Source organism: Bombina bombina, chromosome 7 (genome assembly GCF_027579735.1).
Source record: "Bombina bombina isolate aBomBom1 chromosome 7, aBomBom1.pri, whole genome shotgun sequence".
Taxonomy (NCBI): domain Eukaryota; kingdom Metazoa; phylum Chordata; class Amphibia; order Anura; family Bombinatoridae; genus Bombina; species Bombina bombina.
The window spans coordinates 366,804,108-366,948,286 of NC_069505.1; the positions used below are offsets into that span (position 1 = coordinate 366,804,108).

Genomic DNA, 144,179 nt, shown 5'->3' on the forward strand with positions numbered 1-144,179 from the left:
ATGACTACATATCCGAAAATATTATAAAATTTTAACATCTATAAATTACACAATAAAAGCATCGATGGATTTCACTCCCAAATTAATTGATAAAAGCTACTTGACTTTAACATTCTCTGAATAAGTGGATTTTCAAAAATTAATTCAATATATGATGCCTAATTTGATATTATGCATGTGCTTGTCAAATAGATAACTACGGGAGTCAAATTATTGTTTATTGACAGATTATATGGATATTTATTATAATCTGTTAAAAAGATGGTCTTTAATAAAAATAAAAGGTTTATTATTCGAAATTTTTAATAGAATTGTTTTTTTTATTTTTTTTATCAAAAAATAAATAGAATAAGTGTAATTCATCACATATGAAAATCTGAAAAAAAAGAAAAAAAAAACATTAGTTATTTAATACACACATGTTGTAAAATATTCATTAAATAAAATAAATTTAAAATCATCTTGTGTCTATGCTCTAGATATTTTGGAATCTAAAAACCAAACATAAAATCTATACCTATCCATCATTTAAAATACCATTATATTGTGTAATCAATATTACATTTGAATATCAGCATTTCCAATTATACCAAATAATGCATATAACATTTAAATAATTAAAAATACATATATGTATGCTGAACATAAATGCAATATTTCATGTCCATTCAAATACCTCTATATCAACTATAATATGTATTCCTTTGTCTGATTGTTCATAATTGGATTCTTCTGTATCACAAAGTAGGGTAATGTATGTAAGCTACAAATATTCTAATATAGGACATGTATCTTTTCAAAATATTTTACATTCTTCTTCCTGTGATTCTTAACTAACATGCATTGGGTAAACCAACCTGGATTATGCATGGTCTTTGAAAGCCAATTCTCTAGAAAACAGTGTATCTTCAATAGGTGCTTATTCATCATTTCCAAAATAGAGGAATGAAATACCATCTAAAAATAAAAAAAGTATCTAAGTGTCTCCAATAGGATGCCTCCACAGCCTTAATCCATCAAATAGTTGCCACTTACCATGTGAACATGTCTTTGTATGGTTTTCAAGGTCAGCACATTTGAAAGACAATGCCAGACATGATCCCATTGGTATTCTTCACTTTCAATCTTGGATTCTTCACTTTCAGTCTGGGAATTCTTCACTTTCAGTCTTCGAATTCTTCACTTTCAGTCTTCGAATTCTTCACTTTCAGTCTTTAGATGAAGTCATCTCCCTAATGGCAGAAAAAGTGTGATTAAAAATATTATTACAAGTGTGTGAATCAGTTCTGTACCCTCTCCCACCCCCCATTTCTGAAAGAATTTCTGTCACTAGCTTACTAAGCATGTGTAGCATCTTGTGTTATGTTCTATCAATCAAGTGTGAAGATGAGTCATATTGAGAATAACGAACCTCTAATGTGTGACTTTGAATCTGACTTTGAACCATAGTCATGCTAGAGGATAGTCATGCTAGAGGATCCCTTTCTGAGTATTTAAATTTTAAGTAATTTGTAAACTAAATACTAGTTGTTAAAATGTATGCCATATGATGTATTTTTGTGTAAAATTCCTGCCAGCCACAGTCCATACATTTATACTTATCAGCTGATGTTGTCTTTAAAAACTAGGTGGCAAAGACTCGTTACAGGACCCAATGACCAGAGCATCACCTATATTAATAAATGTAATTTTTTTTATCATTTGATGAACAATCCTAACATGTTTGCACAATTCTCTACTTGTCATTTCCCTAGAGTTCACACCTATTGACAATACTCCAATCTAACTTCTATTATTTACCGTCTGAAGTGGCGGTTGATGATGTCTGCTCTGACATTGAGCCCCTCTTCACGGAATTGCCCCTCTAGAACAGGCTCGTCCTCCTCATCTTGGAGGAGACATCGGGGCGCCTGGATGGCCTGCAGCATCCCAGCCCACTGTGCAATATTATGCAGGATGCTACAGGCTATAACGATCTTAGCCACCTTCTGAGGGCTGTACTGGAGGGCTCCTCCTGACCTGTCAAGGCATCTGAATCTCATTTTGAGGAGCCCAAACATCCTCTCGACCACAGCCCTAGTTCTCTTGTGCGCCCTATTGTAGCGCTCCTGAGCCTCATCAGTAGGGTTGCGTAATGGTGTAATGAACCAAGGCCGGCTCATGTAACCAGAATCACCTATAAATTATGAACAGAACAAAATTAAAATGTAATCCACAAAATTTAAATTATATTAAACAAATTTATTTGTGTACACGATAATCCAATAACATGTTTTAATTTAAAAAGAATAATCTAGTTAAATTTTATTCTCTATCTGCCCATTTCAGCTAAGACATGCTACCTATGCGTATTTCGCATAAACCAGACCTTTGCTAAAATAAAAACTAAATGGTTAAATTGCATTTTCAAGCTGCCCATTTAAGCTAAAACATGCTACATATCTGCTTTGAGCTAAAAGTAGACATTTGCGGAAATAGACAATGACATGGTTAAATTGCATTCTCTATCTGAGCATTTAAGCTAGAACATGCTACATATCTGCTTTGAGCTAAAACTAGACGTTTGCGGAATGAGACAATGGCATTGTTACATTGCATTCTCTATCTGAGCATTTAAGGTAAGACATGCTACATATCTGTTTTGAGCTAAAACTAGACATTTGCAGAAAGAGACAATGACATGGTTAAATTGCATTTGCTATCTTCCCATTTCAGCTAAGACCTGCTACATATGCGTATTTCGCATAAACCAGACCTTTGCTAAAATAAAAAATAAATGGTTAAATTGCATTTTCAAGCTGCCCATTTAAGCTAAAACATGCTACATATCTGCTTTGAGCTAAAACTAGACATTTGCGGAAATAGACAATGACATGGTTAAATTGCATTCTCTATCTGAGCATTTAAGCTAGAACATGCTACATATCTTCTTTGAGCTATAACTAGACATTTGCGGAAATAGACAATGACATGGTTAAATTGCATTCTCTATCTGAGCATTTAAGCTAGAACATGCTACATATCTTCTTTGAGCTATAACTAGACATTTGCGGAAATAGACAATGACATGGTTAAATTGCATTCTCTATCTGAGCATTTAAGCTAGAACATGCTACATATCTGCTTTGAGCTAAAACTAGACATTTGCGGAAAGAGAAATAAATGGTTAAATTTGCTTCCTATAGCTACACATTACACTAACAGTTTAAGAGTACAGTGGCAATTGTCTAACTAATTAACCATGCTGTGCACAAATACTCACCAACGAGATACCCAGGGGGAAACTTTCTTTCCTCAAACGGCCGCCACAGGGACGACAGAGAGAGGATGCGGGCATCATGACAAGCCCCGCCGAAATTCGCACACACCTGCATAATCCTCATACGTGCGTCACAAACATACTGCACGTTGAGGCTATGGAAATGTTTGCGATTTCAGAAAGGCAAGTCATCAGCTGGAGCACGCAGCACAATGTGGGTACAATCAATCGCTCCCAAGACATTGGGCAATTCAGCAATAGCAAAGAATTCCCTCTTCAGGTGCCTCCAATCACCATCATTCTGAGGGAATCCTATGTAACGCTTACTGAAACGTACCATGGCGTCCAGAACGTGATCAAACACCACCGAGAATGTACCTTGAGACAGGCCATGCATGTACATCTCTCCTGATTGAAAACTCCCGGAGGCCAGGACGTATAGACAACTTAGCATCTTAGTGATGCCAGGGACAGCAGTTCTTATTCTTATACGTGGCTCCAGATGAGGTCTAAGAACATTGTAAAGGCCAATGTGCTGTTCGCGATTGAGCCTATACTTGTCATAAACCTCGAAGTCGCTCATGTTTTCCAAGGTGGGTCTTACCCTGTAGACACGAGGACCTCGAAAAAGACGAGCCCTTTGTCTCACTCGGAGCCGCCGAGGCTGCCTGATTCTATCAACCGCTACTCGGGCAACAGCACCACCAGCAGCGTCTACCAGATCATCGTCATCCATATTTACCAAGCTTAGCAGCACGAAGCCAAACAGCAGAGCAAACACAGCGCAAGGAGTAACAAGGTATGCAAAAACACAGAAGCGAATTGATACAATGTCGATCACCATGGACGCTTTGGCCATGTTGTTTGGGGGATTTATAGTGCAATTAGTCCAATGGTAGTTAGTTTGTAATGATTGCTGATTGTATTCACTTGTTTGTATGTGAGCGGCGCGAATGCTTTCAAAGTGGGCGTTTTTTTTAGGTGTTTTCTGAAATGTTGTTTTCCCCCAATGAATCTCAATGTGAAAGTGTAAAATATCACACATACAGTGCATGTTTGTAATGTTTGTTCATATGCGTAATAAATATTTATTAAACGTGATCTTATAGTAAAAAGCACACGTCCACGCTAACATAAATGAAAGTGCATACTTGTGTATAATGTGTGCATAGAATGTGATCGATCAATGTTGCTGCAATATTGTTTGTAAACGATAAAGTAACAGCTGCCATCTGTAGTATTGTATATATAAGTGATTAGCGAGATGTCAATATTGTACGCGTCCCATTAAAATCGCACTAATAATTCAGAACTTCCGGCTGTCATCTGTAGTATTGTATATATAAGTGATTTGCGAGATGTCAATATTGTACGCGTCCCATTAAAATCGCACTAATACTGAAGAACTTCCGGCTGTCATCTGTAGTATTGTATATATAAGTGATTTGCGAGCTGACAATATTTATGACGCGTCCCATTAACCCTTTAAGGACACAGCTTTCTGTTTGCTCAATTGTTTTATGACGGAAAAATTCCGTCATATGTCCTTAAGAGGTTAAAATTGCCATAATAATGATGTTCCAAACTGTTGTTTACGTATATGTTGTATTGTAGTATTGAGTGCTAAAGTTCTGAAAGGGGCGGTACAGTCGTAAAGCTGTAATGTGTATGGTCTTCTAATGACGTCATCATATTATTAACCTGCCTGTGTAGTTCTGAAATCCTCATTGTGTTGTTGTATTTGACTACATTGTTATTGTGTGCTGATTAAAATATAAATGTGTGCTTTGTGGTTGCGTGATGCGTGTTATGTACATATACGTATATATTGTGATTGTGTCCCACATATGCTGACTTCTCTAAAGCGGTCTCGCATTGTTGTTCCTTCCCATAAAGTGACAGCTGTAATCTGTTCTAATGATGTTCTTATTGTACGTAATTCCTAATGGTATATTGTGAGCGAATCATGATGTTAAAGGTACAGTAAAATCCCTATTTTCTGTTTCCTGATTCCTAGAGAGAATGTAATGTGTTTTTCCCCCATCATATGAATGCACATGTATGAGTGAATGGTGTAAAAGTAAAGTATGTGCATCCATGAATGATCATGTGTTAAGCCTATGTAGATATGCTGTTGCTGCAAGCATATGGGTTGAATAAATGAAATGCAATAATAAAGGTAAATGAGAGGTGTTTCCCATTGTCTACTGTTTGTGAATCCTGAAATGTTCCAATTATTTTTGTGTCCGTTTAAATGTGATGTAATTGTTGAAAATGTTTGTTACTAGTGATGTTGATTTGAAGTGGATGTAATGTAAAAGTATCAAACAATTTAATGTTGTTGTGAATTTCCCAAAAGTAAACTCCATATGTCCACCATAGGGAAATAGCCATTTGTTAATCTATTTGTCATAGCTGGGTCTAACGCAGAAAAACATGAGTTATTTTCCGAATTCTAGCGCTGGTATTTAGAGTTTTTTTGTCTACGCTTTTTGCGTGCGTTAGGGAAATCTGTCTGTCGCGTGCATGAGCACGTCTTCCCCATAGAAGTCAATGGAGGCTCAAAATGTGTGTGTAAATAAAATCCAAGACTGGTTTTGAGCATAAAGTGAGTGACGTCATGGTCTTGTGAGAAAAAGTAGCTAAATTGTGTTCATTTCGTAATAAATAAATTCTTTGTGTATGTAATGTGGTGTATATTGTTTGTATGCATCGATGAGTGTATGTTTGTGATAATATCATTAGTTAGATGTAGCTATATGAGTGTCTTTTCCCGTCTGTCAATGTAAGTCAATGGCAAAATGGATTTGTGATCTCGCAACTTTGATCCTTTCTATTTTGATGAAAAAAAAAATATGAAAAATAAATATAGTGTAGTGTTTGTATGAGTGCAAGTGTACTTTGTGTAATATTTGTTTTGTGATTCGTGGATGTTTATTTTGTCGGTAGATGTTAACTCCTGGGTCTGAGCTGTCGTTAGAGATTTCTGCGTTCGTAAATTTTGGAGTGTCGGTAAGTGAACTCTAAATACCAGCGGGCGGTAAAAACCAGCGTTAGAAGCCCTATACACTGGTTTTCATGGCTAACGCAAAACTCTAAATCTAGGCAATATTTATTTATAATTCAGACGTTTACAATATGAAGTAAAAAAACAATAATCTTGTCACTTACAATTATAACAAAAAAACAATGTGTCAGAAAAGTAAATATTAGAACAAGAAAATCAAAAACATAATATTACTAAATTATCTCTCTAAATACATTAAACTTATAAAGAAAATACATTCTGTATTTTAACTGCTGGTTAAAAAGAATCAGAAACAAAAAAAAACATTCTTACATTATTTTTGCATAATATAAGTTATATATACCCCTGGCTTTCTGTAATATCTCTTTACTAGAGAAATAAACATTATCATTATTAAGTTTCATTCTAGCTTGTAACATAGCATCCTTTATACAAGCTGTAATTTGACAGAAAAGCGACCACTGGGATTTGGGCAATTGCTGAGCATTTAACCCAAACAAAACCATCCTATAGGATAAATGGTTAACCCCCACTGTTTGCAACCACTGCACACTGGCTCTCCACACCCTCTGAGCAAAATAACATTCCCAAAGAGTGTGAAAAGAAGTCTCTTCCTTATTGCAATTGGGCCTAACACATTTATCATTACGACCTATATTCCTCTGGTACAAAAGCTTCCTTAAGGGCAAAACGTTGTAAATTGATTTCCACAGTAAATCCTTATGGCTATTCCTTAAAACTGAGTGGTTAACAATTTTCCATAAAGTTGTTAAATCTTCTACTTCAAGATTCACTGGTTTAACCATAACAAAATTACTGAATTTATGCTCAATACTCTTCCTTTGTAAACTATCAAAAGGCAAAGAATAAATATCACTTTTAGTAACCCAAACTTTGAATTTTTAAAACCACCAAGGCAAAGTTTCTGCATGAGGCCTAGTGTTATCATATTTCAACTGCCATCTTCTGGAAATAAAAAAACCTAACCACAGATGAACAAAATAGGAATCCTTACAATTGTTATTATTATACATTTTAAGGGTAAATTCTAGAAAAATTGCAGCAAACTTACTTTCCAGATCAGGGGCATTTTTCCCTCCCAAACAATAAGGATGGCACAAAGTGGTTCTTTTTACATATTCAAGATTTCTGCCCCAAATAAAACGGAACATGACCCTTTTAATACTCAATAAACATAAGCGAGTTATAGGAAAAATTCTAGCTAAATACAATAAAATCATTAGCTCACACTTTACTAATAAAATCTTGCCTGTAAAGGTAAGCTGACGAGATCTCCATCTATCTAATTTCCTAAAAGCCAAACCAGCTCTTTCATTCCAATTTTTAGATACCATATTATTACCAAAGTGAACACCTAAAATCTTCATTGTGTCCTCCTTAACCTTAAGACCATACCCAGTAATAGGTTCTTTCCAATTAATATACATTACTTCACTCTTGTCTGGATTAATTTTAGACGCTGCTGCAAGAGAAAACAAATTAGTATTATAGAAAACTTTGGCAATAGAAAAATTATAACGGCAAAAAATTTATATATCATCCATATACAGACTCAGTTTATTCTGCTCCATGTTGTTACCCGGAGCAGGTACCCCTTTGGGGCGCGATCCGATATACGTCGTAGTTTGCGGCGCAAGCGAGGGAACCCACGTCGCCCGCAGTTTCAGCTCGCAACTCGAGCTACCCAATATACGGTGCCGTCAGATGCTAAAGTGCCGTAAGTCGGATAAACCAGCGATGTCCAGAAATCTGCGTAAGTACAAATTTCTGGAGTCGCCAGTGACTTACGGCACGTTAGAAACTGCCGGCGCCTACAAAACCTGACTAAAGTATGAAATCACCCGCACTGTCTAACACGCCTCCCAAACATAGCCCGACACGTCTAACCCTCTATCCGCTATCCCCCCTCACTATCCTAACAATAAAATATGTATTAACCCCTAAACCGCCGCTCCCGGACCCCGCCGCCACCTAATAAAGTTATGAACCCCTAAACCGCCGCTCCCAGACCCCGCCACCACCTAATAAAGTTGTTAACCCCTAAACCGCCGCTCCCGGACCCCGCCGCCAGCTATGTTAAATCTATAACCCCCTAAAGTGAGCCCCTAACACCGCCGCCATCTACCTTACCTACCCCCTAAAGTGAGCCCCTACCCCGCCGCCATCTACCTTACCTACCCCCTCAAGTGAGCCCCTACCCAGCCGCCATCTACCTTACCTACCCCCTAATGTGAGCCCCTTACACCGCCACCATCTACCTTACCTACCCCCTAAAGTGAGCCCCTACCCCGCCGCCATCTATTTTAAAATTATTAACCCCTAATTTAATCCCCCTACCCCGCCGCCATCTATATTAAATTATTTAACCCCTAAAATACTAAACTATCCCTACCACTAAACCTAAGTCTAACCCTACAAATAGCCCTGAAAAGGGCTTTTTGCGTGGCATTACCCAAAAGTAAACGGCTCTTTTGCCAGCCCTTAAAAGGGCTTTTTGCGGGGCATGCCCCAAAGAAAACTGCTCTTTTACCAGCCATTAAAAGGGCTTTTGGTGGGGCTTTGTTATAATAAATGTATTAACCCCTAATCTAATCCCCCTACACCGCCGCCACCTATATTAAACACATTAATCCCTAATCTAATCCCCCTACACCGCCGCCAGCTATATTAACTATATTAACCCCAATTATATTAGGGTTAATATAGTTAATATAATTATTAGATTATATATATTAACTATATTAACCCTAATTATATTAGGGTTAATATAGTTAATATCGTTATTATAGTATATATATATATTAAGTATAATAACCCTATCTAACTCTAACATCCCTAACTAAACTCTTATTAAAATAAATCTAATATTAATATTATTAATGAAAATATTCCTATTTAAATCTAAATACTTACCTATAAAATAAACCCTAAGATAGCTACAATGTAATTAATAATTACATTGTAGCTATTTTAGGGTTTATATTTATTTTACAGGTAACTTGGTATTTATTTTAACTAGGTACAATAGCTATTAAATAGTTAATAACTATTTAATAGCTACCTAGTTAAAATAATTACCAATTTACCTGTAAAATAAATCCTAACCTAAGTTACAAATACACCTACACTATCAATAAATTAAATAAACTACAAATATCTAAACTAAAATACAATTAAATAAACTAAACTAAATTACAAAAAATAAAAAAAAGATTACAAGATTTTTATGCTAATTACACCTATTCTAAGCCCCCTAATAAAATAATAAAGCCCCCCAAAATAAAAAAAATTCCCTACCCTATTCTAAATTAAAAAAGTTCAAAGCCCTTTTACCTTACCAGCCCTTAAAAGGGCCTTTTGCAGGGCATGCCCCAAAGAAAACTGCTCTTTTGCCTGAAAAAAAACACACAATACCACCCCCCAACATTACAACCCACCACCCACATACCCCTAATCTAACCCAAACCCCCCTTAAAAAAACCTAACACTACCCCCCTGAAGATCTCCCTACATTGTCTTCACCCAACCGGGCCGAACTCCTCATCCGATCCGGGCAATGTCTTTATCCAAGCGGCAGCAAATTCTTCTTCCATCCGGCGGCATCTTCCATCAAGCGGCATCTTCAATCTTCTTTCTTCGATCTTCTTTCTTCGCTCCTCCGACGCGGAGCATCCATCCCGGCCGACGACTGAACGACGAATGAGGTACCTTTAAATGACATCATCCAAGATGTCGTCCGTCGAATTCCGATTGGCTGATAGGATTCAGCCAATCGGAATTAAGGTAGGAAAAATCTGATTGGCTGATTGAATCAGCCAATCAGATTCAAGTTCAATCCGATTGGCTGAACCAATCAGCCAATCAGATTGAGCTTGCATTCTATTGGCTGTTCCGATCAGCCAATAGAATGCGAGCTCAGTCTGATTGGCTGATTCAATCAGCCAATCAGATTTTTCCTACCTTAATTCCGATTGGCTGATAGAATCCTATCAGCCAATCGGAATTCGACTGATGCCATCTTGGATGACGTCATTTAAAGGTACCTCATTCGTCGTTCAGTCGTCGGCCGGGATGGATGCTCCGCGTCGGAGGAGCGAAGAAAGAAGATTGAAGATGCCGCTTGATGGAAGATGCTGCCGGATGGAAGAAGACTTTGCTGCCGCTTGGATAAAGACATCGCCGGGATGAAGACTTCTCCTTTGCCGCTTGGATAAAGACATCGCCCGGATCGGATGAGGAGTTCGGCCCGGTTGGGTGAAGACAAGGTAGGGTGTGTTTTTTTTTCAGGCAAAAGAGCAGTTTTCTTAAATATCGTATCGTAAATACCCCGCAAAAAGCCCTTTTAAGGGCTGGTACAGAGCTGGGTATTTTATAATTTAGAATAGGGTAGGGAATTTTTTATTTTGGGGGGCTTTATTATTTTATTAGGGGGCTTAGAATAGGTGTAATTAGCTTAAAATTGCTGTAATTTTTTTGTTGTTGTAATTTAGTGTTTGTTTTTTTGTAATTTAGTTTAGTTTATTTAATTGTATTTTTAGATATTTGTAGTTTATTTAATTTATTGATAATGTAGGTGTATTTGTAACTTAGGTTAGGATTTATTTTACAGGTAATTGGGTAATTATTTTAACTAGGTAGCTATTAAATAGTTAATAACTATTTAATAGCTATTATACCTAGTTAAAATAATTAACAATTTTACCTGTAAAATAAATATAAACCCTAACATAGCTACAATGTAATTATTAATTATATTGTAGCTATCTTAGGGTTTATTTTATAGGTAAGTATTTAGATTTAAATAGGAATATTTTAGTTTATAATATGAATTAGATTTATTTAATAAGAATTTAGTTAGGGGTGTTAGGGTTAGATAGAGTTAATATAGTTAATATAAATACTATAGTAACTATATTAACTATATTAACCCTAATATAATTAGGGTTAATATAGATAATATAGCTGGCGGCGGGGTAGGTAGATTAAATTAGGGGTTAATAATTTTAATATAGATGGCGGCGGTGTAAGGGGCTTACATTAGGGGTTAATACTATTAATATAGCTGGCGGCGGTATAGGGGGATTTAGATTAGTGGTTAATAATTTTTATATAGGTGGCGGCGGTGTAAGGGGTCAGATTAGGGGATAGATAAGGTAGATGGCGGCAGTGTAAGGAGTTCACATTAGGGGATAGATAAGGTAGATGGTGGCGGTGTAAGGGGTTCACATTAGGGGATAGATCAGGTAGATGGCGGCGGTGTAAGGGGTCAGATTAGGGGATAGATAAGGTAGATGGCGGCGGTGTAAGGGGTTCACATTAGGGGATAGATCAGGTAGATGGCGGCGGTTTTAGGGGTTCACATTATAGGATAGATCAGTTAGATGGTGGCGGTTTTAGGGGCTCACAGTAGGGGGTTAGTTTATGTAGATGGGGGCGGGGTCCGGGAGCGGCGGTATAGGGGTTAAATACTTTATTAGGGATTGCGGCGGGGATCGCGGTTGACAGGTAGATAGAAACAAACAATGCTCAAACAGCACCTTAGTATCCTTGTGCCCTTAATAGGGTTCCCTAGTGACCGGTGGTACAGAGGGAACTGCAATCCTCTCTCATATGTCAGTATAATGAAGTTCCACAGCACCCAGGATTCAAAAGAAGAAATTTATTTAGGTACAAACAGTAGCAACGTTTCGGGAATAATTGATGCATGATTAAGGGAATTATTCCCGAAACATTGCTACTGTTTGTACCTAAATAAATTTCTTCTTTTGAATCCTGGGTGCTGTGGAACTTCATTATACTGACAGGTAGATAGACATTGCGCATGCGTTAGGTGTTAGGTTGTATTTTGCAGGTAGTTTAGGTAGTTACGGGGCTCCAATAGTCAGCGTAAGGCTTCTTACGGCTGCTTTTTGTGGCGAGGTGAAAATGGAGTAAGATTTCTCCATTTTCGCCACATATGTCCTTACGCTGTATATTGGATACCAAACTGCGCTGGTTTGGTATACCTGTCTATGGCCAAAAAAACTACGGCCGACGGCAGAAATATACGAGCGTAACTTCTAGGTTACGCCGTATATAGGATACCAAACCCGCGCAAATTTTGGCGTCTCCGGCTTTTGCGGGCGACGATTTATATCGGATCGAGCCCTTGATGTCTAAGTCTGATCTAATTAAATTGGCTAAAGGCTCCATTGCAAGAATAAATAATAAAGGAGAAACTGGACAGCCTTGTCTCACACCACTGCAAATGTAAATAGGATCAGTGAGAAAACCATTAACAAGGACCTTGCTAAAGGCCCCTTTATATAGAATTTTAACCCAATTACAGAGTATAGGACCTAAATTCATAGACTCCAAAACTCTAAACAGAAAAGAGTGACTTATCCTATCAAATGCCTTCTCCTGATCTAATGAAAGAATAGCCAATGAGATGTCCCTGTCCTTGCAATATGCTATAACATCTCTGATTAAGCAAAGATTTTCTGATATTGATCTGCAGGGAACCCCACATGTCTGGTCAGGATGAATAAGCTGATGGATAATAGACCTTAACCTGAAAAAAAGACATTTAGAAAAGATCTTGTAGTCAACATTCAGTAAAGAAATTGGTCGATAATTCTTTACTTGGGCTTTGCTACCCTTATTTTTATAAATCAGAACAATAAGGCTTTCCTTCATACTGGGACATAGGGATCCTCTCTCCAAAAGTTAATTGTATAACATTAAGAGATCGTCCTTTAACAGATCCCAAAAAATAGAATAAAATTCTGTGGTAAGACCATCAGCACCAGGACTTGTGTCTTTATTCATGGAAGCAATTGCAGATTTCAACTCATCTTCACACAGCAAAAGCTCAAGACTGTCTCTCTGTTCAGAACTTAGAGTCTGAGTAATGTTATTGCAGAAGAAATCCACATGCTCCTGAGATATATCTATTGCCCCATACATGTCTTCATAATAAGACTGAACTACTTGTAAGATGTCCTGCTTCTTATCCACAGTAACACCATCAGATGTTTCGAGCTTATAAAGGAAAGACTGATGGGATTTAAGCTTTTGGAAAAAAAAACTGTTGCACTTTTCCCCATCCTCAAAAGCTTTAACTCTGCTTTGAAATATAATTCTTTGAGCAGCATCTTTTTCCATTTGCCCGATTTTGCTTTTATAGACTTCCAGCTCTGAAGCAACATCCCAGCCTTGTTTTTTCAGGTAATATAGAGACTGCAGTTTATTACTCCACCTGCACCTTGCTCTTCTTGCACTCTCTGCAATCCATTTACTCTGTCTTTGAAAGAAAAACTTTGTTCTGATTTTTACATCCTCCCACCAGTCAGATATGGAGTTATACAGATATTGCCTCTCTCTCCACTGTTTATAAGTGCGCTTATATCTCTCCAGTAAACATCTGCTTTTTAATAACTGATTATTTAATTTCCACACACCTCGCCCTCTGTTGGCAGTCTCAGGAATAACAAGCCCACATTGGAGAAGATGATGATCTGAGAACCAGACAGGAAATATATCAGCAGATTGAAACACAAGGTTTTGAGCCGCCATCACAAAGTCTATTCTTGACTTAATTTTTGCAGTAGAGTTCTGCCAGGTAAAACCTTCCTCATCAGGGTGTAAACCACGGTAAACATCCTTTAATTTCAAGTCATTCATTAAATCAGATAATACTCTGGAACTTTTGTCCAGTTTAGTCTGACTACCTTCAGACATTCTGTCCTTTACGTCATATATATACACAATTAAAGTCCCCAGCAATAATCATATTATCTTTATTTGTGGCATATAATTTTAACTGATGTAACAGTTCTGATCTTTCATGAACCTCAGGAGCTGCATAGATATTAATCAAGTGGAAATTTCAGCCCCTAAACTCCACCTCCGCTGCCATAAGACGTCCAGGCACCAATTCATCCACCTTGAGAAGATTAAAATCATAACTCTTAACAGAAAAGCCACCCCTGCAGCTTTATTCACATTAGACCCCGACCAACAGGAAGGACCCTGGGACCACAGGTCTTTATAATGGGAGTAGTTCTGGGAAAAGTCAATTCCACATTCTTGCAAAAAGATCCCATCACACTTAGCAGCTTTAAAATCTTCCAATACTGCTACACACTTCACATGCTGTTTTATACTTCTAACATTGACTGTCTGGATAGTCAATGCCATTAATAGAAGTAACAGAAACTCCATTACTGATACTTAGTTATTCTTTCCTTTATCAGCCTTCCTGGAAACTTGAACAGGGGAACTACCTAGAGAGCTTATTTCACTTTCCTCCTCTCTCTCTTTACGTTTGGGACTTTGCAAGTCAACCACCATGTCATGATCGTCCTCTTCCTCCTCCTCCTCAGACAAAATGGCTTCTTTCTGTTTCACACCAAGTGACTCACATGCATCACTACTGCTTAAATCCCAAGCATACTCTACAGGAGTGACTGTACATTCAGATGGTAATTCAGTATCACCCCATTCACCAGACATTACTTGGGATTGGCCACAGCCTTCTAAAGCCTTATTTGTTTCTGTGCATAACTGTTCAGGTTGGATGGAACTTTCAATTACTTGCTTTACAACTAGTGATGTCGCGAACTGTTCGCCGGAGAACAGTTCACTGCGAACATAGCTTGTTCGCGTTCGCCGATGCGGGCGAACATATTCGATGTTCGATCCGCCCCCTATGTGTCATCATTGAGGAAACTTTGACCCTGTATTTCACATCCTTCTGACACATTTGAGCCAATCAGCAGCAGACACTCACTCACAGACCCTCCCAGCTCCTTGGCAGCAGCCATTTTAGACTCATTACGATCTTCCTTTCTTAGTGAGAGGAGCTTTTAGTGTTGCTGCTGCTGACATAATAGGGAAATAGATAGCTAGGCTAGTGTATTTAGTGTCCACTACAGTCCTGAAGGACTCATCTCATCTCTGCTGCAAGGACAGCACCCCAAAAAGCCCTTTGTAGGGCTATAACTTCAGTCGTTTTTTGTTGTTGTTTTTTTTGTATTTCTATTTGCATTTGCCTGGCTTTCAGCCTGTGTGTGAGGCTCACAGCATATACTGTGATTAGTGCCACCACTGATATCTGCTTAACATTAGTTTAAATTTAACCAACAAAACTTTGAAATTATTTTGCTAGTGTAATCTAATTTCATTTTCTATCAGGCCTGTGTCTCTCAGGCTCACACAGCATATACTGTGGTTCATTGCTCTGTGCCAGCCACCACTCATATCTGCTTAACATTATTTTAAATTGAAAAAAAAAACTTTTAAATCATTTTGCTAGTGTAATCTAATTTCATTTTCTATCAGGTCTTTGTGTTTCTGACTTACAGAGCATACTGTGGTTAATTGCTGCCCTACCTAGCAGCCACGACTCATATCTGCTTAACATTTTTTTAAATTTAAAAAAAAAAAAACTTTAAATCATTTTGCTAGTGTAATCTAATTTTATTTTCTATCAGGCCTGTGTGTTTCTGACTTACAGAGCATACTGTGGTTAATTGCTGCCGTACCTAGCAGCCAGCCACCACTCATATCTGCTTAACATTGTTTTAAAGTTAAAAAAAAACTTTTAAATCATTTTGCTAGTGTAATCTAATTTCATTTTCTATCAGGCCTCTGTGTTTCTGACTTACACAGCAAGCATACTGTGGTTAATTCTGGCCTACCTAGCAGCCACGACTCATATCTGCTTAACATTATTTAAAATTTTTCAAAAAAAATGTTTAAATCATTTTGCTAGTGTAATCTAATTTCATTTTCTATCAGGCATGTGTGTTTCTGGCTTACTCAGCATACTGTGGTTAATTGCTGCCCTACCTAGCAGCCAGCCACCACTCATATCTGCTTAACATTATTTTAAAGTTAAAAAAAACTTTTAAATCATTTTGCTAGTGTAATCTAATTTCATTTTCTATCAGGCCTGTGTGTTTCTGACTTACACAGCAAGCATACTGTGGTTAATTGCTGCCCTACCTACCAGCCACGACTCATTTCTGCTTAACATTATTTTAAATTTTTTTTAAAAAAACTTTTAAATCATTTTGCTAGTGTAATCTAATTTCATTTTCTATCAGGCCTGTGTGTTTCTGACTTACAGAGCATACTGTGGTTAATTGCTGCCCTACCTAGCAGCCACGACTCATATCTGCTTAACATTTTTGTAAATTTTAAAAAAAAACATTTAAATCATTTTGCTAGTGTAATCTAATTTTATTTTCTATCAGGCCTGTGTGTTTCTGGCTTATTCAGCATACTGTGGTTAATTGCTGCCCTACCTAGCAGCCAGCCACCACTCATATCTGCTTAACATTATTTTAAAGTTAAAAAAAAACATTTAAATCATTTTGCTATTGTAATCTAATTTCATTTTCTATCAGGCCTGTGTGTTTCTGACTTACAGAGCATACTGTGGTTAATTGCTGCCCTACCTAGCAGCCACGACTCATATCTGCTTAACATTATTATTTTTTTTTTTTTTTTTTTAACTTTTAAATCATTTTGCTAGTGTAATCTAATTTCATTTTCTATCAGGCCTGTGTGTTTCTGGCTTACTCAGCATACTGTGGTTAATTGCTGCCCTACCAGCAGCCAGCCACCACTCATATCTGCTTAACATTATTTTAAAGTTAAAAAAAAACATGTAAATCATTTTGCTAGTGTAATCTAATTTCATTTTCTATCAGGCCTGTGTGTTTCTGACTTACAGAGCATACTGTGGTTAATTGCTGCCCTACCTAGCAGCCACGACTCATATCTGCTTAACATTTTTTTAAATTTAAAAAAACCCTTTAAATCATTTTGCTAGTGTAATCTAATTTTATTTTCTATCAGGCCTGTTTGTTTCTGGCTTACTCAGCATACTGTGGTTAATTGCTGCCCTACCTAGCAGCCAGCCACCACTCATATCTGCTTAACATTATTTTAAAGTTAAAAAAAAAACTTTTAAATCATTTTGCTAGTGTAATCTAATTTCATTTTCTATCAGGCCTGTGTGTTTCTGACTTACACAGCAAGCATACTGTGGTTAATTGCTGCCCTACCTAGCAGCCACGACTCATTTCTGCTTAACATTATTTTAAATCATTTTGCTAGTGTAATCTAATTTCATTTTCTATCAGGCCTGTGTGTTTCTGACTTACAGAGCATACTGTGGTTAATTGCTGCCCTACCTAGCAGCCACGACTCATATCTGCTTAACATTTTTTTAAATTTAAAAAAAACCCTTTAAATCATTTTGCTAGTGTAATCTAATTTTATTTTCTATCAGGCCTGTGTGTTTCTGGCTTACTCAGCATACTGTGGTTAATTGCTGCCCTACCTAGCAGCCAGCCACCACTCATTTCTGCTTAACATTATTTTAAAGTTAAAAATAAACTTTTAAATCATTTTGCTAGTGTAATCTAATTTCATTTTCTATCAGGCCTGTGTGTTTCTGACTTACACAGCAAGCATACTGTGGTTAATTGCTGCCCTACCTAGTAGCCACGACTCATATCTGCTTAACATTTTTTTAAATTTTAAAAAAAACATTTAAATCATTTTGCTAGTGTAATCTAATTTTATTTTCTATCAGGCCTGTGTGTTTCTGGCTTACTCAGCATACTGTGGTTAATTGCTGCCCTACCTAGCAGCCAGCCACCACTCATATCTGCTTAACATTTTTTTAAATTTTAAAAAAAACATTTAAATCATTTTGCTAGTGTAATCTAATTTTATTTTCTATCAGGCCTGTGTGTTTCTGGCTTACTCAGCATACTGTGGTTAATTGCTGCCCTACCTAGCAGCCAGCCACCACTCATATCTGCTTAACATTATTTTAAAGTTAAAAAAAACTTTTAAATCATTTTGCTAGTGTAATCTAATTTCATTTTCTATCAGGCCTGTGTGTTTCTGCCTTACACAGCAAGCATACTGTGGTTAATTGCTGCCCTACCTAGCAGCCACGACTCATATCTGCTTAACATTATTATTTTAATTTTTTTAAAAAACGTTTAAATAATTTTGCTAGTGTAATCTAATTTCATTTTCTATCAGGCCTGTGTGTTTCTGGCTTACTCAGCATACTGTGGTTAATTGCTGTCCTAGCAGCAGCCAGCCACCACTCATATCTGCTTAACATTATTTTAAAGTTAAAAAAAAACTTTTAAATCATTTTGCTAGTGTAATCTAATTTCATTTTCTATCAGGCCTGTGTGTTTCTGACTTACAGAGCATACTGTGGTTAATTGCTGCCCTACCTAGCAGCCACGACTCATATCTGCTTAACATTTTTTTTAAATTAAAAAAAACCCCTTTAAATCATTTTGCTAGTGTAATCTAATTTTATTTTCTATCAGGCCTGTGTGTTTCTGGCTTACTCAGCATACTGTGGTTAATTGCTGCCCTACCTAGCAGCCAGCCACCACTCATTTCTGCTTAACATTATTTTAAAGTTAAAAAAAAACTTTTAAATCATTTTGCTAGTGTAATCTAATTTCATTTTCTATCAGGCCTGTGTGTTTCTGACTTACACAGCAAGCATTCTGTGGTTAATTGCTGCCCTATCTAGCAGCCACGACTCATATCTGCTTAACATTATTTTAAATTAAAAAAAACCCAAAAACTTTTAAATCATGTTGCTAGTGTAATCTAATTTCATTTTCGATCAGGCCTGTGTGTTTCTGGCTTACTCAGCATACTGTGGTTAATTGCTGCCCTACCTAGCAGCCAGCCACCACTCATATCTGCTTAACATTATTTTAAAGTTAAAAAAAACTTTTACATCATTTTGCTAGTGTAATCTAATTTTATTTTCTATCAGGCCTGTGTGTTTCTGACTTACACAGCAACCATACTGTGGTTAATTGCTGCCCTACCTAGCAGCCACGACTCATATCTGCTTAACATTATTTTAATTTTTTTTTTTTAAAAACGTTTAAATCATTTTGCTAGTGTAATCTAATTTCATTTTCTATCAGGCCTGTGTGTTTCTGGCTTACTCAGCATACTGTGGTTAATTGCTGTCCTAGCAGCAGCCAGCCACCACTCATATCTGCTTAACATTATTTTAAAGTTAAAAAAAAACTTTTAAATCATTTTGCTAGTGTAATCTAATTTCATTTTCTATCAGGCGTGTGTGTTTCTGACTTACAAAGCATACTGTGGTTAATTGCTGCCCTACCTAGCAGCCACGACTCATATCTGCTTAACATTATTTAATTATTTTTTTTTAAAACGTTTAAATAATTTTGCTAATGTAATCTAATTTCATTTTCTAGCAGGCCTGTGTGTTTCTGACTTACACAGCAAGCATACTGTGGTTAATTGCTGCCCTACCTAGCAGCCACGACTCATATCTGTTTAACATTATTTTAATTTTTTCAAAAAAAATGTTCAAATCATTTTGCTAGTGTAATCTAATTTCATTCTCTATCAGGTGTGTATGTTTCTGGCTTATTCAGCATACTGTGGTTAATTGCTGCCCTAGCAGCCACGACTCATATCTGCTTAACATTATTTTAAATTTAAAAAAAAAAAAATTAAATAATTTTGCTAGTGTAATCTAATTTCATTTTCCATCAGGCCTGTGTGTTTCTGGCCCACATCATATAGTGTGATTAATAGCTCTTTTTTCCACCACTTATATCTGGTGTAACAACATTAGTGTAATTTTTTTTTTTAAAAATTCTTTACATCAGTCCTCTTCTAGTGCTATTTAATTTTAGTTGCCAGGCCAGCATGGCTGCCATTAGTGCCAGCCTGTGTGTCAGGCTGCCAGCATATACTGTGCCTACTTCCATCCTCAGTGCCAGTCCAGCACTCCTATCTGGTGTAACATTATTTTAAATTTTGTAGTAAAAAACTTTTACATCAGTCTTCTAGTGTTATTTAATTTTAGTTTACAGGCCAGCCTGCCACCACTAGTGCCAGCCTGTGTGTCAGGCTGCCAGCACATACTGTGCCTAGTTCTATCCTGAGTGCCATTACTCCTATCTGTTGTAACATTTTTGTAACTTTTTTAAAAACAAACTGTTACATCAGTCTGCTATTGTTATTTAATTGCTGTTGCCTGTCTGCCAGCGTGTATGCCAGGCCCACTTTCCAACTAGTGCCACAAATCATATTTGTTATAACAGTAGTGTAAATATTAAAAATAATTATTTTTTGACTGTGAAAGATCAGTCTGCTAGTGTAATCTAATTGCAGTTGCCTGCCTGCCAGCGTGTGTGCCAGGCCCACTTGCTGCCAACTATTGCCACCAATCATATTTGTTATAACAGTATTGTAAATATTTAAAATAAATAATTCTTAGATTGTGAATCATCAGTCTGCTAGTGCAATTGAATTGCAGTTTTCTGCCTGCCAGCGTGTGTGCCAGGCCACTTGCCAACTAGTTACACCAATCATATTTGTTCTAACAGTATTGTAAATATTTAAAATAAAAAATTCTTAGATTGTGAATCATCAGTCTGCTAGTGCAATTGAATTGCAGTTTCCTGCCTGCCAGTGTGTGTGCCAGGCCCACTAGCCAACTAGTGCCACCAATCATATTTGTTGTAACAGTATTGAAAATATTTTAAATCATAACTTTTTTGACTGTGAATCATCAGTCTGCTAGTGTCATTGAATTGCAGTTTCCTGCTTGCCAGCGTGTGTGCCAGGCCCACTAGCCAACTAGTGCCACCAATCATATTTGTTGTTATAGTATTGAAAATATTTTAAATCATAACTTTTTTGACTGTGAATCATCAGTCTCCTAGTGCCATTGAATTGCAGTTGCCTGCCTGCCAGCGTGTGTGCCAGGCCCACTTGCCAACTAGTTACACCAATCATATTTGTTCTAACAGTATTGTAAATATTTAAAATAAAAAATTCTTAGACTGTGAATCATCAGTCTGCTAGTGCCATTGAATTGCAGTTTCCTGCCTGCCAGCGTGTGTGCCAGGCCCACTAGGCAACTACTGCCACCAATCATATTTGTTGTAACAGTAATGAAAATATTTTAAATCATAACTTTTTTGACTGTAAATCATCAGTCTGCTAGTGCCATTGAATTGCAGTTGCCTGCCTGCCAGCATGTGTGCCAGGCCCACTTGCCGTTTCCAACTAGTGCCACCAATCATATTTGTTCAAACAGTATTGTCAATTTTTTTTTTTTTTTTAAATTTGGACTGTGAAGCATCACTCAGCTAGTGTAATCTAATTGCAGTTGCCTTCCTCCCAGCGTGTGTGCCAGCCAGGCCCACTTGCCAACTAGTGCCACCAATCATATTTGTTGTCACAGTACTTTTAATATTTAAAAAATAAAAAATTTGACTTTGAAACAACAGTCTTTTTTTTGTTATTAAACAAGATAATAATGTCAGATGCGCCTATATAAAAATAGTAATAACAAAAACATTAGTGTTGGCAATGTATATACACCAAATACCTAATGGGTAAAAAAAATCCAAATTAGTATAAATAATGATATGTGATAACACACAACCAAAAAGTGATATAACCCACAATGCTGGTAAAAATGTATCGATCACACAAATAAAACTGGTAAATGAACTTATAAGTCCAAAGCTGTTATGGAGTTCATATGGCTGCAAAACACTTCTTCCAAAAGTTGAAGGCAATTCAAACGGAGCAAATCTGTAAAAAGGACAAAAAAGAAGAAGGCGCCAACATAGTGTAATTCAGTATTGAAAGGTGCTCACTCCCCACGCATTCAATAGTCGTACTTACAAGAAGTAAGGCACTTGAGAAGTGCTACAACGGCCTTCTGGAACATTAACAGCTGTCCAGGTAGCTGCTCGCTCGTAATACAGGTGAATCCCTTGATGCAGTGGCTCTACTGTTCGTTAAAGATGTGCAAGATCCCTGCAGCTTTTTGTCTTGCGGTTCTTCTATTTCCCGTAGTGACCGCCCACAGGAGATGTACCCAACCAGGTGGGCTTACAACGGGACACAGTGTAGTTGAAAAGAATCGGGCTTAAAAAGATCACTCAAGCCGTGATATAGATATAGTCCAGCACAGGAAGTAAATGGGAGGGGACCCTCCTTTTTTTGTTGTCAGGCTCACAGCGTATACTGTGCCCACTTGCCCAGTGCCACCACTCATAATTTGTTTAATAGTATTGTAAGTGTACATTTAAAAAAAAATGACAGGCAGAGGCAGGCCACCCCGCAGGTGCCGTCGTGGTCGTGGTGCTGTGATTCCTTTAGACCCTACAAATATGCACATTGTTCAGACGCCAGGGGGGACGCGAAAAGTTCTGAGGAGGACCTAGTTGAATGGCTAACACAGGACACCCAATCTTCTACAGCTTCCGCTCCTAGTCCTCCTAACCTTGACGCACCATCTACGTCCAGCTGTGCTTTGGGCACCTTTCAAGTGACCAGTGCCACTCGTGATATGTGATATTTTTCAGTCAGGCAGCATTACAGACATGGAGGTACGGTGTGTTGATGATGTTGTACCCGCTGCTGCTTCCTTTCTTGATGTGTCAGATACAAGTGAAGCGGTTGATGAATGTGTCGGTGGATGTCACGTGGGTGCCTGCTAGAAGAGAAGAAGAAGAGGGGGAAAGTTCAGATGGGGAGACAGAGAGGAGGAGGAGATGAATTGGAAGCAGGGGGAAGTCGTCGCAAGGAGCTAGTGGCACAGTCAGACAGCATGCATCGGCACCCGGGGTCAACCAGACAGCACACCGACGCCCATCAACGCATGCTGTTGCCACCACCAGAATGCTGTCATCGCAGAGCTCAGCAGTGTGGCATTTTTTTTGTGTGTCTGCCTCTGACAAAAGTGATGCCATTTGCAACCTGTGCCAAAAGAAACTGAGTCGTGGGAAGTCCAACACCCACCTAGGTACAACTGCTTTGCGAAGGCACATGGTCTCACATCACAAACGCCGATGGGAAGAACACATGAGTAGAAGCAGCACACAAACTCAAAGCCGCCCTCCTCCTCCTGCTCCAGCATCTTCAGCCACGTCAAACACTGCTGTCCTCCTTGCCCCCTCTCAACCATCCTCCACTGAGTCTCTCTTACGTAGCAGTTCCTGGTCATCTGCCCACAGTCAGGTGTCTGTCAAGGACATGTTTGAGCGTAAGAAGCCAATTTCTCAAAGTCACCCCCTTGCCCGGCGTCTGACAGCTGGCTTGTCTGAACTCTTAGCCCGCCAGCTTTTACCATACAAGCTGGTGGAGTCTGATGCTTTCAAAAAATTTGTATCTATTGGGACACCTCAGTGGAAGGTACCTGGCAGAAATTTCTTTTCACAAAAGGCAATCCCAAACCTGTACTCTATTGTGCGAAAGGAAGTAATTGCATGTCTGGCACACAGCGTTGGGGCAAGGGTCCATATGACCACGGATAGCTGGTCTGCAAAGCATGGTCAGGGCAGGTATATCACCTACACTGCGCATTGGGTAAACCTGCTGACGTCTGACAAGCATGGAATGCGTGGCTCTGCAGAAAAGTTGGTAACACCGCCACGACTTGCAGGCAGGCCTGCTGCTACCTCCTCTACTCCTCCGACTCCATCCTCTTCCATAACCTCTTCCTCAGCTGAGTCCTCTTCTGCTTCTGTGTCTTGCTCCACATCAATGGCACCCCCCCAGCTCCCCAGGAACTTTTCAACATCCCGGATACGGCAGTGTCACGCCGTCTTGGGGTTGACTTGCCTGAAAGCGGAGAGTCACACCGCACCAGCACTCCTGACCACCCTGAACGCACAGGTGGATCAGGGGCTGACTCTGCACCAACTGGAGATTGGCAAGGTAGTTTCTGACAATGGAAGTAATTTGGTGGCGGCATTGAAATTGGGCAAGTTGACACATGTGCTGTGCATGGCACATGTGTGTAATCTGACTGTACAACGCTTTGTGCATAAGTACCCAGGCTTACAGGACGTCCTGAAGCAGGCCAGGAAGGTGTGTGGCCAATTCAGGTGTTCCTACACGGCCATGGCGCACTTGTCCGATATCCAGCGTCAAAACAACCTGCCAGTGAGGCGCTTGATTTGCGACAGCCCGACACGGTGGAATTCAACACTCCTAATGTTCGACCGCCTGCTCCAACAAGAAAAAGCTGTTAATGAGTATTTGTATGACCGGGGTGCTAGGACAGCCTCTGGGGAGCTGGGGATTTTTTTGCCAAATTACTGGACGCTCATGCGCAATGCCTGTAGGCTCATGCATCCTTTTGAGGAGGAGACAAACCTTGTCAGTTGCACCAAAGGCACCATCAGCGACATCATACCATTTGTTTTCTTCCTGGAGCGTGCCCTGCAAAGAGAGCTGGATCAGGCCGTAGATGAGCGTGAAGAGGAAGAGTTGTGGTTTCCATCACCACCAGAAACAGTCTTATCAGGATCGCTTGCTGGACCTGCGGCAACACAGGAAGAGAATGTGAGGAAGAGGAGTCAGAGGAGGAATGTGGCTTTTAGGAGGAGGAGGAGGAGGAGGAGGAAGACCAAGCACAACAGGCATCCCAGGGTGCTCGTTGTTGTCACCTCTCTGGTACCCGTGGTGTTGTACGTGGCTGGGGGGAAGAAGATACCCTCAGTGACATCAGTGAGGACAAGGAATGAGACATGATTAGCTCAGCATCCAACCTTCTGCAAATGGGGTCTTTCATGCTGTTGTGCCTGTTGAGGGACCCTCGTATAAAAACGCTGAAGGAGAACGACCTGTTCTGGGTGTCCACGCTTCTAGACCCCCGGTATAAGCATAAAGTGCCTGAAATGTTACCAAATTCCCGCAAGTCGGAAAGGATGGAGCATTTTAAAAATAAATTAAAAACTATGCTTTACACAGCGTATAAGGGTGATGTCACAGCACAACGGGAATCTAACAGGGGAAGAGATGAAAGTAATCCTCCTCCTCCTCCCATGACCACGGCAGCAAGGACAGGATGCTTTCCTGATGTCTTGTTGATGGAGGACATGTGGACCTTTTTAACTCCTATGCATTGCCAGAGCCTTTCGGGATCCAGCCTCAGAGAAAGACTCAATCGACAGGTAGCAGACTACCTAGCTTTAACTGCGGATCTCGACACTCTGAGGAGCGATGGACCCCTTGACTACTGGGTGTGCAGGCTTGACCTGTGGCCTGAGCTATCCCAATTTGCAATTGAACTTCTGGCCTGCCCCGCTTCAAGTGTCCTGTCTGAAAGGACCTTCAGTGCAGCAGGAGGTTTTGTCACTGAGAAGAGAAGTTGCCTAGGTCAAAAAAGTCTTGAATATCTCACCTTTATTAAAATGAATGAGGGATGGATCCCGAAGGGACTGACATTTTGCGATACATTTGAGTAAAAAAGGCCTGATGATGAGATGAGCTGCCTTGGGCTACAAATGGTACACACACTGGCTTTTTTTTTTCTTATAATGCAGGATGACTTGCGTGACTTATCCGCCAACAACTAGTGTTCAAGCCGCAAGGTTTTAGGTCACTTTCTAACTGTTTTACAAACATCAATTTTTCTGGCCGCTGCTACAGCAGCAGCTGCAACAATACCGAATTTTTCAGGCATTTGTACATGCCTAATTTTTCTGGACTCTGCTGCTCCACTGTGGCTACAAAACTCAAAGCAAAAAAACGCACATAACAGTGATTAAACTGTTAAGAATAGTACTACTTAACACACCACTCATATCTGGTGGCACAGTAGATTGCACGCGCAGTGCCCCAAATTTGAAGTATTAGGACCAACCAAGGATCTTTTTCCATCTCTTGGTTCCTCTAAATTATCTCCGGGTTCCATCTATGCCATACCTGTACTCTATTGTGCAAAAGGATGCCATATGTGGTGTTTCATGCTGTTGTGCCTGTTGAGGGTCGTGGCCCATCGTATAAAAAGGCTGAAGGAGAACGACCTGTACTGGGTGTCCAAGCACGTTTTTTGTTCAATATTCCCGGTTCCTCTAAATTATCTCCGGGTTCCTCAAATCAATGCCATACCTGTACTCGATTGTTCAAAAGGATGGCATATGTGGTGTTTCATGCTGTTGTGCCTGTTGAGGGTCGTGGCCTATCGTATAAAAAGGCTGAAGGAGAACGACCTGTACTGTGTGTCCAAGCACGTTTTTTGTTCAATATTCCCGGTTCCTCTAAATTATCTCCGGGTTCCTCAAATCAATGCCATACCTGTACTCGATTGTTCAAAAGGATGGCATATGTGGTGTTTCATGCTGTTGTGCCTGTTGAGGGTCGTGGCCCATCGTATAAAAAGGCTGAAGGAGAACAACCTGTACTGGGTGTCGAAGCAAGTGTTTTGATCAATATTCCCGCTTCCTCTAAATTATCTCCTGGTTCCTCAAATCGATGCCATACCTGTACTCGATTGTGCAAAAGGATGGCATATGTGGTGTTTCATGCTGTTGTGCCTGTTGAGGGTCGTGGCCCATCGTATAAAAAGGCTGAAGGAGAACGACCTGTACTGGGTGTCCAAGCACGTTTTTTGTTCAATATTCCCGGTTCCTCTAAATTATCTCCGGGTTCCTCAAATCAATGCCATATCTGTAATCTATTGTGCAAAAGGATGGCATATGTGGTGTTTCCTGCTGTTGTTTCTTTTGAGGGTCCGAGACCCTCGTCTAAAAAGGCTGAAGGAGAACAAAGTGTACTGGTTGTCCAAGCATCTTTTTCCATCTCCCGGTTCCTAAAAATTATCTCCGGGTTTCTAAAATGGATGCCATACCTGTACTCTATTGTGCAAAAGGATGGCATATGTGGTGTTTCCTGCTGTTGTTTCTGTTGAGGGTCCTGGACCCTCTTATATAAAGGCTGAAGGAGAACGACCTGTACTGTACTGGGTGTCCAAGCATGGTTTTTTGTTCTATTTCCCGGTTCCTAAAAATTATCTCCGGGTTTCTAAAAACAATGCCATACTTGTACTCTATTGTTCTAAAGGATGGCATTTGTGCTCTTTCCTGCTGTTGTTTCTGTTGAGGGTCCTGGACCCTCTTATAAAAATGCTGAAGGAGAACGACGTGTACTGGGTGTCCAATCATTTTTTTTTGTTCAATTTTCCGGTTCCTAAAAATTATCTCTGGGTTTCTAAAATCAATGCCATACATGTACTCTATTGTTCAAAAGGATGGCATATGTGGTGTTTCCTGCTGTTGTTTCTGTTGAGGGTCCTGGACCCTCTTATAAAAAGGCGGAAGGAGAACAAAGTGTACTGGGTGTCCAATCATTTTTTTTGTTCAATTTCCTGGTTCCTAAAAATTATCTCCGGGTTTCTAAAATCAATGCCATACCTGTACTCTATTGTTCAAAAGGATGACATATGTGTTGTTTCCTGCTGTTGTTTCTGTTGAGGGTCCTGGACCATCTTATAAAAAGGCTGAAGGAGAACGAAGTGTACTGGGTGTCCAATCATTTTTTTTGTTCAATTTCCTGGTTCCTAAAAATTATCTCCGGGTTTCTAAAATCAATGCCGTACCTGTAGTCTATTGTTCAAAAGTATGGCAATTGTCCTTTTTCCTACTGTTGTTTCTGTTGAGGGTCCTGGACCCTCTTATAAAAAGGCTGAAGGAGAACGACGTGTACTGGGTGTCCAATCATTTTTTTTTGTTCAATTTCCCGGTTCCTAAAAATTATCTCCGGGTTTCTAAAATCAATGCCGTACCTGTACTCTATTGTTCAAAAGGATGGCATATGTCCTCTTTCCTGCTGTTGTTTCTGTTGAGGGTCCTGGGCCCTCTTATAAAAAGGATGAAGGAGAACGAGGTGTACTGGGTGTCCAATCATTTCTTTTGTTCAATTTCCCGGTTCCTAAAAATTATCTCTGGGTTTCTAAAATCAATGCCATACCTGTACTCTATTGTTCTAAAGGATGGCATATGTGGTGTTTACTGCTGTTGTTTCTGTTGAAGGTCCTCGACCCTCTTATAAAAAGGCTGAAGGAGAACGACGCGTACTGGGTGTCCAATCATTTTTTTGTTCAATTTCCCGGTTCCTAAAAATTATCTCCAGGTTTCTAAAATCAATGCCGTACCTGTACTCTATTGTTCAAAAGGATGGCATATGTCCTCTTTCCTGCTGTTGTTTCTGTTGAGGGTCCTGGACCCTCTTATAAAAATGCTGAAGGAGAACGACGTGTACTGGGTGTCCAATCATTTTTTTTGTTCAATTTCCCGGTTCCTAAAAATTATCTCCGGGTTTCTAAAATCAATGCCGTACCTGTACTCTATTGTTCAAAAGGATGGCATATGTCCTCTTTCCTGCTGTTGTTTCTGTTGAGGGTCCTGGACCCTCTTATAAAAATGCTGAAGGAGAACGACGTGTACTGGGTGTCCAATCATTTTTTTTGTTCAATTTCCCGGTTCCTAAAAATTATCTCCGGGTTTCTAAAATCAATGCCTCCTCTGAGGACGGTAACTGAAAAATGTATTTCTCTGTACAAGTGTGAATATTCAATATCCGATACTAGAAAATCTAACTGCACAAGAGTGAGAAAGTAGAGGGGAGAAACGGGGGGAAGGAGAAAGGGGGGGAAGGAAAGATGGGGGAAGACAGTAACTGAGAAGAAAAAAAAAAATTAAATTGTTTTGTGCCACAAGGCCAGCATCAACTCATGAGTTTCCAATTTGTGCGTTTTCAGGTAGTGGAATCTCTCCATGAGAAGAGTCCCCTCCACCTGTGTTCGCCATTCCTCAATTGAGGGAATGACCCTTGATTTCCATTGTCTGGGTATTAGCATTTTAGCCCCAGATATCATCACCAACATAAGTGCTAGGTGAGCTTCACTTTGTGCTTTAGGTAAATTCAAGTATAAGAGTATTTCTGGTGAGTCTGGGACAGTAACATTATGGATAGAAGTCATCTCTTCTGTCACCTTTGGCCAAAAGTCTCTTAGATTTGGGCAGTGCCACCATATGTGGAGCAGAGAGCCTTCCTCGCCACATCCCCTCCAGCAGGTGGGGCTGAGAGTGTGGAATATTTTGTGTAGCCTCACGGGGGTGAGGTACCATCTGCCTAAAAGCTTAAAGTGGGACTCTTGAATGTATGCCGATACCGAAGATTTTTTAATGAGGCGCAACGCCTTCATCCAATCTCTATGGTCATATACTGATTCGAGTTCCCTATGCCATTGATTGGTATATGTGGGAAGCTTGTCTGCCTCGGGAACGAGCAAAATCCCATAGATTAGTGAGATCAGATGTTTGGGTTCACATACTGCGGTGCACAAGGTCTCAAATGATGTTAAGTTTCTCCCTGATCTTGTTTATTTTTATGAGATTTTATGTAATGAGTTAGTTGATTATAGTGTATCCATTGTTGGAAAATGTCTGCATGAATTTCTCTCAGTCTGTCCTGGGGCAAAATGTTCCCGTTTTCTGTTATTCCCTTTATCGACCCCGCCCTAAGGGCATATGGTTTGGTCCTACGGTAACTTAAGCTGTGGTAGGGGAGGTCAGGGTTCTCTACAACTGGTGTAAGAGGGGAATGCCTTGTGGATATATGTGAAGTAGTAGCTAGAATGCTATCCCACACCCTGAAAGTCTCTGTTAACAAGTGGTATTCCCGAACAGACTTAGGTCTCTTATTGGATGGGACCCAAGCCAGTGTGCCGACGTTGTTTAGCCTGAGAATTTGTCTGTCTAAGTGAATCCAAGCCTTTTGGTCTGTGTTATGTGCCCAGGCGACTATCCTCTGTAGTATGGTAGCGTTTCTGTATGTCTGTAAGTCAGGAAGTCCCAGTCCTCCCCTCTCTCTCGTCAAGTACATAGTGCGTCTGGGTAGACGAGGTCTAGTGTTCGCCCACACGTACTGTTCAATCATCTTTTGGAGTTGGTTTAGGTACCCAGGTGAGAGGGCAATTGGTACTGTTTGAAAAATATATAGGATCCTTGGAAGGACGTTCATTTTAATAACCCCCACCCTACCCAAGCATGAGAGGGGCTTATTAGACCAGGAGGAGAGATCTGTCAAGATGTTGTGCTTAAGAGTTTCATAGTTATGTTTAAAAAGGTTTGCAGGATCAGAGGTGAGATGTATCCCCAAATATTTTAATTTATCTTTGGCGAGTTTGATGTTGTATGTTTTTTGTAGAGAATGTAAGAGTTTGGGGCAAGCGTTAATGTTTAATAATTCTGATTTACTTAAGTTAAGGAGAAAGTTAGATGCTTCTCCGTATGTCTTCAGCTCAGTTAGTAGCTCAGGGAGGGATGTTTCAACATTCATAATGGTGTAGAGGACGTCATCGGCATATAATGCCTGTTTATACTCAGTGTGATCAATTTTTATCCCTGTGATGTTATGGTTCTGCCTAACTTTTTGGGCTAGAGCCTCTATTGATAGAGCAAATAAAAGCGGGGACAAGGGACAGCCCTGTCTGGTTCCATTATTTATGGGGAAAGTTTCAGATAGGGTTCCATTCACCCTAATCCTCGCATTGGGGTTTGAATAGAGGGCAAACACTGTGTTCAAAAAGGTATCTCCAAATCCCATTTTTTCCATGACCCGACGCAGAAAAGGCCATCCGACCCTGTCGAAGGCCTTCTCCGCGTCTGTGGAAAACAATACCATAGGGGTTTTTGTAACTCTTGCGTGGGAGATTAGCTGTATAACTTTGGTGGTATTATCTTTAGCCTCCCGCCCTGGGACAAAGCCCACCTGGTCATTAGATATCAATTCTGCGAGGTATTTGTTGAGGCGAGTTGCCAAAATTTTGGCCAGCAGCTTCATGTCTGTGTTAATGAGAGATATGGGTCTAAAGTTTTCAGGTGTTTCCGGTATCTTACCAGGCTTAGGTATAACAGTTATGTGGGCCTCTAGAAGAATCTTGGATAATTGTGGGTTCTCTCTGAGGTTATTGAACAGTTGTAAGAGGGGTCCAGTAACCTCTTCAGTAAACTTTTTATAATAAGATATTGTGAATCCATCAGGGCCTGGGCTCTTACCTGACGGGGAGTTTTTAATAGCTACGGTTAGTTCTTCTTTAGTGAGTGGAGAGTCTAGATATTCCGAGGATTGGGGGGGGGGCCCGCGTCCCGGGGCTCTAGGTTTTCTTTAATGTTGTAGAGGGAGTGATAATATTTATGAAACGCAGATGCAATCTGCGAGCTACTATAGAGGCGGTGGCCTTTTTTAGTTTTGATGGAGTGGATAAATGATTGTAATTGTCTTTTTTTAATAGATCTAGCCAAAATCCTACCAGGTTTATTTCCTCCCTCGTAATAATACTGTCTCATGGAAAGTGCTTTCTTTTGGCGCCTTTCTTCTAAGTATTTATTTAGCTCCAACTTAGTGGTGAGTAGTTTATTTTTTACCTCTGTGTTTAATGGGTCTGCCTTATGTGAGGTTTCAAATGATTGTAGTGCGGTGAGTAGTTCAGTGTATTCTACTCGGTAGCGCTTATTCAGTATAGCTTTATGCCTAATGAGAGTTCCCCGTATTACGCTTTTGTGAGCTTCCCACAGCATCATAGCTGAGGTGGATGGAGATGTGTTTAAATCAAAATATTCCTTGAGTGTCTTACGTGTGTCCTCGAGTATTAATGGGTCGTCTAGTAAAGTGGCGTCAAGTTTCCACGTGAAGTCTGTAACCGGTATGTCAGGCCAGTGAACCAAGCATGTGACTGGGGCATGGTCTGACCATGTGATATGTCCAATATCACATTTTTGTGTGATTGAAAGACCATTGGCATCTGTATATACATAATCTAGCCTCGAGTAGCTGTTATGAGGGATGGAATAGAAGGAGTAATCCCTCGAGCTGGGATGTAAAATTCTCCATGTGTCATGTAAGGCCAACTCTCTAAGAGAGGAGTTTACCTGATGTATTGTGGAGGAAGGTGTGCAGGTCACACCCCTTGAGGTGTCTAAAGTTGGATTAGCTACCAGATTGAAATCTCCTGCCAGAAAGGTAATTCCCTTGGAGTGCTCCAAGAGAAGGTTTGTAACTCTTTTAATAAAATTTCCTTGAGAGAGGCTAGGGGAGTAAACTGATGCCAGAGTGATATAGTGTCCATACAGTGTGCCTAGGGCTATTATATATCTTCCCTCTGGGTCCTTCTCTATTTGAGTTAGTTGAAAGGGGACTGACTTGTGAAAAATGATACCTACCCCCCCTTTTTTGCTCGCCCCCGAGGCAAACAGGGCCGTTGGGTACATTGGATGATGCCATTTCGGTTCTTTACCCCTCTGAAAGTGGGTCTCTTGAACGAGAATGATTTGGCTATGCAGTTTTGCCAGCTCCCGGAAAGCAATAGAGCGCTTGCCTGGGTTATTAAGGCCCTTCGCATTAATTGTGGTGATATTGATGCCATGGTCTTGAAATCTACTAACTTTGGGCTGCATTATAAAAAAAAAAAAATAGGGTAAGGTAGAGCGGTGAGTGGTAAGGGGAGAGGGTGTTTTAGGAAGTTGGAGAAGAAAAAGGAGAGTCTAGGTAAAGCGGGAAGAGGGAAAGCAATAGAAGTAGCGGTTTAATTTGCAAATGTTATGTACAAAACACTCTTATACCGACAAATGTAGAGAATGCAAATTTTCAATCAGAATTGAATACAATTACAGTAAATAAATTACAATAACAAGGGGAAAGGCCCCATAACTGACGTAAGTTATGAAAAGAAAATCTTTGGCTCTTCAATTACTTCATTGAAGTGCAGTGAGTATTGGCGTATAAAATTGCAACAAAACCTATGAAACGGGCCTGCTAAGAGGCTGTAGCTGTTAAGCAGCCAAAATACGGCCTATCTGGAGTTGGGAAGGAGTATTGTCTCTGAAAGCTACACAGTTGGCGTCTAACTTTATGTAAGAAATATTGCTTTATAAGGCATCCTATTGTGGTTAGGGCCTACTTTCTGCAATTTCCCCCCTCTTACATTGTGTGGTTTATGTAAAATATGGTGATAATTATGCCAGGGGATCAGTGCTTCTCTCTTCCCTGTGGTAGCTGACTAGTTATCCTAAAGATAATGCATTGTGTTCCAAATCAACAAGAAGCTTCCAGACAGGCTAGTAATAATAATCTGAGGTTAGACAGCTTTAATCATCCTGACCCTAAAATTATGTGTGTAGGCACTAAACGTATAAACTTAGCCTTAACTAATCTATTTAAATCACAACAAGCAGGGTGACAAACAATTATCAAGTATTAAATAACATGTCTATAGTCCACATCAAGACCCACTAAGTGGGTGTTCTTCCCTGGTGGGTCAACAGTCATTGCAAGGAAGAAAGTTCAGGAGGCACTTTATTATCAATTTTTTACATGCAGTACATTACCAATAGTTCCCCATGTTCAGCAACTATCCCAAGGAAGACTGGGATGAAGGGTGTCCCAGTGGCTGTGTTTGGATTCTGCATTGGCGGTGACTGTAGGGACAGGTTTTCAAAAAATTATTTTTCATCTGATCCAGGCCTAAAGATGACAGTTTTATTGTTGTTGTTCGCTACAATGGAGACAGGAAACCCCCAGCGATATTGAATCTTATGTGACCTGAGTTCAGATGTTATATGGCTTAATTCTCTCCTTTTCTGAAGGGTAACTGGTGAGAGGTCGGTAAAGATTTGAATCTCTTCTCCGGCATGGGTGATGGGATGTTTGCGCCTTGCCTCCTGCATGATCCCTTCTTTATCCTTAAAACTGAGAAACTTTACAATTATGTCCCTTGGCGGTGCTTTGCTGGGGGGCCTGGGTCTAAGTGCTCGGTGTGGTCTTTCTAGCGGTATTTCTCAATCCCCTGCTGTGGGACTGTTTCTGAGACCCCACGTATGCGCAGGTTATTCCTGCGACCTCTGTTGTCAAGGTCTTCAATCTTGTCGTTTAGGAATTGCAGGTTTTCAGTGTGGTGTTGCAGCTCAGTTGTGTTCTGTTTTACAGAAGTTGAAACTTTGCTAACATTAGATTCAATTTTTAAAATTCTAGTGTCCAGTGCTGCTATGTCTCTTCTAAGGTCCCCAAATAATGATTTGATCTCATGCATAACGTCTTTAAGGTCCTCCTTAGAGGACAAGTGAACAATATCCTCTTTTGTCAGGTATAATGCAGAGGCAGCATCTGATATTGTTGAGGGGGTTGGTGAAGTCGCCATTTCTGTTCTACCTGCTGATTTACTTGTGGCAGCTGGCTTCAAAAATTGTGACAGGGGTTTTATATTTAGCGCTTTGTCAGCCCTGCTTTGCCTCTTGTTAGGCATCCCCTGCAGGTATTTTATGGCTTTTAAAACAACTCTCTGTGGAATGCCTCCCTACTCCTTATAGTTGTTAATTTGTGGCAGGGGGTAATAGGTTAACTTGATTCCAGATTTGGGGACAGACCGTCAAAACCCCGCAACTCACTTTTGGCAACGTCACTGCAAGCTATTATAGAAGGTATGTCTTGGAAGGCTCTTATGGTGCAGGTCTCTTATTCTAAGATTTAGCGATAACTGCCCTCTCCTCCTTACCTCCGACTTGCATGTGCTGCCCCTGAGAGACGTCTTTCCTGCGGTATATGAATCCCCACAGCAGTAAAACTGAGGCCGCAGCTAAAGATGGCGTCTATGAGGACCACAGGTGGGGTGCCGTGTGTAGGCAAGGATCTGTTCAGTGTTCCGCTTCTGAGGCTTGTACTATTGAGCCGCGGTCAGGCGTTAAAAGTGGATCAGGATCCAGACAGTCTCGCAGCTCTTATCACTACCGCTGCTGATTGAGTAGGTATACCCGCTGCTATGGCGCTGACACTGGTCTGAGATTCCGGCGCTCAGGTAGGCCTTTTGTTCGTGCTGTGTTGATTTTATATTCCTTTGCTCTCTTTGTACATCGTTCTGTTGCTGGGAATTAGTGGTGTAATGAAGGGGAGATAATCTAGCCCGTTCACAGGTACTTATAACTGGAATTTATGCCATATAGTGCTGTTTTGTCAGTTAATGGAGCTGGAGCCCTTCTAATGCGTGGCCATCTTCCAGCGCGGCCAGACTCTGCCCCTCACAATTTATTAATGTTAGGTGATTTAGGCCCTTTATGGGTTAAAAGCAGACTCTGCATCAACAATGTAATTTTCCATGGGAGTTTTGACATGGATCCCCTTCCAGCATGCCACAGTCCAGGTGTTAGTACCCTTGAAACAACTTTTCCATCACTATTGTGGCCAGAAAGAGTCCTTGTGGGTTTTAAAGTTCGCCTGCCTATTGAAGTCAATGGCGGTTCGCCGGTTCGCGATCAATACCGGAAGTTCGAGTCCGCCGTTCACGAACCGAAATTTTTAAGTTCGCGACATCACTATTTACAACCTCCACATGGGCTGTACTGATGGACTCTACAGCAGGAACAATTTCAACAGCAGTAACCTCAGAAGGAAATGCAGGCAAATTAACTCCAGCACTCTCAGCAGAAGTTTTCCCCACACTATCCTTCACAGACACAAGTTCAACTACACCTTCATTAGGCTTTGCCTTTTGCTTCATCTTATTGGCATAAGACTCCGGACAGTCCTTAAAGCTGTGCCCCCTGGTACTACACAGGTTACATATAAGTATCTCACGACAGTCTCCTTTTGTATGACCTTTGCTATTGCATTTGGTACACATTTCCACTTTACATTTTTTGGCAAAATGCCCACTTTTCCCACACTTTCTGCAGGTCTTGGGCTGACCAGCATAAAAGACAACTTCATGAAACCTGCCAAAATGAATAACATTAGGAATGTGGTATATTTCCCCTGTGGCATAATTTTCTCTCAAAGACACTCTAAATTTACGAATGCCATCTTTAATACCATATGCATTTCTGTAAAGTTCTCCTTTTCCAAAAACAGTACAATGCTGCTGTAGCCAAAATTCTATATCTTTCATGACCACATACTCGTTATATATGGCCACATAAACTGTTTTAGATGTTCTATTTGTCAGCTCCTTCATTCTTACATTGTCAAGTTTCTTTTCAGCAACAAGAACAGCATATCTTTTCACACACAATTCAAAAGCAGAGTAAGAAGCAAAAATTACCTGGTAGGACCTTCCAGGAACCACAGCAAAAATACACTCGATATCTACAGGAGAAAATCCCAAAATCTTCTGTAACAAAACTCTGCTGAAAGTAATCCGATCCACTTCCTTATCCCCAAGAATGGAAAATTCCACTGCGTTCTTCCGTTGCATTTTAAGAATATAGAATGTCCAAGAGGCCCACAAGAAGAAGACAACCACACAAAAACAGATCATCCACAGTCTCCATCAACAGGGAGAGCCACCTTTTTTTTTTTTTTTTTAGAAAAATATAAATTTATTTATAAACAATATAAACAATAAACAGTGAACATATTACATTCTGTCACATCAAATAAAGAAAAACAAAAAAACAAAACAAAAAGTACATTTTGACTTTAACAATACATAATTAAGAAACAAAACAGAATTAAAAACAAAAACATTTCTCATACTTAAGTACTATAATATTAATTGAAAATACCTTTTGCTTTTTCAGCAACGTCCTTACTTAAGAAGAAAATATTGTCCATATTTAATTTATGTCTGGCTTGCAACATTGCATCTTTTACACAAGTTATCGCTAACCAGCATCTTAACCACTTATCAGGAGACACATTTTGATCATTAATACTAAACAGTAATGATTTACTAGATATTTTCTTAAAACCAAAAGTCTGTAACCATAAAAAACATTTCTTCCAAACTCTTTGAGCAAAGTAACACTCCCACAACACATGAAAAGTAGATTCTTCTCTACTACACTTATCTCTTATGCACTTAGCACTGGTACCTATGTTTCGCTAGAATAAAGGTTTCCGTAATGGTAGAACATTATAAACAAAGTATTCCAAAGTAAATCTTTATGCACATTAATTAACTGTTTATGATTAATCATTTTCCATAATTCTACATTCTCTGCATCTGTAAGATCAATACGTTTCACCATATTTATACATAACATTTTTTGTTCTACAGCTTTCCGATTTACCTTTTCCAGAGCAATTTCACTAAGATTACATTTGCTGACCCAATCTTTAAATTTATTATACCTAAAAGGGGCAGTTTCTGCATGGGGTACAGTCAAATCAATAGGTTGATGCCACTTTCTACAAATGTAAAACTTACCCAGAAGTTAACAAAAAACCTGTTTGCAGTTTTACTATCTTTACACTGCATAAACATTTTTAAAGTAAAATCTACAAAAATAGCAGCAAATTTGACTTCGATATCTGGGACATTTTTCCCCCCTTATTCAAAGGCAAACACATTGTTGTTCTTTTAATATACTGCATTCTGCTTCCCCATATAAAACAAAAAATCTCTCTTTTAATCCTAAGTAAGCATGATCTTACTATTGGAAAAATCCTAGCTAAGTAAAGAAGAGTAGCCATAAGCTCACACTTAATTACTAAAACTCTTCCAGACATAGTTAATTTCCTATGTCTCCATTTATCTAACTTCCTACAAGCTCTCTCAGTTCTTTCTTGCCAGTTTACCGACATCATATTATTACCAAATTTAACTCCTAAAATTTTAATAAATACTTTTTGAACTGTTAAACCAAATCCTGTACATAATAAATTTCACTTTTCTCAAAATTAATTTTTGCTGAAGCTGCAAAGAAAAACATGTTAGCATATAAAAATACTCTTGCAATGGAAGAATTATTATTGCAAAACAAAGTAACATCATCCATATACAAACTTATTTTAACTTGCTCTTTAGTACTTCCTGGTGCAATTACTCCTAAAATATCTTCATCTTCTCTAATAACATTAGCAAAAGGCTCCATAGCCAGAATAAAAAGAATAGGAGATAGGGGACAACCCTGTCGCACCCCACTTCTAATTGGTACAACATCTGTCAAGAAACTATTCATTAAAATTCTACTGTGACAGCACCTGTATAATGACTGTATCCAATTACACATAAAGGGACCCAAATTCATACTTTCAAGAACCTGAAATAAATAAGTATGACTTATTCTATCATATGCTTTTTCTTGATCTAATGACACAAGAGCTAAAGGAACTGATCTATCTTTGCAGTACTCCATAATATCCCTAATTAGACAAAGATTCTCAGAAATAGATCTCCCAGGAACACCACAAGTTTGATCCGGATGAATTAAAACCTGAATGACAGAACATAAACGTAAAAATACAACTTTGGACAAGATTTTATAGTCAGTGTTCAACAGAGTAATTGGTCGCCAGTTCTTTATTTGTTGCATGCAACCTTTCTTTTTATAAACAAGAACAATCAGACCTTCACTCATAGTGGGCGTCAGAACTCCTTTCTGCAAAAGATCATCAAAAACACACTTTAAATCATCTTTCAATATATCCCAAAAAGTTAAGAAGAATTCTGTGGTCAACCCATCTGAGCCTGGACTAGACATATGATGTAAACTTTTAACAGCAGAATCAACTTCACCCTCAGATATAGGCACCTCCAAACTATTCCTTTGAGTATAAGATAATATCTGATGAATACTGTCACAAAACATCTTAATATGTTCTTGGGAAACATCAGAACCTTTATATAAATCCTCATAATATGATTTAATAACCTTTAGCATATCATCTTTTTCACCAGTAATTGTACCATCCACTCTTTCTAACTTTTGAAAAGATGTTTTATTCTTTTTTAATTTCTGAAAAAAGAAACTAGTGTATTTTTCACCTTCTTCCAAGGTCTTAACTTTACTTTGAAAAATGATTTTTCTTGCTCTTTCTTTCTCCATTTTGGCAAGTTTAGACTTGTACAACTCTATTTCAGCATTAACATCCCAACCCTCCTTCAGCAGGGTATGCAGTCTCTGTAATTTCTCAAGCCACCTGCCATGAGCCCTCCATGCGCTCTCAGCCAACCATCGACTTTGCTGCAGAAAAAAAATCTTTGTTCTTAACTTAACAGCCTCCCACCACTCACTTTTGCTTTCATACAAATCTTGCAAGGATTTCCAATGTTCATACTTTTTTCTATATTTTTCCTGAATTTTAGGATTCTTAAGCAGTTGGATAATAAGTTTCCAGACACCTCTACCTCTTACTGACAACTGAGGCACTTTAATTATAACATGCAGATAATTGTGATCTGAGAACCAAGCAACACTGAGCTTTGCATCTTCCAGTAAAAAACTTGTTGATGTCAAAATATAGTCAATGCGAGACTTCCTATTGCCTGCACTATCACTCCAAGTAAAACCTTCTGATGCAGGATGTACCTTCCTAAAAGCATCATTTAGAGACAAATCAGCAATCACTTCTTTCAATAATCTGGAACTTTTATCCAATTTTTTATTTCCCGGAATGATGCTAAACCTGTCTTGCAAATCATAGACACAATTAAAGTCTCCCGCTACAATAACATTTTCTTTTCCAGCAAGGTAAAGTTTTAGACTTTTAAACAAATCATGTCTATTATGCACTTCAGGGGCTGCATAAACATTAACCAGATGAAATGAACAGCCTCTATAATTTACAGACACACCCATCAGGCGACCTGGAATAATTATATCCACAGAATGGAGAACAAACTCATGGCTCTTAAAAAGAATTGCTACTCCAGCAGCCCTATTCTCATTACAGCCAGACCAACAAGAAGGCCCTTGTCGCCACTGATCTTTATAATGACTGTAGTGACTGGAGAACTCAATAGCACATTCTTGTAAGAAGAAAACATCACTTTTTGTATGTTTAAATTCTTCCATCAAAGCACAACATTTTACTTTGTTCTTCATACTTCTTACATTGATGGAAGAAAACACAAGAGACATGAAAAAGATGGTAAAAAAACTCCATTATAATAAGGTCAGTTCACTTTTTTACCCTTTACAGATCTTCTTGGTAAAGGTGCTGGAGAACTTTCTTTAGAACTGGTATCTTCACTCTCTTCCTCCCTCTCCTTCCTCTTAGGGCTTTTCAAATCAATTACTATACTGTTTTCTTCTCCCCCCTCCTCTTCCTCATCAGTATGAACCTGAGCCTGATATTCTGAGCCAGGGGAATCAGCTATATCACTGTCACTGCTACAGCTACCCCATTCAAACTTAGCAGATGATGTCATAGACTCAACTGGGATTTCTGAATCACCCCACTCTCCAGAATGCACTTTTCCAGTAGAGGGCTGAGGACACACATTTGTAGCAGCTAATAACTCTTCAGGTTGGTTATTAGGCATAACAACCTGCCCCTCCCCCATCACAGGTTCTGCAGATGCTGTGCTGGATTCTGACAACAGCTGAGGCTTATTTTCTTTAATTACATTATCAGCCACACTGGATTCAGACAACAGCTGTGACTCATTATCAGCCCCACCCAAGGACTTCTCAAGGTCAAAGACAATTGGAACAGCTGCTGTAACATTTGCTGCAGATATAACCTCAACTGCTGTAACATTTGCTGCAGATATAACCTCCTCTGTTACAACAGCCTTATTTCCAAGTTCATTCTGCTTATCTTTGATTGGAACGCCTTGACCCTCCTTTGCCTGGAAAGGATTGTTATACCAAGTTTTCATCTTATTTGCATAAGACTCAGGACAGTCCTTAAAACTGTGACCCTCAAATCCACACAAATTGCAAACTAAGATTTCTCTACAATCGTCTTTCACATGACCTTTCTTATTGCACTTTGTGCAAACCTCCACAGTACAGTCCTTAGCAAAGTGACCACTGTCACCACATTTTCTACAGGTCTTAGGTTGACCAGCATAATAAACCACGCCATGAAAACGACCAAAATGAATAGCATTAGGAATATGTTTTAATTCACCAGATTTGGCATCTTCATATAATGCAACTCTAAATTTTCTTATTCCATCTTTAATGCCATCATCATCTTTGCAAAATTCTCCTCTGCCAATAACTATGCAGTATTGAGCAAGCCAGACTTCAATGTCCTTCATTATAACATGTTCATTATATATAGCCACATAAACAGTTTTAGAAGTACGGTTAGTCAGTTCCTTCATCCTTACGTTTGAAATTTTCTCTTCACTCTTAAGCACAGCAAATTTCCTCACACATGCCTAAAATGCAGGAAATGAAGTAAAAATTACCTGGTAAACTATCCCAGGAGTCACAGCAAAAAATATATTCAATTTCAGATGGTCGAAATCCAAGCATTTTCTGCAAAAACAGCCAGCTGAAACTTAAGCGGTCCACAACGGTGTCTCATTCAAGAACAAACTCCACAGCATTCTTCCTCTGCATTATCAATCTTTTATTGCTTCCAAAAGGCCTGCAAATCCAATTAAGGAGCAACTAGCACAGTTAACCCCTTGCCCCCTAGATAAAGGGGAGAGCCACCTTAGTGATCATGGCTAAGACTCCCCTGCCAGGTAAGTATGAGGAGAAATGGCGCCTGGCAGGGAGTCGTTGTGTGCGACAAAGCCTTTTGGCTGGGGGAGAGGAGGCAGGAGATCCTTTGTTGAAAGGCAGGGATGTAAGCTCAGGAGCGTGGACTTGCCTGCAAAACTAGACGGCAGCAGTTTGGCAACGATGCTATACACTAGCAATAGCACTAGGGGTCAGCACTATTTGCTGTCTTGTAGCGTTTTCGGCACGTGCACCCTACCTTCCTAGGTATATCTTCATCAAAGAATAAGATGAGGACCAAGAGAATTTGATATTAGATGTCAACTGTAAACTTCCTTTTTTCTTTTCTTGTTAAATTGCATTCTCCGCCTGAATAGTGAAAGAAAACGTGGGGTTAAACGTCCCATGAAGCTTGCGCCCCAGTTTCAAGCTCTTTGGGGGTTGCGCCAAAGCCGAAGTGGCCACAGCATCCCCCGCCTGAAAGGCCTCGGGAAGCTGGGGAAAACATTTGAAAAAAAAAGAACCAAACGAAAAAAAAAAATATCTCCCAGGGGCGCCCCCAGCTCTCCGCTTGTTAGGAATTATCCCGGGGCAATATTGGAAGATGAGTCTTGGAGGAAAACAGTGACCTTCTCAGACGTCTGGGAAACAATTACCAAAATAACACACACAGGCAGGTTATCATTAGCAAATGTTCCGTTTATTGTGGGACCCAAAAGCACAATATATAGACGTGGATACACGTGGGCATTTCTGGTGCCTAGCATCATCTTATTGGCCAAGCATAACACAGTAATATATTTCCTAATGGCCTTATTGGCATGCAGCATAACATATATGAAAAAAAGAACAGACATGAAGAAGAGAAAAAAAAATGTATATTCTGCAGCTTACAGGAAATAATATAGGTGGGTGCTGCTCTGTAACAGTTGTGGTTTTGGCTTACAAAAAGTCCCTAGGTTTGTTGGCTTTGAAAACAAGTACCTTATTTCCTGTTCAGACAGATCAGCAACTGAAATTTGCAAACTGCTATTACAAGTGTCTCAGAAAAAAATGATATTACGAATGGAGTGCAGAAAAAATACATCAGTGCATAACATTATAGATAATGTAAAATAAGTACATAGGTAAAGTGTGCAACACAAATAAGTGATGTTCCCTGACAATTCCCCTCTTTAGTCATAACAATGACTACTACTGGACTAACGTCTGGAGTGGAATGGGACATTTTTGTATGTGGTATTAGCAGGATGGTATCGACGATGTTGTGGATTTCGATTAGGTTGGTGTGGTAGAACCTGTAGGTATTGTGCACACTGGGAGATAGGGGTTTGGGGTGGCAGGCGTGTATGTTTAGCAATGCAGAAAACAACTATCTTAAAACAACAATAACATAATAGTATAAACAAAGCAATGAAAACAATAAAGGTACCAATATTTTTTAGCCACTCTAGGAAGCCTAAGCCAGTGAAGAATTTATCCCAGGGGTTATCAATGCCTGAGTTTTTCTTTAATTCAATGGATAATTCTTCCAATTTCTTAATAGCAAGCGTTACTTTTCCAGTGGGACCTGTATTATCTGGTATGAATGTACAGCATGACCCACCAGTTTGATCATCAATAACTTTACACACCCCTCCTTTCTCTGCTAAAAGCATGTCTAAGGCCATGCGGTTTTGGAATGTCATGTAAGAGGTTGGGCCGAGTTGCTCAGCAATGCCTTTAAGGGCATCTCTGGTATAATTAACAAAACGTTGTTGATTATAAAATATATAGTTTATCCAGTCTACATTTTTATTGGCAGTTATGATGGGGAAGATGGATTCAAATCCAGCTTTAACCTGGTCACGGGCCTTAAATTCATTTGGGACCCCCCTTGGGACCCCTATAGCGTCTATGTATACATGGGGGTCAAAACTACCTGGGATAGCCTTAGTCTGTCTCCGTGTACGATGAGAGGAGGTGCGGTGGGTGTGTATGTGTATGTCATCTACACCTAAAATGTGGAGAGGCATGATAACTTTTGCTAGAGCACATTCCCCAGACCATTGTCCCTCTAGCCTAATGCGGATTTTCATATCCCCGCAAATCCAATATATGTCACCTAACGACCTAAATGAATGTGGTTATAGGTGTTGAGGTTACTATACTTATAACAGTACCCAGATGTAAAGTTACCTAAGAATCTACCTTTTCCTGTGCCCCTATAACAAGTGTAGTTACCAGGATATATAGAAATTCCCTCACTGAGGTGTGGGGTTTTAGTAATAATGGGGTATTTTTCCTTCCAGGCAATACAGGTTGACTGATTAACAATGGTATTAGTATACAGGCTGAGAAAGCAGGACTCAGCGTTACTAGGGATGTTAAGGGGGACAGTACCTAAATGGGGCCGGGCATTACCACAAACATAACAATTTGATCTATTATATTGTTTGGCCGAAAAGGCCATCCATTCTAACCAAAGGTTTTTATCTGAATAACCTGTTTCTAAGGCCATAGTATCTCTTGGTGAGGGATCAGCTATAGCAATCATGCCCTGAGATGGGGACTGGGTATTAATTAGGTTTTGACCAAGGTTTTGATAAATTTTAGTGACAATTTTGTTCCATTCAGAGGAATTAACCATATCTTGAAGCTGGAAACTACCCTTATCTTGGGATAAGGCCCCTCTTTCCCAAAAAGAGAGCATATAAGGGCCACTATCAATTGGACTGGGGTTTTCAATAGTCAAAGTAAGTTTCATACTCTGTCCGGGTTTACCTGCCGAAAGGCAAATTCCGGACTTAGAAAGGATCATTCTTTCCATTAAGGATCTCCTAGTTCTATCTTTCTCGGTTAATATAACAGTTCCCCATCTAAGGCCTGCATCTGCATCCCACCCATCAGCATTCGAGTATTTACAATCATCATTACTATTATCATCCCTCCCTATACACATATAGAATGACCTGGAAGGGATATCGTGGTAAATGTTACACTGTGTTGCTACATCCCTGGGGCATAGAATAATGTCACAATAGTCAAAGGCATAAGTGGCAACGTGGAGATTTGAAGAATTGTACCAAAAGGTTGTAGAGCGTGGTGATGTGGTTTGTGTAATGGCCATTTTTGAGGGTATGTGCTCGATCACCCTGAAAGGGGTCCGGTCTGCTGACCTTCGGGCTATACGGAGGGCTGGAACATGTGATGTTGGCAGGGTTGTTGAGTTCTTGGTTGTGTTTTGTTTCTGGGGTGAGTCAGGGGGAGTGATGAAGTAATTACAAACAGGGGCAATACCATATTGTTCGTCCGGCGTCTCATAATAGCAGGAGGCTATTATCCATCCGGGTAATGCAACCAAGAGCAAGGAGGAAAGGAGGTACAGGTATACCAAACAGGGGGACGCCTGAATGGCGATCATGTTGTTGCAGAAACGTGCTGTGGATATAGATGTTACAGAAGGGACTGTGCAACCAACTTCACCCCTCTTTGGACTGGCAGTCGAGAATGCTACAGGTGTTACAGAAGGGACTTTGTGAACACTTCACCCCTCTTTAGGCACAACTGTTTTCTGAGACGTCCTGGACTGGTGGTACAGATGTTTCAGAAGGGACTAGACAGCCAGCTTCACCCCTCTTTGGGCAGAGCTTTACCCTAGATGCGTGGATCCAGATGGGCTCCTGGGCTGTGAGGATGGCAGTACGAGTGATGGCCACAACTTCGGTAGGTGGACCGTATGGGAAGCCTCCCTTCTTTGCTTTATTCAGCTGTCTGATGCACACTGTGTCTCCGACCTTGAAGCTGTGGGTTGGTTCCTGTGAGGGAAGAGGAAAACGAGAAGCCACATCACCATAGTTGCCATTCAAAACAGAGATTAATTCATGTACATATCGTTCCCTGATTAAATCTAAATCACCAGTGACTATGTGTGGGTTCCTGACCCAGGGAGTGGGGAACGGTCTACCCATTAAAATCTCAAAAGGAGACAGCTGAGTGGATTTGCTTGGGGACATCCGTACCTCAGCTAAGACTGCAGGTAAATGATCCTGCCATTTGACCCAATTCCCTCCCGTGGCCTTAAGGAGTTTTTCCTTAATGGTCCGGTTCATCCTTTCTACCACCCCTGAGCTCTGGGGGTGATATGGTATGTGAAACTTCCATTTTATCTGTAAGTGAGTTACCAATTCCTGCAATACCTTACTAACAAAAGCTGGGCCATTGTCTGAGTTAATCTGCAGGGGGCAACCAAATCTGGGAATGACATCAGTGCAAAGGTGTTTCACTACTGTTTTTGCGTCTTCCCTAGTGGTAGGAAAGGCCTCAGGCCAGCGAGAAAATTGGTAAACTATGACCAGCAGGTAAAATTGTTTGGTTCCTGTTTTAGGTATGTGTGTGAAATCTATCTGCAGGTGAGTGAAAGGTGCGGATGGTGGTGTTAGGTGTTCATGTTTTGCAGGTTTATTGTTGTGTTTGGTTTGCAGACAAGTGATGCAACGGTTAATGTAAGATTGTACATGTAACTGTAGATTTTGTATGCAGAAGTAAGGTTTGATTAACTGTAAAGTGTTGTGGTTGCTCAGGTGACTGACACCGTGGGCTTGTGAAATAAAAATGGGTGCACTAGTTTCAGGAATACCAATGATTGTCCCATCTTTCCCCTCTTTCGAATAAAACCCCTGAGGGTTTAATTCGAGCTTCTGAGAGACCCAGTATTTGCTGTAGCACATCGTCGACCAGAGAGGGTGCCACAAGTATGGGATAAACACTGTCTTGAAATGGAGAGATCTTAGCTGCTTGTTTGGCTACTGTGTCAGCTAATGCATTACCCCTAGCAATAGGATTGTTAAAGTTAGTATGTGCTCGGCAGTGTATGACAGCTATTTCTTTTGGGAGCAGGATGGCTTGTAAGAGTTCTGTGATAAGTGTGGTGTGACTGATGCTTTTACCGTCGGCAGACTTGAAACCTCTTTGTTTCCAAATCATGCCAAAATCATGTACCACTCCAAAGGCATATCTGGAGTCGGTATAGATATTTACAGAGGCATCAGCAAAAAGTTCACAGGCTCGAGTGAGAGCTATTAATTCAGCTGCCTGAGCAGAATTAGGCATGACACAGGAAGATTCAATAACAATGTCGAGAAGCTGGACCACTGCATATCCTGCAAGGTATGTGTGGTCATCTGGGCGGCGACATGAGCCATCCACAAAGACGTCAGGGACCCCCGGAATAGAGGTGTCCCGGAGGTCAGGGCGTGGTGTTGTGCTGGAGTGAATGAGTGCAATGCAGTCGTGAAGGGGGAGGTCAGATTGTGGTACGTCAGAGGATAACAAGGCCTTGAGAATAGACGCAGGGCCTGAGTTAGTTGCACAGTACTTAATGGTTAACTCAGAAGTACTGGTAAGCAGTATTTCATAACCACTAAGTCTCTGGGCAGTCATGTGTTGTGTTTGCAGATTGTTAAGGAGGTGCAAAACCTGATGGGAGGTATGTAAAACAAGTGAATGTCCCAGTGTGATAGGTTCGCACATCTCAACGGCCATGGCACACGCTGCGAGGGATCGCAGGCATGAAGGCATACCCTGCACAGGGATGGGCAGCTTTTTAGATAAAAAGGCTACAGGACGGAAAGAGTTACTACCATGCTCTTGGGCACAGACAGCCGCCATGGTTTTACAATTTTCCCTTGCGTGCAAATGAAAAGGCTTTGTGTAGTCAGGGAGGCCGAGGGCAGGGGAAGTGGTGATGGACCTGGCAAGTTCATTGTATGCATGGGTCAGAGTCTCTGTCCAGTGAATTGTGGGTGGAGAGTCACTGTGGCAAACGGTGCGGAGGATTGAGTCGTAGTGGGAGCAGTCTGGTATCCACTGTCGACAATAGTTTATTATCCCAAGAAAGGTCAGCATTTCTTTGGGAGTGGCAGGCTTTGGCAGTTTAGAGAGGGCTTTTACTCTTTTTGCACTGAGTTCTCGTTTGCCTTTGGACAGGACAAAGCCTAAGTACTCAACTTGTGGCTGACAGATTTGCAGTTTCTGTTTAGACTCCTTGAGCCCTTCATGGGCGAGGAACAACAAAAGGTCCACTAGGTCCTTTTCCCCTGCCTCGCATGAAGTACTACACAATAACAGGTCATCAACATATTGCAAAAGGACGGAACCACAGGGGCTGGTCCAGCTCTTGAGCATGGTATTGAGGACTAGGCCGAATGTGGCCGGACTGTCCGTAAATCCTTGGGGCATTTTTGGCCAGGTCATCTGAAGCCCTCTGTACGTGAAACTGAACAACTGTTGAGTGTCCACATCAACGGGTACAGAGAAGAAAGCATTAGCCAAATCAATGGTAGAAAAAATTTCTGCATTGTGTGGAATGGCCGTAAGTAGTGCGGTCACATCCGGGACTAAAGGAGGGAGAGGTATAATTAATTTATTCACGGCCCTTAGGTCTTGAATAAAACGATAACCACCCGCCGGCTTAGGCAAGGGGTTAATGGGTGTATTATACGGGGAGATGGTATGTTTCAGAATACCTTTCTCCAGAAATACCTTAATCATGGGGCCTATGCCCTCTAGCTTGTCGTCACTAATAGGGTATTGTTTAATGAAAACTGTGGAGCAGTCTTCACGCAACGTTGCCCTATATGGGGTGCAGTCTATGGTCCCCGTATCATATGGTCCTGTTGACAATAAGGTAGGGGGAATGCTGTCAAAGAGAGTGTCAAAATCCGTGGTTGAAGGCAGATTACGGACATGGTCAGCAACCTGATGTATCTGATTGCTTAACATGGCCGTCTCCGACGACAGTGATTCCTTGGGCGATTCGCCTGATTCACTGAGGTCAAAGTCGACCGTCATGCCACCGTTCCGTGATATTGTCATCATTATTCCCAGTTTACCCATCAAGTCTCGACCAAGGAGACTAAAGGGGCAACCCCGGATAATGTGGAACGAGTGGGACAAAGTTTTGGGAGAGTCGGGTATTTGAACTGTGAGGAGTGGAGTGCGGAAGGTAGGAATTGGCACACCTGTGATTCCCACAGAGGGATTAGACTCTCGCAAGGGTCCATCGTATAATTCGCCCGAGATAGTGGAGCAAGTAGCTCCCGTATCTACGAGGAATTGTAATTCGGAGCCCTCTATGTTAAGAGTAACGAAGGGCTCACGATTATAATACGATGTAACCTTGGGTAAGAGTAGGGTGCCTCCCTCCGGGCAGCCCTATGGCCATTGTATTCTGTGTTGTGGTGGTCGGTTGTCACGTCTAGGTGGTGAGTGTGAGTGTGATCGGTGGTTGTCCCTGGGATAAAAGTTATCCCTGCCCTTACGGGGGGCGGATGGGGACATTCATTTTTCCAGTGTCCTGTTTCCCCACAATTAAAACACATGTTGCGTCTGTGGTCCTGATTAATTCTACCCCCCCTTTGCCTATGGCGTGGAAGTGTGTTATCATTAACCTGAACATATGCACCCTTAACACTTTTATCAAAACATCCTGCAGCATGACGGGACTCAATAGCTGATAATAATTCCTTTGAGGTCATTTTGGGCCAATCAGGTATGAGTTGTTTTAACAAAAGACTGTCTGTTGGTGTCATACACCCTAACATAGTCTGATTCTTTAATACAGCCATTCCATCCCCGGAGGATAAGCCTCCTTCCTCTGGCCAACATTTAAAAAATCTTTTAGCAAAGTCTAAAATTGCCTCGTCAGGTTTCTGCTTGCATGCTAAAACTGCACTCATAGATTGCTGTGTCTTACTACAGCGTTTTATTTCAGTTTCTAATTCTGTCCACATGGTTGCCCTAGTCACTGGGTTTGCTAAACCATATGAAGTGACTGAGGTGCTTGTGTCATTTGTGTGTATTGTAGGAACTTTAGTCCAATCCCATTCATCATTTTCGTGATAATTATACAATTTATCAATTATCATTTTAATGTCAGTTTGTGTATACATGGCTCCCTGTAAATATCATTTAAGGTGAAGGATACAGGCAGCAGGTTGTCTTAAAGGGTCGGGGCAGTCCCTGGTAATATCACTTAATTCACCTGCCGTGAGGGGTTTGATAATCATTTGGTCCCCAGCAATTAAATATGGCATAGTACTTATGGCACTGGTGCCAGAGATGCAGCGGGGGTCTGCCCAATTTGCATCTTCATGTTTTTGAATAGGTTGTGGTACCCAAGGCATTAATTGTTGTTTGGTCTCATTGCGGACAGAGACGTCCGGAGACTCGGGAGTGTGAATTCCATGGACTGGCAAAGTTACATTGGGACGTGGGCGGTAGTCGGAGTCACTATATCTCCTTGGGCGAGTACTAACACGGCCACTAGATGTAACTACAAAATTTGGTGCTTCTCTTGCAGGCTCAATTCTATGAGGCTCCTGGACACTTACGTCATCAGGTGCCTCAGCCCCCTGTACATCTCCATGAAGTGGAGGGGGTGGACGTGTTCTGGTTGTATTGTAAGCCACAATTAAATCATCGTCATTATAATTAGTAACACTTGGATATATTCCCGCATATGGCGGTGGCGCAGTCATAGGGGCAGTGGCTATTGTATCTGGGACATTTTTCGAATAGACTATTGGAGGAGGACGTAAAATAATTCTAGAAAGTTTAGATTTATCTATTTTACTGTGTCTATTATTACCACTGGATTTATAGCCGTCACAATATTTTAACCAATACTCAGCAGCTTGTCTCATGTATTGCATGTCCCAATCGGGATCTCCTGTATACAAATCAAATGCTTTTTCATTTCCCAAACACAAACCTCTTAACATGTCTTTATGAAATTTACAATTAAAACCACCCCTAGGAAATGCATTTCTTGGATCTATATACTCTGTATAGCCACTGACGTCATCTACGAATGGGATGACCATTGCCCACCCTACATCCTCCTGTCTAGCCACAAATTGTTTACATGTTTCTCCCTCAGTTTGGCTTTGTTTACTTTGACCGGTCCCCATGACCCCTGACCAGTAATAGCCTTACACACACACACAATCAAAGGGATTTAGCGTCTAATGGAGGCAAGTTCTGACTAATCCGTCACTAACAACAGCTGTTTCATACACTGCTACATGTAGTCTTCAAAACTGCTAGCCAGGACGGAGTATCTTAGTACTTAAAGTCAGTTGTTGTCTCCACTAACTCATGCAATAGTAGACACAAGATGAACCTTATGTCCTTATAATAAAATAGCAGCAATGAAATATACAATGAAAATACAATAAGAAATGGTGAGCGATAGTAAACACAGGACACGAGTTGTGTCTATGTCCTCATAATAGAATCGCAATATTAAAATACAAACAGTATACAATATGAGTAGTACACAACATATAAGACAAATAATTTCATGATACATATGACTCAAATAACAGAACAATTACAATATGAAGCAAAAGTGCACATTCTATACAGGTGTCACCGTGCTATCGTTTATCCGTGTATCATTAGGCGGTGACTTTTGACACGGTAAACGGTGCGTCTTACACCTGCGTATATGTACTTATAATAGAGTTGCAATAACAAGACAAAACATAAATAGCAGCAATAAGGTACTGGTCTCAACCAAGACTACAGAGAGCCAAATGAAACCTTAAACCTAACCTTAAATTCCGCGGAGGTCTCCCTAGACACTTTTTACCCACCCGGGTTCTACCAAAGACAAAAAAATTCCACAACTAACTGGATATAGACCTTAATGGGCCTCCCACAGGGCACAGAAATCAAGTCACAATATATAGACAAAATTACTCACCCTGTCGAAGGCTCCTGGTCTATCCCACTTCTGATCACCAGACTGTTAGGAATTATCCCGGGGCAATATTGGAAGATGAGTCTTGGAGGAAAACAGTGACCTTCTCAGACGTCTGGGAAACAATTACCAAAATAACACACACAGGCAGGTTATCATTAGCAAATGTTCCGTTTATTGTGGGACCCAAAAGCACAATATATAGACGTGGATACACGTGGGCATTTCTGGTGCCTAGCATCATCTTATTGGCCAAGCATAACACAGTAATATATTTCCTAATGGCCTTATTGGCATGCAGCATAACATATATGAAAAAAGAACAGACATGAAGAAGAGAAAAAAAAATGTATATTCTGCAGCTTACAGGAAATAATATAGGTGGGTGCTGCTCTGTAACAGTTGTGGTTTTGGCTTACAAAAAGTCCCTAGGTTTGTTGGCTTTGAAAACAAGTACCTTATTTCCTGTTCAGACAGATCAGCAACTGAAATTTGCAAACTGCTATTACAAGTGTCTCAGAAAAAAATGATATTACGAATGGAGTGCAGAAAAAATACATCAGTGCATAACATTATAGATAATGTAAAATAAGTACATAGGTAAAGTGTGCAACACAAATAAGTGATGTTCCCTGACACCGCTGAAAACTGAGGTAGAGGAGCAAGAGACTTAGCCGGGCCATGCTCCTGACTGCAGCATCCTCATTTGCATAGCACACGCCCCCGCAAGTGCTGCCCTCTATGGGTGTGAGAGGAGAAGTTTTCCTTTTCTGTCTTTTTCAGCACAGGTAAAAATCAGGGGAGAGCGCGCATGCAGTCCCCCACTACCACAAATTGTGCAGTCGAGTTTCCTGCATGTGGGGAAATCGCAGAGGTCAGCGAACCCGGAGTGCAATGAGCCAGCCTCGCCCTGGGAGAGCCACCTTTTTTTTATTATTTTTTTTTTTAGAAAAATATAAATTTATTTATAAACAATATAAACAATAAACAGTGAACATATTAAATTCTGTCACATCAAAGAAAGAAAAACAAAAATATAAACAAAACAAAAAGTACATTTTGACTGTAACAATACATAATTAAGAAACAAAACAGAATTCAAAACAAAAACATTTCTCATACTTAAGTACTATAATATTCATTGAAAAAACATAATTTATGTAAGAACTTACCTGATAAATTCATTTCTTTCATATTAGCAAGAGTCCATGAGCTAGTGACGTATGGGATATACATTCCTACCAGGAGGGGCAAAGTTTCCCAAACCTCAAAATGCCTATAAATACACCCCTCACCACACCCACAATTCAGTTTAACGAATAGCCAAGAAGTGGGGTGATAAGTAAGGAGCGAAAGCATCAAAAATAAGGAATTGGAATAATTGTGCTTTATACAAAAAAATCATAACCACCACAAAAAGGGTGGGCCTCATGGACTCTTGCTAATATGAAAGAAATGAATTTATCAGGTAAGTTCTTACATAAATTATGTTTTCTTTCATGTAATTAGCAAGAGTCCATGAGCTAGTGACGTATGGGATAGCAGATACCCAAGATGTGGAACTTCCACGCAAGAGTCACTAGAGAGGGAGGGATAAAATAAAGACAGCCAATTCCGCTGAAAAAATAATCCACAACCCAAATAAAAAATGTTTAAATAATAAGCAGAAGAATCAAACTGAAACAGCTGGCTGAAGTACTTTTCTACCAAAAACTGCTTCTGAAGAGGAGAAAACATCAAAATGGTAGAATTTAGTAAAAGTATGCAAAGAAGACCAAGTTGCTGCTTTGCAAATTTGATCAACAGAAGCTTCATTCCTAAAAGCCCAGGAAGTAGAAACTGACCTAGTAGAATGAGCCGTAATCCTTTGAGGCAGGGACTTACCCGACTCTACATAAGCATGATGAATCAAAGACTTTAACCAAGATGCCAGTGAAATGGCAGAAGCCTTCTGACCTTTCCTGGAACCAGAAAAGAAAAAAATAAAAGTCTTTCTGAAACCTTTAGTAGCTTCAACATAATATTTCAAAGCTCTCACTACATCCAAAGAATGTAAAGATCTCTCCAGAGAATTCTTAGGATTAGGATACAATGAAGGGACAACAATTTCTCTACTAATGTTGTTAGAATTCACAACCTTAGGTAAAAATTTAAATGAAGTCCGCAACACTGCCTTATCCTGATGAAAAATCAGAAAAGGAGATTCACAAGAAAGAGCAGATAACTCAGAAACTCTTCTAGCAGAAGAGATGGCCAAAAGGAACAAAACTTTCCAAGAAAGTAATTTAATATCCAGAGAATGCATAGGTTCAAACGGAGGAGCCTGTAAAGCCCTCAGAACCAAATTAAGACTCCAAGGAGGAGAGATTGACTTAATGACAGGCTTGATAAGAACCAAAGCCTGTACAAAACAATGAATATCAGGAAGATTAGCAATCTTTCTGTGAAAAAGAACAGAAAGAGTAGAGATTTGTCCTTTCAAGGAGCTTGCAGACAAACCCTTATCCAAACCATCCTGAAGAAACTGTAATATTCTAGGAATTCTAAAAGAATGCCAAGAGAATTTATGAGAAGAACGCCAAGAAATGTAAGTCTTCCAGACTCGGTAATAAATTTTCCTAGACACAGATTTACGAGCCTGTAACATAGTATTAATCTCTGAGTCAGAGAAACCTCTATGACTAAGAATCAAGCGTTCAATCTCCATAACTTCAAATTTAATGATTTGAGAACCTGATGGAAAAATGGGCCTTGAGATAGAAGGTCTGGTCTTAACGGAAGTGTCCAAGGTTGGCAACTGGCCATCCGAACGAGATCCGCATACCAAAACCTGTGAGGGCATGCTGGAGCCACCAGCAGTACAAACGAACGCTCCATTAGAATTTTGGAAATCACTTTTGGAAGAAGAACTAGAGGCGGAAAGATATAAGCAGGATGATAATTCCAATAAAGTGACAACGCGTCCAATAGTTCTGCCTGAGGATCCCTGGATCTGGACAGATATCTGGGAAGTTTCTTGTTTAGATGAGAGGCCATCAGATCTATTTCTGGAAGTCCCCAGATTTGAACAATCTGAAGAAATACCTCTGGGTGAAGAGACCATTCGCCTGGATGTAACGTCTGGCGACTGAGATAATCCGCTTCCCAATTGTCTACACCTGGGATGTGAACCGCAGAAATTAGACAGGAGCTGGATTCCGCCCATACAAGTATCCGAGATACTTCTTTCATAGCCTGAGGACTGTGAGTCCCACCTTGATGATTGACATACGCCATGGTTGTGACATTGTCTGTCTGAAAACAAATAAACGATTCTCTCTTCAGAAGAGGCCAGAACTGAAGAGCTCTGAAAATTGCACGGAGTTCCAAAATGTTGATTGGTAATCTCGCCTCCTGAGATTCCCAAAACCCCTGCGCTGTCAGAGATCCTCATACAGCTCCCCAACCTGAAAGACTCACATCTGTTGAGATCACAGTCCAGGTTGGACGAACAAAAGAGGCCCCTTGAATTAAACAATGGTGATTCAACCACCAAGTCATAGAAGATCGAACATTGGGATTTAAGGATATTAATTGTGATATCTTTGTATAATCCCTGCACCACTGGTTCAGCATACAAAGCTGGAGAGGTCTCATGTGAAAACGAGCAAAAGGGATCGCGCCCGATGCAGCACAAAGCTACCGAAGGGAACAATTGAGACTGAAGGTTTCGACAAGCTGAAGCCAATTTCAGACATCTCTTTTCTGTTAGAGACAAAGTCATGGACACTGAATCTATGTGGAAACCCAAAAAGGTTACCTTTGTCTCAGGAATCAAGGAACTCTTTGGTAAATTGATCCTCCAACCATGTCTTTGAAGAAACAACACAAGTTGATTTGTATGAGATTCTGCAGAATGTAAAGACTGAGCAAGTACCAAGATATCATCCAAATAAGGAAATACCGCAATACCCTGTTCTCTGATTACAGAGAGAAGGGCACCGAGAACCTTCGAAAAGATCCTTGGAGCTGTTGCTAGGCCAAACGGCAGAGCAAAAAACTAGTAATGCTTGTCTAGAAAAGAGAATCTCAGGAACTGATAGTGACCTGGATGAATTGGAATATGAAGATATGCATCCTGTAAGTCTATTGTAGACATATAATGCCCTTGCTGAACAAAAGGCAGACTAGTCCTTATAGTCACCATTTTGAATGTTGGTATCCTTACATAACGATTCAATATTTTTAGATCCAGAACTGGTCTGAAGGAATTCTCCTTCTTTGGTACAATGAATAGATTTGAGTAAAATCCCAGACCCAGTTTCAGAACTGGAACTGGCACAATTACCCCAGCCGACTCTAGGTCTGAGACACATTTCAGAAACACCTGAGCCTTCACTGGGTTTACTGGAATGCGTGAGAGAAAAAATCTTCTCACAGGCGGCCTTACCTTGAAACCTATTCTGTACCCTTATGAAACAATGTTCTGAATCCAAAGACTGTAAATCAAATTGATCCAAACGTCTTTGAAAAATCGTAACCTGCCCCCTACCAGCTGTGCTGGAATGAGGGCCGCACCTTCATGCGGATTTGGGAGCTGGTTTTGACTTTCTAAAAGGCTTGGATTTATTCCAGACTGGAGAAGGTTTCCAAACGGAGACCGTTCCTTTAGGGGAAGGGTCAGGCTTCTGTTCCTATTCTGACGAAAGGAACAAAAATGATTAGCAGCCCTATATTTACCTTTAGATTTTTTGTCCTGAGGCAAAAAGGCTCCTTTCCCCCCAGTAACAGTTGAAATTATTGAATCCAACCGAGAACCAAATAATTTATTACCTTGGAAAGAAAGAGAAAGCAATGTTGACTTAGAAGTCATATCTGCATTCCAAGATTTAAGCCATAAAGCTCTTCTAGCTAAAATAGCTAAAGACATATACCTGACGTCAATTCTAATGATATCAAAAATGGCATCACAAACAAAGTTATTAGCATGTTGAAGAAGTTTAACAATGCTATAAGCATTATGGTCTGACACTTGTTGCGCTAAAGCCTTCAACCAGAAAGTGGAAGCTGCCGCAACATCAGCCAAAGAAATAGCAGGTCTAAGAAGATTACCTGAACATAAATAAGCTCTCCTTAGAAAGGATTCAAGCTTCCTATCTAAAGGATCCTTAAAGGAAGTACTATCTGCTGTAGGAATAGTAGTACGTTTAGCAAGAGTAGAGATAGCCCCATCAACTTTGGGGATTTTGTCCCAAAACTCTAATCTATCAGATGGCACAGGGTACAATTTCTTAAACCTTGGAGAAGGAGTAAATAAAGTACCCAGACTACTCCATTCCCTAGAAATTACTTCTGAAATAATATGAAAAGAAATTCCTGAGAAGGAAAAAACTTAAGAGGATGCGCTTGGAACACAGGTTATCAAAGTAGGACCTAACACTTTATGATTGGGTTTGTACCCGTATGCATAAAATAAAAAAAAATATAAACAGCACAGTGTTTGGTATGTGTGAAAAATTAATAATAATGACGAAAATAAATTGTGTGTAAAACAAGTGCTCAGGACAATTTGTGTATAATATTAGTGATACATTGAAATAATCAGATATCACAGATAAACAATGATATTTGTGGCGATGAGTAAAATATATAAAAAGTACTTATCAATGTCCCAAAAATTGCTGTGATGTAAAAAATAAGTGTCCAATCCTAATATGTGAACGGTAATGTGTTCAGGTGTTTGGTGTGCTCCTCTTGTGTCCCGCGGTGCGATGGGTCAGGGTGTCTAGAATGGAAGATAAACAAGGGGCGCCAACATAGTGTGAATCGTTCAAACAACAAATATAAAAGTGATGTGCAAAAAACTACTCACAAGGAAAGTGGCACCTTAAATGAATAAGGTGCGATAAAGCAGGCTGACATTCAAATTACAGCAGTCAGTACACTGGAGGTCTCACCCAGAGGACCTGTGGAATCCAGATAGGCGTCTAGAAAGTAGCACCCACGTTTTTTAGGGCCAATGGCCGGACCAGGTGAGCTGCAAGCTGATAGGTGTTCTCCTGCTGCACTCACGCCACCGAGACTTTTCTCCAAAACTGACAGTGTCAGTGTATGAAAGGTTCCGTGGTAAAAGTCGTGTTTCAAAAACAAGTGGATCGTGGAAAGAAGCAAAAATACTGGGTCGTGGTATAAAACAAACAGTATTTATTTTGCAACGCGTTTCTCAGTCTATTCCAGACCGTTTCATCAGGCATGCCTGATGAAACGGTCTGGAATAGACTGAGAAATGCGTTGCAAAATAAATACTGTTTGTTTTATACCACGACCCAGTATTTTTGCTTCTTTCCACGATCCACTTGTTTTTGAAACACGACTTTTACCACGGAACCTTTCATACACTGACACTGTCAGTTTTGGAGAAAAGTCTCGGTGGCGTGAGTGCAGCAGGAGAACACCTATCAGCTTGCAGCTCACCTGGTCCGGCCATTGGCCCTAAAAACGTGGGTGCTACTTTCTAGACGCCTATCTGGATTCCACAGGTCCTCTGGGTGAGATCTCCAGCGTACTGACTGCTGGAATTTGAATGTCAGCCTGCTTTATCGCACCTTATTCATTTAAGGTGCCACTTTCCTTGTGAGTAGTTTTTTGCACATCACTTTTATATTTGTTGTTTGAACGATTCACACTATGTTGGCGCCTCTTGTTTATCTTCCATTCTATACTTCTGAAATAGCATCAGGAACTGGAAAAACTTCTGGAATAACTACATGAGGTTTAAAAACTGAATTTAAACGCTTAGTAGATTTAGTATCAAGAGGACTAGACTCCTCCATATCTAATGCAATCAACACTTCTTTAAGTAAAGAACGAATAAACTCCATCTTAAACAATATGAATATTTATCAGTGTCAATATCTGAGGCAGAATCTTCTGAACCAGATAGATCCTCATCAGAAACAGATAAGTCAGAATGATGGCGGGCACTTAAAAATTCATCTGAAATATGAGAAGTTTTAAAAGACCTTTTACGTTTACTGGAAGGAGGAATAACAGACAGAGCCTTCCTAATAGAATTAGAAACAAATTCTTTTACATTAACAGGGACATCCTGAACATTAGATGTTGAAGGAAAAACAACAGGTAAAGGATTATTACTAATGGAGACATTATCTGCGTTAGAAAGTTTATCATGACAACTAACACAAACTACAGCCGGAGGAACAGTTACCAAAAGTTTACAACAAATGCACTTAGCTTTGGTAGAACCGACATCAGACAGCGTCTTTCCAGAAGTAGATTCTGATCCAGGGTCAGGTTGTGACATCTTGCAATATGTAATAGAAAAAACAACATATAAAGCAAAATTATCAAATTCCTTAAATGAAAGTTTCAGGAATGGGAAAAAATGCAAAATAAACAAGCCTCTAGCAACCAGAAGCAACAAAAAAGTGAGACTTAAATAATGTGAAAAAAAGTGGAACAAGTATGATGCCCACATTTTTTGGAGCCAAGTATGACGCCTACATTTTTGGCGCCAAGTACAAAACCCACATTTTTTGGCGCCAAGTATGACGCCACATCCTTTGGCGCCGAAAACGACGCCCACATTTTTTGGCGCAAAAAAACGTCTGTAACACACATGCGCCAAAAAATGATGCAACCACGAACAAACTTCCGGCGTCAACTATGGCGCCGGAAATTACAACATTTTGCGCCAAAAAAATTTGCGCCAAGAATGACGCAATAAATTGAAGCATTTTCTGCCCCCGCGAGCTTAACAGCCCACAGGGAAAAAAGTCAATTGAAAATTTTTAAGGTAAGAAAAAAATATTTATTCATATGCATTATCCCAAAATAATGAAACTGACAGTCTGAAAGAAGGAATACTGATTGTCCTGAATCATGGCAAATATAAGTTTAAAACATATATTTAGAACTTTATATATAAAGTGCCCAACCATAGCTTAGAGTGTCATGAATAAAATAAGACTTACTTACCCTAAGACACTCATCTACATATAGTAGATAGCCAAACCAGTACTGAAATGAGAATCAGTAGAGGTAATGGTATATAAGAGTATATCGTCGATCTGAAAAGGGAGGTAGGAGAAGAAATCTCTACGACCGATAACAGAGAACTTAAGAAATAGATCCCCTAGAGGAAGACCATTGTATTCAAATAGGCAATACTCTCTTCACATCCCTCTGACATTCACTGCACTCTGAGAGGAAAACCGGGCTTCAGCCTGCTGCAAAGCACATATCAACGTAGAATCTAGCACAAACTTACTTCACCACCTCCATGGGAGGCAAAGTTTGTAAAACTGAATTGTGGGTGTGGTGCGGGGTGTATTTATAGGCATTTTGAGGTTTGGGAAACTTTGCCCCTCCTGGTAGGAATGTATATCCCATACGTCACTAGCTCATGGACTCTTGCTAATTACATGAAAGAAATACCTTGGTAGGTGGTGAAGTAAGTTTGTGCTAGATTCTACGTTGATATGCGCTTCGCAGCAGGCTGGAGCCCGGTTTTCTTCTCAGAGTGCAGTGAATGTCAGAGGGATGTGAAGAGAGTAATTGCCTATTTGAATTCAATGGTCTCCTTCTACGGGATCTATTTCATAGGTTCTCTGTTATCGGTCGTAGAGATTCATCTCTTACCTCCCTTTTCAGATCGACAATATGCTCTTATATACCATTACCTCTACTGATTCTCGTTTCAGTACTGGTTTGGCTGTCTACTATATGTAGATAAGTGTCTTAGGGTAAGTAAGTCTTATTTTATTATGACACTCTAAGCTATGGTTGGGCACTTTCTATGTAAAGTTCTAAATATATGTCTTTAAACTTATATTTGCTATGATTCAGGATAATCAGTATTCCTTTAAAATCCAGACTGTTAGTTTCATTATTTGGGATAATGCATTTTAATTCTATTTATTTTTCTTTACCTTGAAAATTTTCAATTGATCATTTTACCCTGTGTGCTGTTAGGCTCGCGGGGGCAGAAAATGTTTCTTTTTATTGCGTCATTCTTGGCGCGGACTTTTTTGGCGCAAAAATGTCGTCATTTCCGGCGCCGTAGTTGACGCCGGAAGTTGTATTCTGTTAAAACGTCATTTTTGACGCATGTGTATTCAGACATTTTTTTGCGCCAAGAAATGTGGGCGTCGGTTCTGGCGTCAGAGGATGTGGCGTCATACTTGGCGCCAAATATATGGGCGTTGTATTTAGCGCCAATAATGTGGGCGTCATATTTGGCGCCAAAAATGTGGGCATATTTTTTGTTTCACTTTTTTTCCTCACATTATTTAAACCTCACTTTTTTATTGCTTCTGGTTTCTAGAAGCTTATTATTTTGCATTCTTTTCCCTTTCCTGAAGCTGTCATTTAAGGAATTTGATAATTTTGCTTTAAATATTGTTCTTTTCTATTACATATTGCAAGATTTCACTGTTCCTGTTTCAAAACAATCTAAGAGGATTCCTGTTGACTGAGTTCAGTCCTACCAAAGCTAAGTTCATTTATTTTAAATGTTATGAATGTTTATCTTTAGCTATGGTTTGTAATAAGTTATCATGATAAACTTTTACATGCAGAATCCATTAGTATTTATGCTTTATATATTGCCATTCTTTTTACATCTTATGTTCAAGAAATATTTGGAAGATTTATAAGAAATATTTTTCTGATTCTATTTTAAAGGCTTTGTCTGACATCGTGCCTTCTAATAAAATTTTTAGGTCCTTTTCACTTCCTTTTTAATTATTGAAGTTTCAAATGACCAACAACATACTGATTTATCCTTCTCTGATGATGTTTTTTCTCATTCAGAATTTTCTTCATCAGATATTGACACTAACAAATCTACTTTCTTATTTTATTTTTTTATTAAAGTACATTTGTTCTTTGTTGAAAAGGTGTTGATTATTTTGGATATTAAGGTAACTAGTTCTTTTTCAAGACTAGCTAACACTATTTCTGCTTATTTATTCTTCTGTGTTTTCAGAGGTTTTTTTCCAATTCCTCATACTAGGAAATGGAATAGGCTGAGAATTTTCTTTTATTCCTTCTTCAAAGGTTTTAAACTATATTCTTTGACGGCAGTTAAATTCAATTTGGAGGGTTCTCCAATTTATTGGGGCTATTTCTACTCCTACTAATTATGCTATTGTTTCTATAGCAAAGTAGTATTTATTTTCCTTTAGATGGTTGTATCTTATTTATGGAAAATTATTTAGTTTCAGGTACTTTTCTTGGACCTGTGATTTATTTGAATGATGTTGCAATTGCTTCATTTTTTCTGTTTACTTTAAGATCAAGTATCAGATTATGATTTATTTTAGCATTGTTAAAGGGACAAAATTTACTAGACTAGGTGCTGTTGCATTTGTCTTGTTGTTTTGCATTTATTGATTATGCAAGTCCAGTATATTGACTGGTCCTTTAACTGGACTATCATGCTAATAATTTTATTTGTGTCTTCATTTTAACGAATATTTTCGCAAATGAGGTTTAATCTATGTCTTTAGCTGTTTTAGCTAGAAGAATTTTGTGATTTCTAAAAATCCATATTTCTTTTGTTCTAAGATAATCAATTATTTGTTTTATAATTGGATTCAATTCTTAACTGTTACTCTGGGCTTCAAGATTGAGTTCTAGGACTAAAACTTTAACCTTATACTAGTTTGGTTGTTCTTATTAAGGAACGAATTCCTGAATTCTTTCCCAAGTAACATGTTTTTAATTGGAAATTTTTCAGTTCGAAATCAGCTCCCCAAAATTGCGATGTACGTGCCGTATTCCAGCTTGGCTGGCAAGGGGCAGGTTAAGACTTTTTTGAAATTTATTTGGTTCTATTCGGTCCAAATTTCTTTGATTTTATTCCAGTAAGGCTAACACTTTCTTTAAGTGTGTTTTGGTACTATATATTTTGGGTACTGTTGAAGCATGGCTGATCACCCGTGGGGTTCAAGCGCTGCTCAAACCTGGAATCTTCTGGGGTATTTCTTCCAGTTCCATTTTTAGGAACTGGGTTTTGGAGTTTTATTCAAACTATTCTGCCTTTTTTTGGTCAGTGATAGCATTATTTGTTTTCATTAGATACAATAAATGCATATTTTCATTTTTCTGTTTTCATTCAGATTATTTTCTGAGGATGCGGAATCTCATATGATTCACTTTGTTCTTCCAGGACATAGTTAGAGGATCTTTTTTTCAAAAGCTCTTGATTCCTCACACAAGGGTCACCTTTTTTTAGGTTTCCAGATAGTTTGTGTCACTGTCTTTGTCTCTATCAGACAAGGGACAATTTTATTGGGTTCCGTCTGTTGGTACCTTTAGTCTCTATTATTTCCTTCAGTTGCTATATATGCATAGAAGTTTTAGGTCTTATGGCCACAGCATTAGATTCAATTCCCTTTGCTCATTTTCAATAGAAAGAACCTTTCCAGTCTTTTATGCTGAATTATGGTGCAGGGTTTCTAGGATTTCGCATTTTAAATCTTCGAATCCTAATATTTATCTCTCTTGATTTGGTGGTTAAGATCACCATCATTTAGTTCTACAGGTCTCTTCGTTTCTTTCAACCTGGACCATGATCTCTACTGATGTGAGTCTTTTTGGTTGGGAGGCTGTCTGAGGATCTCTGTCAGCACAAGGGGTTTGGAAATCTCAGGAGGCGAGATTACCATTTGATATTTTAGAACTCCGTGTTTTCTCAGAGTTTTTCAGTTAGCTTCTTTTTGAAGAAGAGACGTTTATTGTTTTTCAGACAATATCACAACTATGGTGTATGTCAATCATCAGGGTAGGACTATCAGTCCTTAGGCTGTGACAGAAGTGTCTCGGATATTAGCTTGGGCTAAATTCAGCTCCTATCTAAATTCTGTGGTTCTTTTCCCAGGTATAGATATTTGGGAAGCGGATTATCTCTGTTAATCAAGCTTTACTTCCGGGAGAATGGTCTCTCTTACCCAGATATGTTTTTAAATTTTTCAGATGTGAGCATTTCTAGAAATAGAATAATAATCTAAAACTATACAAATATGTCAGATGTTAAACAACACAATGTACAGGGTGACTAGAATAGAGTACAATACTCCCCTCTTAAATGACCGCTGCTCTCTAACAGTCTCTCCCAACCGGACTGTGAGTAGAAAGTGAATCGGATATATAGAGGCGCTGATCTTGAATCTCGTGTATATGGACGTACACACTGAAGAAAGAAAAACTTGGCTTGTGATTTGCAGAAGTTAACAACAAATTAATGTGCAGTATACTCACTCCGAAAAATTCAGAGTTCAGCTTCTTCAAGAGGTTTTTCTGTCTCAACTTTCCCAATTTCCACACTGTATTTGTGTCTGTGGATAATGAAAATTGCACTGCAGGTAATTGAATCTTTTGCTTGATAAAAAGTGCAATATACTCACTCCGATAAATTTCGGAATCCGGCTCCTCAGAACATGTTGTGTAGTTTGAAAATACTTCCAAAAAGGCAGCAGAAATACTTCTTGTGGTAAAAAACAAATATTTATTAAAACATAATAAAATGCTCTTATTTATCTTGGCTCAAGATGAGCCAAGATAAATAAGAGCATTTTATTATGTTTTAATAAATATTTGTTTTTTACCACAACAAGTATTTCTGCTGCCTTTTTGGAAGTATTTTCAAACTACACAACATGTTCTGAGGAGCCGGATTCCGAAATTTATCGGAGTGAGTATATTGCACTTTTTATCAAGCAAAAGATTCAATTACCTGCAGTGCAATTTTCATTATCCACAGACACAAATACAGTGTGGAAATTGGGAAAGTTGAGACAGAAAAACCTCTTGAAGAAGCTGAACTCTGAATTTTTCGGAGTGAGTATACTGCACATTAATTTGTTGTTAACTTCTGCAAATCACAAGCCAAGTTTTTCTTTCTTCAGTGTGTACGTCCATATACACGAGATTCAAGATCAGCGCCTCTATATATCCGATTCAATTTCTAGAAATAGATCTGTTGGCATCTCATCTGAATAAAGAACTTCCCAGGGGCCTATTCAGGTCCGGGGATCTTCAGGCGGAAGTAGTGTATGCATTGACATTTCTTTGGAATTATCTTTTTGCCTATTTCTTTTCGCCTCTAGTTCTTCTTCCAAAGTGATTTCCAAAATTCTTATGGAGTATTTGTTTGTTATGCTGGTGGTTCCAGCATGGCCTTTCAGGTTTTGGTATGCGGATCTCATTCGGATGGCCAGTTGCCAACCTTGGACACTTCCGTTTAAACCAGACCTTCTTTCTCAAGGCCCATTTTTTCCATCAGGATCTCAAATCATTAAATTTGAAGGGATGGAGATTGAACGTTTGATTTTTAGTCATAGAGGTTTCTCTGACTCATTGATTAATACTATGTTTCAGGCTCGTAAATCTGTCTCTAGAAAGATTTATTATTGAGTCTGGAAGATCTACTTTTCTTGGCATTCTTTTAAAATTCATAGAATTTTATTATTTTTTCAGGATGATTTGGATAAGGTTTTGTCTTCAGTTCTTTGTTAGGACAAATCTCTACTCTTTCTGTTCTTTTTTCACAGAAAGATTGCTAATCATCCTGATATTCATTGTTTTGTACAGGCTTTGGTCCGTATCAAGCCTGTCATTAATTCAATCTCTCCTCTTTGGAGTCTCAATTTGGTGCTGAGGGCTTTACAGGCTCCTCCGTTTGAAACTATGCATTCTCTGAACATTAAATTACTTTCTTGGAAAAGTATTGTTCCTTTTGGTTATTTCTTCTGCTAGAAGAGTTTTTGAGTTATCTGCTCTTTTTTGTGAATATCCTTTTCTGATTTTTCATCAGGATAAGGCAGTGTTACTTCCTGATATTCATCATTTTGTTCAGGTTTTGATTCATATCAAACCTGTCATTAAGCCAATTTCTCCTCCTTGGAGTCTTAATTTGGTTCTGAAGGTTTTTCAGGCTCTTCTATTTGAGCATATGCTTGCTCTGGACATTAATTACTTTCATGGAAAGTATTGTTCTTTTTGGACATCTCTTCAGCTAGAACAGTTTTTGAATTATCTGTTCTTTCTTGTGAATCTCTTTTTTCTGATTTTTTTTCATCAGGATAAGGTGGTTTTTACTGTCCTCATTTCAATTCTTACCTAAAGTTGTAAATTCTAACAAACATTAGGGAGGAATTATTGTTTTCCTAAGACTTCTTTGGTGAGATTCTTACTTTCTTTGGATATGGTAAGAGTTTTTGAAATTCTATGTTGAAGCTATTCAGATTTCAGATAGACTTCTAGTCTATTTTTTATCTTTTCTGGTTTTAGGAAGGTCAAAAAGCTTCTGCCATTTATTTGGCATCTTGCTTAAATTTTTGATTCATCATGCTTATTTGGAGTCGGGTGGATTCCCGCCTCGGAGGATTACGGCTCATTCTACTAGGTAAGTTTCTACTTCCTGGGTTTTTTAAGAATGAAGCTTCTGTTGATCAGATTTGCAAAGCAATGACTTGGTCTTATTTGCATACTTTTACTATGTTCTACCATTTTGATGTTTTCTCTTCTTTAGAAGCAGTTTTGGTAGAATGGTACTTCAGGCAGCTGTCTCAGTTTGATTCTTCTGCTTATAATTTCAGTTTTTTTCATTATAAAAATTGAAACTTTTTTGATTTGGGTAGTGGATTCATTTTTCAGCAGAATTGGCTGTCTTTATTTTATCCCTCCCTCTCTAGTGACTCTTGCGTGGAAGTTCCACATCTTGGGTATTTATTATCCCATACGTCACTAGCTCATGGACTCTTGCTAATTACATGTAAGAAAACATAATTTATGTAAGAACTTACCTGATAAATTAATTTCTTTCATATTAACAAGAGTCCACGAGGCCCACCCTTTTTGTGGTGGCTATGATTTTTTTGTATAAAGCACAATTATTCAAATTCCTTATTTTTTTGATGCTTTCGCTCCTTTCTTATCACCCCACTTCTTGGCTATTCGTTAAACTGAATTGTGGGTGTGGTGAGGGGTGTATTTATAGGCATTTTAAGGTTTGGGAAACTTTGCCCCTCCTGGTAGGAATGTATATCCCATACGTCACTAGCTCATGGACTCTTGCTAATATGAAAGAAATTAATTTATCAGGTAAGTTCTTACATAAATTATGTTTTTCAGCAACATCCTTACTTAAGAAGAAAATATTGTCCATATTTAATTTATGTCTGGCTTGCAACATTGCATCTTTTACACAAGTTATCGCTAACCAGCATCTTAACCACTTGTCAGGAGACACATTTTGATCATTAATACTAAACAGTAATGATTTACTAGATATTTTCTTAAAACCAAAAGACTGTAACCATAAAAAACATTTCTTCCATACTCTTTGAGCAAAGTAACACTCCCACAACACATGAAAAGTAGATTCTTCTCTACTACACTTATCTCTTATGCACTTAGCACTGGTACCTATGTTTCGCTGGAATAAAAGTTTCCGTAATAGTAGAACATTATAAACACTCTTCCAAAGTAAATCTTTATGCACATTAATTAACTGTTTATGATTAATCATTTTCCATAATTCTACATTCTCTGCATCTGTAAGATCAATAAGTTTAACCATATTTATACATAACATTTTTTGTTCTACAGCTTTCCGGTTTACCTTTTCCAGAGCAATTTCACTAAGATTACATTTGCTGACCCAATCTTTAAATTTATTATACCAAAAATGGGCAGTTTCTGCATGGGGTACAGTCAAATCAATAGGTTGATGCCACTTTCTACAAATGTAAAACTTAAGCCAGAAGTTAACAAAAAACCTGTTTGCAGTTTTACTATCTTTACACTGCATAAACATTTTTAAAGTAAAATCTACAAAAATAGCAGCAAATTTGACTTTGATATCTGGGACATTTTTTCCCCCCTTATTCAAAGGCAAACACATTGTTGTTCTTTTAACATACTCCATTCTGCTTCCCCATATCAAACAAAAAATCTCTCTTTTAATCCTAAGTAAGCATGATCTTACTATTGGAAAAATCCTAGCTAAGTAAAGAAGAGTAGCCATAAGCTCACACTTAATTACTAAAACTCTTCCAGTCATAGTTAATTTCCTATGTCTCCATTTATCTAACTTCCTACAAGCTCTCTCAGTTCTTTCTTGCCAGTTTACCGACATCATATTATTGCCAAATTTAGCTCCTAAAATTTTAATAAATACTTTTTGAACTGTTAAACCAAATCCTGTCTGAGGCTCTTTCCAGTTAACATAATACATTTCACTTTTCTCAAAATTAATTTTTGCTGAAGCTGCAAAGAAAAACATGTTAGCATATAAAAAAACTCTTGCAATGGAAGAATTATTATTGCAAAACAAAGTAACATCATCCATATACAAACTTATTTTAACTTGCTCTTTACTACTTCCTGGTGCAATTACTCCTAAAATATCTCGATCTTCCCTAATAACATTAGCAAAAGGCTCCATAGCCAGAATAAAAAGAATAGGAGATAGGGGACAACCCTGTCGCACCCCACTTCTAATTGATACAACATCTGTCAAGAAACCATTCATTAAAATTTTACTGTGACAGCACCTGTATAATGACTGAATCCAATTACACATAAAGGGACCCAAATTCATTCTTTCAAGAACCTGAAATAAATAAGTATGACTTATTCTATCATATGCTTTTTCTTGATCTAATGACACAAGAGCTAAAGGAACTGATCTATCTTTGAAGTATTCCATAATATCCCTAATTAGACAAAGATTCTCAGAAATAGATCTCCCAGGAACACCACAAGTTTGATCCGGATGAATTAAAACCTGAATGACAGAACGTAAGTGTAAAAATACAACTTTGGACAAGATTTTATAGTCAGTGTTCAACAGAGTAATTGGTCGCCAGTTCTTTATTTGTTGCATGCAACCTTTCTTTTTATAAACAAGAACAATCAGACCTTCTCTCATAATAGGCGTCAGAACTCCTTTCTGCAAAAGATCATCAAAAACACACTTTAAATCATCTTTCAATATATCCCAAAAAGTTAAGAAGAATTCTGTGGTCAACCCATCTGAGCCTGGACTAGACATATGATGTAAACTTTTAACAGCAGAATCAACTTCACCCTCAGATATAGGCACCTCCAAACTATTCCTTTGAGTATGAGATAATTTCTGATGAATACTGTCACAAAACTTCTTAATATGTTCTTGGGAAACATCAGAACCTTTATATAAATCATCATAATATGATTTAATAACCTTCAGCATATTGTCTTTATCATCAGTATTTGTACCATCCGCTCTTTCTAACTTTTGAAAAGATGTTTTATTCTTTTTTAATTTCTGAAAAAAGAAACTAGTGCATTTTTCACCTTTTTCCAAGGTCTTAACTTTACTTTGAAAAATGATTTTTCTTGCTCTTTCTTTCTCCATTTTGGCAAGTTTAGACTTGTACAACTCTATTTCAGCATTAACATCCCAACCCTCCTTCAGCAGGGTATGTAGTCTCTGTAATTTCTCAAGCCACCTGCCATGAGCCCTCCATGCGCTCTCAGCCAACCATCGACTTTGCTGCAGAAAAAAATTCTTTGTTCTTACCTTAACAGCCTCCCACCACTCACTTTTGCTTTCATACAAATCTTGCAAGGATTTCTTTTTTTTTTTTTTTTTTATTTCTTTATTTTCTCGCCAGTAATGTACAATGTTACAACAAAGAAAAAAAAAAAGAAAGCACACACGCTTTATCCTTTGGGCCACACAGGGCCAGATCTTCAGACTCTAATACAATTGCCAGTTCAACCTATGTGGCTACATACTTATTGCTAAATTAAGAAAGCTTCGTAATTGTGCACAATACTGGATTTTCAAGCAGTTTTAAACCACAAACATACAAATCCCGCACAGAATGACAACAACAAATGAAACAACCATAACTCTACAAAACCAAACGAAGAAAAAAAAAAAAAAAAAAAAAAAAGGGAAGCACAGTACAAATCTCTCTCCCTGCCCCCCCACCAGCCGGCCTAGGGGCATATCCATTCTCCCCTTAGGTTAGACTCCAATATAAACACTGAGTCTCTAAAGGGGGAAATGACCAACTTCCTGGTATTGGTATCCAGCGACTTAATATAGATTTCCCATTTAGCAAAAAAAGCCTCTATGTTTATTTCCATTTGAATTTTAATCTGCTCTAGGAATAGCTGATAATGTATACCTTTCTTGAATTCTGCAAATTTGGGCTCCTTATGGGATCGCCAGTTTTTCAAAATTATTTTCCTACCTATAAGAATAGCCGTATTTATTAATAAGGGGTTCCACCCCACTTCCTCATGCGTTGTTAAAAAGAAAACATTCTGGCATGTGATGTAGGTATGTCTTTGACAAATTTTTGTTAACCAAAATGAAATTTTACCCCAAAATCTCTGAATCACCGGGCAGAACCAAAACATATGATATATATCAGCTAGGCCTAGTTTACATCTAATACAACACAAGCTATCTCTTCCTTTTACCCACGATGAGAGAGACTTCGGGGTAGCATATACCTGATATAAGATTTTAATTTGTTGTTCTCTAAAATATTCCCCTGTCATAGCCTTTGCTGCTCTTTTAACCGAATTAGTCAGAAGCTCTGGCTCTATGGAAATAGCCGAACATTCCCTCCATCTTAAAGTTAAATATCTAATATTACTCATATCTTGATTAACTAATAAAGCCCCGTATATGGATGAGATTGAGAGTTTCCCTATACTAAATAAACAAAGGATTTGTTTTAAGGCTTTATTATTCCACTCCAAACCTGGCATCTTCAGAATTTGTTCAGCATAGTGCCGAAGTTGCAGAAAAGCAAAGTATTGGGAGTTAGTGATACCGAATTCTAACTTACACTCATTGAAAGTCTTAACTCTATTCTCCATTATATTAACTATTTGAATCATATACTTAACCCCAGCATTAGTCCACTTCCCGAATCTTGAAGAGTCATATCCCTCCGAGAACTCTGGGTTCCCTCTAATTGTTAGATATGGAGAGACCCTAAAGTTGGAACCCGTTCTCGCACAGAACTTACGCCAAGCACGTATCGGTTGTTCAATCATTTTTATTTTTTTGATCCTTTTAGGGATTTCGGTTGGTGACATATGAGCTAAGGCTTTCAAAGAAAACGGTGCGACTAGCCCTTCCTCTATGTCATATATTGTGAAATGGTCTGTCTCTAAGAACCAATCTACAACATACTTCATGTTAGCAGCTAAATTGTAAGCTTCGAAGTCCGGGATGGCCATTCCCATCCCCTTCCTCCCAGCATACATGCGCTTCATGGCTATCCTAGATCTTCTATTCTTCCAGATAAATTGCCTAATGTATTTATTGATTATCAAGCTATCCCTCTTTGCCAAGAGAAGAGACATAGCCTGAAATACGTAGAGAAATTTAGGTAGTGAAATCATTTTTATTAACTGAATCCTGCCAGATAAGTTCATCCATCTATCTATGTCTTCTTAAAGTGATATAATAAGTGGGAGAAAGTTTAGACTATACCACTTCCCTGGGTCGCATGAAAATTTCAAACCCAAATATGAGATATATTCTTTTGCTTCCATAAAGGGAGTTATAGGGGAGTCTTTATTTTTAATCAGCCACAATATTTCCGATTTACTCTTATTTATTCCAAAACCTGTAAAGGTCTGGTATCTATCCAAAGCATCAACAATTAATGGTAAATTATTTCCCAAATTTTGTGTAAAGATGAGCACATCATCAGCATAGATTGCTTGTTGTATCCTGAATTGTCCTATATCTATTCCTTCTAGATATTCTCTAAAGTAGATAGCTAAGGGTTCCAATGATAAATTAAATAGCAGGGGTGAAATAGGGCATCCCTGCCTTGTCCCCCGTTGTAAATTGAATTTATCCGAGAGAATAGAATTGATAACTAGGGCAGCCTGGGGTGTATTGTATAGTAATGTGATAATATTCACAAAATTACCCTTAATCCCAAAATTTCCCATGGCGGTAAACATGTGATCCCAGATCAAAGAATCAAAAGTCTTCTGTGTATCGATAGATATAATGGCAGCATCCTTAGCTAGAAATGATCCCCCTTTCTTTGCTATATCACAATAATTTATTGCAAGTTCTAATTTTCTAATATTTTTTACCAACGTCCTACTTTTCATAAATCCGGTTTGGTCCGGATGCACAAGTGGACCAATGGCTGTTTGCAGTCTATTCGCCAGAATGTGTGTTAGTATCTTATAGTCCACATTCAACAAGGAAATGGGTCTATAAGACTCAATACATTTCAAATCCTTCCCCTGTTTTGGTACCAAGACAATCCTGGATTCATTAAAGTATTTAGTTGGGCTATTCCCCCCTATAAGAAAGGAGTTATACATATCCCTTAAAGTAAAAATAATTTTATCCCCAATGATCTTATATAACTCCCCAGGGATGTCATCAGGTCCCGAAGCCTTATTAAGCTTTAATTTGTTAATAGTCTTACTAATTTCCTCCTGGGTTATTGGGGTATTCAACATTTCGAGATCTTCCTTCTTAACTTGGGGGAGCCTAATACTTCCCCAGAACTGCTCCTTGTTACAATGCTCAACTTTTCTCTCCCTATACAGATTTTGAAAGTGCTGTTGAAATTCCGTAATAATATCCAATGGCTGGGTAATAACTTTACCTTTCACTTTAATAACCGTTATATTTTTACTTGATTTCTGAGAATTAATCATTTTAGCCAGGAACTTCCCTGTCTTATTACCATACGCCATAAACTTACTATTCCGCCTTGTTTCTGCTTGTATTTCTTTTGATATACACCAACCATCCCTCTGTTTCTTAGCCTCTAGATATTGATTCCAATTCTCACTATTATTATTCTGTATGTATCTTTGAAATTTATTGACAATCTGATTCGTGAGTTGTAACCAATGGCTATTATTTATTTTTTTCGCTTTAGCCAAATAGGCTATTATTTCTCCTCAAATTACTGCCTTAAAGGCTTGCCATAATATCTCTATATTCTCGACGGATCCCTTATTTTTGTCTAGGTATTCCTCCCACTTACTTAGCAAAAAGTTCAGAAATTTCAAATTTGTGTATAAATAACTTGGGAAGAACAATCTATTATTTAAAAATTTATTAGTGTTAATTACTAAAGAGAGCAAGATTGGCGCATGATCAGAGAGGGTAATTGGCGTTATTGTTGTTTTTTGAACCAATTCTTACTGATTAAAAACATATCAATACGCGTGAGGGACTTGTATTCTTTGGAGAGACAAGTATATTCCTTACTATCTGGAAAAGTATTTCTCCATATATCTAGAAGATCTAGGTTATAACAGAATTTTTTAAATGTTCTAGTGTCCCTATTTCCCGGATGCTGCTTCCCCGCTTGTTATTTCCTGTCTATTAATCCTGATGCCACCATGTTCAAATCCCCCCCCCCTAGACTAATATTCCTATCTGATCCCATCAATTTATCCTGCAACATTTTCCAAAAATGATTTTTCTTTTCATTTGGGCCATATACATTACACACTATGACTCTCCTCCCCCCTAGTTCCATTTCCAAAATGATAAATCTACCCTGTGGGTCCATTTCTTTTTTCACAATTTGGTATTGCAAATTTTTCCTAAACAGAATGGCAACCCCTTTTTTCTTATGAATAGCCGGCATATACCACTTCTCCAACCCATCCCCACTTCAACTTCTGACTTTCCCCCTCATCAAGATGCGTTTCTTGCAGCATACCTATGTCTATTTTAAGTTTATTCAAATGTTGCAAAACAGCTTTCCTTTTTATTGGAGAATTAAAACCTCCGACGTTCCAGGAGCCTATCTTATACCTCCCACTCATTCAGTATTCAGCCGTGCTACACCCCCTAGCTCCCAACCTGGTCGGAGGGGGTGGGAAGCAAGAGAGAGAGAGAAGAAAAAAAAAAAAAAAGAAGTCCATTCATCCATCCAGAATCCGCCCCCTCCCCGCCCAATCTCTTAACATAGTATTCAAACAATCCCTTGTATAGTTCTTCTAACAGCAACATGATATTCCCTGAACTATGGTCCATCCTATTCAGCCATCAACACACTTATCCTCAACTGTATCCTTCCCTATCACCTAACTTCTTCTAATAGGAATTTTTCTGCTTCCTGAGGATTATCAAAGGTCTTAAACCCATCTGGAGTTTTAATACTTATTTTAGCCGGGTACAGTAATCTAACTGTTCTACCTTCCTTTATTAGTTTAGAGCATAAGGGTGCGCACAGTTTCCTCCTATTGGAGGTTTCATAAGAAAAGTCCTGAAAAATAAGACATTTCTTATTTTGATAAAAGACCTCCTTCTGGAGCCTATATGCCTGTAAAATCCTTATCTTATCCTGATAATTAAAATACCGAACAATAATCGGTCTTGGCCTAGTTTCCCCAATTTCCTGTGTCCTGAGCCTCCCAATCCTATGGGCACGCTCCACTATCATTGCCTGCTTGTCTACTGAGATTTGTAATAAAGTAGGTAACTGAACTGCAGCGAAGTGCAGGAGATCTTGCTCCAACAAGTTTTCAGATATTCCAACAATGCGCAAGTTATTTCTCTGTGACCTGTTTTCAAGGTCTTCAACCTTATCACTTAAAAATTTGACTTGTTTTTGTATAACTGATAGCTCTCTATCTTTCTCAATATCTCTATCCTCTAGGTCCGAGATGCGCTGCTCAACTAAACCTAGCCTTGCAGAAATTTGTTTTGTTTCTTGTGAGATTACCTCTACAGTGTTTTGTATTGCCTCAAATTTAGGCAGGAAAAGAGTAGTGATTTGTTTCAGCAGTTCAGTATTTGTTATTAAGTCTGGCCCTGACTCCTGTGAGATTTCTGTGACTAGCTCTGTGCTGCGCCTAGGCTGCTTTTTTTCCTGTTGCCTTCTCCCTGTCATGGCTACTGTTTTATTATTAGGTACTGAAGATATATATTTATCCATAGGGAATATATAAAAGGAAAAGAGGAAAGTGATAATACAATCTCCCATATGTATTTTCTATCAATCTTTGAACATAAGTTGGGCCTCAGCTTAGTTTATTCTAACCCTGACTCCAAAATATAACATCAATCCCCAACACCCCCCAGATCCCTACTATGAACCTGAGTAGTATCTACACACCATGTTATAGGCAAAATGCACACCAGTATTAATTTGTCAAAGGATGAATCCTTATGGAGGTGCGCACAGATGACGGCCAGAACACAAATCGAGAACCAGTCTCGAAAGAGGCAAAGTACCGGCAACAAGCAACCGGATCTGACGGCAGCACTCTTGGGAAGAAATGAAGGCGAAAATCTGTAGGAGCAGAAAAAGAGAGGCGCCTTATGGGACAGTATCGTGGTGTCACAATGGGTACAGGATAGAACGAACAGCACACACAGATAGCAAGGTACTCACAAGTGAGATGGCATAAACGTATGCCAGACTAGACAGGACGGAACCTTAGTCGTCCGCCAGACGGTCCAATGGGAAAATGGCTCCGGCACTCTAGTGGTCCAATCCGCAGCAGCGGGAAATCACAACGTCAGAGACCCACAGCGTCTGTGGGAGGACTACTGGCTCGGAGTCCTTGGTGTGAATGGCAGGATACGGAACCAACCAAAAGATCAATTGATGGTAGGCAGAGAGCGGGGGTATCGTAAAAGCAGTTTATTTAAAAATTATTATTAAAACCTGTTTAAAATACTGGTAAATAGTAGAAACAGCAACGCGTTTCTCGATCTTCCGGTCGTTTCATCAGGCTGATATTGAGTTTGAAAACCCCGCTCTATTAAACATAATGATCGTCCAATCATAGACTGGTCTGTTGTCCACACCCATCATAGGGCCAATCATAAATTGTGATTGGTATCTATGGTGACAATTGCACCTGCTCTGTAATCAGAGATGAGGAGTGTGGAAAAAACAATGCCGACTGTGATATGTGTACATAGTAGTCTTAAATTGCATACCAAACAACCACAAAATAAATAATAAACACAATGTCAAAGTCCTGTAAGTTCATATGTAGTTCAGATCACAATATCAGATGGTACTAAAAATTAACAGTTATTGCTGACATCATAAGGTTTTGACTAAAACCATATGGTTCAGACACGGAACAGGGCTGTGTCTGTATTTCTCATGTATGCAGATCATAATTCTACGATAACAAGAGAGGGTTTGAAATGTAATATAGTCCAAAAGACGTGCAGAGACAGTGCTGTTATACCAGCTGTGAGCTAATGATAATCACAATAATTTCTCAGTCATACGGCGTGAGTAAAAATAAATTAGTATCCATAGACATGTTGGTAGTGTGATAGCCTGCACATATTTTAAATGGACCATGTATTCTGACAGATAGATATCAGTGTGTGATCCTATATGAATCGTCTTGTGTCTAAATCTGGATACGGATAACTTAACAGAAATTCTTTGTTCCTAATGGTTGAAGTATTTATATCTAGTTGGTCAGAGACTATAGACGTCTACTCCAATGGGGACGGACAATAAAGAATGTAAAACCTACAGCAAGCTCAGGCAGAGGGACTAGAGGATCAGACCTTTAAGAGAAGGCCGCCAAATCAACACATAAATTGAGACCGTCTGGATGCATGCTTTTTAGCAGATGGATCCAATAAGTCTCCCTCTGTCTGAGCCTGAAAAAGCGATTGTAAAGATGAGATTTGGGGATGAATTCTATGGGATTCACGGAATAACAGTACAGATCTCCCCTATGTACATCATTACAATGTCTTGATACACTATGAAATCTGTAGTTCTTCATATTCCGATAGTGTTCAGACCATCTAGTACTAAGGTATCTACAAGTACGCCCTACGTATTGAGCCCCACAGACACATGTTAGTAGATAGACTACATAAGAGGAAGCACAAGATGCATGACCAATGATGGTATAAGATTTGTGGGTGATACTAGACCTGAAGGTTTTCTGCCGATCACCAATGAAAGTACACATCTTGCAACAGGCTTGTCTACATTTAAATGACCCATGTTGCAAAGTATTGCTGTTAGTACCAGAATATGACTGTCTATGTTTGACAATCTTACTCAGAGCCAGCATTGTTTTAAGGGTCGGCGCCCTTCTATAAACTATTCTAGGTTTGTCATCCAAAGTTCTTTTCAGAATAGGGTCTTTAAGTAGTATTTGCCAATGACGTGTGACAATCTCTCTAATTAAATTATGATTAGAGTTGAATTGGGTAATGAACAGCGGATCTTTGTGAAAGGTACTGTTATTTGTAGGTTCCAATCGTGCATTAGGCCCAGTGAAATACAACTCCCTATTATCATTTTTGGCTCTCAAAAAGCCATTTTCGATAACAGAGTTAGGGTAATGTTTCTCCCTAAAGCGTTCCTTTAAAATGAGACTTTGAGATTCGTAGTCGGCCATAGAACTACAGTTTCGGCGTACCCTTTTAAACTGGCCATAAGGGACGTTCAATTTCCACGGGTGATAGTGACAGCTCTTAAAGTCAAGATAGCTGTTACAATCTACTGCCTTAAAGTAGGTGGTGCTAGTCACTTGACCCTCAGTAAAGCAGAGATTAAGGTCTAGGTACACTATTGATTGTCTCTCAATGGTACTAGTGAACACCAAGCCTCTATTGTTGGTGTTTAAATGTTTAACAAAAGATTCAGCGGTGGAGGGTTCACCCCTCCAGATGAAGATAAGGTCATCTATATATCTGCCATAGTATACCAGGTTCGCCCCGTATGCTGAATCATAGATGTAACATTGTTCAAAGGAACCCATGAACAGGTTTGCATAACTGGGGGCGAACCTGGTACCCATGGCCGTGCCCTTTGTTTGAATGTAAAATTCATCTTGAAAGACAAAATAGTTATGTCTCAAGATGAAAGCAATGAGATCTAAAAGAAACTCTCTTTGGGTCTGTGGTAAATAGATATCTTGTTCCAGATATTCAGAGATTGCCTGTAGGCCCATGTCATGAGGAATGTTGGAATATAGGGCCTGAATATCGCAGGTGACCCAAATCATATCGGATGTAATGCGGTATGATTCCAGTTTTTTAAGGAGATCAGCTGAACCACGAATATAGGATTCTAAACCTAAGACATACTTCTGTAAGAAGTAGTCAACGTATGATGAGACATTATCAGTCAAATTGCCAATCCCTGCTATTATCGGTCTTCCAGGGGGACATGAACGGTTCTTGTGGACCTTAGGAAGGTGGTAATAGAAGGCCAGATTGGGTTCGGTCTGGATCAAATAATCTTTTTCTTTTTTCAGGAGTATGCCTTTATCAAAGGCTGATGCTATAATTTGTTTTAATATAGCTTTAAACTCCACAGTGTGGTCTGAGCACAATTTCTTATAATATGAAGTATCATGTAAGATTTTCCTGGCTTCCAATAGGTAGTCAGTTAGATCCTGAAGGACCACTCCACCGCCCTTATCGGCCTGTCTTATTACCAAAGATTTATTGTTTTTTAGATTGTTCAATGCACGTTTTTCATTAGGAAATAGATTATCTTTATTTGGGATCTTTTTTGATATTCTCTCAAAGTCATCGTTCACTAATTGTCTGAATATCTCAATATATGAATTATTGTTGAGCTGAGGCGTGAAGTTGGACTTATTTTTGAAAGGTGTATGTATGTAACCATCACATAAGTGGTCTATCAAGGCCTCTGGGTCATATGTAGGAATTGTTTCATGTCTGAGCCTATCATCCATAGAGTTAGTGAGAATCGGCCTCATCATGTCATTTTTTAAAAGTTTTTTCCGCAAAGTATTTCTGCATAGATAACTTTTGCGTGAATTGGTTTAAATCGACAAAGAGTGAGAACGTATTATGTTTGTTGGTAGGACAGTATGAAAGGCCTTTGCCCAGGACCCGTATCTCATCATTTGTCAGATTATGTGAGGATAGATTGTAGATACCTTTTTTCAGGGTCTGTAATCGTGCCTCTTTGATGGCTGTACCTCTTCCTCTATGCCCTCGTTTCTGTGAGGTCTTTTGCCTTTTTGTGGGGAGATCACAGGTTCTAAGTAACTGGATATTGTTTTCTGTTTCCATGCTGGTGGTCTGGGGCCAGATTCTAAAAAATGAGATGAATTATTAGAGGATGGTCCCGCCTGATCATAACTTGGGCCTGGATTAGAATTAGGAAGGCGAGTTGATTCAACCCTATATTGTTCGTTATTCGTATTTGTTTGTGATCTATTATTAGGGAACCGGCGACCATTCTCATTGTTAGCCCTTGGACTATCATGGGTGTAATGGTCATTCAAACCGGGTGTTTTTCTGTGGGACCCTGTGTCTTGACTCCCCAAAAAATGGCCTCTAGATTTGTCATAGTTGTTAAAAGAATGGTATTCGCCATTATAATTATAGTAATGATTCCTAGAATCATTTGACTTGGTGTTCATAGATGCATCGTTTGGAGTATGAGGTCTAGAATGATGATAATCATAAAAATAATTTCTAGTACCTGAGTAGTCATTATGATTTTGTCTATTGGAGGGATAGGTCCGATTCGGAAATTCCCTTTTATCATGTTGATAAACATGTCTAGAGGAATCTTGGTGATAATTATTTCTTCTATCAAAGCCCTCATGATGTCTAGGAGAGTTTTGATGATAGGTGTTTCTTCTATCGGAACCCTCATGGTATCTAGGGGGGTAGTGCCTAGGGCCATTGTAGGAACTCCCACCATTTTCCCTATAATGATACGAGTTGTGGGCCAGAGGCTTGAAGTTATTCCTATTTTGATATTGGGCAGTGTTCTTATTTTTATCTTTGTTTTTCGAGTAGTTAACTACTGTCCAATCAAAATTCGAATTGTTATGGTCCCCTGTTATAGGAGTTTTGGGGTAATCTGCACTTTGTTGAGTGTCTGAATCCAGACCCAACTGTGGGTAGATTGGATCAGACTTCTTGTCTTTATTTTTACTGTAAGTGTATACTTGGCCTTTCTGATAGTCATCATCATCTCTCAACAGTTTTCTATTTTTAATGGCCATCAATTCTTTTTGGAAGCATTCTGTTTTTTCCAAAACCATAGAATTCAATTCATCATACAATGTCGAATTTTTGAATTTCTCCAAACTGATTTGAATGGAGTTAATTTCTTTGGATGCATGTTCAACCAAAGTCTTTCTATGTGATATAAGAATATTAATAAAAGTGATGGAGCAGACGTGCATGGCTTCTTCCCATTTTGTATTGAGGGCCATATTATCTTTAAATGAACAGTTTTTGTGTAATCTAAGACCGCGTGGTATTTGTTTTTTATCCCAGACCACCAGCATGGAAACAGAAAACAATATCCAGTTACTTAGAACCTGTGATCTCCCTCACAGCCCCACAAAAAGGCAAAAGACCTCACGGAAACGAGGGCATAGAGGAAGAGGTACAGCCATCAAAGAGGCACGATTACAGACCCTGAAAAAAGGTATCTACAATCTATCCTCACATAATCTGACAAATGATGAGATACGGGTCCTGGGCAAAGGCCTTTCATACTGTCCTACCAACAAACATAATACGTTCTCACTCTTTGTCGATTTAAACCAATTCACGCAAAAGTTATCTATGCAGAAATACTTTGCGGAAAAAACTTTAAAAAATGACATGATGAGGCCGATTCTCACTAACTCTATGGATGATAGGCTCAGACATGAAACAATTCCTACATATGACCCAGAGGCCTTGATAGACCACTTATGTGATGGTTACATACATACACCTTTCAAAAATAAGTCCAACTTCACGCCTCAGCTCAACAATAATTCATATATTGAGATATTCAGACAATTAGTGAACGATGACTTTGAGAGAATATCAAAAAAGATCCCAAATAAAGATAATCTATTTCCTAATGAAAAACGTGCATTGAACAATCTAAAAAACAATAAATCTTTGGTAATAAGACAGGCCGATAAGGGCGGTGGAGTGGTCCTTCAGGATCTAACTGACTACCTATTGGAAGCCAGGAAAATCTTACATGATACTTCATATTATAAGAAATTGTGCTCAGACCCCACTGTGGAGTTTAAAGCTATATTAAAACAAATTATAGCATCAGCCTTTGATAAAGGCATACTCCTGAAAAAAGAGAAAGATTATTTGATCCCGACCGAACCCAATCTGGCCTTCTATTACCACCTTCCTAAGGTCCACAAGAACCGTTCATGTCCCCCTGGAAGACCGATAATAGCAGGGATTGGCAATTTGACTGATAATGTCTCATCATACGTTGACTACTTCTTACAGAAGTATGTCTTAGGTTTAGAATCCTATATTCGTGATTCAGCTGATCTCCTTAAAAAAATGAAATCATACCGCATTACATCCGATATGATTTGGGTCACCTGCGATATTCAGGCCCTATATTCCAACATTCCTCATGACATGGGCCTACAGGCAATCTCTGAATATCTGGAACAAGATATCTATTTACCACAGACCCAAAGAGAGTTTCTTTTAGATCTCATTGCTTTCATCTTGAGACATAACTATTTTGTCTTTCAAGATGAATTTTACATTCAAACAAAGGGCACGGCCATGGGTACCAGGTTCGCCCCCAGTTATGCAAACCTGTTCATGGGTTCCTTTGAACAATGTTACATCTATGATTCAGCATACGGGGCGAACCTGGTATACTATGGCAGATATATAGATGACCTTATCTTCATCTGGAGGGGTGAACCCTCCACCGCTGAATCTTTTGTTGAACATTTAAACACCAACAATAGAGGCTTGGTGTTCACTAATACCATTGAGAGACAATCAATAGTGTACCTAGACCTTAATCTCTGCTTTACTGAGGGTCAAGTGACTAGCACCACCTACTTTAAGGCAGTAGATTGTAACAGCTATCTTGACTTTAAGAGCTGTCACTATCACCCGTGGAAATTGAACGTCCCTTATGGCCAGTTTAAAAGGGTACGCCGAAACTGTAGTTCTATGGCCGACTACGAATCTCAAAGTCTCATTTTAAAGGAACGCTTTAGGGAGAAACATTACCCTAACTCTGTTATCGAAAATTGCTTTTTGAGAGCCAAAAATGATAATAGGGAGTTGTATTTCACTGGGCCTAATGTACGATTGGAACCTACAAATAACAGTACCTTTCACAAAGATCCGCTGTTCATTACCCAATTCAACTCTAATCATAATTTAATTAGAGAGATTGTCACACGTCATTGGCAAATACTACTTAAAGACCCTATTCTGAAAAGAACTTTGGATGACAAACCTAGAATAGTTTATAGAAGGGCGCCGACCCTTAAAACAATGCTGGCTCTGAGTAAGATTGTCAAACATAGACAGTCATATTCTGGTACTAACAGCAATACTTTGCAACATGGGTCATTTAAATGTAGACGAGCCCGTTGCAAGATGTGTACTTTCATTGGTGATCGGCAGAAAACCTTCAGGTCTAGTATCACCCACAAATCTTATACCATCATTGGTCATGCATCTTGTGCTTCCTCTTATGTAGTCTATCTACTAACGTGTCTGTGGGGCTCAATACGTAGGGCGTACTTGTAGATACCTTAGTACTAGATGGTCTGAACACTATCGGAATATGAAGAAGAACTACAGATTTCATAGTGTATCAAGACATTGTAATGATGTACATAGGGGAGATCTGAACTGTTATTCCGGTAATCCCATAGAATTCATCCCCAAATCTCATCTTTACAATCGCTTTTTCAGGCTCAAACAGAGGGAAACTTATTGGATCCATCTGCTAAAAAGCATGCATCCAGACGGTCTCAATTTATGTGTTGATTTGGCGGCCTTCTCTTAAAGGTCTGATCCTCTAGTCCCTCTGCCTGAGCTTGCTGTAGGTTTTACATTCTTTATTGTCCGTCCCCATTGGAGTAGACGTCTATAGTCTCTGACCAACTAGATATAAATACTTCAACCATTAGGAACAAAGAATTTCTGTTAAGTTATCCGTATCCAGATTTAGACACAAGACGATTCATATAGGATCACACACTGATATCTATCTGTCAGAATACATGGTCCCTTTAAAATATGTGCAGGCTATCACACTACCAACATGTCTATGGATACTAATTTATTTTTACTCACGCCGTATGACTGAGAAATTATTGTGATTATCATTAGCTCACAGCTGGTATAACAGCACTGTCTCTGCACGTCTTTTGGACTATATTACATTTCAAACCCTCTCTTGTTATCGTAGAATTATGATCTGCATACATGAGAAATACAGACACAGCCCTGTTCCGTGTCTGAACCATATGGTTTTAGTCAAAACCTTATGATGTCAGCAATAACTGTTAATTTTTAGTACCATCTGATATTGTGATCTGAACTACATATGAACTTACGGGACTTTGACATTGTGTTTATTATTTATTTTGTGGTTGTTTGGTATGTAATTTAAGACTACTATGTACACATATCACAGTCGGCATTGTTTTTTCCACACTCCTCATCTCTGATTACAGAGCAGGTGCAATTGTCACCATAGATACCAATCACAATTTATGATTGGCCCTATGATGGGTGTGGACAACAGACCGGTCTATGATTGGACGATCATTATGTTTAATAGAGCGGGGTTTTCAAACTCAATATCAGCCTGATGAAACGACCGGAAGGTCGAGAAACGCGTTGCTGTTTCTACTATTTACCAGTATTTTAAACAGGTTTTAATAATAATTTTTAAATAAACTGCTTTTACGATACCCCCGCTCTCTGCCTACCATCAATTGATCTTTTGGTTGGTTCGGTATCCTGCCATTCACACCAAGGACTCCGAGCCAGTAGTCCTCCCACAGACGCTGTGGGTCTCTGACGTTGTGATTTCCCGCTGCTGCGGATTGGACCACTGGAGTGCCGGAGCCATTTTCCCATTGGACCGTCTGGCGGACGACTAAGGTTCCGTCCTGTCTAGTCTGGCATACGTTTATGCCATCTCACTTGTGAGTACCTTGCTATCTGTGTGTGCTGTTCGTTCTATCCTGTACCCAAGTATTAATTTGTACCTATGATAAACATTAATAAAAAAAATTTAAAAAAATAACCCTCAAAGAGAAGAGAGATACTAAAAAAACAAAAGTTACCCTACAAGAGGAGAGAGATACTAAAATAACAGAGATTACCCTCAGAGAGGAAAGATAGGAAAAATGAAAAACAAGAATACACAGGCAAATTACATACTATCTTACAAAAAATACCATTTATGTAATATATTAGTACTTGATAAGTCCAAAGCTAGTGCCAACTTCACTCAGCCCTGTTTTCAACCAAAGGAAAGCAGCATTATTCTTGCAATTGTATCCTTAAATGTTCAGGGAGATTCTTTCTTTTCTTCTAAATTCCGAGATCTCTGGACAAATAGATATAAACAAGAGAAGACGCCACATGTGTGTATCAATATCATCAAATGTGGAAAGAGGGGAAGGGGGAAGCACAGATTCTCACAGATTTTAGCGGCACTCAAATGTGCCAGTAGTTTTGGGCTGGGCCTTTAGCAGCAGTCCAGCATGCTGTATCTCTCAAAGCATAGTTGCTCCTCAGTTTGCACATGCAGAAGAAAAGGAAAAAAAGAAAGAGAAAACAAACAGGGCCATCCCTGTGTAAATCCATTTAAGCCAAATACAGAGCTAAATCTACGTGTGCAGGGTACTCACAAAAACGGCGGCACTCTATTGTGCCTAGTGATGCTGGCTAGGCCTTTAACAGCAGCCTAGCACGCTGTTTCTCTGCCATTCCTTCGCCGGTGCTGGTATCTCCATCACATATATAACAAAGAGAAAAAAAAACAAGAGCACAAGGCCTCATGTGTGTAAGACTGTAAGATGGGGTGTGTAGCTTTACATGTGATTTTCAGAATAATACTCACAAGAAGAGCGGCACATCAGTGTGCCATTATAAGCAAGCTGGACCTTTTACAGCAGCCCAGCACGCTGATTTCTGCGAGGCAACCGTCAATCCCCTTTGTGTTTTACTATGTTTTGTGTTTTGTAGTCCCTTTTCTTTGTTTTTTCCCCTTTCTTATCAGAGGAGAAGTAAGAATAAAACAAGCGCAGGACACTACTTTCAGACAGGGATGGGACAGTGGGGGTTTTCCCTTATTTTCCACAGCACCTTTTCAGGGGGTAGATGGCTGCGCTGATTATGCCAATCTATAGTCCTCTATATGCACTGAATGTGCTTATCACTCACGGCTAAGGATACTGCGGGTGAAAGGGGGAGCGGCCAGAAAGGCAGAAAAAACTATATGTGGCAGCAGAGTTATAATCAATTTAGAAGTACCGTATATACAAGGGGTTGATAATTGTAGCCCCCAGGTTATACTCTTGCCGTCTGATACAATATGTGCAAGCCCCATTCAAAGATATGTTAAACAAATTCTCGCTTACCCTCAGGCCGCTTCCCCCCGCCCGCACAACACCCGCCTAGTGGGTGTACTGCGCCGCTTGCGGAAGCCGGGGAGAGGAACCGTTCGTCTGCCGGCTGTGGAACCCAGCGTCTGTTGCAGTTTCCTCACTCCCGGTGTCCTGAGCACTACGATGGACCTCTCCACTTCCTAGCGCGTCTCGCGCGATATCCTCCAGCGTGCTGTGTCAGTACGTAGGACCTCCCCGCTTCTCTTGCAAGGATTTCTAATGTTCATACTTTTTTCTATATTTTTCTTGAATTTTAAGATTCTTAAGCAGCTGGTTATTAAGTTTCCAGACACCTCTACCTCTTACTGATAACTGAGGCAATTTAATAATAACATGCATATAATTGTGATCTGAAAACCAAGCAACACTGAGCTTTGCATCTTCCAGTAAAAAAACTTGTTGATGTCAAAATATAGTCAATGTGAGACTTCAGTAAAACCTTTTGATGCAGGATGTACCTTCCTAAAAGCATCATTTAGAGACAAATCAGCAATCACTTCTTTCAATAATCTGGAACTTTTATCCAATTTTTTATTTCCCGGAATGATGCTAAACCTGTATTGCAAATCAGACACAATTAAAGTCTCCCGCTACAATAACATTTTCTTTTCCAGCAAGGTAAAGTTTTAGACTTTTAAACAAATCATGTCTATTATGCACTTCAGGGGCTGCATAAACATTAACCAGATGAAATGAACAGCCTCTATAATTTACAGACACACCCATTAGGCGACCTGGAATAATTATATCCACAGAATGGAGAACAAACTCATGACTCTTAAAAAGGATTGCTACTCCAGCAGCCTTATTCTCATTACAGCCAGACCAACAAGAAGGCCCTTGTCGCCACTGATCTTTATAATGACTCTAGTGACTGGAGAACTCAATAGCACATTCTTGTAAGAAGAAAACATCACTTTTTGTATGTTTAAATTCTTCCATCAAAGCACAACATTTTACTTTGTTCTTCATACTTCTTACATTGATGGAAGAAAACACAAGAGCCATGAAAAAGATGGTAAAAAACTCCATTATAATAAGGTCAGTTCACTTTTCTACCCTTTACAGATCTTCTTGGTAAAGGTGCTGGAGAACTTCCTTTAGAACTGGTATCTTCACCCTCTTCCTCCCTCTCCTTCCTCTTAGGGCTTTTCAAATCAATTACCATACTGTTTTCTTCTCCCCCCCTCCTCTTCCTCATCAGTATGAACCTGATATTCTGAGCCAGGGGAATCAGCTACCCCATTCAAACTTAGCAGATGATGTCATAGACTCAACTGGGATTTCTCAATCACCCCACTCTCCAGAATGCACTTTTCCAGTAGAGGGCTGAGGACACACATTTGTAGCAGCTAATAACTCTTCAGGTTGGTTATTAGGAATAACAACCTGCCCTTCCCCCATCACAGGTTCTGCAGATGCTGTGCTGGATTCTGACAACAGCTGAGGCTTATTTTCTTTAATTACATTATCAGCCACACTGGATTCAGACAACAGCTGTGACTCGTTATCAGCCACACCCAAGGACTTCTCAAGGTCAAAGACAATTGGTACAACTACTGTAACATTTGCTGCCGATATAACCTCCTCTGTTACAACAGCCTTATTTCCAAGTTCATTCTGCTTATCTTTGATCGGAACGCCTTGACCCTCCTTTGCCTGGAAAGGATTGTTATACCAAGTTTTCATCTTATTTGCATAAGACCCAGGACAGTCCTTAAAACTGTGACCCTCAAATCCACACAAATTGCAAACTAAGATTTCTCTGCAATCATCTTTCACATGACCTTTCTTATTGCACTTTGTGCAAACCTCCACAGTACAGTCCTTAGCAAAGTGACCACTGTCACCACATTTTCTACAGGTCTTAGGTTGACCAGCATAATAAACCACACCATGAAAACGACCAAAATGAATAGCATTAGGAATATGTTTTAATTCACCAGATTTTGCATCTTCATATAATGCAGCTCTAAATTTTCTTATTCCATCTTTAATGCCATCATCATCTTTGCAAAATTCACCTCTGCCAATAACTATGCAATATTGAGTAAGCCAGACTTCAATGTCCTTCATTATAACATGTTCATTATATATAGCCACATAAACAGTTTTAGAAGTTCGGTTAGTCAGTTCCTTCATCCTTACGTTTGAAAATTTCTTTTCACTCTGTTACAGTATGAGTAATTTGCTAAATATGATCAAATTATATATATATGTATTTGTGTGTGTGTGTGTGTGTGTATATATATATATATATATATATATATATATTTATGTTGAAATAATTTTTATTGACATTTTAAAATCTTTACAAAGAAAATAGAAAAACTACATTCATAACAATATTATGAGTCGTCGTCTAACAGTATAGGTACATCACCTTTAAAGAACTCAATTGAAATCAGCATACTGAAGACATTCAAATTACCTGTAAGTAAACTCCAAATAATAGGAAGATGACACCGCCTGTTATAACCAAACACTATGGAAAAGTATTGAATAGCGGATTCTATCTAACATATGAGAGAGAATAGTATAAAGCAGAGAAAAGAAAGAAGAGAAGTGTTGGATTATGGGGGTAGGGAAAGGTAATAAGGGAAGGACTGAAGTGGACTCTGACCTCCATTCTAGTTTTGCTGGGTTGACATTGAATGGAACACGGAGGGACCCTGTGGCTGCAAATAACTATAGGTCTGATATATGGGCACTTCCATGTCTCTGGGCTCCAGCTTGTGGCGCGTCATGCATAATCCAATAATACCAAACCTTCTGGAAGGTGTCTTGCGTGTCCTGGAGGACAGCTGCTTGTGCAGACATATTATAGTAATGTTTAATCTTTAGGACTACCTCACCCCACGGTGGGGCTCCTACCTTCCAGTGGCGTGCAATACAGACTCTTTTAGCTGTACAGGTTAATCTAATGAATTGATTAATATGTTTGTTAAACTCTCTGATTAATATGTCTATGGTTAAACTGATGGGGCAATTAAAAAATATGCCTTAGAGTTGAGAGAGCTGACTCCATGTTCTTTTTGAGTGGGGGCAGTCCCACCACATATGTCTCTAGCTACTTTCCACTCCACAACCCCTATAACAGAGCTTGGAGCCATTTTTTATAGTGTGTGAAGTTATCAGTGGTAATAATGTATATGTAAGGAGCGCCTAAACAGAAGGCCAGGTCAAAGAATTAAATATGGAATGTGTTGTGTACAAATTGTGAAGGAAGGATAAATAGCATATAAAATGTCAATTTATTCCAGAGTTTAAAATCAATTGTTTCAGAAAATACAACAACATATAGTTACAAATACATATAAATACATGGATCCATGATACAATTATAAAAACAGATGACAAATGTGAGAATAATAAAAGCAAATGGAAACAAGTAAAAACAAAGTTAAAACAATGGTGACCGCTCCGGGGTCTGTTTAAATATGGTAGTATAGATAATACTGCCTGTGTAGAAGGTGCTATAATAAGCTTGTCTTAAGGACGTGTGGTGAAAAAATGTGAAACTTAAAAGTTCCTAAAGTTCTTGTAAATAGTAATGAAGAAACCAAGTCCAATAGTCCAAATAGGTAAAAAAAAATCCAATAATCCAACTGATCCAAATGTGTAGGTTGTTCCAAATGTGAAAAATAAAAATGTTAAAAAACAAAAACAAATGTGGTAAACAAAAAATGTCAAAAAATAAAAAGAGTCAAATAGTGAAAAGTGATGTTGAAAACAATTCCTCAAATGTGGTTAAGATTTCAAGCCAAAAGGTGAATAAAAATAGAAATAAGTGTTAGTTGGATTCTTGGTAGTGCTCAGCTATGAACAAAAAAGAACAAAAATTCCAAACCTGTGAAAAAAGAAATAATACAACATAGAGCAGTAACGTTTTTGAATAACTGTAGTTGATTAAAATGTAACTCACCATATAGGTCAACGCGTTTCGGCCCACCAATAGGGCCTTTTTCAAGACTGGTATATGGTGAGTAGGAGTGTGCATTTTATACTAGTTTGATTAACCTAATGGCGCCAAATGTGTCTGAATTGCGCCAATTTGGTGTCCTTATGACCCGGATGTTCATTGTGAGACCGGATGTGTAACCTTAACCTTCCAACTACGTTGTATAGGGACCCTACATTCATTGTTTAGATATTTAATTATAATAATATCCCTTTTTGTCTAGTGATTTTTCCCTAAATGCTGTTAATGAAATTGATATTCTGTGTTCCTTATCTCTTTTGGTAAAATTAAAGTTAAAACAGGAAGTGTAGTGTTTCCGCTAGACCGGATATGGTCTGGTGTTGATAGAAACCGGAAGTGAGGCTTTTTCACCGAACTGGAAGTCGTAATAGACGGATGAGGACCGGAAGTGGGGGGGCCGGATGTTTATTATTTCCGGATAATTGGCTAATCCCTCTATGGGATTTGTTTGTGATCTTATCTGACCTATTTGGTCTCATTAGGAAACATGGGGAAAGATTATTTCTGTATTATTTGTAAATAATAACCCGAGGGGAGGGTCCTAATTTCCAGTTTATTTGGTCTTTGTGTGTTAACTGCTTCCTATGTATAGGGGAACAGAGAGATTGACTATTTCGCCAAATATATATGTCTCATGTTATTGGTAGCCAGATGGGAAATGCCATTACTTCCGGTTTTAGTGAACTCATATATTAGCTGCTTCCTGTATGTGGTATAAATCACCGGATTTAACAATATACCTATATATTAACTGCTTCCTGTGTGCAGTATGTTTGGTAAACAATATGTTTTATGAACATGATAGTAGATAAAGGGTTATTTTAATCAATCTAGAATTTCCTTATCTAAAAGTGTGTGCGGTAGTAACTATACATATGAACTAAAAGGGTATGGAATACCTCCGCATAAACATCCAAAACAAAATAAGGTAAATTAAAGACTATGACCCATGTCTATTGGAAGAATAATATAGATCTTTCAATCCGGCAGTCTGGATATCTAACTTCATATCATTGTGATATTCTATTAAATGAAATATGATCAATGTTAGGGGCTATGTCTGTTGTCCATAGGGTCAGGTTGTATCAAGATTAGTTCATACATCCTAACAAATTGAAGTTAGTAGTTAGTGTATAGATCCAGATGGCTAGACAGACGTTATACTTGTACAAAGTGGGGATTATATGGGCTGAGACGAATTAGGAAATGATATATAAAAAATAGTATATAAAAAAGTCAGTAAAAATAGTTTTGAACAATTGTTCAATCTATTGACTTAAAGGGGGAGTGGTGTATTAAAACCGGTCTATGGCTGGGAGATTTAAATAGATGTAATTTTATTAGTAATATACTAGATGTCGGTACATTCTTTAAATTACCATCTTGATGATGTGTGACTAGTTAAAAATGTAAAAGTATAAAGAGATATAATATATAAAAAAATATAAAATTAAAATAATGTATATCTATATTTAACATATGAGATAGATTATCTAGAGTTCCTTCTCTTCTCTAGATCACATATATTAACATCCAGATGTAGGGTTTAGTCATTATTAAAATGGGAATCTAGCTGATCATCGAGACATATGGTAGTCATACCCGGGATTATGTAAGAGCGGACCATAAGGGACCTTGAGGACTCTACTTATTAAGATGTAATAGATGTGATAGGTCCTGTTTGTTGTTGAGACCCTTAGGGTAAAGACAATCAAGTTCAAAAATCCATCTGGATTCAGATACTAGAAGTTTTTTCTCATAGTCTCCACCTCTCCAGTTTGGTTTCACCAATTGGATCCCAAAGTATTTTAGATCCTTCAAATTGCTTTTGTGGTGAATGGTGAAGTGCCTATACATGGCGGTCTCTGTGTCCTTGTTCAACCTGTAAGATGTGCTCGCGTATTCTATCTCTCAATAGCCTTGAAGTTTGGCCTACATATTGCAGTCCACAACTGCACTGGATAATATAAATTACACCTTTGCTGTTACATCTTATAAGGTCTTTTATTTTGTATTCCATCTCTGAGTGTTTGGCTTGATATTTCTTAGTCTTTAAACCCCTCTTGCATGCTTTACAGCTTATGCATGGGTAGAACCCTTTTACATTGTTCCCAAAGACATCATGGACTTTTGTAGTTTGTGATCGTGGAACACTAGGTGATAACATGTTTCTCAGATTATCTGATTTTCTGTATATAAATCTCGGTTTAATTGCTAGTGTCTCCCCTATAATGTCGTCATTTTTTTATTTTTTTTTATTATCTTTTTATTGAAGTCAAAAACCAGTACAGAGTATAAGGTATGTCACAAAACATTCACAAAACAATGTGTACAGAGCATAGTTAGGAGACAATGTATTCTAGTATCGCAAACATTTCCGTACAATATGGGTCATCACATAAAGAGACTTCAGTTTTATGTTAGAGTATAACAGATGTAGTATAAGCAAAAATGATCCTCTCCTAGCTATATACAAAGACAAGTAAGGTAGCTAATCAGATGAGGGTAAAACTAGGGAGGGGGTGACTCTATAGTTATATGGGGAAGAGGGATGCAGCGGGCAAGAGCCGCTCAAAATGTAATAGGGGGGAAGGGGGGGTGGAGGGGCAGAGCCAGTTAGTGTGTCTACGCCAGGGACAAATTTAGGAGAGACTAGGGTGTCATTACTTAATTTAAATACAATCACATTCATCTAAACCTTTATATTCCTATATAGGGGGCCTAGAGTCATATAATATATTGTCAGATGGAGGGGAGTCGTCAGATTAATTGGAGACTAGGGGGCTTGGGGGACTTCTGGGTGAGCCCCTCTCCTGGGGGAGTGCCACCTCTAGGCGATGTTGGAGAGGGAGAAGGGATATGACCCGCAGGCATAAGTACCGGCGGGAAAGGGAGGAGAGAGGCTCAATCAAGAAAACTATTATGTGCTAGAGATGTGAATAAGAGCATAGATAAACTAGGGATTACAGTTGTATAGTCACAGAAAATTATAGTCAATAACACATATAAATATAACACAACACTTAAGTAATAGAGAGATCACGTGCACCCATATAGACAACAATAATTATTAAACACATTATAAAGAACCGGAGTATACTAGGGAGAGTCTAAATTACATGTATGCTCACTGACATTACTACGGATAATATGACACCGTACATACTGTCAGTTAGTGCCCAGATACTTTGAACCAATTTAGGTATTTTATCTTATAACTTGTAGCACAACATATGTCTAGCGCCTTGCAGTCAAAGCCCACACGCCTTTATAAATAAGGGATAAAAACTTATATGCTGGACCGTGCTTTCCCAGTAGACACGGCCCAGCAGCATCTATAAATGGACCTTATCATCATCAAACAATATACCCTGCTTACTAATAGGGATATGGGCACCTTACAAGCTGTGAGCTTTACTAGTACTATAAAAGTGATGTGGCAACATTTGTACATACATATAAAAAGCTTCAGCATGAACATGGAAGTTAGTTAATAACACATGTAAAACAGACCAGGGATAATTCTGAGAAAAAATATAGATTATGAGAGACTTTTATGCTAAAATCTAAGTGGCTTCAGGAATAAACAGCCTAAGCCTGGCTGAATGTAATAGTAAGAAGTATGTTTTAAGGTCGGAAGAATATATGCACCTCTGGCAATATATCTGATAACAATGTTTAAAAATAAGTCCTCCAATAACACTGAGCAAACAGGCAAGAGGGCACAATCAATAACATAACCAACCTGGTCCCCGGCCGAGTCAATAACAGGCTTTGAGTAAGAATATATAACAATACATAAGAAAATACCAAAGTGTGGTAAAGGTAAAATGTTCAAAAGGATTAATAGTTGTGGTGCTACCTAGCAGATAGTGGCAAAAGGTTCAAAGTTAAACTTCCAGTAGCCCAAATAAATAAAACCATACTTATCTGCATAAAGCTATGGTATGTTGTGACGCCTAACTAGGTTTGCGTTAAGAAGTACTAACCCCCATGGTCAAAAATACTGCTCATAACCTTGCTGTGATTGAGTCTACTGTCTCATAGAGAGGTACAATTTCTAGGGTAAAATGTAGGCTTGGGAGGGAAATACAGGGAAAACTCAAATTTAGTATGAGCTTGGTGTACCTTAGCAGCCTTGTGGGGACGTAGGCCTTAGGGGTCTGAGCTATGTAAATGGGCAGTGTGGAGATATAATCTAACCCCTACGCAAACCATCAAGAACAGTCATATTTAATAATAATAACATCATAGTAACTCAGAGTGATTTTCTGTAATATCTAAACCTTGCAAATCCTACATAAAAGTGCCAGGCAAAAAAAACAAAAAACAAAGACCATAATAAAACAAATGGCAAGAAAAGTTAACATTATACTAAGCTACATGCCTCTTGTTTCTAAGATCTGGCCAATTTCAGACTTGTGGGTTATAAGTGTCAAGTAGTCACTTACTCAGTGCGACCACGCAAGCATATCCACATATGTTATATGTACGTCCTCACTCCTCCTTAATAAACAAGTGCGGGCTAGTATTTGAGTATATCACATCATATAAATGCTACTAAAAGTTATATACAAGATGCCAGTATAAGTTCAGCTTCTTATAGTAAATATATAGTATAAATCGATCCCTAGTTCAAGTCAAATAATATGTTGCTGGGGCTATAACATGCATGTAAATGTAAAAGCATTAGAATATAAAACACTTTAATACAATAAATAACAGAATTGGTCCACGGTAAGGAAACTGTGGGAGGACAAACATGCAGGTGGCCTAAGCGAATGCTGACCTGACTGGGAGAGGGGGAACTAGCTGTAAGGTGGCCAAATGGTCACAACCGGAGCTTAGTGAACATCATATAAGGCAGTACAAGTATGACGACATTAACGTTGTGTTGTGGGGATATGGTAACCAAAAAGTCAACAAAAGGTATGGAAAGTCTTTCCCCACATTCAGGCAGTGTAGTACAATGGAACTTAGATATAAGTACTTGTGATAGGGATTAACCGGAGCTAGCAGAGTTATTCATCAAGTTTAGCTTATCATAAACTATTAGCCCCTATCTACGTGTCCCATATCTCACATGGACAGGGTTCGCCATTCTACCCCACACCTTTTCGGATCCGTCTTGTATATTGTGTGATAGTCGGGAGATACAGAGCACCCTCCTGCAGCGTAGACATTGATCGCATCTCGTATGGCAGCTGAACGTGCACAGCTGGTATGTCTGTTATGTGTAGAGGTTGTTTAGTCTCTATAGCTTCCTCTCGTTGCGCGAAGGCAGCCGCCATCTTGCTTGGCACTTCACACCGGACAGAAGGATCAGTGGTTGAGGACAACCCCAGATGTAAATTTCCAGCTTGGAACAAAGGTATCTCCCCGATACACAGTGGAACGTGGGTAGTCCCCCTGCCATTAAAAGATATATTGTGCCGGATGCGGTTCCCAAAGTTATCGGGTGAGATTGTAGGTCTCCCAGATCCCCTAGGGAGGACAGTCGTATCCATATCTGGGGCTGACAAGAGTGACACTGTGTCAGGCATGGTCAGTAAGACTGCTGTGGATGTCGGCAGGTTTGTTCCTGAAGATGCAGGCTGACTGTCTTGCTCCTCGGTGCGCTGTGTTAGAACTTGTGCGGGAGGCATTACTGGCGGGGGAAGGGTCGATGGAGCATTTGCGCACCCCTTCTCATCTGTTATAGGAGGTAGCGATATTAGCGTTTCTCTGAGAACACACCTTATGTCTTCGGCTCATTAAGTTATCAAAGGCGGCCAGTTGAGCTAGCATCAGTGTATGAAAGTCTGCCATAGTTCTAGTGTATCCGGGGCTGAAAGCGTGGTGTCAATCCCACATGGAGGGGAAAATGGCGTCACCCGGCAAAGTGTTACTGAGATCTTCTTGGGAATAAAGCAAGTTAGGCTTCTAAGTTTGAGTTGTTAAGTATTTGTGGTGTCCCCCTAAGCATAGAATTCCTTTTAGTGGTGAGTGAAGCTGCACTGAGCGGTCAAAAATAAGTAAAATATTGGACTTGGTCCGGAGCTGCTATGATATGCGACCGCTCAGATGCAGCGCTGGCGCCGCCCATGTCGTCATTTTTTAAAAGTGACCAGTTCCTCTCAATAATTTTTTCTATCAAGTGTCGATTTTCACTGTATTGGGTTATAAATGCTACATCGATAGTTCCATTGTCATTTGGAATCTTGGTCTTTTTATCTTTATATTTGAGGAGTTCTTTTCGATCCCTTTTTCTGACCACCTCAATCTCTCTGTTTAGTGTATCTTCTTCATATCCCCTTTCCAGGAATCGTTTTTTGAGAGTCTCAGCTTGTTTCTCCCACAGTTCAGGGTCAGAGCAGTTCTTCTTGAGCCTGAGTAGTTGCCCCTTTGGGATATTCTGTTTCCACCTGGTGTGGTGGCAGCTATTGATATGTATGTAGTTATTACAGTCCACAGGTTTAAAATATGTTGAAGTTTTTATTTTGTTGTCTTCCACTGTGATCCTTAAATCCAGAAATGTAATTTCTGAACTGCTGATTTCATGTGTGAATTTAAGGTTTTGGGTATTGTTGTTCATGACATGAATAGTGTATTCCAAATCTTCTCTAGTGCCCTTCCAAATCGTTAAAATGTCATCTATACCAAAAGCGATAAGGAACACAGAATATCAATTTAATTAACAGCATTTAGGGAAAAATCACTAGACACAAAGGGATATTATTAGTAATTAAATATCTAAACAATGAATGTAGGGTCCCTATACAACGTAGTTGGAAGGTTAAGGTTACACATCCGGTCTCACAATGAACATCCGGGTCATAAGGTCACCAAATTGGCGCAATTCAGACACATTTGGCACCATTAGGTTAATCAAACTAGTATAAAATGCACACTCCTACTCACCATATACCAGTCTTGAAAAAGGCCCTATTGGTGGGCCGAAACACGTTGACCTATATGGTGAGTTACATTTTAATCAACTACAGTTATTCAAAAACGTTACTGCTCTATGTTGTATTATTTCTTTTGTCACAGGTTTGGAATTTTTGTTCTTTTTTGTTCATAGCTGAGCACTACCAAGAATCCAACTAACACTTATTTCTATTTTTATTCACCTTTTGGCTTGAAATCTTAACCACATTTGAGGAATTGTTTTCAACATCACTTTTCACTATTTGACTCTTTTTATTTTTTGACATTTTTTGTTTACCACATTTGTTTTTGTTTTTTAACATTTTTATTTTTCACATTTGGAACAACCTACACATTTGGATCAGTTGGATTATTGGATTTTTTTTTACCTATTTGGACTATTGGACTTGGTTTCTTCATTACTATTTACAAGAACTTTAGGAACTTTTAAGTTTCACATTTTTTCACCACACGTCCTTAAGACGAGCTTATTATAGCACCTTCTACACAGGCAGTATTATCTATACTACCATATTTAAACAGACCCCGGAGCGGTCACCATTGTTTTAACTTTGTTTTTACTTGTTTCCATTTGCTTTTATTATTCTCACATTTGTCATCTGTTTTTATAATTGTATCATGGATCCATGTATTTATATGTATTTGTAACTATATGTTGTTGTATTTTCTGAAACAATTGATTTTAAACTCTGGAATAAATTGACATTTTATATGCTATTTATCCTTCCTTCACAATTTGTACACGACACATCTCATATTTAATTCTTTGACCTGGCCTTCTGTTTAGGCGCTCCTTACATATACATTGTTTCTGTTAGATTCCCATTGGGTAACTAGGGACCCATTCATAAGGGAGCTTTAGGTCTTATTTCAAGTTAGCGCTGTCGGATAATTCCACTCTTTTCTAATAGAAGTTATCAGTGGTGTCAGATACCAACAAAAACTGGTTTTAATATAATTTTCAAGCATGTCTGCGCTTTGCAAACCCCTACCTGCGTTATATAATATCAGATGCCAGTTTTCTATTTCAATTTCGAAGTTGAGATCTCGTTCCCACTTTATTTGTAGGAGAGTTTTGAATTTCCCCCCTGCTGCTTGAATCGCTTGGTATATGTGTGTTATAGCTTTCTTGGGTCTGGAAGGTGAGCTACATAAAGATTCTAGTGCGGTGAGGGGTCTTCCTAACCCTGAGGGGAGAAGGTGGCGCAGGGTAGATGTAACTTGCAAGTAAAAATAACAATTAAGTTTAACTGGATGCAACTTATCTTGTAATTGAGTGAAAGTACGTAATTTACCCCTGTCCACCAAGTCAGCTATCCTGTAGAGTCCTCTATTTTCCCACTTCCGGGTAATCACTTTATGTTCTAGTTTTAATATACATCTAAGTGGGGTTCTAATGGATCTAGAGGGCAGCAAATGAAGAGAAGAGGTTAATTTGGACCACTGTTCAATCATAAAGTCAGAGATTGGAAATCTCTTGGGAGTTTTAACGAAGTGTTGTTTTGGAACCCATAGAATTGATTCCCGAGGGTCATTGTCCGTAATATCTGATTCTAGTCTCGTCCAAATTATTTCGTTTTCCAAAGAATTAAGAAGGGTGGTTTGTGCGAGTCTAGCCACTTGGTAGTAATGCTTGAAATTTGGGGCCCCGACCCCCCCCAGCCTTCTATGTCTGCTAAGGATAATTGAGGAAATTCTAGCTTTTTTGTTACCCCTGATACAGCTGTCAGTGCTTTTTGGAGGTCCTCTAGGTCTTGTGTCGGGATTTTAATCGGCAGAGTGCGAAATAAATAAAATATTCATGGTAACACTGTCATCTTAATCTCCAATAGCCTTCCAAACCAGGAAAATCCTAGTTTGTTCCAGCTATCTAAGTCTAGCTTAATAGACATATATTGGGGGATAATTAGCGCGATAAAGCTCTGCTGAGTGGCTGGTTAGATTGATCCCTAAGTACTTTAAGTGATTCTTGACCCATTTAAATTCGAAATTTAGTTCTATTAGCTTTCTAGTATGATCTGGGAGCTCTATGGGCATAGCTTCGCATTTTTCCAGGTTTATCTTATATCCAGAGATGCTAGAGAATAGCTCAAGGGTTTTGTATAAATTCGGTACTGTAATCAAAGGTCTGGTCAAAGATAAAAGGATGTCATCCGCGAAGAGAGTAAGCTTATACTCACACTGTTTTATGGTGACCCCTGAGATGTCTGGAGATTTTCTAATGTGTTGAGCTAAAGGCTCTATACACAATGCAAATAGTAAGGGGGATAATGGACACCCTTGACGGGTGCCATTACGGACCATGAACCTATCGGATTGGTGACCCCTAGCCCGAACTCGTGCTGAAGGGGAAGAGTATATGTTTTTGATAGCAGCCATAAATGGACCTTTAATACCAACCTCTGATAAGACCGCCTGCATAAAGTCCCAATCGACTCTGTCAAACGCCTTCTCTGCGTCCAAAGAGAGCAGCAGAGAAGGCGTCTTAGTAACATGCAAGTAGTCTAGTAATGACACCATTCTTCTAACATTATCTGGAGCTTCTCTGTTTTTAATAAAGCCCACCTGGTCTGGGTGGATTAATTTAGGGAGAAGATGTTTGAGGCGAATGGCTAAAATTTTTGTAAAATTTTTTAGGTCCTGATTAATCAGGGATATTGGTCTGTAATTGTGGCACAACGTCTTGTCCCTACCCGGTTTGGGGAGAACTATGATTTTAGCCTCTAGGAGATCAGAAGGGATAGAATAACCCTGTAGGATGTGATTACATAATTTGACCAAGTGGGGTACCAAGGAGGATTTTAAAATCTTATAATAATCTGCAGGGAAGCCATCAGGGCCCGCTGCTTTCCCTGGTTTTAGTTCTTGTAAAACATCTAGTACCTCCTTGTTCGTAATGACTGCATTTAGGGCATCTAGTTCTGGTAGGGTGATCTTGGTCATGTCCGCCTCCCCTAGGAATTTATCTAGTAAACTTTGTGTTAGCTTTGTTTTATTGACTTTTCTCCCATCATATAATGAGCCATAGTATGTAGCAAAAATATTGACTATGTCTATTGGTTTAGAAGTCATTACCCCACCGGAATTGCAGAGTGAGGGGATGGAAATGTCTTTAATTTTATTTCTAATTTTGTTGGCCAAGAATCTGTCAGGCTTATTTGCATAAATAAAGTATTTAGATTGTAACCGCAGCCCAGCCCTTACCGAGTGATCATTGAGTATGGAGTCTAATGCTTGGCGTTTGTCCTGTAGCGTTTTGTATATGCTAGCAGACCCAGTCAGTTTATGTCTCTTTTCTAGATTTGCAATTTCTGCTTGAAGGGCGTTAAATTGTTCTTTTGCTGTGTGTTTAGCCTGTGATTTGATCTGAATTAATAGACCCCTCAACACGGATTTATGGGTCGCCCATACTTGTATAGGATTGTCTACTGTGCCAGTGTTAATGTCCCAAAATTCTAATATATTCCTCAGTATTGTTTCTTTGTGTACTGGGTTTTTCATAATGTGGGGTCGTAAGACCAACTTTTCATGGACTTGGGTGGGAGCAGCCCCTCAACTGTCAATTCAGCTATGGAATGGTAAGACCATACACATGGAGAAATGGAGGAGGACTTCACATTCGTTAAAAGTAATTGACTTATAAATATATAGTCCAACCTAAAATATTTATGGTGAGCTGCAGAAAAAAAGGTATGGTCAGAAGTTGTGCCATATAATGCTTTCCAGGAGTCTAAAAGGTTGTGACCCACCATAGTATTTAATATTGATTTAATTTTCTTGTTATTTCTGTAGTGCGGGGCAAGCTGATGTGTCTGTGTTGATTGATCTAGACTATAGAGAGATACATTATAATCCCCGGCAAGGAAGATCCTTGTCGAGTTCCAACTTGAGAGGAGTTAGGACAGTTTATTAAAGAACTGTTCTTACCGCTCGTTCGGAGCATATACATTACAGAGAACAATCTCCACGTCATTTAGGGAACCCCTAAAAATGATGAATCTGCCCTCTATGTCTTTAATGGTGTCAATGTGTTTAAAATTCAAGGAGGAGTGCAGCATAATTGAGACTCCTCTTTTTTTTTATCACAAGTGGAGTGAAAGTGTAGGGGGAACTGCCTCGTCCTTATTTCGGGGTATGGTTAGATCTAAAATGTGTTTCCTGCAAAAATATCACATTAGCTCCTAACTGTCTGTATTGTGAGATGGCTTTCTTCTCTTGATATCAGAATTAAGGCCTCTCACATTATGTGAAATCAAGGTGATACTAGTGGCTGCCATTGGAACAATTGTTGTGCATGCAGGGTCCCTCCATGACTCGTAACAGTTTGCATGTGTAAAAGGAAACAACCAGCTCACCCATTCCCTTGATTCTGAGGACCCAGACAGAGAGATCCATCCTCCGCCAGAGTATTAAGAATCTTTGCAGTCCTTTTGGGGAAGGGAGAGTGGGGAAGAAGGGGGAATCAGAGAAGGGAAGAGGCTGAAAGAGAGAAAAATGCAGGTTATTAGCAGTAAAAACAATACATGTAAACAGAAGAAGCAAACCTGAAATGAAAAACAAAAATCTATACATTTGAAATGACATGTACTGATCTAGGGGGGGACCTGAGAGTTAGAGAATTGCCCCTCAACTCCTAGTATAATAATACTTATGGTGACTTTTAAGACACCCCATAGACTCCATAACTCGGGTAGAGCGTAAAGCCCCTAATACCCAACTTGCATTTAAATGATAAACAACATCTACCTTAAATTAATGGTAATTGCGCAATTTAATCTAAGATTAAAGGAGTACAAGGTGCACCCAGAACTATAGTAAACAGTTTAACAGATACTTAAGCTTAAGCCTGCAAGTCTGAAGACCCTGGTGTGATTCTGACTGGAACACCAGTCAAGCAAACCTGTAAGAAAAAATATAGAAAAAAGGACAAGACACATTATCGTGAGTCCATCACTTGTTCTTCTGTTTTTTTGGGGGGGTCTTTGCCCATTGCGATCTCTGTGATTTCAAAGGAAGTCTCTGAGGGATCTGAGTCTCCTGTTGTGGAGTAGGATCTAGTGTGGCAGGTGTTTCCAGGCCCAGAACTTCACAAATATCTGGAATCCCAGTGGCGTCCCTGATAGTGAGGGTTTTGTTGTCCTTGGTAATATGCAGAGCAAATGGATAACCCCACCTGTAAGGTATCTGGTTCTTCCTTAACAAGGTAGTTAGGGGGCACAGCGTCCCCCTCCTTTGAAGAGTTCTAGTGCTCAAGTCCTGAAAGAAGTGGATGACATTGCCTCTAAACTTGAAAGTCGTCTGTTTAGCTGCTTCCCTGAGAACTTTCTCTTTCTCCGGATATCTTAAGAATGCTACAATTACGTCTCTGGGTGGGAGATCAGCTTTAGGTCTTGGCTTCAAAGCTCTATGAGCTCTCTCAATTTCTATTTCAGTGGATGGATCAACCCCTGTAATGGTACAGAACAAGAGATGAAGATAAGAGGGAAGGTCTTCAGATTTGACAGATTCTGGAATGCCTTTCAGGCGAATATTACTCCTGTTTCTGTTTTCCATATCTTCAATCTTGTCAAGCAGTTCATTGACTACTTGCTGCTGTTGAGACACTTGTTGAATCGCCATTTCCACAGGTTATCATTATTGTCTTTTAAAGTTTCCACTCTTGTGCCAAGCTCTGATACATCTTTTTTGATGTTGTTTAGGCTCTCAGACATGGAAGTATGCATAGTGTCCATTTTGGCCCATAGCTTGTCAAAGCTACTAGTGATGTCCTGTTTAGATACAAGCAGGTGCAAGTCAGCTCTGGTTAAAGGAGTGTTGTCCCCCACAGGGTCAGACCCTGTGGTGATGGTTTCATTGACTTCCTCCATATCTCCATGCAGTGTTTGAGTGTTGTCTACTTCGGAAGGTTTGAAAAAGGATGTGACTGATGCGGGCTTGACTGGCTTCTCTGGCCTGTTTAATCTCTTTGAGGCCATACCAATCTCCTTAAATTTATTAACAAAGAAAAAAAAAAAATTTTCTCAGACACTGCACCTTTTATGTTCTGGTTTCTTAGCCTACTGAGCAGATTGTGAGGAGTTTGGGTGTCTTTATCCCTATTGGCCACAGGGTGTCAGCCTTGTACAGAGTATAGGTTATTGTTTAATGATATGGAGCTGTTGAAGGGATTGAGAGAGGAATTAAAAGTAGGCCCAAACCCTGGACTGCAGTTATTTCTATAAGCCCAACTCTTAGATAGCTTTATGTAGAAGCGCCTCAAATATAAGAAAGGCTCACTTAGTGACCTACACCAGCAGTAACAGGTTGTTTAGAATTGTTCTTCCCAGGAAATTCCCATTAACGTTCTGATATGCTGTATGTATGGGATCCTATTGTACTTGATACTTGTAATATAGAGTCATCAGATGCCCTTTATTAATTCTATTACAGCCTGGGAAAACTACTCCTTTAATGATGAGAGGAGCCCTTAATATATACAAAGTCTTACGTTGATGTCCAGGAATGAGCCTATAATTTTACTTGTCCCTTATTTATCCACCATAAGTACTAGTGTTACCATGACTCCTTATTAGCTGCCTTTACCTTTACTGGCTTGCCACTTTTTCCCTCGCCTCCCTTGTGTCTGTTATCTCCGGCTGTTCTCCCCCCACATGGCCCCTTATGTGCATATGACCGTTACTCACTGCTCGGATGCGCCCAGAGAGGCGGTAGTATATTTACTCGGTCACTTTGCGGGTAAAAGCCGCGGCGCCGGGTAGACCCCTGCTGAGTCTTAATCCTTGTCGACGCTGTGTATCAGTGAGCCGAACCTGCTCTGCGGCCGAGGGCTTGAAGGGGAAGATGGCAGCTACCGGGTAGTAGGTGACTGTTCTGTGGCGTCTGCAGCTTTAATTGCGAGTGCCCAGTTGTTTCTTGGGGTGTACTGGTTAAATGGAGTCACTCATCTCGATAGATCATCGGAGTAAAGGGCTTTCTCTCCAGACTCTACAGCGGAGCTCTAGCTAGGCACCTCCATCTTGGAGCTCCGTCAGGCTCCACCCCCATATATATATATTTATATGTGTGTTTGTGTGTGTTTCAAATACTACAACTTCCCAAGGACACACCTGTTCATTTACATGAATACAGCAATAAATTCCTTTAGTTAAAATAAAGTCCAGGTCAGAAGCCATGTCAGGAGCATGATTAATAGCGCAACTGGTGGCCTAAGAAACAGCTATTCAAAAGTCAGAAATAGCTAGAAGTGCAGAAATACAAAAATATATCTCAGAATTATACTAACCAATCACATTCAAAGGCTAACCCAAAATGGATACCCACCATTATCCATTTTGGGAAGTATTAGCTGAAGAGGCTTGTCATTTTAAAGGTATATAAGATGTAGGGATAGAAGGGAAATATATAGAAGAAAAGGAAAGGAAGGAGACAACCTTTTACTGGGCCCAGAGGTAATTATATTATGCACTTATTTACTTTATAGCTATAAGGTTGTTTTTATGTTTGTTTGCATTTGATGTAAGAAATTGTATGCAGTTATGTCAATGTGTTTTATGTAATGTATTTAATGTAACTCATATTAATGGTACCATATAAAGAAGCATAGAATATTATATCGTGTGATCTAAGATTTTGGGTGCTGTGACTAATAAAGTTGTTATATTAAGCTGTCTTTCTCACAAGCAAATTCTTTCATAAATAATAGTTATTATTATTATTAATATAAATATTATATTCCAAAATTAATCATTAATCTTCAATAACTCTTAAGCACAGCAAATTTTCTCACACATGCCTCAAATGCAGGAAATGAAGTAAAAATTACCTGGTAAACTCTACCAGGAGCAAAAATATATTCAAATATATTCAATTTCAGATGGTCGAAATCCAAGCATCTTCTGCAAAAACAGCCGGGTGAAACTTAAGCGGTCCACAACGGTGTCTCCTTCCAGAACAAACTCCACAGCATTCTTCCTCTGCATTATCAATCTTTTATTGCTTCCAAAACGCCTTCAAATCCAATTAAGGAGCAACTAGCACAGTTAACCCCTTGCTCCCTCGACAAAGGGGAGAGCCACCTTTTTTTTTTTTTTTAAAGAAAAATATAAATTTATTTATAAACAATATAAACAATAAACAGTGAACATATTACATTTTGTCACAGCAAATTAAGAAAAACAAAAAAATAAACAAAACAAAAAGTACATTTTGACTGTAACAATACATAATTAAGAAACAAAATAGAATTCAAAACAAAAACATTTCTCATACTTAAGTACTATAATATTCATTGAAAATACCTTTTGCTTTTTCAACAACGTCCTTACTTAAGAAGAAAATATTGTCCATATTTAATTTATGTCTGGCTTGTAACATTGCATCTTTCACACAAGTTATCGCTAACCAGCATCTTAACCACTTGTCAGGAGACACATTTTGATCATTAATACTAAACAGTAATGATTTACTAGATATTTTCTTAAAACCAAAAGACTGTAACCATAAAAAACATTTCTTCCAAACTCTTTGAGCAAAGTAACACTCCCACAACACATGAAAAGTAGATTCTTCTCTACTACACTTATCTCTTATGCACTTAGCACTGGTACCTATGTTTCGCTGGAATAAAAGCTTCCGTAATGGTAGAACATTATAAACACTCTTCCAAAGTAAATCTTTATGCACATTAATTAACTGTTTATGATTAATCATTTTCCATAATTCTACATTCTCTGCATCTGTAAGATCAATAAGTTTCACCATATTTATACATAACATTTTTTGTTCTACAACTTTCCGATTTACCTTTTCCAGAGCAATTTCACTAAGATTACATTTGCTGACCCAATCTTTAAATTTATTATACCAAAAAGGGGCAGTTTCTGCATGGGGTACAGTCAAATCAATAGGTTGATGCCACCTTCTACAAATGTAAAACTTAAGCCAGAAGTTAACAAAAAACCTGTTTGCAGTTTTACTATCTTTACACTGCATAAACATTTTTAAAGTAAAATCTACAAAAATAGCAGCAAATTTGACTTCGATATCTGGGACATTTTTTCCCCCTTTATTCGAAGGCAAACACATTGTTGTTCTTTTAACATACTCCATTCTGCTTCCCCATATAAAACAAAAAATCTCTCTTTTAATCCTAAGTAAGCATGATCTTACTATTGGAAAAATCCTAGCTAAGTAAAGAAGAGTAGCCATAAGCTCACACTTAATTACTAACGCCTAGATTTAGAGTTTTGCGGTAGATGGGGTGCGTTAGCTACGCGTGGTTTATGTCTAACACACTGAGTTTTTTAACGCGGGTATTTAGAGTTTATAAACAACCTTCTAACGATACTCCTAACGCGTGTATTTCACACACGGAATCCCGCCCGCGTTAGACAGTCTCCCATAGAGATCAATGGATAAACAAACAAACACGCTTTTTTCATCTAACACTCGATCTCGCGAGAAATACGCACAGCTCGGTCATATGACGTATACCACATAATGCACAACAATAACACGCCGCAAATGTCACAACAACAATCACAAAACAAAGCACATAAGCATTACACATTCAGAAGCGGGGGGACATTTAATAAAATAAAATACATGGAATACGCATATCATTTAAGATGCGGAAATACGGAAAATAACAACAAGGAAAAAAAATCACAATCATACACTAGCAAAATACTCGCATTCAATATTACTATATATTAGGACAAACATACATATACAACACTTCACTAATACCACACCATCGCAAATTAACATTTACACATAATACTATGGGACAATGTTATGGAAAACGAGCACTATGACATCATCGCATTCTACACATTCCACAAATACTAACTCCAAATGAGCATGCGCAAATTCACACACCTAATACACATTGCACAAATACTAATTAATAATAAAGCACACCTGAACACAATTTACAACGCAAACCGGTACATCATTAAACATTTACACAGGGTATATAAGCACCACACAAGCATGGCTTCTTTGACTGTGTTGATGGTGGGTTTTTGGAGATTGGAGCTTTGAGATTTTGTGCCTTATTGTGAGTGAATTAGTGTGAGAGAGTCAGTTAGTGTTATCGTGAGTGAGTTAGTGGTAGTGGGAGTTATTGAGAGTTAGTGGTAGTGTGAGTTAGAGATTTAGTGGTAGTGTGAGTTAGAGAGGTAGTGTGAGTTAGAGAGTTAGTGGTAGTGTGAGTTATTGAGAGTTAGTGGTAGTGTGAGTTAGAGAGTTAGTGGTAGTGTGAGTTATTGAGAGTTAGTGGTAGTGTGAGTTATTGAGAGTTAGTGGTAGTGTGAGTTATTGAGAGTTAGTGGTAGTGTGAGTTAGTGGTAGTGTGAGTTAGTGAGCGACAGTTGGTTTGGGTGAGTGTGCGAGTGCTTTTTCTGTACACTTAACACATTTACACGCAAACACATTCAATACATACATACACTTATCAATAACACTACATACACTCCATACCCCATACCCTCTCATACTACACTCCATACCCCATTCCCTGTAGTCCCATTCCCTTTCATCCCATTTACTCTTATCCCATACCCCATCCCCTAGTTACATTTAGTTTACATATCCTCCTTTTAGTCTTCTTCTTCATTTTGTTTATTTAAATACTCCTTACCCTCTTTTATTTATATCCCTTTCACACTTTCAGCACTTTTTTGGTCTTTTTAGTTCTTTATTTTGACCCCCTTTCATTTGATCACACTCACTTTTTGTTTGCTTATTTGGGGTTTAGTTTAGGGAAGAGATGGAGGGCAGGCAGGGGAGAGGTAGAGGGGGGAGGAGAGGGAGGGGGAGAGGAACAGGGCAGGAAGGGGGGCAGGAAGCGGGGGTGGAAGCGGTGGGTGGACCCAGCCACTTGGTTCAAGATGAACAAGTGGCTGGGCCCAGTGGCGGACAGAGTAGGGCTTCACAGTCCGGGAAACAGAGGGCATCGTCACAGGGGAAGGCCAAGGCGACTAGGGAGGCAAGGTTTTCTATGGAGGAGAAGGAGGCCCTCGTAGAAGCCTATATGGGCAGGTATAGGAGGCTGCAGCATCAGAAGACCACCCCGAGTGAGAAGAGGAAGCTCTGGCAGGAGATAAGGGATTCAGTCAATGCAGTGGGTGGAGGGAATAGAGATATGGACTCTATTAAACATCGCTACCGGGACTGCAAGATGGATCTTAAAAAAAAGATAACCCGGGAGTCCCAACATGCCGCAGGAACCGGTGGCGGCCCTGCACTGGTAGTCGAGTACTGCCGATGGGAGGAAATGTTGCGTCCCAGCATCTCCGAGGTGGATATAGTCGGTATCGGAGGAATCGATACCGGGAACCTACCATTCTCATCTGACGGTAAGCTCATTTAAGAATACATTAACATACGAATGTATTTCAAGGGACACTATACGCAAACATTTCCTTTCATGATTAAGGTAGAGAATACAATTTTAAACAACATTCCAATTTACTTATATTACCTAATTTGCTTCATTCTTTAGCTATACTTTAATGAAGAAATAGCCATGCACACGGTGAACCAATCACAGGAGGCAGCTATGTGCAGCTACCAATCAGCAGCTACTAAGCATATCTAGATATGCTTTTCAGCAAAGAATATCCAGAGAATGAAGCAAATTAGATAAGAAAAGTAAATTAGAAAGTTGATTATAATTGTATGCTCTTTCTAAATCATGAAAGATAAAACATTGGGTTTCATGTCCCTTTAAGGATAAGATTAATGCTATTACGCTGTTTAACACATTATTACGTAAACGCATTCACAATTACTTTGCGGTTACATTAGTATCTAGGCTATAGGTTAGGTGTGCATTTAAACAGACTGAAAATAAATGCAAAAAATTAAAATTGACCAGAGATATCACAAACACGGTCTAGAAAATGCGGAAATCGTATTGATTGTTAGATTTCAAAGTGGATTAATGAGGCTGCATTTGTAATTGTATCGTAAGCTAAGTAATTTAAAGCTTTATTTGTAAATATGCTAATATATACATTTCTTTCTTTTTCAAATATACAGAGTCTGGGGAGGAGGCAGCACAGCAACTACAGGCTCCTCCTTTTCCCCGGGATGAGAGTGGTGGTGATGAATCTCCACCTCGGAGGGAAGAGGCCCCCCTTGACGAAGAGGCCCCCCTTGACGAAGAGGCCCCGGAAGCAGAGGAAGAGGCCGCGGAAGCAGAGGAAGAGGCCCCTCAAGCACCAGCAGGCCGCCGTGCACCAGCAGGCCGCTGTGCACGGGCACCCCGCCGTGCACAACAAGAGGAAATAGCGGAGGTGCGGGTTCTACTAGACTACATTGACCAGATGCGTAACTCCCAGATCCAAAATATAGAAGGCAGAAATAGAATTATTGAAGGCCAAAACCAAATCATTGAAGGCCAAACCCAAATCATACACCTCCTTACTCGAATAGAAGAAGGCCAAAACAGAACCTTTCGACTCCAACAAGAGATGTTTAATTTCTTCCGGGAGGCGCATGCTGGTCTGCCTCCTGCTGGTCTGCCTCCTCCTGGGCCGCCATCTGCTGGACCTCCTGCTCCTGGGCCGCCATCTGCTGGGCCTCCTGCTCCTGGGCCGCCATCTGCTGGGCCTCCTGCTCCTGGGCCGCCATCTGCTGGGCCTCCTGCCGGTCAATCTGCTCCTGCCGGGCCATCTTCTCCATCCGGGCCATCTTCTCCTGCCGGGCCATCTTCTCCTGCTGGGCCATCTTCTCCTGCCGGGCCATCTCCTCCTGCTGGGCCATCTCCTCGGCCATCTCCTCCTCCTCACCTTGGTCGTCCCAGTACTCTTCCTTCCACTCTTCCCACAACATCTCCAATGAGAACTCGTCGGAGGCGGCAGTTGCCCCTCCCAGAGCCTCAGCCCTGTGGGAAGAGGGGAAGGAAGAGGAAGTAAGTATTTGTTTTCATGTTTACTTATTTTTTATTTAATGTGTAATGGATAGGTATGTGATGATGTGGTTTTCATACACTCTGTATATAATCTACTTCTATGGGACCGGGTCCATGGAGGCAGATTGTTTGCAGAGTGTGGGTTATAAGTGTGTGAAAACCACATCATCACATACCTATCCTTGTTCATGATATTGATTGGTTTCTGTGATGTAATGTCCAAACTGTTTCCCTAATCGCAAACAAAATTACCATTACAATTATCCATGATGGCATATTACTGTTTGAATGCCAATAACACAGCTTAAAGGGACAGTCAGAACATTATTGATTACAAAGAGAACACTGTATTACGCATTATCAAGTTTGAAACAACAAAACATGGAGAAATACGTGGGACTTATGTGCTTACCCTTGTATCTATGCCTATGAAAAATGACCAATTATTTGTTGTTCTGACATAACAACATTTTAGACAATCAATGATCAATACATGGTAAATATGCTGTATCAGCTCAAGGTTTTATATATACAAATGCTCTCAAAATGCCCTCTAGTGGTCAAATTGCATTCTGATTACATGCACTCTTCAAGCTCTAAGAAATGAGCACACGAACCTCATAGGTTTAGCTAGAAAATAAAAATAAACACAGAAAAATGATTAATTGGTGAGAAACCTTTGATATCATTGATATTACAAAATTGTCTTTTTTAATAATGCTAAACATTATTTGTTTTCTAGACTGTCCCTTTAACAAAATTACATATGCTAACATATAATATTTGATGATTGTTGGTATATCTACATTTACTTGTTCAAACAAGAAATATTGCAAAAAGATTTATATTGACGTGTTAAATAAAGTCTATTTTCTTAAAGAGACATTATTGTGTTTTTTTTTTTTTAGAAAGACATTTGTTTTAACAATGAATATGGTTTAAAGTCCTTTTAGGAGTGACAAAAATAAATATGCTAACAATAATATATTTTTAGATTAAACAATCTGGAACTCATACATGATACAAAAATCAACATTTGCATTAAAGGGACAGTATACAATCTTTTTAACAGAACTGCATGTAATAGACACTACTAGAAACAACAAGATTAACATATACTGATATCAAAATCAATATTAAAAAGCTTTAAACACTTTCAAAGAAAATCGGGTTATCTCTATTGAAAATATAGATGGAAACCCCATTACAACCGTAAAACAAGACAATACCCCATCATTAACATATGAAAAGACCCTTTACACAAACAGGAGAAAGCTGGAGATGGTACTCACATGAAACTTTGAAGCTTGGCGAGGAGTCTGAAAATTACTTAAATTTTATTTGAACAGAAGCAAAAGTAGACGTGTATTTGGTAAACAATGGACTATATAACTAGAGACAAAATAAAATATTTTGGTTTTTAATGTGAGTGTCTAATGAACCTTTAATAAAATATACGACGAAATTACATTTAGAAGAAGTCGGCATCATATATTTATCATATGATAAAGATAAATGCATATTGATTACTTTATTATAATACAATAGCGCATATTTATGAATTCGATATCTTTAAAATTAAACACAACAGTTATTTTTCATAAAAAGGAACATATTGTTGACAAACATATTAAACAAGATGGACTATAGAGATTTGCACTTGCCTCGAAATATCTTATGCATGAAAACATTTTGCTTTCATTCGTTTATTCAACCAGACATCCAGCAAAAGAGAATGTGGTGGTCTTTATCAGCTATGGGTCAACAATGTAACATGATGCACACAATCCATATTCGCCATGGTTTTAAACTTGTCTTCTCATTCACAAACGTGTGTAACGTGCACAAACAAATATTGCGGGACTACTTAATACAATCAGACAATTTTTACACCTTTGCATGTGACGTCTTCATTAACATGGCGCTTCCTTGATCACGTAAGAACGCAATCCAAAAAAGGCGCATCCTTGATCGCGTAAAAACGCCATCCAATAAAAGGCGCATCCTTGATCGCGTAAAAACGTCAGTCAATACAAGCAATCATTGGACAGCCTGGCAGGTGACGTCTTAAGCAACATGGCGCATCCAAGATCGCTGAAAAACCGCAGCCAATACAAGGACTCAGTTGATAGCTTGGCATATCAATAAGAAACGTATTTATATTTATGGGGTAACTAGTATGTGTCTATATTGCTATCTAGGAATGTCACGATAGATAACGAAATACTGTGATCTATAAAATAGAATACATTATTGAAAATAAGGAGATATTTCATTAGAAGCAGAGGATTTATAACTAAACTATTTAGCAAGCAGCATGTTTTAAGTACAAATTAAATCAATATTGGTTACACGATTATGTACGACATTGCAATTTGAAATATATTGTTACAATAAATGTAAATATTTGGATTATTGTGTTTCCTGTCCCTTTAAAAGAAAATTAATGCTAGGAGATGCATTAGTAAAATAGGGATGTGTTAGATATTATATGTTAAAGGGACAGTCAACCCCATAAATTGAATTTTAAAAAATATAGCTAATCCCTTTATTACACATTACTCATTTTTGAACAACAAACACAGTTATATATTAATATACATTTTACTTCTGTTATTATCTTGTATCTAAGCTTCTATGACTGCCCCATTATTTAGGTTCTTTTGACAGACATGCAGTTTAGCCAATCAATGCTCACTCCTAGGTCACTTTACGTGCATGATCTCAATGTTATCTATATGAAACATGTGAACTAATGCCTTATAGTAGTCAATATTTTTAAAACATTAGAGGCAGTCTTCAAGGTCGAAGAACTTAGCATATGAACCTCCTCTGTTTACCTTTCAAATAACAATAACAAGAGAACAAAGCTAAATGTTGAATAAAAGCTAATTAGGAAGTTGGTTAAACTCGCATGCCCTATTTAAATCATGAATCATCTTTTCGGACTTGACTGTCCCTTTAACTATAGCTATGGTGTATATCTTTAACATTTAAAAGATACACATGAGAAATACATATGCCATTAAAGTTTTAAGATATGTTTAGATTGTTTTGGAATAACAATAATGACACATGTATTGATCAAACGTTTCATTTATTCAAGTTGAAATATGGTCAGCCTACCTCTAGCCATATATGGGAGAAGTATTTTTTACAAATATTTAGAAAAACATATTCCTCATCTAAAATATGCGCATTACACACAGATATTGATTTGGTTACACTACTACAATAAGATAGAATTGAAATTGAAATACATGTGCTGTCAACATTACAATAAGATTGTTTATTAATAAGATTATATGTCCTTGTTCATGTAAAAAGGACAAAAACGCTTTAGAAATGTAATCCATTCATTAACAATTGTGGTCATCATCACTTAAAGGGACATGAAATTCTTTTTAAAAAAGAGGATACACAGAGAGAATACTATTTCAATAAAATGAACACTTTACAGGGATTATCTCATTGTATCAATCCTCGGATCATTTGTTAAAGGTGCATCAATTCACGCAGAGTTTATAAATAAACACATGTATGTGAATTTTGCAATATACATATAGATACAAAAATAACAATCTATATATACATATATAAAATAATTACTATGCTAATCATAATCATGCAATGATAAAGCTTTACGAAAAATATATAAAGACAAATAATAAAATTAAATTGGAGATGTTAATCTTAAAGTCATTTACAAGTGTATTACATATATGATTCAGGAAACACCATTATTTTTGCTAAGGTCCCTTTAAGGATTAACCAGATAAACTAGAGATTTCAATCAATGACATGAATAAAGAGGACAAAGAATCGTGAAATGACATGTCTTTTATTAGTATGTCAGAAAACATCAACAACGTTTATAAATAATCTTTTAAAGATCCTGAAAATTGGAGCCATATGACAAGGTAAAAGAGTGCATCACAGTCCATGAAGAGAGTTGCCAAGGGCCAGCATAGCCCCATTGGAGCCATATGACAAGGTAACAGAGTGCATCACAGTCCATGAAGAGAGTTGCCAAGGGCAAGCATAGCCCCATTGGAGCCATATGACAAGGTAACAGAGTGCATCACAGTCCATGAAGAGAGTTGCCAAGGGCCAGCATAGCCCCATTGGAGCCATATGACAAGGTAACAGAGTGCATCACAGTCCATGAAGAGAGTTGCCAAGGGCCAGCATAGCCCCATTGGAGCCATATGACAAGGTAACAGAGTGCATCACAGTCCATGAAGAGAGTTGCCAAGGGCCAGCATAGCCCCATTGGAGCCATATGACAAGGTAACAGAGTGCATCACAGTCCATGAAGAGAGTTGCCAAGGGCCAGCATAGCCCCATTGGAGCCATATGACAAGGTAACAGAGTGCATCACAGTCCATGAAGAGAGTTGTCAAGGGCCAGCATAGCCCCATTGGAGCCTTATGACAAGGTAAAAGAGTGCAACAGGCACAACAATAATAACAAAAAGGCCAAATGGCAACCATAAAAACCAAAATCAACATTTGGACTGAGGATTCTTATCTGCGCCCTTGGAGCATCTCCAGATCCTCCACTTACTGGTCATCCCCTTCATCGTCCTGTGCCTGTCCAGCTACAGATTCAAGCATTGAATTGAACCGCATCATCTGACGCAGAGTCAAATGCTGAACCTGTAGCTGGGCCTGCATGGTGTCGTTCATCCCTCTCAGCACAGCTGCGTTCCTCAACACGGCCTGCTCTACGCGGGCTAGACCTTCTAGCGTGAGCCATGTTGAGTCACAGCCTAAAATAAAGAATAAATAAAATATTAATGATAATTACACAACAGAAAAAAAAATAAGCAAAGATACATTGGCATCATAAAGACAAATCATTCTTTAAATTAATTTGTTGAAATTGATTATTTACACATGAAATATGTTATTCAGACAGACCTAAACCATTAAAGGGACAGTTTACTCCAACATGTTGTCCCCTTTAATTGGTTTTCGATGATCCACTTTTACAGCTTGAGTGTATAAAATCTTGCAAAAGGATTTACATTGTACTTTTAGTTATACTGTGGTAGGCACAGCTATCCTTAAACATTTTGGCGTTGAGGACAAGCTGTGTAAACATAGCAACCAGAAGAAATTACATTCCCACTGGGTTATACAAGAGATAATGTATGAACATTTGTACATAAATTGTTGGATCCAAGTAGTGGTGATTGATATATGTAGTGATATCAAATTAAAGGGACACTAAACCAAAATATTTTATTTACTGATTCAGATAGAGCATGACATTAAAAAAAAATATTTATTTACTCCTATTCTTTAAATGTTAGAATTCTATAGCTATATTTTAAATGCAAGAATGTAAGTTTATAGGGCAGGCCATTTTTGGTTATCAACCTTGGTTGTCCCTGCTGATTGATGGATACATTCATCCAACAATAAAGAAATTATGTCCAGATTTTGTTTTATTTAAAAATAATTAGAGGCATTTCTTTGTTTCAATAAAGATAGCAAGAGAATGAAGAATAATTGATAAGAGTAGTAAATTATAAATTTGATTAACATTGCATGCTCTATTTGAATCACAATAGAAACAATTTGCCTTCAGTGTACCTTTAAGTATCTTATAATGTTGATTTTTGAATGATACTTACAGCTGTGCCTGGGAAGGACAATCCGACACCCAGGACAATGAAGGTTGAGACAGGGGGGAGGGATGGGATTGGGTTGGGGAGGGATGGGCTGCTGCTCTGGGGTAGCCCGTACAGCTGGGGAGTGGTGAGTTGGGGGCTGGGCAGCTGGGGTAGCTGTACGGGCCAAAAGACGGGGAGAGTGGCGAAGGTGGACGAAGGGGCGTTTTTTTGGGAGGGACAGGATAGGAAAAATGGGTAGGGCTGGGAGGGTCTGTGGTCTGTGGAGGGGCAGGGGGCTGGGCAGGGGCCTGGGCCTGGGCAGGGGTCTGGGCAGGGGATTGGGCAGGGGCAGAAAACTGATGACCAGAAGAGGAGTATCCATCTGAAATAAATAATAAAAATATATTAACATCTCATACATCATGAAATCAAATCAACGCATTTCAACTTGATTATGTTTGCAATATACTTAGAAGTGTGTTTGAATTTCTAAACAATGATGACATGAGGATATGGTATGCATATAGGCACTCAGATGAATAGCAATGACTGTCTGTACAATTTTAAAATTATTATTGTGGTTTGGCCTGGAATATGCATGTGACATCATGATGGCATGAATTAGAAATCCAAAAAACAAAAACAAAATCCAAGCATATTTTCATGCTGCCTGATATAGAAAGGGGGCAGTAGTGTATTTGAACAGACAAATAATATTCCTTTTTAAAGTGCAAAAGCTGTAGACTTTGAATGTCTTCAATAAAATGATTTCCAATAAAGAAACATGTTGGATACATGTAAGATATATTTCACATACCATCAGACTTCAAGGGAGCCTCTTCCTCCTCCGTCCCACATGTTAAATCAATCTCTGTAAAACATAACATGTTGTGTACACGTTAAGATCAGATATTTTAACATATGTTACTGTTGCTCAAAGACACACATCAATGTTGCATTAAAGATATACACACCCAAAGTTATGATTTACATCATTTTGATGGAGCATACAAATGACATTAGATTTGTTATTCTCAATGATTCAGATTTTCGATTTATTGTTTGTATTAATTTAAAAATCATAAAAGCATAGTACATTGAACATTTAAGATTTCTCATGTGTGTATCACTTGATGATTGTTGTCAAAATTGAACATGGAAACAAACATATGCTATACATCTTCTGAATAACAAAGGTGTAGACTAAGAAAATTGTAATTCTTAATCTTTCAATATTAAAATAAAATTTATATATAATCAGAGGAGTAAATTATATGTTTGTTTCAAATGTTATGCTTCATCAGAATCATGCTCATAATATTGATTACCAATACACCTTCAATGACATATAAATGAGTCAATGGACTTACCAGAAGACTGCAAAGGCAGCTCTGTGTCGGTGCTGGATCCCTCTGGGCTCCCCACAGCAACTCTCTCTATGAATGATATAGATATATATTAGTGAACACATTTGGGATAGCACTAAATCACATCTGTATCGATTTATAAGAATAATCAACTTGAAAATGTGAAGAATAGAGCAGTCATTAGAATAAAAAATGCTTGATTGAATCAAGGGGATTCTGTAAAAAATGATGTATTTAACATATGCTTAATTTCTGACTATATTAGACATCAAACTCATCTCATACGATGCTATTGCATATCTAAATATACCCATTGATCAATGTTCTTAAAAGAATACATACAAACCACATTTTGAATAACAGCTGTTGACAAATACAGGGAGTGCAGAATTATTAGGCAAATTAGTATTTTGACCACATCATCCTCTTTATGCATGTTTAAGTAGAAAAAGGGGGGCTGAGGGCTAGTGGGTTAAGAGTAGATAAAAAATTATAGGGAGAAAATGATAAAGGATTATAAATATATTAGCCCTATAATTTTAAGAGAGAGGCAGGAAGGATACATATGGATGTACCATTAATTGCAAAGACAAGAAGAAATCTTGCAAGAAAAGGGATAGGCCTGTCTGACTCTAAATATATGTCTTGAACAACCCACTGGTTTATATTATCAACACAAGATGGTGATTCATAGAAGAGAGCAATGCTCTGTGTCAGGGAGTAAATGGAACCCCATATACCCAATTGGAACTTAGAATGAAGTTAAAATTGTCTCAGAAAACCATTCATACTGAAAAAATCTTTATTAGGAGACAAAAGATAAAGTCCAGCAGGACTCAGACAAACATTCACACATACACTGATTAAAAATAGCTCAAACTCGTGTCTTAATTTAGGAGAATTCAATATGTAGCGTGGGAAACAGAAATGATATTTTTGCAGTAATCTCTGCAAATGGGATTCTTAAGGATATCTAATATGAGCAAATGCTATAAGATTCCTAAGATTATTAATAATGTGCAGATTAACTGTTGCACAGTAAGTGGTGGACCTTTGGATGGTGTGTGCAGGGAATAATAGCTAGGATATATATATATAGCGTATTCAGTTTTAGCGTTCAGGGTGTCATAAAGTTCAGTAGTATGTGCACTGATGGTGAGCACAAAGTAGCACTCAATATCACAGAGATAAGTTAATTGTATTACGATATAACTGAGAGCTTAGGTTCAGCAATGTTGCTTATAGACAATACAGATGATATGTGTACTAATGGTGAGCAACAAATAGCATTCGATGTCACAGAGATCAGTTAAATAAATTGCAATATAACTGAGAGCTTGGGTTCAGCAATGTTGCTCAGAGAAAATACAGGTCTAACCTATATGACCCAGTATTCTCAATGGCTTAACCGGTATGTGCGTGCTTACTAATGAGTACATTTGTATGTTTGATACATATTAGCACAGCCGGAAAAATAAACCAATATCTAGTGTCTCCCAGTTGCAAACAGTTATATGCTAGGCTGCACTGTTAGTGTAACTTTGGTTAATGCCAGGTTACCATTCCATGTATACGAAGGTATTTAGGTGATGTACAACAGGTTTTATAACCTATATGTCAGTACCGTTGATTTTTGTTAACCTATTCCTATAGTTTTGATATTAAAGTAAGCCTAGCACTAATATCGAGTTGCCACCTTAGTTGCCAAACATATATGGGTTAAGGTATTGCTGGTTATCAGTTATACAAATTAACAAAGTAAGAAACTCTCATAACCCCTGGCTAAAGTAAGCCTCTTCTATAGCGGAGGCTGTCATTAATATTACTTCTAGCTGATGACACTCAAACATTCATATCACCATCTACAAAGGTCTCTACTATATCGGAGACTGTATTATTGTTAATCTGCTCAAATTTCACACACGCATGTATTCTATAATTTTTAGAAATTATATTAGCGAGCGAGCGGCTAAAAGCAGTGAGGTACTATGACCTCGTGAACAATGCCCCTGACGCGCGTTTCACATGACGCTTCTTCAGAGGGGTCCCCTGAAGCGTTATGTGAAACGCGCATCAGGGGCATTGTTCACGAGGTCATTGAGAATACTGGGTCATATAGGTTAGACCTGTATTTTCTCTGAGCAACATTGCTGAACCCAAGCTCTCAGTTATATTGCAATTTATTTAACTGATCTCTGTGACATCGAATGCTATTTGTTGCTCACCATTAGTACACATATCATCTGTATTGTCTATAAGCAACATTGCTGAACCTAAGCTCTCAGTTATATCGTAATACAATTAACTTATCTCTGTGATATTGAGTGCTACTTTGTGCTCACCATCAGTGCACATACTACTGAACTTTATGACACCCTGAACGCTAAAACTGAATACGCTATATATATATATCCTAGCTATTATTCCCTGCACACACCATCCAAAGGTCCACCACTTACTGTGCAACAGTTAATCTGCACATTATTAATAATCTTAGGAATCTTATAGCATTTGCTCATATTAGATATCCTTAAGAATCCCATTTGCAGAGATTACTGCAAAAATATCATTTCTGTTTCCCACGCTACATATTGAATTCTCCTAAATTAAGACACGAGTTTGAGCTATTTTTAATCAGTGTATGTGTGAATGTTTGTCTGAGTCCTGCTGGACTTTATCTTTTGTCTCCTAATAAAGATTTTTTCAGTATGAATGGTTTTCTGAGACAATTTTAACTTCATTCTAAGTTCCAATTGGGTATATGGGGTTCCATTTACTCCCTGACACAGAGCATTGCTCTCTTCTATGAATCACCATCTTGTGTTGATAATATAAACCAGTGGGTTGTTCAAGACATATATTTAGAGTCAGACAGGCCTATCCCTTTTCTTGCAAGATTTCTTCTTGTCTTTGCAATTAATGGTACATCCATCTTTATGCATGTTGTCTTACTCCAAGCTGTATAGGCTCGAAAGCCTACTACCAATTAAGCATATTAGGTGATGTGCATCTCTGTAATGAGAAGGGGTGTGGTCTAATGACAGCAACACCCTATATCAGGTGTGCATAATTATTAGGCAACTTCCTTTCCTTTGGCAAAATGGGTCAAAAGAAGGACTTGACAGGCTCAGAAAAGTCAAAAATAGTGAGATATCTTGCAGAGGGATGCAGCACTCTTAAAATTGCAAATCTTCTGAAGCGTGATCATCGAACAATCAAGCGTTTCATTCAAAATAGTCAACAGGGTCGCAAGAAGCGTGTGGAAAAACCAAGGCGCAAAATAACTGCCCATGAACTGAGAAAAGTCAAGCGTGCAGCTGCCAAGATACCACTTGCCACAAGTTTGGCCATATTTCAGAGCTGCAACATCACTGGAGTGCCCAAAAGCACAAGGTGTGCAATACTCAGAGACATGGCCAAGGTAAGAAAGGCTGAAAGACGACCACCACTGAACAAGACACACAAGCTGAAACGTCAAGACTGGGCCAAGAAATATCTCAAGACTGATTTTTCTAAGGTTTTATGGACTGATGAAATGAGAGTGAGTCTTGATGGGCCAGATGGATGGGCCCGTGGCTGGATTGGTAAAGGGCAGAGAGCTCCAGTCCGACTCAGACGCCAGCAAGGTGGAGGTGGAGTACTGGTTTGGGCTGGTATCATCAAAGATGAGCTTGTGGGGCCTTTTCGGGTTGAGGATGGAGTCAAGCTCAACTCCCAGTCCTACTGCCAGTTTCTGGAAGACACCTTCAAGCAGTGGTACAGGAAGAAGTCTGCATCCTTCAAGAAAAACATGATTTTCATGCAGGACAATGCTCCATCACACGCTTCCAAGTACTCCACAGCGTGGCTGGCAAGAAAGGGTATAAAAGAAGAAAATCTAATGACATGGCCTCCTTGTTCACCTGATCTGAACCCCATTGAGAACCTGTGGTCCATCATCAAATGTGAGATTTACAAGGAGGGAAAACAGTACACCTCTCTGAACAGTGTCTGGGAGGCTGTGGTTGCTGCTGCACGCAATGTTGATGGTGAACAGATCAAAACACTGACAGAATCCATGGATGGCAGGCTTTTGAGTGTCCTTGCAAAGAAAGGTGGCTATATTGGTCACTGATTTGTTTTTGTTTTGTTTTTGAATGTCAGAAATGTATATTTGTGAATGTTGAGATGTTATATTGGTTTCACTGGTAAAAATAAATAATTGAAATGGGTATATATTTGTTTTTTGTTAAGTTGCCTAATAATTATGCACAGTAATAGTCACCTGCACACACAGATATCCCCCTAAAATAGCTATAACTAAAAACAAACTAAAAACTACTTCCAAAACTATTCAGCTTTGATATTAATGAGTTTTTTGGGTTCATTGAGAACATGGTTGTTGTTCAATAATAAAATTAATCCTCAAAAATACAACTTGCCTAATAATTCTGCACTCCCTGTATAAACAAAGACATGTGGCACATCGAACCATTTGTGCAATGTACAGTAATCTTGTTTAGGACACAACACATATTGATCACAATACCAAACCAAATTGATTTGTACAAATATGTAATCATGGTGCTGTTAGAGTATGCTTATATCTAGAAAGTAACTCAAACAGTGAATATGTGAATTATATATCAATATTGTTTAATCCAAATAATGTAAGGATTAATGAATCTATTGTTTATCAAAGGGACACTGACATGATTTATTTCAATCAGTGATTTCACTGTTCAAACTGTTCCAAATTATTTAACATTGACTCCTATTATAATTTTAATTTTGCAACATTTTAATCTTAAAGGCAGATAAGCAATATTGGATTCAATAAATATTGTTTGTTGAAGGTATCCACCAATCATCAATAAAAACCCAGGTTGGTCAACCAAAATGGAGCTGCAGATAAACGTACATTCTTGATTTTAAAATACATTTATCAATAGAATATTTAAAATATGATTATAGTATTATATTTAAATGTTGATTAATATTGCATGCTCTATCTGAATGACAACAGTAATAATTTTAGCTCAGTGTCCCTTTAATATAAAAATATATTGATTTGAAAATGTTGCTGTTAATGAATTCTCTACTCCATATGTTGATGTACTGAATGGGATGGAGCATGCAATTACAATCTAATATGTTAGTTAAGGATATCCTAAAAATTATTTAATTATCCTCTCTTAAAGGGACATGAAGCTCAAAATGTGTAATTGTATACTTTTTGAAACTATGTACTACTGTTATCTGAACACATGATTTTAAATTTTGGAAAAAGGCCAATTTATGCATAAAAAAACAGCCGGATAATACCAGTAATGCATTGTTTAACCTAAACCAAAATCAATATGTTTTTAGAAGAACTAAAACAATAGACTGAACAATGTAATCCTATGTTTGTTTGTTTTTTATTCTTATTTGTAAATATTTTACAAATCCATTTTGCGGATACATATTGAACAATGTGGATTTTGTATGTAATGTTCTGTCCATGTTTCTAAGACAAATGTCAATTAAAATGAGACATACCATACTGTGACAAGCCCTGGCTTGAGGTTCCAGCACCAACATCATGATCTGTAATATATTAAATGAGGATTGGATATCATTAATACAAATCATGCCATGTTTAAAATCTTTACATTATTACCAAATCAATTAAAAACTATTAATCTTTTGGTAGTCCCATGAGTTAATTGTTTCCTCAATTAAATTCATCATAAATATATCCTGTACTCTTATTTTCAATCAGTTGTGTTGTTTAATGTAGCTTTAATTAATTTTTTGTGTTATTTCATTCTCATCAATTAATGGACATATTTTATTATTTATTTTGATTCTGCTAGTATCTTTTTTATTATGTATAATATTGAAAATAAGAATACTGTATTCTTCACATATATAATAATTCACATTTCATTTTGACCAACATGTGTAAAGCAATGCCACTTACAGCAAACTCATGTTCACGTGTATGCGCAATTCTATTTTTCGGGATCAATGCGCAATGATTCCAAGCGGAATTACGCATCCGTCATTTGACCAACATGTGTAAAGCAATGCCACTTACAGCAAACCCATGTTCACGTGTATGCGCAATTCTATTTTTCGGGATCATTGCGCAATGATTCCAAGCGGAATTACGCATCCGTCATTTGACCAACATGTGTAAAGCAATGCCACTTACAGCAAACCCATGTTCACGTGTATGCGCAATTCTATTTTTCGGGATCATTGCGCAATGATTCCAAGCGGAATTACGCATCCGTCATTTGACCAACATGTGTAAAGCAATGCCACTTACAGCAAACCCATGTTCACGTGTATGCGCAATTCTATTTTTCGGGATCATTGCGCAATGATTCCAAGCGGAATTACGCATCCGTCATTTGACCAACATGTGTAAAGCAATGCCACTTACAGCAAACCCATGTTCACGTGTATACGCAATTCTATTTTTCGGGATCATTGCGCAATGATTCCAAGCGGAATTACGCATCCGTCATTTGACCAACATGTGTAAAGCAATGCCACTTACAGCAAACCCATGTTCACGTGTATGCGCAATTCTATTTTTCGGGATCATTGCGCAATGATTCCAAGCGGAATTACGCATCCGTTAAATAAATGTGGATAAAGTAGTGCGATGAGTATCATTTCATAAAGACTTCAAATATATTTGCTATTGGGTGTATTACGAAATGAAAATAGTATATTTGTTAATATTGAACAAGAACAAAGAATATATATAACTGTCTTAGGATTTGATAGTTAATGTATGAAATGGTGGATGATAGTGATTTCACAGATGCGCAATTCCATTTTCACTCTGTGACGCATATTCTGTAGAGCGCAAGAAACATCATTCCTATTTCATGTGTCACTAATCTAAAATCAGATATCTAAACATCATATGTAGCGTATGTTGTGAGATCTATATAGGTTTAGTATCTGACTATATACACATTTCTTAAAAATCTAATCAAATATTAATATATTATATGAAGTTGGATAGTTACCTGGTTCAGATTCTCTTTCCGCTCCTCCCAGGCCACCGGACGGAGAAGCAGCTACCCTGGCCCCCGGGTCAGGACTTTCAGATCCAGCAGCTGGGAGGGAAGAAGAGGAGGCCGAGGATGGAGAGGATCGAAATCTTTTGGGGACCTGGAGACTGAGGAGCTCGCATAAAGTCACCTCATAAGGGAGTAGGTAGAGTTTCCGCGGGGCCTTTCTTTTGCCCCCTCTTTTACGGGCTTGTACCCACTCCATTATGAGGTCGACTTTTTTGGTCAAGCGCAACCTCATATCTCCGAATCTCCGCATGATCTGATCCTGGCTCCTCTGGACGCCACACACCAATTGAACCGCATTGGTGATAGACTCCCAGAGGGCCTTCTTAACATGCGCATCTGTCGACCTCTTGTTCCCAAACAGCTGGGGATAAAAGTCCTGGACGGCGTGGACCAGTGCAGCGCTCTCCTGCTTGGTAAACCTGGGAGGTTTCATGCCTGCCGCGTTGTATAGGTATATATAATATATAACAAATATATAAATTGCCAGCAGGCATTAGAGAACTGACAAAGATGGCAACGTGTAATGGACTTTTATATGGTGAAGTAAACATGAGATGCACCATGGGACAAGTTATCTGTACATCTGATTGGATAAAAGTTTGAAATATTGTTAGAATGTCTGTGAGACCATCCTGACTCAAGTTGTGTTTGTGTGATGAACTCTGATTGGCCGTCCCTTAATGTTTCATATCTTAGTAACTTCCATACACATACCTCCTGGTGGTGCTGTTACTTCATTTTTCATGTAGACTTATTTGTAACTCATGGGCCTGTCATGCGGATATGTGTGACGCAGATATAATATATCTGATCCGTTAAATATTAATGTTTAAATTCACCATATAATGTCACCTAATACTGACACATTATTAAATGTTGTAGACATTTCTCGGTTTAATAACGGTCTGTTTCTTTAATACAAATACGTTGGATTAATACACATTTAATATTGTATGTCTTTATTGTTCATAAATCAATTTCGTGACTTATTGTGAAGTATTGACATTGCTCTATTAAATGTATTTATAATGCACATTGATTGTGTGCTATTGCGTGACATTAGACTCTAATGTTTAAAGATGCAAATCTGGTGTTTCAAGATACGTTTCCCACGCAACATTTCTGAATGTTTAATTTCAGGTTATAATGTCTGTAACTTGGATAATCTGTTTATAGATGTTAAACTACACGTTTGTTTGTTATTAGTAAATAAACCTCGAGCTTGTATTTGTCTGAACTGCTCATATATGTTATTGTGCAATGGAGTCTTTATTTTTAAATAGACATTACAACCAAACAATTGTATCAAATGATCTGTAGAGATCAAATATGTTTAGACTTTAAAATGTAACTCAATTTATCTTTGTATTTAGATATCCTCAACAGAAGAAATTTAAATGCACATGGTTGAGTCAATCACATAAGGCATCTCTGTGCATCCACCAATCTTCATCTACTGAGCCTATCTCGATATGCTTTTCAAGCAAAGTATGTCAAGATAATAAGAGAAGAGAAGTAAATACACTCTTTAAATCTCTTAAAGGGACACTGTCCAAAAATATTTAGTGTTCGTGATTCAGATTGAGCATGAAATGTTAAGCAACTTTATAATTTAATCCGATTCTCAAATGTTAATAATTATCTTGTTATCTTTCTTGGCAAATCAAAAATGATATTTTATATTACGGACAATTTTTGGCGAACAACCTGGGTTGTCCTTGATGATTGTTGGATAAATTAATCCACCCAAAAAAAAAGTTCTGTCCAGAGTACTGAAGCAAATAAATTATCAATTTAATGCCTTATTTTTCAAGTAATGATAGCAACATCACGAGGAACATTGATAATATGAGTCAATGTATAAAGTTGCTTAAAATTGAATACTCGTTCAGAATGTATAAATAATTATTTTTTTAACAGTCTCCCTTTAAGTATATTTTGAGTTCATGTCCCTTTAAGGAGACATTTCGCAATAATGCTTGAAATATCATAAACCTAGGAACCTTCCTTTGGCAAAATTAGTATAACATATGAGTAAAGCATATTTAGATTAACTTCTGGATTGTTTTACACACTGAATGAAATATATATTGTAATGGATGTATTTTGCAGTCTTCAGCTTAGAGGGACATTAAGCTATATGTTATTTATGCATTTTGGAGAAGATTATAATATTTTAACAACTTAATATGTTTTGTTATTCGATCATTAGATTTTAATTATATATATTCTTGGATTAAATACATATCTACATAGGCTATTTTGATGCTGATTGTTGGTTGCACATAGATGCCTTATGTCATTGGCTAAGATATGTGCATTGATGTATCTTTTTCTAAGTATATTTAAAGACTGAATGTAATTCAATAGTACATTAGAAATATGTAAAAAAATATTTATGATTGTTTAAAATTCAATACACAATATATTGTGTGAATGTCCCTTTAAGGACCAAAACATTCGGAATGTTGATTTAACATTGTAGAAATAAACTAAAGGGGAATGAAAATTATATATAGATATGTGATGTTTAACCCAAGAGGTAAGATTTTAAAAATTACATAATATTAATAACTATAGTTAAATGACCCTTTAAATGACTCCACTAGAACATAAAATCAATTAACATGGCATCCAATAACTAGCTTGTGCAAAATATGAAGTTAACTGACCTACCATTTTTAAATTTTAAAAATATAAATTTATTAAAATAATGTTTTTAGATACCTAAGGAAGATACAAGATCTTATAAAAGAAATTTTACATTCAACAACACTGTCACTTTAATGTAAGTGAACCACTTTCCCTTCTTAAAAGTGAAAAGAAGAAAGTTATGTCAAATTCTGACTACATATCCGAAAATATTTTTACAAATTAACATCTAAAAATTACACAATAAAAGCATCGATGGATTTCACTCCCCAATTAATTTAAAAAAGCTAGTTGACTTTAATATTCTCTGAATCAGTGTATTTTCTAAAATTAATGCTATACATGATGCCTAATTTGATCTTATGCATGTGCTTGTCAAATAGACAACTACCAGTCATGGGAGTCAAATTGTTTTTATTGACAGATTATATGGATATTTATTATAATCTGTTCAAAAGAGGGTATTTAATAATAAAATGTTGATTATTACCATTTTTTTTTAAAAAAAAAAATATTTCTTTAAAAAAAAAAAAAAAAAAAAATCCTGGAAGTCATCAGATGAAAATCTGTAAAAAATAAAAAATATTTTAGAAAGTTAATACACACGTTGTAAAATATTCATAAAATACATTTACAATCATCTTGTGTCTATGCTCTAACTTTGTGCAACATTTTATCAAGATATTTATGAATTACATTTTTTTTAAAAAAAACAAAAAACAGACACCATTATATTGTGTAATCAAAATTACATTTAAATATCAGCATTTCTAATTATACATAATAATGTATATCACATTTAAATAATCAAAAATACATATATGTATGCTGAACATAAATGTAATATTTAATGTCCATTCAAATACCTCTATATCAACTATAATATGTATTCCTTTGTCTGATTGTGATACATAAATATCTAATTATGAACAAAGTATGGGTAATGTATGTAAGCTACAACTATTCTAATATAGGACATGTATCTTTTCAAAATATTTTACATTCTTCCTGTGATTCTTAACTAGCATGCATTGGTAAACCAACCTGGATAATGCATGGTCTTTGAAAGTCAATTCTGGAGAAAACAGTTGATCTTCAATAGGTGTCTTATTCATCATTTCAAAAATAGATGACTGAAATAATATCTAAAAATTTAAAAATAATCTAAGTGTCTGATTGTGATACATAAATATCTAATTATGAACAAAGTATGGCTAATGTATGTAAGCTACAAATATTCTACATTCTTCCTGTGATTCTTAACTAGCATGCATTGGTAAACCAACCTGGATAATGCATGGTCTTTGAAAGTCAATTCTGGAGAAAACAGTTGATATTCAATAGGTGTCTTATTCATCATTTCAAAAATAGATGACTGAAATACCATCTAAAAATTTAAAAATAATCTAAGTGTCTGATTGTGATACATAAATATCTAATTATGAACAAAGTATGGCTAATGTATGTAAGCTACAAATATTCTACATTCTTCCTGTGATTCTTAACTAGCATGTATTGGTAAACCAACCTGGATAATGCATGGTCTTTGAAAGTCAATTCTGGAGAAAACAGTTGATCTTCAATAGGTGTCTTATTCATCATTTCAAAAATAGATGACTGAAATACCATCTAAAAAAATAAAAAATAATCTAAGTGTCTCCAATAGGATGCCTCCACAGCCTTATTCCATCAAATAGTTGGCACTTACCATGTGAACATGTCTTTGTATGGTTTTCAAGGTCAGCAGATTGGAAAGATAATGCCAGACATGATCCCATTGGTATTCTTCACTTTCAATCTTGTATTTTTCACGGTCAGTCTGGGCAATCTTCACTCTCAGTCTACGAATTCTTCCCTTTCAGTCTTTAGATTAAGTCATCTCCCTAATGGCAGAAAAAGTTTTATAAAAATTATTACTACAAGTGTGTGAATCAGTTCTGTACCCCTCTCCCACCCCCCATTTCTGAATCAATTTCTGTCACTAGCTTAATAAGCGTGTGTAACATCTTGTGTTATGTTCTATCAATCAAGTGTGAAGATGAGTCATATTGAGCAGAACGAACCTCTAATGTGTGACTTTGAACCATAGTCATGCTAGAGGATAGTTATGCTAGAGGATCCCTTTCTGAGTATTTACATTTTAAGTAATGTGTAAACTAAATACTAGTTTGGAAAATGTATGCCATATGATGTGTTTGTGTACAATTCATGCCAGCAACAGTCCATACATTTATACTTACCAGCTGATGTTCTCTTTAAAAACCAGGTGGCAAAGACTCGATACAGGACCCAATGACCAGAGCATCACCTATATTAATAAATGAAACACATTTTTAGCATTTGATGAACAATCCTAAAATGTTTGCACAATTCTCTACTTGTCATTTCCCTAGAGTTCACATCTATTGACAATACTCCAATCTAACTTCTATTATTTACCGTCTAAAGTGGCGGTTGATGATGTCTGCTCTGACATTGAGCCCCTCGTCCCGGAATGGCCCCTCTAAAACAGGCTTGTCCACCTCATCATCGAGGAGGCGTCGGGGCGCCTGGACGGCCTGCAGCATCCCAGCCCGCTGTGCAATATTATGCAGGACACTACAGGCTATAACGATCTTAGCCACCTTCTTTGGGCTGTACTGGAGGGCTCCTCCCGACCTGTCATGGCACCGGAATCTCATTTTGAGGAGCCCAAACATTCTTTCGACCACAGCCCTGGTTCTCTTATGCGCCCTATTGTAGCGCTCCTGAGCCACATCAGTAGGGCTACGTAAGGGAGTAATAAGCCAAGGCCGGCTCATGTAACCAGAATCACCTATAAATTATGAACAGAACATAATTCAAACTGAATCCTCAAAATTGTATTTCTATTCCAAAAAATGTTTGTGTACACGATAATCCACTAACAAATGTTTATTTTTTAAAAGAATAATCTAGTTCAATCTTATTCTCTATCTTCCCATTTCAGCTAAGACATGCTACATATGCGTATTTCGCCTAAACCAGACCTTGTGTAAAATACAAACTAAATGGTTACATTGCATTCTCTATCTGAGCATTTAAGGTAAGACATGCTACATATCTGCATTGAACTAAAAGTAGACATTAGCGGAAAGAGACAATGACATGGTTAAATTGCATTTGCTGCTATCTTCCCATTTCAGCTAAGACATGCTACATATGCGTATTTTGCCTAAACCAGACCTTGTGTAAAATACAAACTAAATGGTTACATTGCATTCTCTATCTGAGCATTTAAGGTAAGACATGCTACATATCTGCATTGAACTAAAAGTAGACATTAGCGGAAAGAGACAATGACATGGTTAAATTGCATTTGCTGCTATCTTCCGATTTCAGCTAACACATGCTACATATGCGTATTTCGCATAAACCAGACCTTGTGTAAAACACCAATTAAATGGTTACATTGCATTCTCTATCTGAGCATTTAAGGTAAGACATGCTACATATCTGCATTGAACTAAAAGTAGACATTTGCGGAAAGAGACAATGACCTGGTTAAATTGCATTTGTTGCTATCTTCCCATTTCAGCTAAAACATGCTACATATGCGTATTTTGCCTAAACCAGACCTTGTGTAAAATACCAACTAAATGGTTTCATTGCATTCTCTATCTGAGCATTTAAGGTAAGACATGCTACATATCTGTTTTAAACTAAAAGTAGACATTTGCAGAAATATAAATAAATGGTTAAATTGCATCCTATAGCTGAACATTACGCTAACATTTTAAGACTACAGTGGCAATTGTCTAACTAATTAACCATGTTGTGCACAAATACTCACCAACGAGATACCCAGAGGGCATTTGTCTTTCCTCAAACTGCCGCCACAGGGTGGACAGAGAGAGGATGTGGGCATCATAACTAGCCCCTCCAAAATTCGCACACACGTGCATAATCCTCATCCGTGCGTCACAAACATACTGCACGTTGAGGCTATGAAAATGTTTGCGATTTCTGAAGGGCAAGTCATCAACTGGAGCATGCAGCGCAATGTGGGTACAATCAATGGCTCCCAAGACATTGGGCAATTCAGCAATAGCAAAGAATTCCCGCTTCAGGCGCCTCCAATCACCATCATTCTGTGGGAATCCTATGTAGTGCTTACTGATACGTACCATGGCGCCCAGAAAGTTATCAAACACCCCAGAGAATGTACCTTGAGCCAGGCCATGCATGTACATTTCTCCTGATTGAAAACTCCCGGAGGCCAGGACGTAAAGACAACTTAGCATCTTAGTCATGCCGGGAACAGCAGTCCTTATTCTTATACGTGGCTCCAGATGAGGTCTAAGAAGATCGTAAAGGCCAATGAGCTGTTCGCGATTGAGCCGATACTTATCATAAACCTCAAAGTCGCTCATGTTTTCCAAGGTGGGTCTCACCCTGTAGACACGAGGACCTTGAACCAGACGACCCCTTCGTCTCAGTCTGAGCCGCCGAGGCTGCCTGATTCTATCAACCGCTAGTTCGCCAATAGCAGCACCAGCAGCGTCTACCATATCATCATCCTCCATATTTCCAAACAGCAGAGCAAGGAGTAACAGGGTATGCGAATTGATATGATGTTGATCACCATGGATGCTTTGGCCATGTTGTTTGGGGGATTTATAGTACAATTAGTCCAATGGTAGTGAGTTTGTAATGATTGCTAATTGTATTCACTTGTTTGTATGTGAGCGGCGCAAATGCTTTCAAAGTGGGCGTTTTTTTAGGTGTTTGCTGAAATGTTGTTTTCCCCCAATGAATCTCAATGTGAAAGTGTAAAATATCACACATAGAGTGCATGTTTGTAATGTTTGTTCATATGCGTAATAAATATTTATTAAACGCAATCTTATAGTAAAAAGCACACGTCCAGGCTAACATGAATGAAAGTGCATAGTTGTGTATAATGTGCATAGAATGTGATCGATCAATGTTGCTGCAATATTGTTTGTAAACGATAAAGTAACATCTGCCATCTGTAGTATTGTATATATAAGTGATTGTCGAGATCTCAATATTGTATGCGTCCCATTAAAATCTTAAAAAAGAAAGAAATACCCAGGAGCGCTCAATGAAAAGCTAAAGTGTAACTGTATTGGATAGTATATAACTCAAAAATGTAACAATTTATTACAAAGAGAATGAAAGCTGACACCTACCGTACAGCACTAGAAATAATTGATTATGGGTGTTTTAAATAAAAAATATAATTTATTAATATCAAAAGGTGAGGAATGATAAAAATGTAACTGTGGACAAACGCAGAAAATTAACCACAGATGTCTATATATACAGTACAAAATGTAATCAATATCCTCAACAATGAAGCTCTCAAACTATTAAAGTAGATAAAAAATCACATAAAAAGGATAAACACAATAAAGGTCGACCTTAAGAAAAAATAAAATAAAAAACAATTCAATATTGCAGTATATTACATAAATACAATTTTCAAAGAAAACACCGCTACATAAGCTAAGCGGCGCAAACAGACTGATAAAAGAATGACAAATTAATGGCAAGCAAATGAATTAAAAGCAAGCAAACAAAAAACACACAATCAAACAAATATTTGAAATTATTAAAAATAGTTGATACACAGGAACAGGCGTTTCATAAGTCAGTTTGAGTCCAGTGTCCGTTATCAAAAGTGTAATCCTCAGCACTATGTATGAATGGTAGTATTCGTAGAGATGTTCCTCCTAATGGAAGAGAGAATCCTCTTAGTGCAATATATAAGCCATTAACAATAGCGAACAATCTGTACTCACAGTGTTAAACTGCTTTGATCTGCACAGCGGTTCAGCACATAGGAAAACAGCTGATGTTCCACATATGTTCTTCCGTGAATACACGATTTTGAATGAATGTCCAAATAAACAGGGTGCAAAAAACACCTTGCTGAAAAGTCTTTATGAGTGCAAGATATATTAAAATAAAAAGCAAGTTCCTCTATTTGCACTAGCTAACTGATTACCCAGTGCTCGATCTGGCTGATGTACAACCAGCCAAAAAGAAGTCAGAGGTGCCGTAGCTAAAAACCAGTAGCAGCCAAAATAAGAGATCACTATGCTAAGTAGTATTACCAGGTGTGCTCCGTTAAGGAGACCACATAGACGAGCAACGCGTTTCAAAATAATCTTTTTCAAGCTCTTACCGGAGCACTCTATTCCGTAGACATTTAAACCTATACCTCAGCCTTGATTGGGTGGTATAAAACTCCAGCTGACCAATGGTAGCTGTGTGGGTGTAGCCGCATTCAGTCCCATTAAAATCTGCATAATAATTCTGAACTTCCGGCTGTCATCTGTAGTATTGTATAAATAAGTGATTGCCGAGATGTCAATATTGTATGCGTCCCATTAAAATCTGCATAATAATTCTGAACTTCCGGCTGCCATCTGTAGTATTGTATAAATAAGTGATTGCCGAGATGTCAATATTGTATGCGTCCCATTAAAATCGCACTAATACTGAAGCACTTCCGGCTGTCATCTGTAGTATTGTATATATAAGTGATTGCCGAGTTGTCAATATTGTATGTGTCCCATTAAAATCGCACTAATACTGTAGAACTTCCGGCTGTCATCTGTAGTATTGTATATATAAGTGATTGCCGAGATGTCAATATTGTATGCGTCCCATTAAAATCTGCATAATAATTCTGAACTTCCGGCTGCCATCTGTAGTATTGTATATATAAGTGATTGCCGAGATGTCAATATTGTATGCGTCCCATTAAAATCGCACTAATACTGAAGAACTTCCGGCTGTCATCTGTAGTATTATATATATAAGTGATTTTCGAGCTGACAATATTTATTAATTGTCCCATTCAAATTGCCCTAATAATGATGTTTAAAACTGTTGTTTACGTATATGTAGTATTGTAGTATTGAGTGGTAAATTTCTGAAAGGGGCGGTACAGTCGTAAATCTGTAATGTGTATGGTTGAATCTTCTAATGACGTCATCATATTATTAACCTGCCTATGTAGTTCTGAAATCCTCATTGTGTTGTTGTATTGTACTACATTGTTATTGTGTGCTGAATAAAATATAAATGTGTGCTTTGTGGTTGCGTGATGCGTGTTATGTACATGTACGTATATGTTGTGATTGTGTCCCACATATGCTGACTTCTATATAGCGGTCTGGCATTGTTGTTCCTTCCCATAAAGTGACAGCTGTAATCTGGTGTAATGATGTTCTTATTGTACGTAATTCCTAATGGTTTATTGTGATCGAATCATGATGTTAAAAGTACATTAAAATCCATATGTTCTGTTTTGTGATTCCTAGAGAGAATGTAATGTGTTTTTCCCCCATCATTTGAATGCACATGTATGAGTGAATGATAAAAGTAATGTATGTGCATCAATGACTGATAATGTGTTAAGCCTATGTAGATATGCTGTTGCTGCAAGCATATGAGTTGAATAAATGAAATGCAATAATAAAGGTAAATGAGAGGTGTTTCCCATTGTCTACTGTTTGTGAATCCTGAAATGTTTTAATTATTTTTGTGTCCGTTTAAATGTGATGTAATTGTTTGTAAATGTTTGTTACTAGTGATGTTGATTTGTAGTTGATGTAATGTAAAAGTATTAAACAATTTAATGCTGTTGTGAATATTCAATAAGTAAAATCCATAAGTCGACCATAGGGAAATAGGCATTTCTTGATCTATTTGTCATAGCTGGGTCTAACGCAGAAAAGCATGAGTTATTTTCCTAATTCTAGCGCTGGTATTTAGAGTTTTTTTTGTCTACGCTTTTTGCGTGCGTTAGGGAAATCTGTCTGTCGCGTGCACGAGCACGTCTTCCCCATAGAAGTCAATGGAGGCTCAAAATTTGTGTGTAAATAAAATCCAAGACTGGTTTTGAGCGTAAAGTGAGTGACGTCATGGTCTTGTGTTAAAAAGTAGCTAAATCGTGTTCATTTTGTAAAAAATAACTTGTTTGTGTATGTAATGTGGTGTATATTGTTTGTATGCATCGATGAGTGTATGTTTGTGATAATATTATTAGTTATATGAAGCTATATGAGTGTGTTTTCCCGTCTGTCAATGTAAGTCAATGGCAAAATGGATTTGTGTTGTTTTTTTTCTAACACCCGAGATCTCGCAACTTTGATCCTTTCTATTTTGATGAAAAAATATTAAATCTGAAAAATAAATATAGTGTAGTGTTTGTATGAGTGTAAGTGTACTTTGTGTAATATTTGTTTTGTGATTCGTGGATGTTTATTTTGTCGGTAGATGTTAACTCCTGGGTCTGAGCTGTCGGTAGAGATTTGTACGTTCGGAGATTTTTGAGTGTCGGTAAGTAAACCCTAAATACCGGTGGGCGGTAAAAACAAGCGTTAGAAGTGCTATACGCTGGTTTTGACGGCTACCGCCAAATTCTAAGTCTAGGCGTAAAACTCTTCCAGTCATAGTTAATTTCCTATGTCTCCATTTATCTAACTTCCTACAAGCTCTCTCAGTTCTTTCTTGCCAGTTTACCGACATCATATTATTTCCAAATTTAACTCCTAAAATTTTAATAAATACTTTTTGAACTGTTAAACCAAATCCTGTCTGAGGCTCTTTCCAGTTAACATACGGCTAGATTTGGAGTTTGGCGGTAGATGGGGTGCGATAGCTACGCGTGGTTTATGTCTAACGCACGGCATTGTTTAACGCCGGTATTTAGATTAAAAAAAAAACCTTCTAACGATACTCCTAACGCGTGTATTTCACACGCGGAATCCTGCCCGCGTTAGACAGTCTCCCATAGAGATCAATGGAAATGCAAACAAACACGCTTTTTTCATCTAACACTCGATCTCGCAAGAAATACGCACAGCTCGGTCAAATGACGAATACCACATCATGGACAACAATAACACGCCGCAAATGTCACAACAACAATCACTAAACAAGCACATAAGCATTACACATTCAGAAGCGGGGGGGGGGAATTTTATTTAAATAAAATACAGGGAATACGCATATACTTTAAGATGCGGAAATACGCAAAATAACAACAAGGAAAATAAAAAAAAAACATACACTAGCAAAATAATCGCATTCAATATTACTATATATTAGGACAAACATACATATACAACACTTCACTAATACCACACCATCGCAAATTAACATTTAACCATAATACTATTGGTCAATGTTATAGAAAACGAGCACTATGACATCATCACATTCTACACATTCCACAAATACTAACTCCAAATGAGCATGCGCAAATTCACACACCTAATACACATTGCACAAATAATAATTACTAATAAAGCACACCTGAGCACAATTTACAAAGCAAACCGGTACATCATTAAACATTTACACAGGGTATATAAGCACCACACAAGCATGGCTTCTTTCACTGTGTTGCTGGTGGGTTTTTGGAGATTGGAGCTTAGAGATTTTGTGCATTATTGTGAGTCAGTTAGTGTTATCGTGAGTGAGTTAGTGGTAGTGTGAGTTATTGAGAGTTAGTGGTAGTGTGAGTTAGAGAGTTAGTGGTAGTGTGAGTTAGAGAGGTAGTGGTAGTGTGAGTTAGAGAGTTAGTGCTAGTGTGAGTTAGAGAGTTAGTGCTAGTGTGAGTTAGAGAGTTAGTGCTAGTGTGAGTTAGAGAGTTAGTGCTAGTGTGAGTTAGAGAATTAGTGCTAGTGTGAGTTAGTGAACGACAGTTGGTTTGGGTGAGTGTGCGAGTGCTTTTTCTGTACACTTAACACATTTACACGCAAACACATTCAATACATACATACACTTATCAATAACACTACATACACTCCATACCCCATACCCTCTCATACTACACTCCATACCCCATTCCCTGTAGTCCCATTCCCTTTCATCCCATTTACTCTTATCCCATACCCCATCCCATACCCATCCCCTAGTTACATTTAGTTTACATATCCTCCTTTTAGTCTTCTTCTTCATTTTGTTCATTTAAATACTCCTTACCCTCTTTTATTTATATCCCTTTCACACTTTCAGCACTTATTTTGGTCTTTTTAGTTCTTTATTTTGACCCCCTTTCATTTGATCACACTCACTTTTTGTTTGCTTAGTTGGGGTTTAGTTTAGGGAAGAGATGGAGGGCAGGCAGGGGAGAGGTAGAGGGGGGAGGAGAGGGAGGGGGAGAGGAACAGGACAGGAAGGGGGGCAGGAAGGGGGGTGGAAGCGGTGGGTGGACCCAGCCACTTGGTTCAAGATGAACAAGTGGCTGGGCCCAGTGGCGGACAGAGTAGGGCTTCACAGTCCGGGAAACAGAGGGCATCGTCACAGGGGAAGGCCAAGGCGACTAGGGAGGTGAGGTTTTCGATGGAGGAGAAGGAGGCCCTCGTAGAAGCCTATATGGCCAGGTATAGGAGGCTGCAGCATCAGAAGACCACCCCGACTGAGAAGAGGAAGCTCTGGCATGAGATAAGGAATGCAGTCAATGCAGTGGGTGGCCGGAACAGAGATATGGACTCTATTAAACATCGATACCGGGACTGCAAGATGGATCTTAAGAAAAAGTTAAGCCGGGAGGCCCAACATGCCGCAGGAACCGGTGGCGGACCTGCACTGGAAATCGATTACTGCCGATGGGAGGAAATGTTGCGTCCCAGCATCTCCGAGGTGGATATAGTCGGTATCGGAGGAATTGATACCGGGAACCTGCCATTCTCATCTGATGGTAAGCTCATTTAAGAATAAATTAACATACGAATGTATTTCAAGGGACACTATACGCAAACCTTTACTTTCATGATTAAGGTAGAGAATACAATTTTAAAAAACATTCATATTTACTTATATTACCTAATTTGACTCATTCTTTAGATATACTTTAATGAAGAAATAGCCATGCACACGGTGAACCAATCACAGGAGGCAGCTATATTCAGCTACCAATCAGCATCTTCTAAGCATATTTAGATATGCTTTTCAGCAAAGAATATCCAGAGAATGAAGCTAATTAGATAAGAAAAGTACATTAGAAAGTTGATTATAATTGTATGCTTCTAAATCATGAAAGATAAAATATTGGGTTTCATGTCCCTTTAAGGATCAGATTAATGCTATAATGTTATTTACACGCATTCACAATTACTTTGTGGTTACATCAGTATCTAGGCTATAGGTTAGGTGTGCATTTAAACAGACTGAAAACAAACGCTAAAACATTCAGATTGACCAGAGATATCACAAACACTGTTTAGAAAATGCGGAAATCGTATTGATTGTTAGATTTCAAAGTGGATTAATGAGGCTGCATTTGTAATTGTATTGTAAGCTAAGTAATTTCAAGCTTTATTTGGAAATATGCTAATATATACATTTCTTTCTTTTCCAAATATACAGAGTCTGGGGAGGAGGCAGCACAGCAACTACCGGCTCCTCCTTTTCCCCGGGATGAGAGTGGTGGGGATGAATCTCCACCTCGGAGAGAAGAGGCCCCCCTTGACGAAGAGGCCCCCCTTGACAAAGAGGCCCCGGAAGCAGAGGAAGAGGCCGCGGAACCAGAGGCCCCTCAAGGACCAGCAGGCCGCCGTGCACGGGCACCCCGCCTTGCACAACAAGAGGAAATAGCGGAGGTGCGGGTTCTACTAGACTACATTGACCAGATGCGTAACTCCCAGATACAAAATATAGAAGGCAGAACTAGAATTCTTGAAGGACAAAACAAAATCATTGAAGGCCAAAACCAAATCATAAACCTCCTTACTCGAATAGAAGAAGGCCAAAACAGAACCTTTAATCTCCAACAAGAGATGTTTAATTTCTTCCGGGAGGCGCATGCTGGTCTGCCTCCTGCTGGTCTGCCTCCTGGTCCGCCATCTGCTGGTCTGCCTCCTGCTGCTGGGCCTCCTGCTGCTGGGCCTCCTGCTGCTGGGCCTCCTGCTGCCGGGCCATCTTCTCCTGCCGGGCCATCTTCTCCTGCTGGGCCATCATCTCCTGCCGGGCCATCTTCTCCTGCCGGGCCATCTTCTCCTGTCGGTCCATCTCCTCCTGCCGGCCCATCTCCTCCTGCCGGCCCATCTCCTCCTGCCGGCCCATCTCCTCCTCCTCACCTTGGTCGTCCCAGTACTCTTCCTTCCACTCTTCCCACAACATCTCCAATGAGAACTCGTCGGAGTCGGCAGTTGACCCTTCCAGAGCCTCAGCCCCGTGGGAAGAGGGGAAGGAAGAGGAAGTAAGTATTTGTTTTCATGTTTAATGTTTTCTTTATTTAATGTGCAATGGATAGGTATGTGATGTGGTTTTCATACACTTGTGGACCACACTCTGTATATAATCTACTTCTATGGGACCGGGTCCATGGAGGCAGATTGTTTGCAGAGTGTGGGTTATAAGTGTGTGAAAACCACATCACATACCTATCCTTGTTCATGATATTGATTGGTTTCTGTGATGTGATGTCCAAACTGTTTCCCGAATCGCAACAAAAATTATCATTACAATGATCCATGATGGCATATTACTGTTTGAATGCCAATAACACAGCTTAAAGGGACAGTCAGAATTATTGATTACAAAGAAAACACTGTATTACGCATTATAAAGTTTGAAACAACAAAACATGGAGAAATACGTGTGACTTATGTGCTTACCCTTGTATCTATGCCTATGAAAAATGACCACTTATTTGTTGTTCTGACATAACAACATTTTAGACATCAATGATCAATACATGGTAAATATGCTGTATGAGCTCAAGGTTTTAGATATACAAATGCTATCCAAATTCCCTCTAGTGGTCAAATTGCATAATGATTACATGCACTCTTCAAGCTCTAAGAAATGAGCACACGAACCTCATAGGTTTAGCTAGCAATTTAAAATAAACACAAATGATTAATTGGTGAGAAACCTTTGATATCATTGATATTACAAAATTTACTTTTTTAATAATGCAAAACATTATTTGTTTTCTAAACTGTCCCTTTAACAAAATTACATATGCTAACATAATATTTGCAGATTGTTGGTATATCTACATGTACTTGTTCAAACAATAAATTTTGAAAACAGATTTATATTGACGTGTTAAATAAAGTCTATTTTCTTAAAGAGACATTATTGTGTTAATTTTTTTTTTTTAGAAAGACATTTGTTTTAACAATGAATATGGTTTAAAGTCCTTTTAGGAGTGGGGGGGAAAATATGCTAACAATAATATATTTGGAGATTAACCAATGTGGAACTCATACATGATACAAAAATCAACATTTACATTAAAGGGACAGTATACTATATTTTAACAGAACTGCATGTAATAGACACTACTAGAAACAACAAGATTAACATATACTGATATCAATATTAGAAAGCTTTAAACACTTTCTAAGAAATTCGGGTTATCTCTATTGAAAATATAGATGAACCCCCATTACAACCGTAAAACAAGACAATACCCCATCATTAACATATGAAAAGACCTTTTACACAAACAGGAGAAAGCTGGAGATGGTACTCACATGAAACTTTGAGGCTTGGCGAGGAGTCTGAAAAGTACTTAAATTTTATTTGAACAGAAGCAAAATGAGACGTGTATTTTGTCAACAATGGACTATATAACTAGAGACCAAATAAAATATTTTGGTTTTTAATGTGAGTGTCTAATGAACCTTTAATAAAATATACGATGAAATTACATTTAGAAGAAGTCGGTATCATATATTTAGCATATGATAAAGATAAATGCATATTGATTACTTTATTCTAACACAATAGCGCATATTTATGAATTAGATATCTTTAACATTAAACACAACAGTCATTTGTCATAAAAAGGAACATATTGTTGACAAACATATTAAACAACATGGACTATAGAGATTTGCACTTGCCTCGAAATATCTTATGCATGAAAACATTTTGCTTTCGTTCGTTTATTCAACCAGACATCCAGCAAAAGAGAATGTGGTGGTCTTTATCAGCTATGGGTCAACAATGTAACATGATGCAAACAATCCATATTCGACATGTTTTTAAACTTGTCTTCTCATTCACAAACGTGTGTAACGTGCACAAACAAATATTGCGGGACTACGTAATACAATCAGACGGTTTTTTTTTAACCTTTGCATGTGATGTCTTAATTAACATGGTGCTTCCTTGATCACGTAAGAACGCAATCCAATAAAAGGCGCATTCTTGATTACGTAAGAACGCAAAGCAAAAAAAGGCGCATCCTTGATCGCGTAAAAACGCCATCCAATAAAAGGTGCATCCTTGATCGCGTAAAAACGTCAGTCAATACAAGGAATCATTGGACAGCCTGGCAGGTGACGTCTTAAGCAACATGGCGCATCCGAGATCACTGAAAAACCGCAGCCAATACAAGGACTCAGTTGACAGCTTGGCATATCAATAAGAAACGTATTTATATTTTAGTAACTAGTATGTGTCTAGATTGCTATCTAGGAATGTCACGAAATCATGAATCATCTTTTCGGACTTGACTGTCCCTTTAACTATAGCTATGGTGTATATCTTTAACATTTAAAAGATACACATGAGAAATACATATGCCATTGATGTTTTAAGATATGTTTAGATTGTTTTGGAATAACAATAATGACACATGTATTGATCAAACGTGTCATTTATTAAAGTTGAAATATGGTCATCCTACCTATAGCCATATATGGGAGGAGAAGTATTTATTTTACAATATTTGTAAAAACATATTCTTCATCTAAAATATGCGCATTACACACAGAGATTGATTTGGTTATACTTTTACAATAAGATAGAATTGAAAATGAAATACATGTGCTGTCAACATTACAATAAGATTGTTTATTAATTGTTTATTAATATGTCCTTGTTCATGTAAAAAGGATAAAAACGCTTTAGAAATGGAAATCCATTCATTAACAATTGTGCTCACCATCACTTAAAGGGACATGATTTTTATTTTTAAAAAGAGGATACACAGAGACAATACTAATTCAATAAAATGAACACTTTACAGGGATTATATCATTGTATCAATCCTCAGATCATTTGTTAAAGGTGCATCAATTCATGCAGAGTTTATAAATACACACATGGATGTGAAATTTGAAATATACATATATATATATATATATATATATATATATATATATATACACAAATAACAATCTATATATTCATATATAAAAGAATTACTATGCTAATCATAATCATGCAATGATAAAGCTTTTTGAAAAATATATAAAGACAAATAATAAAATTACATTGGAGATGTTAATCTTAAAGTCATTTACAATTGTATTACATATATGATTCAGGAAACACCATTATTTTTGGTAGGTCCCTTTAAGGATCAACCAGATAAACTAGAGATTTCAATCAATGACATGAATAAGGAGGACAAAGATTTGTGCAATGACATGTCTTTTATTAGTATGTCAGAAAACATCAACAACGTTTATAAATAATCTGGTAAAGATCAGGAAAATTGGAGCCATATGACAAGGTAACAGAGTGCATCACAGTCCATGAAGAGAGTTGCCAAGGGCCAGCATAGCCCCATTGGAGACATATGACAAGGTAACAGAGTGCATCACAGTCCATGAAGAGAGTTGCCAAGGGCCAGCATAGCCCCATTGGAGACATATGACAAGGTAACAGAGTGCATCACAGTCCATGAAGAGAGTTGCCAAGGGCCAGAATAGCCCCATTGGAGACATATGACAAGGTAACAGAGTGCATCACAGTCCATGAAGAGAGTTGCCAAGGGCCAGAATAGCCCCATTGGAGACATATGACAAGGTAAAAGAGTGCAACAGGCACAACAATAACCAGAAAAAAAGGCCAAATGGCAACCATAACAAAAACATCAACATGTGGACGGAGGATTCTTATCTGCGCCCTTGGAGCATCTCCAGATCCTCCACTTACTGGTCATCCCCTTCATCGTCCTGTGCATGTCCAGCTACAGATTCAAGCATTGAGTTCCACCGCCTCATCTGACGTAGAGTCATATGCTGAACCTGTAGCTGGGCCTGCATGGTGTCGGCCATCCCTCTCAGGACAGCTGCGTTCCTCAACACGGCCTGCTCTATGCGTGCTAGACCTTCGAGCGTGAGCCATGTTGAGTCACAGCCTAAAATAAAGAATAAATAAAATATTAATGATAATTACACAACAGACAAAATAAAAAGCAAACATACATTGTCATCATAAAGACAAATAATTCTTTAAATAAATTTGTTGACATTGATTATTTACACATGAAATGTTATTCAGACAGACCTAAACCATTAAATGGGCATTTTAATCCAACATGTTGTCCCCTTTAATTGGTTTTTGATGATCCACTTTTACAGCTTGAGTGTCTAAAATCTTGTTAAAGGATTTACATTGTACTTACTTTAGCAATTTTAAGATTTTAGTTATACTGTGGTAGGCACATCTATCCTTAAACATTTTGGCGTTGAGTACAAGCTGTGTAAACATAGCAACCAGAAGAAATTACATTCCCACTGGGTTATACAAGAGATAATGTATGAACATTTGTATATACATTTTTGGATCCAAATAGTGGTGATTGGTATATGTAGTGATATCAAATTAAAGGGACAGTAAACCTAAATATTTTAGTTACTGATTCAGATAGAGCATGACATTAAAAAGAATTATTAATTTACTCGTATTCTTTAAATGTTTGAATTCTCGAGCTATATTTTAAATGCAAGAATGTAAGTTTATAGGGCAGGCCATTTTTGGTTATCAACTGCTAATGGTTGGTTGTCCCTGCTGATTGATGGATACATTCATCCAACAATAAAGAAATGATGTACAGATATTTGGGGGGGAAAAATAGCCATTTCTTTGTTTCAATAAAGATAGCAAGAGAATGAAGAATAATTGATAAGAGTAGTAAATTATAAATTTGATTAACATTGCATGCTCTATTTGAATCACAAGAGAAATATATTCATTCAGTGTACCTTTAAGTATCTTATAATGTTGATTTTGAATGATACTTACAGCTGTGCCTGGGAAGGACAATCCGACACCCAGGACAATGAAGGTTGAGACAGGGGGAGGGATGGGGTTGGGGAGGGATGGGATTGGGTTGGGGAGGGATGGGCTGCTGCTCTGGGGTAGCCCGTACAGCTGGGGAGTGGTGAGTTGGGGGCTGGGCAGCTTGGGTAGCTGTACGGGCCAAAATACGGGGAGAGCGGCGAAGGGGGACGAAGGGGCGTTTTTTGGGAGGGACAGGATAGGACAAATGGGAAGGGCCGGGAGGGTCTGTGGTCTGTGGAGGGGCAGGGGGCTGGGCAGGGGCCTGGGACTGGGCAGGGGAGGAACAATGATGACCAGAAGAGGAGGATCCATCTGAAATAAATATTATATATATATTAACATCTCATACATCATGAAATCCAATCAACGCATTTCAACTTGATTATGTTTGCAATATACTTAGAAGTGTGTTTGAATTTCTAAACAATGATGACATGAGGATATGGTATGCATATAGGCACTCAGATGAATATCAATGACTGTCTGCACAATTATAAAATTATTATTGTGTTTTGGCCTAGAATATGCATGTGACATCATGATGGCATGAATTTCAAATCCAAATATTTAAACAAATCCAAGCATATCTTCATGCTGCCTGATATATAAAGGGGGCAGTAGTGTATTTTACAAATAATATTCCTTTTTAAAGTGCAAAAGCTGTAGACTTTGAATGTCTTCAATAAAATGATTTCCAATAAAGCAACATGTTGGAAACAGATATATTTCACATACCATCAGACTTCAAGGGAGCCTCTTCCTCCTCCGTCCCACATGTTAAATCAATCTCTGTAAAACATAACATGTTGTGTACACGTTAAGATCAGATATTATAACATATGCTACTGTTGCTCAAAGACACACATCAATGTTGCATTAAAGATATACACACCCAAAGTTATGATTTACATCATTTTGATGGAGCATACAAATGACATTAGATTTGTTATTCTCAATGATTCAGATTTTCAATTTATTGTTTGTATTAATTTTAAAATCATAAAAGCATAGTACATAGAACATTTAAGATTTCTCATGTGTGTATCACTTGATGATTGTTGTCAACAATGAACATGGAAACAAACATATGCTATACATCTTCTGAATAACAAAGGTGTAGACTAAGAAAGTTTTAATTATTAATCTTTCAATATTCAAATAAAATAAATATATAATCAGAGGAGTAAATTATATGTTTGTTTCAAATGTTATGCTTCATCAGAATCATGCTCATAATATTGATTACCAATACACCTTCAATGACATATAAATGAGTCAATGGACTTACCAGAACACCACAAAGGCAGCTCTGTGTCGGTGCTGGATTCCTCTGGGCTCCCCACACCAACTCTCTCTATGAATGATATAGATATATATTAGTGAACACATTTGGGATAGCACTAAATCACATCTGTATCGATTTATAAGAATAATCAACTTGAAAATGTGAAGAATAGAGCAGTCATTAGCAAAAAAAAATGCTTGATTGAATCAAGGGGATTCTGTCAAAAATGATGTATTGAACATATGTTTAATTTCTGACTATATTAGACATCAAACTCATCTCATACAATGCTATTGCATATCTAAATATACCCATTGATCAATGTTCTTAAAAGAATACACACAAACCACATTTTGAATAACAGCTGTTGACAAATATAAACAAAGACATGTGGCACATCGAGCCATTTGTGCAATGTACAGTAATCTTGTTTAGGACACAACACATATTGATCACAATACCAAACCAAATTGATTAGTACAAATATGTAATCATGGTGCTGTTAGAGTATGCTTATATCTATAAAGTAACTCCAACAGTGAATATGTGAATTATATATCAATATTGTCTAATCCAAAGAATGTAAGAATTAATGAATCTATAGTTTATT

At 38.4% G+C, this 144,179-nt stretch overlaps 1 pseudogene; it reads right to left on the reverse strand.

The window, feature by feature from the left end:
* Positions 1-52,083: 52,083 nt before the first annotated feature.
* Positions 52,084-52,221, reverse strand: LOC128636806 (uncharacterized; annotated as a pseudogene).
* Between the last annotated feature and the right edge of the window lie 91,958 nt (positions 52,222-144,179).